The sequence below is a fragment of the Platalea leucorodia genome (genome assembly GCF_965183815.1).
Source record: "Platalea leucorodia genome assembly, chromosome: 13".
NCBI lineage: Eukaryota > Metazoa > Chordata > Aves > Pelecaniformes > Threskiornithidae > Platalea > Platalea leucorodia.
The window spans coordinates 16,607,188-16,743,767 of record NC_138835.1 but is presented as its reverse complement, the minus strand read 5'-3'; the positions used below and the strand labels follow the sequence as shown (position 1 = coordinate 16,743,767).

General features: G+C 57.9%; 5 protein-coding genes across 20 annotated transcripts; 2 read left to right on the top strand and 3 right to left on the bottom strand.

Annotated features, from left to right (window-relative positions):
• Positions 1-20,544: 20,544 nt before the first annotated feature.
• NOL4L (nucleolar protein 4 like) lies at positions 20,545-81,376 on the top strand (the record flags this gene model as incomplete). The annotated part of the gene is made up of 11 exons (XM_082326326.1): positions 20,545-20,853; positions 38,025-38,180; positions 41,895-42,006; positions 46,349-46,458; positions 63,928-64,069; positions 75,969-76,240; positions 76,973-77,158; positions 77,238-77,429; positions 77,517-77,639; positions 77,913-78,114; positions 81,177-81,376. 11 exons carry the CDS (start codon positions 20,545-20,547, stop codon positions 81,374-81,376), a joined length of 2,004 nt encoding a protein of 667 aa, XP_082182452.1.
• A 7,669-nt stretch (positions 81,377-89,045) lies between these two features.
• ASXL1 (ASXL transcriptional regulator 1) lies at positions 89,046-110,773 on the bottom strand. Of its 9 annotated transcripts, none has more exons than XM_082326174.1 (12): positions 110,701-110,773; positions 101,725-101,807; positions 98,743-98,851; positions 97,496-97,616; positions 97,324-97,421; positions 96,890-96,983; positions 96,463-96,615; positions 95,880-96,043; positions 95,679-95,775; positions 95,079-95,184; positions 93,997-94,612; positions 89,046-93,269 (listed from the first exon to the last, which is right to left on the bottom strand). In XM_082326174.1, the coding sequence occupies exons 1-12, from the start codon at positions 110,770-110,772 to the stop codon at positions 90,339-90,341; spliced, it is 4,644 nt and encodes a 1,547-aa protein (XP_082182300.1). In that variant the 5' UTR covers position 110,773; the 3' UTR covers positions 89,046-90,338. The 9 variants fall into 9 exon arrangements, with proteins under 9 accessions (XP_082182300.1, XP_082182307.1, XP_082182301.1 ...); XM_082326181.1 differs by lacking the exon at positions 110,701-110,773 and adding an exon at positions 109,993-110,066; XM_082326175.1 differs by lacking the exon at positions 110,701-110,773 and adding an exon at positions 106,514-106,625.
• Positions 110,774-110,909: 136 nt separating this feature from the next.
• Positions 110,910-120,961, bottom strand: KIF3B (kinesin family member 3B). Of its 5 annotated transcripts, none has more exons than XM_082326183.1 (9): positions 120,898-120,961; positions 114,529-115,967; positions 113,843-113,944; positions 113,041-113,163; positions 112,811-112,929; positions 112,466-112,579; positions 111,685-111,790; positions 111,305-111,483; positions 110,910-111,036 (listed from the first exon to the last, which is right to left on the bottom strand). In XM_082326183.1, exons 2-9 carry the CDS (start codon positions 115,909-115,911, stop codon positions 110,943-110,945), a joined length of 2,220 nt encoding a protein of 739 aa, XP_082182309.1. In that variant the 5' UTR covers positions 115,912-115,967; positions 120,898-120,961; the 3' UTR covers positions 110,910-110,942. The 5 variants fall into 5 exon arrangements, 4 of the variants coding, with proteins under 4 accessions (XP_082182309.1, XP_082182312.1, XP_082182310.1 ...); XM_082326186.1 differs by lacking the exon at positions 120,898-120,961 and adding an exon at positions 119,547-120,596; XM_082326184.1 differs by lacking the exon at positions 120,898-120,961 and adding an exon at positions 117,050-119,533.
• Positions 120,962-121,325: 364 nt separating this feature from the next.
• Positions 121,326-126,294, bottom strand: POFUT1 (protein O-fucosyltransferase 1). 2 transcript variants are annotated; one of them, XR_014229696.1, is made up of 8 exons: positions 126,111-126,294; positions 125,909-126,030; positions 125,582-125,764; positions 124,879-124,991; positions 123,988-124,180; positions 123,486-123,728; positions 122,716-123,064; positions 121,327-122,461 (listed from the first exon to the last, which is right to left on the bottom strand). XR_014229696.1 is itself a non-coding variant. In XM_082326344.1 (7 exons), the coding sequence occupies exons 1-7, from the start codon at positions 126,211-126,213 to the stop codon at positions 122,876-122,878; spliced, it is 1,146 nt and encodes a 381-aa protein (XP_082182470.1). In that variant the 5' UTR covers positions 126,214-126,294; the 3' UTR covers positions 121,326-122,875. The 2 variants fall into 2 exon arrangements, 1 of the variants encoding a protein (XP_082182470.1); XM_082326344.1 differs by having other exon boundaries at positions 121,326-123,064.
• A 20-nt stretch (positions 126,295-126,314) lies between these two features.
• On the top strand, positions 126,315-133,801 carry PLAGL2 (PLAG1 like zinc finger 2). 3 transcript variants are annotated; one of them, XM_082326341.1, is made up of 4 exons: positions 126,315-126,398; positions 129,349-129,458; positions 130,964-131,359; positions 132,301-133,801. In XM_082326341.1, the coding sequence occupies exons 3-4, from the start codon at positions 131,097-131,099 to the stop codon at positions 133,520-133,522; spliced, it is 1,485 nt and encodes a 494-aa protein (XP_082182467.1). In that variant the 5' UTR covers positions 126,315-126,398; positions 129,349-129,458; positions 130,964-131,096; the 3' UTR covers positions 133,523-133,801. The 3 variants fall into 3 exon arrangements, with proteins under 3 accessions (XP_082182467.1, XP_082182468.1, XP_082182469.1); XM_082326342.1 differs by lacking the exon at positions 126,315-126,398 and adding an exon at positions 128,542-128,857; XM_082326343.1 differs by lacking the exons at positions 126,315-126,398; positions 129,349-129,458 and adding an exon at positions 129,470-129,785.
• The last annotated feature ends 2,779 nt before the right edge of the window (positions 133,802-136,580 follow it).

The following is a 136,580-nucleotide window of genomic DNA, read 5'->3' as shown; positions in this document are numbered from 1 at the left end:
GCACGGGGAGGTGGCCACCAGAAACAGGGCCTGTGGCACAACAGCACAGGCAGCAAACAATTCCCGGGCGCCAGCGCCGAGGAGGACGGCGGGAGCTGGCCCTGAGACGCAGCAGATGGGGAGGGGATCGCCGGGCTTCCCCAGACCCCACCGCGGGGCTCGGGGCTGCGCGGTTGGCACAACGTGGATGCCCTGAGGGCCGGTGCCGAGGCCCCTGCGTGCACCCACGTTGCCAGCCCCGACCCCAGCCCCGAGCACCCGCTCTGCAGGCGGCCGAGGGGGAGCAGGGTCCCCGGGGCCGTTTCGGAGCCCAGCCCAGAGAGGAGCCCCCCCAGCTGCGGGGTCAGGGCTGGGCTGGCCCCTCACAGCACCCAGCACCCTCGGGGCAGCCCTAGCCGGGACCGATTGCCACGGCTTCCCTTGTGGGCACAGCTTCGTTACCAGCACCCGGACCCGCCGTGACAAACCAGCCCTGTTCCCAAGAGCCGGGTCCAGCAGCTCCCGTCCGTGGCTTCGGGCTGGCGCACGGCGGGGGGAGCTCCCTGCCCGCCGAGGCGGCTCAGCTACCATTTCCCAGCGGTGCCCCGCAGCGCACAGCTCCATTTTATAGGGCTGCTCTGTCCCAGGGGCATCGCTGCCGCAGCGCAGCCGCTAAGGAGGTTATCCCCAACCACGCCACCGAGTTCACCATGGAAAGAGAGGGAAAGCAGGGTTAACCCTTGTGCTGCTGACACATCTCACAGCACTGGGGAATATCTTTGTTTGAAAGCACGCTCTTAACAAGTCCCAGTGGTGATCGGCTGCCGCAAAACAGCAGGCGAGGAGCCCCCGTGCCATCCCCATGCCGGCCTCTGCACCAGAGCATCCCCACATCCGCAAGAGCAGCGCTGAGCCCCGAGGCAGCCGCAGCCCCTGCGCACGGTGCCCTCGGGCCGGGTGTCGGGGCAGCAGCCCGAGGAGGGACTGCGTGCGTCCCCAGCCGCAGCCGAGCCCGAATCCTTCCCCAAGCTTTGTCTCACGCCAGCGGGTGGGATCGAGGGGGATGCTGCCTGCCTGCGGACAGGCGTTGCTTGGCCGAGGCCGCTGGGAGCACGGCTACCCACAGCCACCGCGGCACTGCTCGCGCTTCCGCGGGAAAATTTGGGGGCTGCAAGCAAGGTCAAAGGCCCTTCCCTTGCTGGGACCCTGCTGCACACCAGAGCCAAGCTGGCCGGACCCGCCGTCCCCCGGGGCTGGGGCTGTCCCCGCACGTTCCCCCACGGCTCCCGGCAGGGCCGGCTGCGGGGCCGCAGCGGGACGAGGGGCGGGTGGAGGCAGCGCTCCCCGGGGAGACCCAGCGGGGCGCCTCCATTTTCCCGGCTCAGCAGCCCCGCGGGGCAGGGTTTGGGGTGGGGGGCCCCGGGCAGAGCCCCCCACGCGTCCCAGCGCGGCTGAGCCCGGGCAAACTCACGGCACCGCACCGCGCCCCGCCCCCCCCCGCTGCGGTGCGCGGCGCGGGGCAGCAGGGGGCGCCAGAGCACCGCGCAGCGCCGCGCGCCCCCGGGCATCCCGCGCCCCCCCGCACCGCAACCGCATCCCGGCCTCCATCCCGCCCTGCATCCCCCGCATCCCGGTCTCCATCCCCCGGAGCTCTCCCTGCATCCCGCCCTGCCTCCCCCGGAGCTCTCCCTGCATCCCGCCCTGCCTCCCCCGGAGCTCTCCCTGCATCCCGCCCTGCCTCCCCCGGAGCTCTCCCCGCATCCTGGCCTCCATCCCACCCTGCATCCCTCGGAGCTCTCCCCGCATCCCGCCCTGCATCCCCTGGCACCGCTCCCCGCATCCCACCCTGCATCCCCTGCATCTCGGCCTCCATCCCGCCCTGCATCCCCTGCACCACTCCCCGCGTCCCAGCCTGCATCCCCCACACCGCTCCCCGCATCCCAGCCTGCATCCCACAGAGCTCTCCCTGCATCCCGGCCTCCATCCCCCTGCACCGCTTCCCCCCCCCCGCCATTGGCCGCCCCTCTCCCTCCGAGGGATCCCTCCCCTGTGGCCAGCGGCACCACCGCCCCCGCAGCCCCGCCAGCACTTTCCCAGCCGGGAGCCCCAGAGCCACCCCAGGGACCCCCCAGAGCCGGGCGTCACCCCCAGGCCCCTGCAGCAGCGACAGCCGTGAGCAGTGGCACCCACTGCCCCGAGCAGGGTCCCCCGCGCCGCCTCAGCCTGCGGGCCGGGGGCAGGAGCCGCATCACGGCCGCGCACCCCCTCCTCGCTTCCCAGATTCACTCAAAATGCAATAACACTGAGAAACGACTGTCCCCGTTCCTCGCCGTCACCTGGGGAGGGTGCCCGAGCAGCCCGTCCCACCCAGCACCCCGCGACGTGCCGGGTCGGGGCAGCACATCAGTCGGGTTGGCTTTGCTAGGGGCAGATTAATAAAATAAAAATAATAGGGAGAAATAATAGGGGCCACCTCATGGCAGCTGGGTACCCAGCCAGGTGGGTATTTTTAGCTTCCACTGCTGAGGGGCCGGCTGTATGTGTGCGTACAGACGCACAGACGTTACCAACCCGCCGCCCACGCGGGGCGTGCGGGACGCTGGCGGGCGCCCGGGACCCCGCTGCGGGCGGCCGCTGCGGGGCCAGGCCCGAGGAAGGCAGCGGGAGCGCGGGGCCGGCCGGGTGCCGGCCCTGGTGCGGAGCGGGGGACCCCGGGGTCAGGCAGAGCCCCGCCGGCTGGCCCGGCCGAGGGAGGGACGCAAGGCCCACGGGGCCGGAGCGCCCGGAGCACGGCCGGAGCGGCTTTGGCAGAGCACTGCGGAGCAGGCTGGGGAGAGGGGGAGCACGCGCCTTTTCACCAGCTTTTCTGCTTGATCCATCCACGTATAAGTGAATTCTGAGCACACAATGCAGTTATTGAATAAAATTATGCTTTTTTTAGTACTTATATGCATGGCTTTTTTCTAAGGCTCTGCCTAGAAACCAACCTTACAGCCAGGAGCAGAGAGATCGGAGGGAAAAGCCAGGCCAACCTGGGGCCCCGCACCGCACTCGGAGGGTTGCGGGACGCACGGATGCAAGCCCAGCACCGCCGACGAGCGGCTCGCAGGCGGCACAGCCATCCCTCGCAGGCGACAAGCCCAGCGCTCCTTCCACCCCGGGGAAGGAGGAAAAAGCGCTCCTGGCTGGGGCAGGGACGCGGCAGGGAGGGCAGGGGCTGCCTCTCCTCTCCCCGTCACCAGCTCCATCCCCCATGGCGTCAGCTCTGTCCCCGCTCCCGCAGAGCTCTGCCCGCAAGGACGAGTCCTGCCTCCCCTCCGCCATCTCGCTCGCCCTCCAGGCAGCGAAGCCAAGGCACCGGCAGCTCCATCTGCACAACGCGGCGAGCACGGGGCCAAGGGGCAGGACCCGGCAATCACGCTTTCTTGGAGCACATCGTGCTCCCGCCTTGCCAAGGGTGTTAGAAATGGGTGGCTGTAGTAACAGCGCTGTGAATAACCGCAGCTCACTCACCATGGCCTCACCAGCCCGCTGCGTGCTCCTGCTCTGCCTCCAGCTCCAGCCTCACCCCCTCCCAAGGCCGTTCGCTGCCGTACCATGCTCTGCTTTCCAACCTGCCTTATAGCCTCCCGCCCCAGCCCAGGTGCCCGCAGTCCCCAATCCCTCCCGCCCAAGGCCTCACCCATCAACGCTTCTCCCTCTTGCAGCTGGTTTGGCTTTTATCTCTCACTCTCCTCCCAGCAGGACTCCCATCAGCTGGGGGCACAAAACCCCCCAAACGGGGGATCTGCTGCCCCGTGACAGACAGCATCGCCTAAACACGGCGCAACACAAAGGGCTTGCAGAGCTGTTATTGTTGCTGATCCCTGCGCCGCTACCCCGGAGCCGCCTGGAGCAGAGCCTGCCCTTGTCGCTGGCGTTCTGCAAACAACCCTCCTGAGGGCCCCTCGGAAGGGCCGGGGCGCAGCTCCCCGCTCCCGGCCGCGGCGGGCCGGCCGGGGGGCAGCAGGTCCCCCTCTGTCACAACACCGGCTGCGGCAGCGCTGCCTGCGCTGGGGCCATCTGTTCGGCAGGCACAGCCCCGCGTCACGCTGTGCTGCAGGAGCAATGCCAAAGTGCCCGGACCCCGCTGGGGCGCCCGCACGGGAACTGGGGTTGGAGCATGGCGACCGATGCGATTTTCAGCCCTGGTGAAAAGACGAGGGTGCGGATGCCAGGCGCCCTCCCCGGCTCCGTAGCTGAGCCCTGCGGGGTGGGGCTGTGGGGTGGCCTGGGGGGGCCAGGGCTCTGCTGGGGGCAGCTCAGCAGCCCACCCACGGCGCGGGGAGGTGGGCGACATGTGGGGTCCCAGCAGCAACCGAAACACTGGGGCATCCCAGCGAGGACACAGCCGTCGCGGGGCTGGAGCGGCGCTGGGAAGCCTCGCGCCAGGCTCCGTCCTGCTCCGCTTGCCCGCGAGTGAAAGGATTTGTCAACAGGGAGCTGATGAGTCCCACAGGCCGCCAGCTCGCCCACCTCCCAGCACCTCCGGCCTGGCGGGCAGCCTCCCGACGGCGCGCGGCCGGCGCAGGCACCGGAGAGCAGGCTGGTCCTGAGCAGCCGCCTGCGCCGGAGGGTCTGCACCCGCTGTCCCACCACACACCCCGCTGTGGGGTCCCCGACCCCGCTGCCTGGGCAGCACAGCGGCTCCGGAGGTGCTGACCCCATAAGGTGTTTCTGAAAGATGCTCGGTGTAACCCGGGCAGCGCTTGGCACACAGCAGCCGCACGCTGCGGAGAGAGGAATATGCTTTCACTGGGAGAACAAGAAGAGCCCTCTGATGGCTGCCTTGTCCCTTGTAAACACCAACTTTGAGAGCATCAAATTACAGTTGCTGCAGCAGCTCCAAACAAGATGGTAATCGGGAGCGCGGGGGCACCCTGCCTGCACAGTGGGTGCTGCGGGGAGCACCGGGGGCCCGGCCCGGTGGCACCGCCAAGGCCACGACACTCGCTCCTGCGCCGCAGCACTGCCAGGGCCCGGTGCGGGCGATGGGCCCGCTGCCACCCCGACCCCACGCAGCGGCTCAGGCGAGCCCTGGGGCGTGCGGGAGCTCCCTGCCCCCGGCCCTGGCAGGACCGTCGCCTGCAGATCCCCGGGTGCAGATGAAGAGGAGGGACCCGCTGGGCACAGGGCCCCTGTGGCAGGGGGGGCACCGCAGCTGGGCTGCAGCCCGGTGAAGGCACGCCGCGGCCCGGGCCGCTGCAGCCCTCGGCAGCCGTGGGCGTGCGGCGTGGATGGCTCCCACGGCGAGGATGGCTCCCACGGCGAGGGCCGGGGCGGACCAAGCCCCCGCGGGACGGGGCTTGGCGTGCTGCTGCCGCCCCCCCGGCTCCGCGGCCGGGAGATGCCCCGTCCCTGCAGCCCGGGGCCGCTCCCCGAAGCCCCGCAGCCGGGCGGCTGCCCCGGGTGCGGCCCTTGCGCGGCGGAGCGCTTGCAGCCCAGCAGCCCCTCTGCAGGCGGGCGCAGCCCGGCGGAGCGGAGGCCCGGGACCAGGCAGCTGGCAGGGCTGAAGGCAGCTGCCTGCAGCGCAGGGCCCCCCCCCCCGCCGGGCAGGAGCCGGCCCCCGCCTCGGCCCCCCCCGCCGCTCCCCGCCCCCGGCTGCGGGGCGGCACCGAGCGCTCCCCGCCGGCCCGGGGCACCGGACACCCCCGCCGCGCCGCGGCCGCTTCTCCCCTCCTCTCCCTTCCCCTCCCTCCCCGCGGCGGGGACCGGCCGGGCCGGGCCGGGCCGCGCGGGGCCGGCGGGGACACGCGGGACCGCGGCTGCGCCTCCACGCCGGCCCCAGCTGCCCGCGCTGCGGCGGCTGCGGGGGGGCGGCCGGGCACCGGCTGGGGGGGGGGCGGCCGAGCACCGGCTGCGGGGGGGCGGCCCGGCACCGGCTGGGGGGGGGGCGGCCCGGCACCGGCTGCGGGGGGGGGCGGCCGGGCACCGGCTGCGGGGGGGGCGGCCGAGCACCGGCTGGGGGGGGGGCGGCCCGGCACCGGCTGCGGGGGGGCGGCCGGGCACCGGCTGGGGGGGGGGGCGGCCCGGCACCGGCTGCGGGGGGGGCGGCCGGGCACCGGCTGGGGGGGGGGGCGGCCGGGCACCGGCTGGGGGGGGGCGGCCCGGCACCGGCTGCGGGGGGGGGGCGGCCGGGCACCAGCTGCGCCCCGCTCCGCGCCGCTCCGGCCGGGCCCCCGCTCCCCGGGGAGGGGCGGCGGCCCCGGCCACCTCCCGCCCGCCGCTCCCGGGCCGCGGCGCTGCCCGCCCTACCTGCCCGCCGCCCCTCCCGGCCCCCCCGGGCCGCTGGCTGCCGCCCAGCCCGGAGCTGCCCCGCTCTCCTCCTCCTCCTCCTCCTCCTCCCGCCGGCGCTGGCAGCGGCGGGCGCAGCCCCGCCCGATCTCACGGGTGCAAAATCCCCTCCGCGGCTTTGCGCGGGCGCGGCCGGAGCGGGGCCGGAGCGGAGCGGGGCCGGAGCGGAGCGGGGCCGGAGCGGGGCCGAGCGGGGCCGGGGCCGAGCGGGGCCGGGGCCGGGCGCTGCTCCCCCGCCGCCCGCCCGGCGCAGCCATAGCAACGGCGAGCGGCTGCCCCAGCCCGGCGCTGCCGCAGCGCGGGAGGGAGAGGGGCGCGGGGAAGAAAGAGCCCTGCCTTGCGCTGGGCGATCTCCTGAGGGGCTGGCACAAACAAACAGCGACTGGGAGCAACTGGAGCCAATCCCCCGGCTCCCTTTGTAATGCTTTCTGACACAGATTCCCTCTCCATGGCTGACTTTGCAAGTTTCCCCATCCTCTCCCCTCCTCGCACGGCGTCTTTTCATGCGACTAAATTATACACGAGAGGAGGGACATGCTGGAAATTCTAGTGAAAAAATAAAAATGTGCAGGTTTGTGCAGGCGGCTGCAGCCTGGCCGCCTCCGGGGCTCCTGCGAGCGAGGAGGGACAGAGCCCGGTCCCGGGTCAGCAGCACTGAAGCCCTGAATTTTGAAACCGCCAAGAAAAAAGCTTTTCCTGGGGAGAGCAGCGGCGTGCGGGCCGGGGCCGTGCCTGCGGCGAGCCCGCGGTGGGTGCCGGGACCGCGGCCCCTCCGTGAGCGGCAGCTGCTGTCCCAGCACGCAGCACCCTTGGGGACGGAAGGCGACGCATTCACTTCCCCCGAGAAATGGCTTGTTTAGGGGCCAGTAAAAAATATGCAAATCTGGCAGGGCTGGGCCTCTGCGCCTCTAAGGCAGCCTTCCTCCCCCAGCTCTGCGGAGCGATGGGCGCCAGCCCAGCCGGAGCAGCAGAGGGAAGGGAAAGGCAGAGGGAAGGGAAAGGCAGGGCCGGCGGGAGCGCGGGGGCGGCTGTCGGCTGAGATTTGGGATGCCGCGGAGCAGGACGGGGAGATGTGCGCGGGATAGCGGCTCCTCCAGACAGCGGGCATGCGGAGAAGGCTCCCGCTCCCCGCAAGCCCGGGTGGGTGGAGCGTGCTGTCACTTTTTGGTGCTGGGCAAGCCCGGCATCGCTGTCGCAGAATTGCTGCCTGTGCTCTGATGAGTCAGTAAGAGCGCTGCCACGTTTTCCTCCTACCAGGCAGCGTCCCGTCGCGGGTCGGTCATGCTCCGCACCGGGACGCTCCCGCACACGCGGTGCTGGTTCGGCTCCGGAGCCCTGTGGGTGGGTGAATCTCCGGCAGCCGCTCTCCGGGGAAGCCCCTCGGGAGCAGAGGGCTGCGCGGGGATGAGGACGCCGACCTGCAACTCGGGCGAGACGCAGAGCGCCTGGCTCAGGCGGCGATCCCACGGGACACGGGCATGTTCCTGTGCCTGCGTCCCACCTCCTCTGCCAGACAATGAAACACTGCCCTCCTTCCCAAGTCGCAGCAGAACAAATAAAGCAAGCGCCATATGGTGCCAAGACACGTTGGAAATGGGGCCAAGCCCAGGAGGTAGGGGAGGTGGCAAGCCTCCCTCCCCACGCCAGTCCCCATCCCGAGCTCCAGACCTTGGGGGAGCGCGGCACCCGCTCCTCCTCCCCCCGCAGCCGCTGCCCCGCTCCCCAGGCCGCCGGGCACGGCTCCGCTCCTCAGCCGCGGCTTTGCAGTGGCTCACTTGCCCTCCTCCCTGCCTGCAGGCTTGGGGAGCACCGAAACCAAAGCTGTCCCCAAGAGCCCTTCTTCCCGTGAGGGCCGGGCCCGGGACAGGGGAGTCACCGCTGGACCGGCTCTGGGGCACGGTCAGGAGATAACGCCCTGCCACGGGGCAGCGCACCTCCTCCTACCCTTCCCCCCGAATTACAAATAGGCGCGGAAGCCGCAGACAGCGGGTCCCCTAGAGCCCCTGCAGCCCCGGGGCCGCCGGAGCAGCTTCCCCACAGCGCCAGGACGCCACGGCCACGGGACCCTCCTGTGAGCAGAAAGCGGCGGCGATCCTCCCGCCGGGACGCGCTCCCGAAGACCTGCAGCTCACGGATGCCCCGCGTGTTCTCAGGCAAGTCACCTCCAAGCACAGGCACCCACAAGTGAGATACCTCCGAGCAGCACTGGGCATCCCAAGGATGGCTGGGCTTTCAGGGGTGCTGAGCACCCGCGGCTCCCTGCAGCAGACGCGCGTCCCCCGAGCACCCAGCCCGCCCTGGCCGCCTGAGGCTAGGGCCCGACCCGGGACAGAGCTTCCTCGGGAGCTGGATGTGATGAGCTCCTGGGGGAAGAGGGGCTCCAGGAGCTCCCCAAACTCTACCACGCTCCTGCAGGTTTAGCAGACGCCAGCCTCGGCCGTGCCTGGGGCCCCCTTCGCACGGCCAGCATGGCACGCACCCGCCCCGCCACCCTCATCTGCCCCATTCCCCCTGCAAGGCCCTCAAAGAGGCAGCGCTGGGCTCAGCCCCCGGGACTGAATCAAAATTAGGATCTCCTGAAGGTTTTGTAGCCACGGGGCTCAACTCTATCACTTGCTAATGCGAGCGGATCATTTGCACCTGAGTCATGCCGATGAGAATCAAGTAAGTTGTGCAAGCAAAGGAGTTTATTGAATCATACACAAAAATGTAGGGATGATAAGGATCAGACAGGACCCGGAGCAGGCCACAGTTCTCTCCCCGCATCCTCCTGCCTCACTTAAGGAGGCAGCTCTGCCTGAGGGAGAGTCCTGCCGCCCTGGCCCCCGTCCCTACCTGCCACCGGCCGGCAGCGAGGCGCTCGTCCTCTGGAGATGCTCCGCACCCACGAGCGCTTGCGGGGTGCTCTGAGATGCGAAGCGCTGTATGAAATTGTTCTGCGTTATTATTTATGGCCAGCGTTACAGATAACGGGAAAAGCAAGGGGCAGCCTTGTCCTGCACAGCCTACCTGGCCTCCTGCGGAGGGAACGCGGCCCCGGCGGAGGGTCCCGGCTGCGGTGCTGCTTGGTGGCCGGTGGCTGCGGAGGTCTGTGCTCATCGTGGTCCCGGCTCCGCTCGGACTTCCTACCCCACCACGTGTTGATAAACAGAAAAAAATGTACAATGGATGCATTGAAGTTCATAGTTAAGCAGCGTACAGCAGTGTCTGGTCAGAAGGGGAACTTCTGCGTTATTTTTTGCTCTGTAAATTCAGAGGTGGGAATTGGCTGAAACAAGGACAATCCACAGGACGCAGGGCCGGGTCTGGATTTTTGAACACCCCCAGGGCAGGGTTAAACGCCAGTAGGCAAGAGAACAGCAGCAACAACCAGGAACAAAGGGGCCGTGGGTGTTGGGGCAGGCGTGGGTCGCCCAGGCTGACTCCAGGAGCAGAGGAAGGAGCTGCCGGGAGGTGCGGGGTTAGGGCATGCCCGGCCCCCGGCGACGGGCACCGCTGGGGAAGCACGTGCAGCTGGACGGCGAGGCCGGGGATCCCGCGTGGATCACCAGCCGGCGGCTGGCAGCGGGCTCCGCCGGCGCTGCTCGTGCGCCGGGGGCCATCGAGGAGGATCCCCCTGCAGAGCAACCGCCCACCTTTCCCCAGCGGTGCCTGTCCCCGCGGGACGTACCGGCCGGTCACGGCGCTGGCACCGCGGCTGCACGCACAGGATGGTGCCCGGCTGCTGCAGGGGCGGGCAGCGTGCACAGCTTGATCCAGCAAGGCAGCGAGCTGCAGGCGTTGGCAGCGCAGGCAGGGAGTCCGGGCAGCGTTGCCGGCAGCAGCCTGCCCGGGGCGGGGGAGAAGCCAGGGAAGCCCTGGGTCCATGCCACGACCCAGGGACCTCGCAGCTTCCAAGGCACCCGACCGGTGCAGGTGGCCCCGAAGGCAGTGAGGTTTGCACCAAGGGATGCGTGTGCCCCAGCGCCGCGCCGGCCGCATCCTGCTCATCAGCAGACAGGCCCGGGGCCTGCGCCTGGCAGGAGGTATCGCAGGATCGGGCCCAGAGCAATCTGTTCAGATAGAAGTGGGTGGTAAATTAATGGAAATGGGAGAACAACTCCCCTGTAGCTCCAAAGCGGGGCGTTATCAGCGAGCAGAGCTCTAACGAGCCACGGAGAAGGCTGGAGCCCTCTGTGCCATTTCATCGCTGCTGCTCTGTGTCGGATTTCCCAGGAGCCCTGCCGCCTCGGCCTCATTAATTATGCAAATGAAAAGGTGTTGCCAGCGGCCATCCCTAGGTAGGATCCCTGAAGTTGGCCGGCCGCGGCCGCTCCCCCTGCGTTTGGGCAGGGAGGGTCCGGGAGCACATCAGGCAGGATGGATGTTTGCAATAATTATCCAGTCATCCCCTTCAAGTGTACTGCAGCCATAGCAACAGACAGATGTTCTGTCCCAGCCAGAGTCCGCAGCGAGCTGGGGAGAGAAGCACAAAAATTAACCCGTTCAGCCCCAGAATCCGCTTTATTCCGGGACCAGACCAGACTTCAACATCCCGGTGACAATTCTAGGAAATCAGGTAAAAAAACAGCCACGTGCCCCCCAAATAAAATCAACAGCAATTGCCCGGAGCTCGCTCAGCCACCGTCTCACACACGACGTTGAGTGAAGGGAGCAGCATCCCGCGGGCCGGTGGCCTGGCCCTGCCGGGTGCCCCGGTGCCTCCCGGCCCAGGCCGGGTAACGAGCCCTGCTCCTGCTCAGCGTCTCCCAGGGGCGATGCCGCAGGCGAGGCTCTCCGGGGCGGGTGGTGACGAGCCTTTGGGGACACACGGCACCGGGGAGCCTGTTCAGGGACGGCCACGAGCAGCACCCACGCCGCGGCCGCAGCGCAGACCACGCTGGGCACCCAGCCGGGCAGGGGAGGGGGCGGATGAGCCACACGGACGAGCGTCCGCTGCTCAGTTAACAGCTCTGTCAAAGCATTTACAGTATTCGGAGGTGGGATGAAGCCAGACCAAAGAATAGCCGGCATTTCATTATCCCGCTGCCACACAGGTTTCCAGGATTCAGCCCGAGTCCATTAAATGCCACCCAGAAATATCATCGCAAGGGCCCTCGTGCCCACCAGCACACCGAAAATTTAAACCCAGCTTCTGCTGGGGGCCCTGATGGGCAGGCAGCCCTCCCCAGGCACAAGGTCCCCAGCCATTCCTTTAACGCTAGCCCTGAAATGTTTTAAGCTACAGGCCAGCCCCCGCCTCCCAGTTCCCTTCGGAAAGGATGGGAGCTGCCCAGCCCGGCCGGGACTCGCCTCTCCGCTCCGGTGCCAGCCGTGCCCAGAGGTCCCGCAGAGGCAGCGGGGATTCCTCAGAGCCCAGAGCAATCCCCTGACCTCAGAGCCGCGTAAACGGGCTCACGGGAAAGCCCCTGGCCAGATGTTTGCAGCTGCAGATGCTGCTGGAGTGCACCCATGGTGAGGGTTTCAAAGGCGGAGGATGGGACTGGGGAGGACAACCCAAGCAGCCGTGCCTGGGGGAACGGCTTACACGGAGAGGAGAGGAGAGGAGAGGAGAGGAGAGGAGAGGAGAGGAGAGGAGAGGAGAGGAGAGGAGAGGAGAGGAGAGGAGAGGAGAGGAGAGGAGAGGAGAGGAGAGGAGCCTCCTCTCGGCTGGCGGAGCAAGGCAACCCACTGCCCTGCACACAAGCGCAAGTGCGAGAGGTCACAGGAACACAGTTTCACTTCCCAAACTGTAAGACTATTTTTGGTTCAGATGACTTCCCTTCTTGTCCTCTGCCACACAGACAATGAGAACTCCAGCTTGCAGAGGGCATCCCGGCTCCTCCAGGCTTGCCTGGCGACAGCTTGTACCGCGGTAGCACAGCCTATGCTGGAAATCTGTGGTCTCCCGGGTGGGTTTTTTCTTCTTTCTCCTGAAGGAAAAGAAGCAGAGAAGGGTAAATCTGCTGATCTTGAAACGGAGGGAGACGTGGCATCATGTGCAGTCGCAGAGGATGTGGGCAGGTGCCATCAGACTTCCCCACGCAGCGCTGGAAATGTGGCTCAGCCCTGATCTGCAGCTCCTGCTGTTCCTGTCCCGGGCTCCCACACAGCCCTGGCAGCTGGGCGGTATTTCGGTCCTCACCGCAGCGCTCGGGCCACCGCGCTCCCTCCGTGCTTCTTCCCCCAAGCTCATCAACTGAGCGTCCGCGTGGTTTGATTCCCAGCCCTCTGAAGCCACGCTGGAGACAGAATAAGAAGGTGGGAAAAATTATTTCCATAAATCCCCATTCAATTTGTAACTCCAGCTCCTCCACTTGTGTCAGTCCCAGGCCTCTCCCGAGCGAAAGCCACACCAAAGAATGTTTTGGTGCTGTGACATGGACAGAAACCCAATGGGCTCCAGAAGGAATTCACGCTCTTTGCTGACCGCCCTTAGCTGCTTTGACTTATTATCTGACCTGGATCTAAATTAGGTTTTGATTAAAGTCAAGAATAATTCTACTTGGAAAAATCTCGTTGTTTAGGTTCAGAGTTAGCAAAAACTACAAGAGAATTAAAACTGCTTTCTCACTTTGGGGACAGAGACCCCGAAGGGACCTTAGACGGCGCCCGGGCCCCCGCTGCGAGCGGCAGCCACGCCGTGCCATGTCATTCATAGCCTGACCAAGCTCCGTCTGCGCAGCGGCCAGGCTCCCTCCCCAGTTGTCCTCCAACGTTGCTCCTGGAGAGACTGATGGCTCCGGTGCTTGGTCAGCATCTCCTCGTTTCACGGGGGGGTTTATACACGGTCCGTTTGTTCCTACTCGCTCTTGTGCCGAGGTGGTGCCGTGGCTTAGTCCGTGTCCCTCCCTGGGGTCTCTCTCTTGGTTGTCCACAAACGCGCCTTCTCTCAGCAGTCGTTTTGCTGAGATCGGTGAGCCGAGTCACCTCTGTAAGGCGCTCTCCTTTCTCCTGAACAGTCCGGCAAACCCTCTCTGCACTACTTTCAGGCTAAATTCTCTCAATACGGCTAACCAGCACCGGCCGGCGGTCCGGAGCTCCGCCAGAGCCTTTATCTTCTCTGTACCTCTCTCGAAATGACTCTCCCAAGACAACCTGGGATCATTGCCCTTTTTCTTGACTGCATCCCGTTGGCGGATCAGAGCTCTCCCCTTGGTGGATCACAGGTATCTCCTTGGTGGATCACAGCTGTCCCCTTGGCGGATCACAGCTCTCCCCTTGGTGGATCACAGCTCTCCCCTTGGTGGATCACAGCTCTCCCCTTGGTGAACCACAGCTGTCCCGTTGGTGGAGCACAGCTCTCCCCTTGGTGGATCACAGCTCTCCCCTTGGTGGATCACAGCTCTCCCATTGGTGGATCACAGCTCTCCCCTTGGTGGATCACAGGTATCTCCTTGGTGGATCACAGCTGTCCCGTTGGCGGATCACAGCTCTCCCGTTGGTGGATCACAGCTCTCCCCTTGGTGGATCACAGCTGTCCCGTTGGCGGATCACAGCTCTCCCGTTGGTGGATCACAGCTCTCCCCTTGGTGGATCACAGCTGTCCCGTTGGTGGATCACAGCTCTCCCCTTGGTGGATCACAGCTGTCCCGTTGGTGGAGCACAGCTCTCCCATCCAGCCTCGGGTAGGTGAGCGTCTCAGATGCAGGCTGGGTGACACACGCAGGCTGTGTTTGGTAGGAAGAATCAGGCAGCTCCCGCGAGCGATTCATCTCGCTCCATGACAAGCGTTTAAAGCACCGGATGAATGGGTTCTGAGGATTCTCCTCGCTGCGCGTTGACTGTAGAGGCAGTTGAGACGCCCAGGTATCGCTGCCTGTCCAGCTTTGAACGCCTGAAGTTACGAGAGCCGAACACTCCTCCGCAGCGACCCCACAAGTACCTCAACATTTCTCTGTCGTTCCCCAACGCGGCGCTGCCAGCTGCCAGCAGAAGTGGTGGTTATTAACTCCTGAGCTCACTTTGCGCTGCTCGGTACAAGGCTACGTCCACCCATGGGCTCGGATCCCCCCGCGCCCACCCCTCTGCCCGCCTCTCTTATCCCACCCAGCAGCACTCAGGGGCATTTGATAAATGGTTCCAGTTTCGGTCCTATTTGAGTGTGAATCCAGATGCTGATCAACAAAACCAGCGTAGCTGGGGACGCTGCAGGGCGCCCGCTGGCACGGCGCCTTCTCCGGCTGGGATCTGCGGGGCGCTTGCTGCCGGCCTGCCCTACATGGCTTTTTACACCGTATTTGGCCGCCCTCGTTTCCAGCTGATAAACTGCACTGGAAACGGCTTCGAGGAGAAGGGTACTTTCCAGTTATCACTTTCCCATGTAAGCTGTAAACACAGCTGGGGGGTGCCCCGGGTGACGGCTGGGAAGCGTCCACCACTGCCACCCCCATCAGCGGGCAGCCGCCGCCGGGCTGGATGGGAGAGTCCCTGGCACGGTCCCGCCGGGCTGGCGGGGGTCACCGCTCCGCTCGGCCCAGCGCCAGCGCTCCCCCCGCCCTGCCCCGGCGGGGCACCAGCCAGGCTCCCGCCGACGGAGCGGGAGCCCGCCGACGAGGCTCGGAGCAGAGGCCGCGGGCTCGCTGTGCCGGGGGTGCTGGGCACGCGGCGGGGACTGACCGCTGCCGCTGCTGAACGGGACGGCTGTGGGGAACACAGGGAACGCGGGAATATGGCCGAGCTGATTCAGGCCCTCCAGACTGCGGTGCTGCCCCTGCCCTGATAAGCATCGGACACTTCAAAGGAAGGCCCGGGTGCTACGGCGAAAAACTGGGAAGAAAATATCCTCAAAGGAAGCCTCTTTCTCGCTCCTGACCATCAGTTTTAGGCTTATCCTCTAAAGCATGAGCACTTATCTCTCCCTTCTTTCTTAAATCTGTACCTTCCCAGGTGTTTCTCCTCCAAAGAGACACCAGGTCCTTTTGCATACACAAACACTCTCTGTGGCGATAAATTCCACTGGTTAGCTGTAAGACGGGTAAAGCTGTCTGGTTTTATCAGTCTGGAGGACTCATACCTCTGTTGATCAGCCCTTTCTCTTGTACCTTGAGAAGGGACCCGTAAGCACGCGCCACGCACCTCCGCCGGACACTCACCGCGCTACGGAGGCACCGCAGCCTCCCCTCCTCAGCTCCCCTCTCAGCCCGGCTGCCCTGCTATTTCCCATTGAGCGTTTTCTAGGTATTACAATCGCTAATTCCCGATTTCCTTGGGTTTATGTATGTGAAAGAATAATCACAAGCCAATACAACAGTCCAGGGTCTGGGGTATCCCTACCTGAAAAAATGTTACAAAGAGAACTAATGTCTAGTTTATATTTGTTGGAAGTTACTAAGAACAACTTTTATTTATATAACATAAACAGCAATGGACCTGGAGTTACCACGTGTTGGTGTATAGCAAAGCCTGCAGCAGACACCCTGTGCTGTACGCCACCCGGTACCTGTCATCCAGAACCAACAGTTTCAGGTCCAGTGCCACCGAACACGGCCACTTTTTTTTTTTCCTATCTTTAAGGCCGAAATGCATTATAATCTGGCATATCACGAGGTTGCTCATGCAGTGCAAGTTAAACCCTTGTTGAATCCGTGCTGGATTGGGACCCAAAATATTGGCCTGACCACTCAGCCCCTGTGTGAGCGGTCTCCCCGAAATCCTCATTGGGAGCGTAACAGCTCCTGCGCTGCCTGGCCAAGCTGGGAACCTCCTGCCCACGCTCTCCAGAGAGTGACCCCCTGGATCGCCCCCGTCCTTCTTACCAGAGACACTGGGCAGATCCAGCTGCTCACACCAGAGAGCAGACGAGCCATTTAACGCAACGATTACCAAACCAAAGCGGGTGGAAGACGGGAGAGACCCCGTCAAAGGAAGGGCTAGCAGGACATAGCTCGCCCGGTCTCGAGGACCGGGAAGCAAAGACATCACCGGTGAGCGCTGCGCACCAGGCTGAGGTCGTTCACTGGAAATACTGCAGCTGCCAGCAATTTTCTGCAGAGGACAGCCACTGCCGGCGAGGAGACCGCTGAAGTCCTTCCCTGCCATCAGCCATGCCTTCGGTGTGGCTGGAGCACCGGCCTCACCCCACGCCAAGCACGTGTCCCCCGGAGCAAACTGCTGCCTGCGGCAGGCTCAGGGAGTCCGTGACCGACCGACTGCCACGCGCGGCCCCTCGCTCCTCCCCGAGCCCCCCTCCGCCAGTTCCTTCCCCTTTTCTGGGACAGACTCAGGCTCTTCAGCTGGTGTCTTACTCTGCAAAGCGTCGTTCACGCCAAGGAGGGGCGTCTATTAACCACTAAGGGGAATATAACGCGTATCACTCTGCCCTGCGCTGATGGAGCTAACGTGTGATGGTCATCACGATTTGGCAGCGATAAAACCCAAATTGGTGCTGTTCATGTGAACGTATCCAGGTTCAATGGACACGCAGTCTCCTGCCTCAGCTTCAAACGGGTGGGCTGAGGTGGGAGAAGACTCTGTCCACGCCTGCGGTGGTGCGAGGCCGTTCCCTTTTCCCTTGGCTCCTGAGCGGTTGAACTGCAAGGCGGGGAATTCAGCGATAAGCTCAGCCGGGAGGACTGATCACGGCGAAGGAGGCAGCACCACCCCTGGCTGGAGCAACTCCTCAGCACAAGCACAGCGTCCTTTCCCTCTCTTCCTCGCTCAACGTCTCCTGCGACGCCGCTGGACTCCAGCGCCGAGTGCTTCCCTGGCCGCCCTGGGCAGCCAGCTGCCGCACGCCGCCTCCAAAGCCCGCTAGAGAGCTCTCCAGAAGTCCCAGCCAGCCCCACGGCCGCCCCAGGGCCAGCCGGTTCTGGACACCGAGTTCAGCGGGTCACCGCTCCGCGCCGTGCCGGCGGGACGCCCGCGTCCTGCAGCAGGCTAAGAGCTGAGCCTGACTTCATCCGCAAAGTCTTTGCGAGAAAGTTGCCCGCCAAGCCCCAACTGCGCAGAATATCCTTCTCTTTTCCGCCATTTCCACCCCTCAACTGCTCCTCGCAGCAGTCCCCCGAGAAAGCCGCGCTTCCATGGCTGACTGAGGCTTGAAAGGATGTCCATCTTATTTTTAGTGGTCAGCAAAAATACTGCAGTGCATTAGCAAGTTCCTGTAGGCATCCTATATTATGTGGTGGAAAACCCAAACTGGGAAGACCTCGTGCGCTCCACAAGTCCCTCTCCAACAGCATCATGTTGGGCCCAGTGCAAACCGGACGGTGGCACTGGGAATGTTTTGAGATGTGTCCAGAGCTCCCGTGGGGCAGAAAGGGTCAACACGATTTACAATGGCGTATTTCAAGAATTAATTTCAGTGCTCCAGTGTCACAGGCATGCCCTGTTTTCACCGTACCCCCTCTGGCATGGCGAACCCATGGCTCAGCCCCTGCAGCATTCCATTCCCCCCTCGGGGATCTGTCGGACGGGCACAGCGCGGCTGGCACGGAGCGAGGGGCGGTGAAGAAAACAGCCCTTCAGCCAGTGAGGTGCCCTCACCTTCCCCCCTGCCACCAGCCCCGGGCGTGCGGCACCGCGGCCGCCTCTGCGCTGGCTGCTCTGCCACCACCGCGCCCTGCACCTCCAGCACCGGCCTCAGCCAGCTCCCTGACACATCAAATTCCTTCTCCGGGTTCCCACAGGCTCCCAGCTCCTGCATCTACGTCCTCCCGCCGGCCCTACCGCTGCTGACGACGCAGGCAGCCCTCGGTACGCACCACGGCCGTGCCCCCAGCCGGCACGGAGCAGGCGCGTGGCACTGCCAGGTGAGCATGGAGCACAGGCGTGGCGCTGCCGGGCAGGCACGGAGCACACGTGTGGCACCGCTGGGTGGGCACGGAGAACACGCATGGCACTGATGGACAGACCCAGAGCACACGCGTGGCACCAACAGACAGACCAGGAGCACACGTGTGGCACTGATGGAGAGACTGGGAGCACATGTGTGGCACTGCTGGGTGGGCACGGAGCACGTACATGGCACTGGTGGCCAGGGAGCACATGCGGAGCACCCATGGACAGACTGGGAACACACATGTGGCACTGCCAGGTGGGCACAGAGCACACGCGTGGTACCCATGGACAGACCGGGAGCACACGCGTGGTACCCATGGACAGACCGGGAGCACACACGTGGCGCTGCCGGGTGGGCATGGAGCACATACATGGCATCGATGGACAAGGAGCACATGCGTGGCACCAATGGCCAGACCAGGAGCACATGTGTGGCACTGGTGGGTGGGCATGGAGCACACATTTGGCACCGATGGCCAGGGAGCACACGCATGGCACCCATGGACAGACAGGGAGCACACACTGGGCACTGATGGCCAGACCGGGAGCACACGTGTGGCACTGCTGGGTGGGCATGGAGCACGTCCGTGGCACTGATGGCCAGGGAGCACACGTGTGGCAGCCACGGACAGACAAGGACCACATGTATGGCACCGATGGCCAGGGAGCACACATTTGGCACTGATGGCCAGACCAGGAGCACATTTGGCACCGATGGACAGACTGGGGGCACACGCGTGGCAGCCATGGACAGACCGGGAGCCCACGCGTGGCACTGCCGGCTGGGCACGGCGCACGCCCACGGCACCGGTGGCCAGGGAGCACACGCGTGGCAGCCATGGACAGACAGGGACCACACGTATGGCACTGATGGCCAGACCAGGAGCACATCTGGCACCGATGGACAGACTGGGAGCACACGCGTGGCAGCCACGGACAGACCGGGAGCACACGTATGGCACCGGTGGCCAGGGAGCACGCATTTGGCACTGATGGCCAGACCGGGAGCACATTTGGCACTGATGGCCAGACCGGGAGCCCACGCGTGGCACTGCCGGCTGGGCACGGCGCACGCCCACGGCACCGGTGGCCAGGGAGCACACGCGTGGCACCGCCAGGAACACGGCACATGCGTGTGGCTGCCGGCGAGAGGCAGAGCCGCAGCTGCCGGCTGGGACGGGCGGCCCCATCGCCCCCCCGGGCCGGCTGTGACCGCCCACCGCCGCAGACCCCTCGCAGCCGGAGCAGCGGGACCGGGGCCCGAGCCCCCCCCGCCGGTCCCCCGCGGCGGCGGGGCCGCTCGGGCCGCGGGACGGCTGCCCCCCGCCGCAGGGAGGATGCTCTGCCGGTCCCTGCCCAGGGAACGGGCGCGGAGGGCGGGGGCGGCGGCGGGGGGAGCGGAGCGAGGCACCGGAGCCGGGGTCCGGCCTTTGTCTCCCGCTCCGGGGCTGCCAAGATCGCGGCTGCCCCGGGGCCGACCCCGGGGCGGGGTCCGGTTCTCCCGGTTCCTTCGGGACAAACCCCCAACCTCACCGGATAACCCCGATTAAAAAAAAAAAAAAAAAACAAAAAAAACCCGCTCCGGGTCTATCCCGACCCTTTTATCCGTTTTCTTCCAGGCCGTTTCCATCGCTGTTCCCTTCGGCGGCTCCTCCCCGGTTCTGCGGCGGCTCGGCAGGTGCCCGCCTCCGGCCCCGCCGGCCCGTCCCGCCGCACACGTGCGTCCGCGCCCCGCCGGTCCTTTGTCTGGGACCGGTACCTGGACCCGCGCCCCACCGACACCCCCTCCCCGGTTTTCCCGGCCCCCCACCCCCCCCCATCCCCGCTCCCCGGCCCGTTCGGGCCGGGGAGCGGGGATGGGGGGGGGTGGGGGGCCGGGAAAACCGGGTGAGCGCATCCCACCGGCGCAGCGGCCAGCGCGGAACACGAGGGCCGGGGCGGCGGGGGGGGGGGTGGGGGGGGGGTAACGGCGGCCCCGGGGCGGTCCGACCGGGGGAGGGGGACCCGACGGCGGCGCGGCCGCTCTAACAGGTGGGATCCCGCTGAGAGGAGGAGGCGGCCGGAGGGGGGCGGAGGAGGCAGGGACGGGCGGGCGGGCGGGCGGAGGGAGGGAGGGGGGACGAGCCGGAGCCGCCTGTGATCCTGTGACAGGAGCGGCTGCTGCTGCTGCTGGCGCCGCCGGTGCCTCCCTCCGCCCGGCTCGCCGGGTCGCTGTCCGAGCCCCGGCGCCCACCCGCCGCGGCCATCCCGCCCCCTCCCCTCCTCCCCGCTCCATCCCGGCCGGCTCGGCCCCGCCGCCGCCCCCGCCCCGCCGCCCCGCAGCCCGTCCCGGGCCCGCACCGCGCCAGCGCCGGCCGGGCTCGCCGCGCCGCCCCGGCTGCCCCTCCGCCCGCTCCGGGACAGGGCGCGGGGCCGGGCGCCGCCGCCGCCGCCACCGCCGCCGCCGCTGCCTCCGCCGCCGCCGGCCGGGCGATGCCGAAGCCGCCGCTGCTGCTGCGGGGGAGCCGCCCCGGGGACAGCGAGCTGGGGCGGCAGTTCCGGGACTGGTGCCTGCGCACCTACGGGGACTCGGCCAAAACCAAGACGGTGACCCGGAGCAAGTACCAGCGCATCGCCGAGGTGCTGCAGGGGGGATCCGGCTCCGGCGGCGGCTCCGGCGGGGGGGAGAAAGGCAAGTTCCAGTTCTGGGTCCGGTCCAAGGGCTTCCGCCTGGGAAACGGCACCAGGGAGGCGACGAAGATGGGTCAAGTGGTGGTATATGTGCCGGTGAAAACGGGAACGGTTAGTGCGCTCCGTGCCCCGGGGGCTCTGTGTCTGTCTGTCTGCCTGCCTGTCCGTGTCTGTCTGTCCTCCCCGGGGGTGCGGGCGGGCGGGGGGGGGGTTGCCCGGGGCGGGGGCGGGCACCCCCGGGGCCCCTGTCCGCGCCACCGCCGCGCCGGCCCTGTCCCGTCAGCACCGGGCGGCCCAGCCCCGCCGCGCCGCCGGCCGCCGGGAGCGCGCATGCCCCATGCGGGGCGCGACGCGGGGCCCGGCCGCTCCCGCAGCCCCCGCCGCTCCCGGGGCACCCGCCGCGCCCCCGCCGCCCCGACCCGCCCGGGCTGCGGATGGGGAGAGGCGCCCGCCCGGAGCCTCGCACCTTCCGCCGCCCCCCCCCCGCCCCCCGTCCCCGCGCCCCCGTCCCATCCGGTGCGGCCGCCGTCCCCGGGCGCTGCCGGCGGGGGGGCGGGGGGGGGCGGCGGTGCCCCGGGCCCGCCGCCGTGCACCTGCCCCCGCGGGGGGGCCGCGCCGCCGCCCGGTGCGGGCCCCGCCGCCCCCCCCGCCCCGTCCGATCACGTTCGCCCGGCATTTCCCATCCGCCCCACGGCCGGGGCCGGGGCCGCAGTCAAGGGCAGAGGGCGGCGGGGAGGGGGCGCCGGCCCCCCCGCTCCCCCCCGCCGCCGCCGCGCCCTGCCCGCCCGGCCGCCGCGCCGAGCGGAGCGGAGCGGAGCGGGGAGCCCGGCCCGCTGCGGCTCGCCCGGCCCCGGCGTCCCGCGGCGCTGCCCGCCCCGGCGCGGCCGCTGCAGCCGGTGCCCCGGGGGGGTGCGGGCAGCGGCAGAGCCCGGATCAGGGCAGCCCCCCCCGCGCTGCCCGCGGGCCGCCGTCCCGGGAAACTCCCCCGCCGGAGCCTCATTGTTCGGCGCCCCGCCGGGCCGGCGGCGCGGGGCGCACCGGCCGCCTCCCTGCCCGCCCGCCCGCTGCCCGCCGCCCGCCCCCGCCCCGCCGCCGCCCGGGGCTGCCCCGCCGCCCCATTGTTCCCGTCCCGAGCGCTCCGCGGCGCGGAGGGAAACGCGCAACTTTGGCGGCCCCCGGCCCTGCGCGCAGGGGTGCGCCCGGCGCTGCCCCGGCCCCGCCGCCCCCGCCGCCGGGGGGGCCGCCCGCCGCCCGCCGGGGCCGGCTCCGGGCCAGCGGGCACAGAAGGGCTCCGGGAGGGATTTTTTTTTTTTTTTTTTCCCTCCCCTCCCCGTCCCTCCCCTCCTCTCCCCGCTGCTGCTGCTGCTGCTGCCGCTGCTCTAAAGGGTGCAGTGTTTTCTGTGCACACACAGACTCCAGCATTGATGTGGCTGGAGGATGCTTCCATTGAGGGCAGCCCATCTGTGGCAAATGCTTCTAAACGCACTATTTACCTCCCATCTGGTCTGCCTTATTATTGGGGGGAGGGGGAAGGGTCATTATTTCTCCCTTTCCCTTCGTGGTGCTCAGAGGCGCCTTTCTTTCTCCCCTTGCCGCCCCCCTCCCCCATGCCATGCCCCAAAAAAATTCTTTGCAATTTTTTTTGAGACCTCCTTGCAGCCCTCCTCTCCCGCTCCCCCCCGGAGAGCCCCCGCCGGGGGCGGATTAGGAGCGGTACCCCCTTCCGCAGACCCAGTGCTTCCCCCGGGTCCTCTCCATCCAGCCGGCGACTCTATCCCAGATCTTCCAAATGCTGCAGAGTCATGGTACCCCAGAGAGGCCGAGCCAGACTCCCTCGACCCCGCTGCTAGCTAGACGCCCCCTCCCCTTTGTCCGGGAGGGAGTCCCTGGGGTCAGCAGCTCAACGAGGCCGGCGCAAGCCCGCGTATTCCCCAAGGGCTTCTGCACAGATGAAGTTTCAGCAAGGAGCGTGTCTAGGCCCCCGCGTCTTCCCTGGCAGAGTCCCTGCAGGCTACAGATAGGAGATACACCCAGGCTCCCGTAAGCCATCCAACAAAAAGCAGGCATGCCCTCGGGGGACAGCTGCGCTTTCCGAGGGGCAACACCGCTCGTTTCCCAGGGCCCGCCGGGCGTTAGGGCTGGGAGCGGGCGTTAGGGCTGGGAGCGGGCGTTAGGGCTGGGAGCGCTTTCCAGAGCCGCTGGCTGGAGGGAAGAGCGGTCCTTGCGCTCCCCAAAGTCCCCCGGCGCCGAGCCTGTAGAAGTTGTTGCCTCCTGGCCCCCCTGTCCCGGCCCTCCCCGCCCCAGCCTGCCCCGCTCTGCCGGGAATCCCGTGGACCATTTCAGACGGATGCGGTTGCCGCGTTTTGGTTTCGCCTGAAGTGGCTCTCAAATTCAGAGATAACTTGACAGGGATTTTCTTCAGCTCCTGATAATTCAGTGCTCTCCTCGCCCTCGGTGGTTTGGGCTGGGTTTGTGGGTGTATTTCATTTCTCTCATGCACGCAGTCAAATAATTCACGAGGCTGATACCAGCCTCTTGCTCGACAGTAAAGCACGTATTCTGGTTTAATGCCTGTTCAGCTGCTTTGCCCAAACACTTCTGGAGCGGCGTTTCGGCCGCTTTCTCCCGGCTGTGCTCCTCAGCAACCTGATACGGCGGGTCCTGGCCGCTCGTCCTTCTCCGAGCACATCTGCCGCAGGAGCCCCGTGCTCGGGACTGTCCCACGGCTGAGGAGAGGCAAACGCGCAGAGGCCGGGGGCGGCGGAGGGGAGGCGGGGGCGCGCGCCCTGCGCTGGGTCCGCGGGTCGCTGCGGGAGAGCCGGGTACCGGGGGGGAAAGCTGGAAGAGAGGTGGTAAAGAGTGCGTAGAGGGCAGCAGCGGGGATGAGATCTTCCCTTCCCCTGACGGGGCCGGGGCCGCTCCTCCTCTGGGAAAAAAAAAAACAATAATCCCAAACCCCCAAAATAACAACCCCCGGCAGCAAGCCGGTGGGGCCGTTCCTTTTGGCTTACGCATCCTGAGCTGGTTTGTGTATTTTCTGCACATCTGTAGCGAAAACGTAATTAACGTGTGGTTATTATTTTCTCTCCTGAGTAACTTTCCCTTGCCCTCCTCCAGGCCTCTCATCAGAACAGGCCTAATCAGATTTGGGTGGCTTGAGAGCTGGGACTGTGCACTGAGAAGGGGGCATCTGCCTTAGGTGGTGGTCAGAGCAGATGGTGGTCTTCTCAAAGAATGCACTGGGAATAGGAACAGCAGTGCGGACGGATGTCTGGCACAGAGACTGTTCGGATTGCTTTTTCCCAGATGAACGTCCCAAAGATGCCGGACATTTAACACATACAATTAAAAAAACCCTACGCAGATAAACACACGAGGTTTAGCGGCGTAGGACGTTGTTGTCTGACAGCCCCTATTCACGTGCGGGCTGGATGCCGCATCCTTTAGGTCAGGGAGTTGGAATAGAACGCGTTTAGGCTGTACCGGGGAGGAGGAGGAGGGTATCTTTGTGTGCTACTGCAGCACAGACAATGGCTACAGCCCAAAGTGCCCAGATCTGCCCTTCTTTCACGTGGCTGACGCGCGCTATGGTGCAAACCGCCTCGTTATCTGTGGACTGGACCGAACCCCGGTCCTGGATGTGCCGCGCTCTCCCTTCTCCCCAGACCTGCTAAGAACTGTGGGAGAATTTGGTCGTGACAAGGTGCGAAGATGCAGTTCATTATAATCTCGTGTCCCTCTTGTCCTAAGCATTTAGCATCATTTAGACAGTCTTTCTCATACAAATGTAGAGTGAGATGGAGACACAGGGAAACGGACAGCGCTCGGTGACGACCGGCGATGCAGATGGGTTTGGCTGTAGCAGCAGGGTGTGCAGGGGAGGGTTAGCCTCGGACTTCGGTTCGGGCATTAGCCGCAGGAGCGGTTACGCAGGCTCTCTAAATCAATGCCGTCCTCCACCGCGCGCGGTGGGAGCTCGTCGCAGCTCCGGAGCGGCGGCCAGCCTCGCAGGACAGATCCGTCCTGGCAGCCCGCGGCGCAGGCTGGAGCGCTGCGGGCCGGGGCGGGGGAAGCCTGGCGTCAGACCGGCCCTTCGGGGGCTCGCAGGGGCGCGGGCGCTGGGTGGGCTCTGCAGCGCTGCCCACGTTTGGTTTTGCTTTCCGGCTCTCTCCCTGTCCCCTGCAGAGCCGACACGAGGCGCTGGGGCTCTTGGAGGCGTTACGAAGGGGCTGAGGACGTTCGTGCGGGTGGGTGGCTGTCGTTGCACAAGTGCGGTTCACCTGTGCTGGCTCCCGTGCAGCCAGGTGTTCGAAATGATTGCACAATCGTGCCTGGTGAAACTGCCCCCGGGAAAGGTGCTATCGTGGGGGGAGCGCTGTGAAGAGAGTTGGTGGGACCAAAAAGCAAAACGGACGGAGGCCTTTCACCGACAGCAGGGAAAACATCGCACGGGACGCCGGATAAATCTCCCAATACAGCCTATCCCTACATGCGTTTTAGCTCCAGAGACAGGGAGCGTTGTGATGCGAAAGCCGCGGCGCCAGGCCTTGGGACAGCACGGCACAGCGGCAGAACGCTCGAGCTGAGACGCCGGGCATGTCGGAAAGATGCTGCTCCAGCAGCTAATAGAGGCTACATTTTTCCTGGTACAAGTACCCTTCAATGCCCATATTCAGTGCCCCAAAAAGCTGCGCATCTACAACCTCTAAGAACATTAGTCAACAGAAGGTTTTCACTATGTGAATAACCACTTAGACTTTCTGTGGGCTTCAAGTGATAAAAAAAAATAAATCAAGACCATTCAGAAGAGCCTTAGACAAGGCAAATGGGCCTGAGGGTATTATCTGAGAAATTGTCCATTACTTCGACAGCACAAGCCTTGCTTAGAGCGTGCGGAGCCTCCACCTGCCGTGAAGCAGCCTACCCCTGAGCACGCGGGGCGGCGCCGGCTTTGCCAGGGAGCTGAGCCCGTGGCCCGTTTTCATTTCGATGTGCGCTTTGGAGGCTGGCACGATGCTGGGCTGGGTGCGTGGTCCCATCCAACCCGGCCTAGAGAAGATCTCCCACGTCAGCATCCCTTCCAGATTCAGCTCCAAGTTTGCACAACATCAGCTGCAGTTTTTACTTCTGAAGCTGCTCGTGGTAGGAGTCGCGGCAGTGATGCCCAGTCCTCTGGGCCTGAGAGCTGGCTTAAGCTCACCAGGCAGCAGCAAGAGCCTCCAGCACCTTTGCAAGGTGAATTTAAAGAGCTCTGACGATCTGCAGTTACGCAGACTGGCAGAATGAAGTTCCTCACCGAGCTGGGAGCAAGCGATCTGGCAGCAGAGCCCGTTTCCAGCTCCTGCCCACTCCCACCCCTCCGGGACAGCCTGCTGGAGCCGCTTCTGGGGATAAGGGGGGGGAAACCAGCATCTCATTCAGTCCTTGCTTCTTTTCTGCCAAGACTACAAGCCTGATTATAAGGCAGCCCCGCCATGGTCGTTAGCACTGCGGTACGGCACACGTGGCGCAGCTCCAGCGGGAGATGCCACCGTCCCCAGACAGCCTCAGCCTCGGGGACTGGCTTTGGTCCCCGGCGCTCGTGAGACCTGGAGTCGCATCAGCAGAGGTCCCGCATCCCAGCGCTCCTCCCGATCCCAGTCCCGATACACCGAACAGTTTCTGAAAGAATAATCTCTCTACCATCTACGCTCTACGTCCTACGTGATTCCAGAAACATCGACGGCGTTGCTGATTCGAGAGGAACAGCATTTTTTGGATAACTTTCACCTGAAAGTTACCTCCCTCACCCCACAATTGCCTTCAGATTTGTGGTTCTTGGTGGGTATTGCTCTGAAGAAGGTGGAAAAGCAAACAAACAAAGCACCGCGCTGCAAGGCCTTGTTAAATGAAGCTAAAATGGAAGGGAAGGAGAGCCGGGTCTGACGAGGAGCCGTTGTTCCGACTCTTCGGGTGACGTCCCACCGTTGCGAAGGAAGAGGGGCCCGAGCGCTCGGGGCAGCGCTGCAGGAGCGGCGCGTAGGCTGCGCTCTCGCCTCCCCCGCGGGCCGTGACTCAGAGGGGCTCGCTCTGACCGCGCGCGGGCAGGGGAATTCGGTCGCTGAGGTCGGCAGCAGAGCCCCAGAGAGGTGGCTGCGCTCCTTTCAGTGAGAACTCGCTCAAGAATCTCTTTGTCCAAACCGTTCTCAGCAATAATCTCCGCCCAATATCATTCTACAGTTTTGTTTTTGCTGTTACGTTAGGCCTGATATGAGCAGTCTATGAACTTAGGCTGTGGACAAACAAATGGCAGGGGAACCACGGAGTGGTGGAGGAGCATCGACGGGGTGTCCATTCACCCGGCCCACGCGGATGCTCTGGGTGCACAAAACCTCGGCTGCATTGCCGTGAGAGAGGAATGCACATTGACATCCCTTTCTTGAGTGCAAATTAGCAGTTACCTTCCCCGATCTCATGTTAGCTGTGCCCACCTCTGAAGAATTGCATCAAGATGGGCCAAAGCCGCCGCTGAGTTTCGGCGTCTGCTTTAATTAGCTGATTGTAGCGAGGGTAGGTACCTGTCGGCCAAAATCGTCGTCTTTGTTGGAAGGCTGCTGCCTTCCACTTCTACGGCTGGTGCCAAAGGGTAGCAATTTATTTGAGGAGAAAGAGCTGCAGACTGTATGTGCGTGTATACGGGAGCAGACAGGGAGAGCAGAGGTTTGGCGTAACGGTTTCTTTCCTGCCTGTCTAAGATTAAGGCAGCGGCCGCTGAAAGTTAAGCGGCGGCTGGTTGTGTCTTAGCGGCGCGGTGCAGGGCCCTTCGCGGGCTGACAGCCGGGAAACCGGGACGCCGTGCGAAGGGTTCCTCTCTGTCCTTGCTCTGCTGCGGCTCGGCAGCCCAGAGGACGGGTTTCCCTTCCGACAGACCGGCGGAGGCAACGCTCGCGGCTCGGAGGGACCCCTTCCTCACCCGGAGGGAGGGGGGTTGTTCTGGGGAGGAGGGGGTAACTCGGTCTCTGTGGCTCAGAGTTTGGGCTTTGCCGGATCTGGTGATGGGTCTCTGTTATGGGAGTCTCTGGGCTAAAAATGAATTCAGACTCATCAGGCACCCCCCGGAAAAAAGGAGAATAACGTTTGGGACTCCTCTTGGCTTGTATTTGAAGGAGGGTTCTCAAAGCAAACCCTGAGTCATCCGCTCACCCACGCTGTCGAGACATCCAAAACCTTCCGGGTTTCGGTGCTGCGAGTACCATCCGCGCTGGTGCCCAGTTACCGACAGGGCGTTCCAGTCTGCAGTCCCACGGCACTGGGACAAGCCGCCAGCCCAGGGCAGCCGGTCCCCTGGGGACGCTTTCGGGCTCGCCGTTCCCATCGTCGGTTCGGATGCCGGTCGTGCGGCGCCCCGAGCCGGGCCCAGGCGTCTCTGCCGGGCTGGGAGGAGACCCGCCTGCTCCCGCTCACCTGCGTCGGGCGTTTTCACCCAGCAGAAAGCCCTTGAGCTGGTGACAAAGGTCTGGATGTGGGCTGGAAAGTACAGTCCTGTCTCTTAGCAACTGGTTCCTACCTCTGAGCTCTCGGAGCCGTGTGTGGGACAGAGAGCATCAGTCACGCTCCTGCTGCAGCAGCAACGTGCCGAGGAGGGGATGGGGGATCAGGCCGGCTCCAGCCGCCGCCGAGACGCTTAAAGAAGCTCGGGCATTTCTAACACAAGCAGTCATCTGTGAGTCCTAATCAAAGCTTCGGTTTAATTGCTTTCCTCGTGCCCTTCGCACGGGGAACGGAGCGGCGATCGGCTGGCCGCGGCGGCTGCCCGCCAGCCACCTCGAGGGGCTGCTCCACGCTGCCCCGGCTTCGTTGGTCACAGGGGTGGGGACCAGGGAGGGAGGAGGAAGAGGGAGGACACGGCCCATGTATTTCTAGAAAAATGAGATGTCATAGGGTCCTTCCCTGAACTCCTCTGCACGGCGCTTGGGAATCCCCCGTCCCTCTTACAGACATTTGCATTGCTATTTTCTCTCTCGGTGCTCGGTTCTGCCGTTTCACCCTCGTGTTTCCTCCTCCTAACCAAAAGCAGCTCCTCTCTGGTGAGCGTTTCTCAGAGGCCCCCTTGCCAAGCACTGCTTCATAAACATTTTCACGAATCCTCCGCTTTGTCCTCCTAATTAACCATCCAATTGGCCCCCAATGGAGCCTTCACCTCTCCTGTGAAGATCCTGCTTGCACAGATTATAACCTGTCAGCTGCCAATTTATTCCTCACGCAGAGGGCAGGTTATGTTAATGGTCTGCCTTCCCTGCCCCGTTTGGTTTGCCCTCCCTTTCTTCGGCTCCTAGCAGCAGCCCTGTTTGGGGACACAGACTCACGGAAAACCGAGGGGACGCCGATGTGGGGCTGCCCGGCGTGTCCAGCCTGCGGCGGCGTGGCGGTTAGAGCAGACGCGATGGGATGCTGCTGGTCTGTGTCGGACCTGGCAGAGGGGTCTCTGTGGATGGATTACCATGGCGGAGTGTTAGAGAACACGCTTGACTTCTGCTCCCCCCCCATGTAGTCTCAGTCAAGAGCTCGGAAAAATCCACTTGGCTGTCCCAGGTTAACGGGGAATCCCTTCTGGGCGTTATTTCCAAGTCAGAGCTCGGATTTTGGAAGAGTTGGGGTCCACCTTGTGTGGTTACGGTGGAAACATCCAGAATGCAGAAGGGGTTTACCTGAGTGCCGGGAGGGACGTAGCAGATTTCCATCAGCGTCTCTCCCCGGTGCCCCCCCGACTCCCGTGTAGGACCCCCCACCCTTGCAGAGCCACGCGTGCAGCCCAGAAGAAATGCGTGCGGGGACAACGGTAGGCGCCTGCTCTCACCAGGGCAGCTGCCGCGTGTTGCGCTGGGTTCATGTCTTGGGAAAGGGGGCGATGGCGTCCAACGTGGCCGTCATGGTTCGGCACCGTCCACGTTTAAGGCGCGGTGTTCTTGAGCTCAGCGTGCGCTCACGGGGAGCAGCCGCAAGCGATGCGGTGGTGCTCGGGTGTAAAGCGGGGGATCGGCGTTTCCAGGCTCTGGCACCAGGGACGGGCTGTTACGAAGCCACCGTGGCACGGCATGGCATGGCACGGCATGGCACGGCACGGCATGGCATGGCACGGCACGGCTCGAGTGCTGCAGTGCCCTTACCTGGCCAGGAGGCTGGGGTTTGGGAGGGGAGGGCGTGCAGGGGTTTCACCCCCTCGAACGGCTGCTGAGCTGTCAGCATTTTCCTAGAGGCACATCTTGCTGTTCCTGTGGGAGTCTCCGGCTGTGGCCCACATACTCGGAATTGCCAGGGAACAGGGAGCTGACACCAGGACGCCATGCATCCAGGGCTCAGACTCAGCCCGGCCTGACCTTGATTCGCTGTAGCATCATTTGTAACTTATTTTACATAATTTTGCTTGCCACTGATGAGCTGAACTGCCGCTGCCGCTCTGTGCCTCCTCCTCCTTAGTTTCGTTTTGACATCACCGTGTCCTCGCTGTGGGTACGATGATGTCGCACGGCTGCCCTGACACTGCTGGGTCTGTTCCCGGGAAGAGAGGGGTCACCTTGCTGTGACAGGTAACCTCCTCCCTTGTTACAGCGCCCTGGCCCCCTCCGACTTGAAAGATTTTGCTTTGGTGGTGATCTTTATTAGATTAGTGCCTTGGCGTGTGGAGATTGCTCACGGTGATAAGTTACTTCAAGAAGGAGCCAGCTCTAAACATGTTCTGAGTTTGTGGTACAGCGATATATTTTCAATATTTTTTAGATTTCTTTCAGGATGCTGTGGAATACAAACGGGCTTCTAATTCTAAATGCAGCCTACCGTTCTTCCCCCCTTTTCCCACCCCTGCAGCGTGCCCCCCCAAATCACCTAAACCAAGATCCAAATGACATTAAGCAATTGCTAGCCATCTTTGCAGATTTATTAAGAAAACCCAGCACTCACATTTTAACGCTACCTATTTCAAAACGGTAAAAAATACCGCAACATTATAACAATCCCCAAATCATAATGTCCGTGATACCTTCCTCGCGAGCAAGCCGCGGCGCGACACTTCTCCGGCACGGGTCACGGCGCGCCGCAGAGCCGAGCCGGGCAGCGCTCCCCGGTTGGCGGGCGGGAAGACGGCGGCCGCGGGCAGCTCAGTCGGTGCTCTGCTCCCGAGGCCGCGGCAGCCTTTCTCACCAAACCCGAGAGAAACGGCGCTCCGATGGCAGCTTGGGCTGCTCCGCGGCACCCAGTATTCTGTTACCCTTGGAAGAGCCTGCGCGCCTGCCCTGTAACCCTGCCCGCAGGCAGGGCAGCGCAGGCAGGGCAGCGCAGGCAGGGCAGCGCCGGCTGCCCGCTCGTTCCTGGCAGGCGGGCGCGGGGCCACGTTTATTGGGGAGCGCTGCGCTTCCCTCTGCGTGCTGGATCCGGCTGCTCCTCCGGCTTCCCCTGCCGGCACGCAGCCCGGTGCTCGCAGGGAGGCAGCTCTGCTCTCCTGCGCAGTGCAAAATGTCCTCTGCCTCCCGGGCAGCGCAGGCAGCCGAGCAAGGCTCTGAGCAGGCAGCCGAGCAAGCCTCTCTGCTTGCCGGGCTTCTCCTCCCTCCTCCGGGCAGGCGCGGGGTGGAGGGCAGCCCCGGTCCCCATCCACCGGACCCCGCGCCACCCACCTCCCCTCGGCGAGGCGCCCCGCAGCCCACCTGGGCCCTCTCCGCAGCTGGAGGCAGGGCTGCCATTTCCAGGCTCACCCCCCCCAGGCCGCCGTGGTTTCATTCCCAGGCCTGGGAGCCGGGAGAGGAATAAGCCGAGTTCAGAGCAAAGGCCTGGACCTATCTCGATGGCTCAGCTGCGGCTGCTGAAAGAGCAGCTCGCTCGGAAGAGGTGCCTGTCCCCCGCCGAAAGGCATACACCTCAGCTCTGTTTGCCGTCTAAAAATAATGCGCCCGGCTCCCCCTCACCAGGAAGTATTTACCTTGCAAAAAGAAAAAAGTATTGTGTACAGTTCTGGGTAAAGAAACAACGCGAAGGCACCCAGCGCAGGCTGGCGGCCGGGGCCTCGGGCATGCCGGTCCGCCGGCTCCTGGCCTGAGTCAACAGGGAGCTTTGGGAAAATGCCTTATTCTTCGTGCTTTGGTTTCCCCTGGAGAAATCAGCTCTCCTGGGCTGGAGCGAAGCTCAGCTGATCGGCGGAGCCGGGGCCGTTTTTGCTGCAGTAAGTAGGACTGTAGCTGTAAGCGCAGGATGGGGCTTCGTGTTCGCTTGGTGGTTCGTGCAAAAGGCCATAAATGCCCAGCACAGAGAAACGCCATCAACATTTCAGCAACCTCTTTTCCCCCATTTTTCAAGCAGAAACGATCAGAAAAATTTCCCAGCAAAATATTTCCAGGAGAAAAAGGAGCAAAATCTGTGAGCGAGAGCATTTCCCATATTCTTCTGATGGGTTCTTTTTATTATGAGCAATACAGCTGATATTGTTCTCAGCCGAGCATTTCCCCAGTGCCTATTTCTAAGGCACGCACTGTGCCCGTGGCATGAGGGACAGGAGGAAGAGGGAAGTTCGAGGAATCTAGCTCTTCTTTCTCCTCGCAGCATTAGCAGAGGCAGCCTGCTGTGGTTTAACATATCCCCCGCAAAAGCTGCTTTCATCCTACACCTAAATACCATGAGGAGTGAACTTCCTAAAGCCCTGGAGAAGTCTAAATATAGAAGCCAATCAAGGGCTGACTTCCCAGAGATGAGAAGTACCGAGAACAGTTTCTTGATCAAAAGTTGTAAGAGTCCATATTGAAATAAAACGTCTGTTTCGGTACTGAAGCCTGTGCAGAAGGAGTAATTGCAGAGGTGGGCTGCGCTCCGCGCGCTCGCCGCTCCGTCTGCCGGCGGTACGCGCGGCGGCGGGCGCGGGAGGCGGTGGGCCGCCGGGGCGATGGACCTGCGCTATCGTCTCCGGAGCACCTGACGGGGATGTCCCTGACGGCATGGCAGGATTTCATCCCTTGCTGCATGCCGCGGTTTCTGTCCTCTGTAGGTGCCAACTGCTTTTTCCTGTGCACGTCCGCGCCCCGTTACAGCTGATAATTTTTTTCTGAGGAATAGAAATTTCCTTAGAATGAAACACAACTTGTAGGAAATTAGAAAGGCATCTTAAAGAGAAAAGAGCAGCAGAGTGCTCAGACAAAACACAAACCCAAGTTTGCTAATCTCAAAATAGGCGTGTGACGGCACCTTTGCGCACGCAGCGGAGGGAACCACCGAGGGCTTACCGTAAGGGCGAGGGCCGGCTGATTGCCGCAGAGATAGCGCTGCCGGGCGTGGGCTGGGGAACCCGCGGTCGCGCCGTGGGGCGGCTCGCACCAGCGCGGGACCGGGGAACCCTGATCCTGACCCAGCTGGGGGACGGCGGCCGTGCCCCGCTGCCGGCGGGCAGCAGGAACGCAGGCAGAGCGACCGACGCTGCCTCTCTCCTGCCCGCAAGGGAGGTGACCTTGAGGGGGCAGCTCGGTACCGCTGGCCCCAAACCTCCCTTTTGGGCGTCCCAGGGATGAGGGTGACAGCGGCCCTTCCAGACAGCAGTGGGCAATTGGAGTTTAACGTGCTGGGAGGCTCTGTACTGGGGGGGAGATGCTGCGGCTGGGAGATACGGAGACGAGCGCTTTCACGTGGGAAGTGCGAGAAGAGGCGAGGGCAGAGGGTCTGCTCCCCGGCCAGAGAACAGAGCGCAGCCATTATCAGGCAGGGCTCTGCCGGCAGGAAGCGGCTTTTGACTCACAGGAAGCCGAATTCGGCTGGTATCGGCCCCTCGCGCGAAGGCCAGGGCGGCATTTTATCCGCCGTTGAACACGGCAGATGGGGAAGCCGTCGGCAGTGCCTCCCATCCCGCTCCTGCTCCCGCACCCCCTGCCCGACGGCCCTCCCGCGTACCCCGCTCTGAAAAGGGACGCTCCCCTGTGGGCGGCGAGGCGGGGGCAGCTGCCCGGGCCCCAGGAGGCAGGGATCGCCCCCGGGGCAGAGCCAGGACCCTCCAGGCTGCTGAGCCCAGCCCGGGCAGGTAGCGGGTCCTCCAGCAGCATCCCCGCCAGTCGGTCTGAAGAGGAGCTGGGAGCACTCAGAGAGCTGGCTCCGGGGCTTGCAGCTCGGACTAAATCCTCCCAGCTTCTCCCAAATCAGAGAGTCCGAGGTGGGGAAGGGCTCGCGGGGACGGGGAGCTCTTTGCACGGCGCCCGCCGCTCGCCCCCCGGCCTCCCTGCGGGGCTGGGCCCCGCGGCGCGGCGAAGGGGGTCTGGTTTCGCAGGGGGGCCGCGGCAGCGGGGCGCGGGGTGGGGGGCGGAGGTCGCCGCGGAGGCGAGCGGGTGGCAGCTGCCGGCCCGGGACCCGCTGCCCCGCGGAAAACCCGGTTCGCCCGTCAGCGCTGCAGTTGGGCTGCGAATCCCCCCGATGATGGCAGTTTTCCCCCAGGCGCCGGGCAGCTGAGGAATGGCCGCAGGGGCCTGCGGAGACCCAGCGGGTCGCTGGGAGCAGGAGCCGGCCGGGCGGAGCAGGCCGGCCGGGGGTCCCTGCGGATGCCGCGGCCGGGCTCCGAGGCAGGGCCGGTCCGTGCGGGAGGCAGGGCAGGGCTGCCGCGGGGAGCAGCGGGCAGCGCGGCTGGGGCCCGCGGGGCCCGCCCGCACCCGGGGCCTGGGAGGTGCGGGACCCCGGCTGCCCGCGGCCCGGGAGGGGCCGGCCGTGTCGGGGCGCTGCCCGCAGCCTGAGGCCCCGCCGTGGCGGGGGGGGGGGGGGGGGCCTGCCCGTGGCCGGTCGGTGCCGGGCGGGGCCCCGCGGCCGCGGCCGGGCGTGAGGAGGAGCCGGCGGCGGGCCCGGCCCGGCCCGGCCCGGCGGAGCGGATTACCGCCGGCAGCGCGCGGCCCCGCCGGTTGCCATGGTTACCCCGCTACCTGCCGGCGGGCCCCAGCCCGGGCCGGGCGGGGGGGCCCGGCCTCCCCCGCGCCCTCCCCGCCGCCGCTGTCCCGGCCGCGCCCGGCTCCGGGCGATCGCGCCCCGTCCCCTCGGGCCGAGCCCGGGCAGCGGCGGAGGACGGAGGGGAGCGGGCGGGAAGGGGGGAGGCCCGCGGCGGGCCGGGCGCTGCGGGCAGGCCGCGGGGGCCGCGGGCCCAGCTGCCCGGGGCGGCGGGCGGCGGGCAGGAGGCGCTGCCGAGAACAAAGATGCCGGGGCAGGGGCTCGGCGTGTGCGGGCGGCCCCCGCGCCGGGGGTGGCGCTGCCCGTCCTCCTGCCTCGCCCCAGGACATCTTCCCCGCCTGAAATGGCTGTCGCCTCCCGGCCTCGGGGGTGACGGCCGCCGCGCCGCCCCGGCCCGAAGCGGCCCCCTCCCGGCACCGCCCTCGGCTGCGAACGGAGCCCGGGAGGCGGGGGAGCCCGGGGAGGCCGAGCGCAGGGGGGGCGCGGCGGGGACCGTGCGCTGCCGCGGAGGCTGGAGGGGGCTGGTGCGGGGGGACGGGGGTGCAGGGGGTCGTGAGGTGTGCGGAGGAGGCAAGGAGAAAACGGGAGGAGACGGGGAAAACAACGGGCGCTGGGGAGGCAGGAGACCTGGCGGGGAGCCCGGGGGAGAGGGCAGCGGGCGTTAAGGGCGCTGGGGAGGAGGCCGGAGCTGCGGGACGGGGGGCGCGGGGCTGGAGGGGGGGAGAGGGGAGAGAGACCGGTGCCGGGCAGGGAATGGCGGGGTGCCCGTAAGGTGGCAAAGGGGCTTCTCCTCCTCGGCACCCAGATGCCGCCTGCTGCCAAGTGCTTATCGCAAGGCCGAGCTTTGCTCCTGAGATCTTTTATGCATTTGGGGGCAGGTGACTTCCAATAAAGCCCCAACACCAGGAGGGGGTAAAAGCATCCCTTATTCCCAACTGCATTTTTATTGCTTTTTAAACCTAAGGGTTTTTAAGCCGTTCTGAGATATTATGGGCTCTGACTCATGCCTTGAATACTGGTGAGCAATGCTGGGTGTGGAAGGAGGCACCAGAGCGGCGCGGGCCCTCTGAGAGGTGGTCTGTAGCCCCTGTGTCCGCTTATATCCCCGGGCAACATTTGGTTGTGTTGCCAGATAGAAACCTCTGTCATCTTAGAAGCGCTGATTTGATACAGCTGCTTGCATCTAGGCTTTGATACCTCATGCATCTCACCTGCTTCCCGGAGCTAAATAACCATCACGGGGAGAGGAGTCACAGGGCTGAGGAGGGGATGGAGAGCTGCGCGGAGTTGGGGAGGGTCGCTGCAGGGAACGGGATGTGGAGGAGGCAGCCCCGGCACGCGGCGGCCAGCCGGGGCGGAGAGGAAGGCAGCGCTGGATGAGCAGAGCGGCCGTAGCGATGCCCACGCCCTGAGGGCATTTGTTCTGAAACCGAGGAGGAACCAGGGAACCGCTGGCCGTGCAGGGAGGAGAGTATTGGTCGGGATGGCTCTGGAAATAGTGATTTGCGTAGGGGGTTGGTTGCAGCCTTAATTTTGAGGGCTCTGCTTCTTTCATCTGACTGCGCTTTTCTCCTGATGCCTTTTCCTTTGTCCTGTTTCTGTAATTATCCTCATTTCAACCCTGCTCTGAGGATTATTGGTCAGTAGGAAGCCTCCTAATGCCCGCTCCTCCTTGGCAGGGGAATACCCATGCCCTCGATTAAAGTGAAACTCCCCGAACGGTGACAGAAGACATTAGATCTATATTCCTCAAAGACGCTCCCTCGGGCAAAGTTTCCCGACCCCCACCACGGCGGCGCTGCCACCCTGCCCCTTGCGTTCGTTCTCAATATTCTCTTTGTTGCAGCCACCTTTACGTACAGCTCGGGGCTCCCCGGGGAAGGCGGGGTGGTTGGTGTTGGGAAGTCCTCGTGCCCGTGTCCCGGGTGAGCGCGGCGACCCGTCCCGCTGCAGTCCGTGCCCCGTACAGGCGGTCTCCGTTCCGAAATCGGGGTGAGGAGCCAACTTCAATAGGCAGCACTTTACATTAAAAGGCTGCTTCCCCAGGATGTCGGGTAGTCGTTAGCAGAAGGCGATCCCTCTGAATGATTGATTTTTGAGAGTCCCTTGACTGGTAGCTTAAGAAAAGCATTTATTCGATTTATAGACCGTATAAGATACACAGACCCCAACCGCTAATAACAGCAAAAAATAAAGGTTAGGAGATGGGGTGTTCCCTTTGCACGCAGACCTCTGCCAGCCCCTGCCTGCGTTCACAGATGCGTGAGTGCACGTGAAAAAGATAGTTTGCGGGTCATTCAGATGCGCAGGCTGCTGTTCACCAGCCTGGTGTGTACCAGCTGGACGGCATCCACGCATACCTTTTCGGAAAGCAGGCCTCAAAGGGATGTAGCGTGTATATATATATGTATGCATATGTGTATCTAATATATATATTTTTATATATATACAGCTGTCTGTGCAACAATGGCATTTTTTTCAAGGAAAAAGCTAAGCGAGCGCCCGAAGCCTGGCCCCTTCTCGGTACCCCAGCCGTTAGAGCAGCCCCCGCTCGGGTGCTTTGTGCCGGAGCGCCGTTCGCAGCTGCCGGGTACCAAAGGCTGCCTCCCCTTCCCGCGGCACACCCTGCCAGCGTGAGCTGACACCGTCGGTGCCAGTCGGCTCGGAGGAGCACTGCTCCCCACACTTCCCACTCCCACCAGTCTGTCACCACTGCCGTGTGGCAGAATTACTGCCTCCTGCTCTCCAGCACATCCTAACACACAAAGAGCTGTGCTGCTGCTGCCAGCGCTCAGCTGCTCTGCGTATGCGAGAAAGGGAGGGTGCCTTGGAAAGGTCAGTGCAGGGAAGGAGGGCGATTCTGTCTCCTTCCTTTAGGGGCTGTATCCTGGCATCGCAGCGCAGCCTTGTCCTGCGGGCTGATCCGTGTCCGCAGGGACTGCGGCCAGCCGGCGTGCCCCACATTGTGGGGCTTCCCAGGACGGTTTGGTACCATGTGCAGGTCCAAAGAGCTTCCTCTGCCTGTTCCCCGCCTAGCAAAATCACCCCAAATTATGAAAACTGAATTTCTCAATTGGTTGTGACTCCACTCTGGACTCTTCCCTTGTTTTTGTTCCTGGCCCAATTTCACTGGCAGCTTTAGCAGCACAACAGCAGCAGCCGCCACTGCCCTGGCTACAGCAGGATCCTCCCCGGAGCGCTGTTTAATTTATCCCCCACATCCCCCGTGCCCAAGGCAGCCCGGGGCTGGAGCACCGCCGCTCTGCCCCCTCCAACCGCATTAGCCCCGGGCCGATCTTGTCACCCCTGTCACCCATCGCTGACACTAACTCAACTTGCCTGCACTGTTGTAGGGGGCAGATGGACTGTCGGAGCCCGAGGGCATCTCTCTGAAACGCGTGGCTGTGGTGGAAGATTTCTTTGACATCATATACTCGATGCATGTGGAGAGCTCATCGGAGCCGGGCAAAGCACCCAAACATGCCGGGCAGAAGAAAACCTACCGAGCGGTGAGACTCCCCCTTCGCGTGCCCCGGGCAGCGAGGGGCCGGGAGCGAAGGGGCAGAGGGGCCGTGGGAGCGGGCGTCCCGCAGGGATGGGGATGGGAGGGCAGGTAGAAGCGGAGCCGCTGGCGGGAGGCAGAGGCGAAGGAGAGTCCTGTTTGCCTGTGCGGGGAGGCGTGAGAAAGGAGTCGTTTAAAGGCAGAGCAGCTGTGCTCGGGAGACGGGAAACCGGGCTGCAGGGGCAGCACAACGGTACGGCTGCTTGGAGAGGAGAGACCAAGTGAATCGTACAAAGACAACTGTACGTGCCGGGGAGGGGGAGAAAAAGAGAAATGCTCAGTGTTACTGATGGGTGAGGGGATGTCTGCCCAGTCCCCTGCGCACTCTGCTCCGTGCCATCTGCCTCCCCGTCTCCCTTGGCCGGAGGGAGATGTCTCGCCTGGGCCTTGAAGGGCAGGAGCAGGCAGAAAGGGGACTGGAGCACAGCCGGAGCCCGCCCCTCTTCCCTGGCCGAGCGGATGCTCTCGCCAGCCCATCCTGGGTTTCCTCCGTTACAAAATGGAGGCAGGCACGGAGCTGAGCCTCGTCAGGTGCTCCATGGATGCTGAGAACCAGCCCTATCCATCCTGAAACCACTCTAGTTAGGTCAGGAATAATTTAGCTGGAAGTGTGCTTCTCCAGGGAGCTGGCTGTTTCTCCTGACTCTGCACAGCCCTTCAGTGCAAACGTTTGGGCTCTCCTTTCACAAGAAGAGCTGAATTTACTGTCCAAACCCGAGCTACTCCCTTGAATCCCACAGCCCTAAGGACCAGGTCGCTTAGAGATAGAAGTGGCTGGCTGGCAGCTCGTGTCTCTGGTGTATACATCATCTTGGAGAGGGCTGTGCAGGCTGCCCTGCTCCCTGCGATGATGCCTGAGATTATGCAGGGCTCGGTGCGCAGCCGGAGCCGGCTCAGGGGTGGAGTCTGTCCTGCCTGCCCTGCCTGTCCTGCCTGCCTGTGTCGCCAGCCCATCAGCAGCTCTGGGCGTGCGGTGCCGGAGGGGCAGCCAGTGCCCGGCAGCCCCCCGCGCGCGGCGGCAGCCCCCGGGGAGCAGGGCTCTGCGCTCACCGCTCGCGGCATCGCTCCGTGCCCTGCCTGCTCGACGCCAGCCCCTGCGGCAGAGCGCGGGGCCGGGGGCCAGGGCACATGCTGACCTTCCCCGGCCGGGGGCAGGCGACCTCTTTATAGCCAGGGGGATGCAGCCCCACCAGCACGACCACAATTCAAAAACTTTCCGCTCATTTCCCCAGCAGACCGCTCCGACCCTCCCCTAATTCCTTCAATTCAGCTCTCTGGAGGACTAATCTGTGCCCTGCACAGCCTCAGGGGAGCAGGCTGGATCCGTCTGTTTTCCCAGGCCTGCTTGCAGCAGTCAGAGAGCTTCACGCTCCACCCCTCCGTCTCCCTCTTGAGCTGAGATCATCACATTAGCAGCCTGTATCCCCTCCTGACCTGGCAGGAGCGGCGGGCTGGGCTGGCTGGCCTCGCTCATGCCCTGTCTCCCTGGAGCGCCTTTGCGGCCGGGTCTGGAAGGTGAAATGCTGCATAGCGCGCCCCGCGCCGCGGCTCGGCGCACAAAGGGACGCTGCTGGGCGGTCAGCTCGGGAGGCTTCGGTGTCCCCTGCCGTTTCTCTCCCTCTCCCTTTCCCCACCGTTTCTGATTAGAGGCACTGGAGAGTTTGCCCTTGTCCGTGACCTCCGGAGGGAGGCAATCAGAAAGGGAGTTTGGATGGGAGATAACTCATCAAGGAAGCTGTCTGCTCTGCAGAGCATCAAATCAGCTGAGAAATAACAACTGTATCACTAAAATTAGCTGAACATTTGCAGCAGAGACTGTGGGCTTGCTGGAGCACAAGAGGCAGGGAAGCTGGGCTGAGCGCCGCGGGCAGCGCGAGGGGACGGTTCCCTGCCTGCACCACGATGCCACGTTTGCCACCAGCAATTTTCAGGCCCCCGGTTTCAGTGTTTCTGTGGGAGACCCTCGTGCTTGTGCATTGATAAATGTCGCAGCGAGGCAACGGCTGAGCTGAGCAGCCGCTCAGGCGCAACAGAGCTCGGTGGGGCTGTAGGAAATAGGAGGAAATCCCCCGAGGACCAGGGACCGCATCCTCCATTTGAACGGCTGGGACGAGGTCCCTGCCTGAACTTTCCACCCATCTGGCATTAGCGTGCATGTAAAACCTCGGGCTCTGCTGCCGCTCAGTGGAGATGAATGTCTCTCCCTCCCACCGCAACGTCGGGTCACGGGGATGCCTTAGCCATGATCTAGCAAACCCTCTGCCCCGTTGCGCTTCTTCTGTATCATTATTCTATTCCAAGCTTAAGAATCGCCCTTTCCTGTAGGATAGAAAAATGCTTGGAATTCAGGTATTTTTAATTTCGTTACCAAAATAAGGTGGGCGGGTGGTGCTCGCTGGCCGGAGGAGGGGGCTCAGGGCATCCTGGGCTGCCCGCCCGGCTCGGCCCCGTCACCAGCCGTCGCTCGCGAGGTGTCTGGTTGCAGCCCTGCTTCCCGTTATGAGCCCCACTTCTGCCGGGCTCGCGGCCCTGAGGACTGGCCTGAACAATTGAATTTCTGTCTGCTTTATGACCCCACTTGTAAGTGCTGTGACCCCTGCTGGGGTCACGGCCCCTGGTTTGGGAACCACCGTGCTAGGACGAGTCGCTTAGACCAAACAGGATGGGTGATTAACCGTAGGAACCAGCCCCAAAGTAAGAGGTGGGCTCTCCACCTCTTAATGCCTTCCAATTAAGACCAGATGTCTTCCTGGAAGATGTTTTAGGCAAACCACAGGCTACCGGGCTGCAGGAGAGCCTGGGTGAAGTTCCCTGACTTGTGCTGCGCAGAAGGTCAGGCTCCATGATTTGATGGTCTCTTATGGCCTTAAAGAAATCTACGTTAAAGTTGCCTCATTCCTTCTCCAAATAACCTCATCTTGATCTTTAGAAATACCATAAAATCGCTGCTGGCAGGGATTAATTGGAATAATAGGGCTGAGTGATAGCCAGGCACCTTCTGTGGGTGCTTAGATCTGGATGCAGTGTTTAACTTCAGGCATCCAAGTTTAAAATATTTATCCTTAGCTTTTCCTCATCTGTAAAATACAAATATCCCACAAAGGTTCAGGAGACTTAATTCGTTACTGTTTGTAAAAATGTTTCATTCCCTAGATAAAATATGTCACAGAAGTGCAAAGTATTATTAACAGTAATTGATTGTCATTGTGGGAAAAAGTGACCTGCCCTTACCAAAGATTAATGGATTCTTCAGGTTACTGGTGTGATGGTAATTAACAATGCAAACAGAGCTGACGAGACCTTCCTTTCTCATTTGAGTCTTACACGTTCGTAGCTTCGCTCTTCCCAGACTCCAAGGGGGAGCGGAAAGGAGTTTCTGGGAAGGAGTGGCTACGCAGGGAGTCCAAAGGTCTGTCCGTTTGTCCCGGGGCCTCTCTGACACACCAGTTACCCTCCCAAAATGTTCCTCCGTCAAGAGCTGCTCCGGAGGGAGGGATTCGGGGATCCCAGGACCGGTGCGTTGCTGTGAGCGGTTGATGTTCTTGGCTAGGCTGGGCAGGCGAGGCGGGAGGGTGCCCGTGGCCTCCCGCGCCCTCCGCCCGGCTCTCCGTTAGGCGTTCTCCCTCGCCCAGGACATACAGCCGTCTCGTTGTTTTCCCAGATTGCAGAGACCTATGCTTTTCTCCCGAGAGAAGCTGTGACCAGGTTCCTGATGAGTTGCACCGAGTGCCAGAAGAGGATGCATTTCAACTCCAACGGACTGGAGCCCAAAGGTAAACGCGAATGAATCCTGCCAGCAGAGCTGACACAGCGTTTCGTACCGGCGTGGTATCACTGATGCCGTCAGGATACCGCCCCATCGATGAGATACTTCTTTACCAAATGGTTTTCCTAACCTGTGTTATTTTTCATGCACTTTTATAGCCAAGCTGAAAGAATTGCTTAAATCTGGTTCGTCCATCGCTGTTTTCAGCTTAGAGAGCAGAAGCAGTCCAGCTTTCTTTCGAGCGGGCAGGCAGTTTCCCTTCTGAGTCCACCTTCCCCAGTGCAACCGTGCAAAGCGTGGGTCAAAAATACTTCAGCTACGTCCGCAATCAACCCATAATTGTGTGGGGGTGGAAACTCAGATTTCTGAAAAAACGTGACCTAAAGTTTTTCCTTTAAACTATTAAATTTGTAAGGAAAGACACTGAATAGGTCTGAATAACTGAAGTTTCTGATAAAGAAGGAATTTGCAGTAATTAATAGATATGCACGTCATGATCCTATTTTTGATAACAGAAAGTGTTTTGGTAATCAAAGTTACATTATGCCTATGTATACAACCAATTAGCGTGGCCATTGTGGCGGCTGGCTCATTATGGTTCTTTTGTAAACGGAACCAATCTGCAGCTCCTAGGCCTAGAAGATAGAAGCAGTGCGTAAGAGGGGACCCGGTTTTCTTCCAGAGTAAATGGTTAAAGTTGATGTTTGTGTGCTTTTTTTCTGAATTACAAACTTGTTTTCATGATCAAGTGCAAAGCATCAAACTGACTCCGAGAGGTTTCGCCCAACGAAAATTGCTTCTTTAAAAAAACATAAGCAAACTGCAGCGAGTTAGACTATTTCAGAACCGTTAAGGTAACCAGGCCCATTTGGCAGCTCTTATCAAGCGGAGAAGCAGAATTAAATGTACGAAGGACCCAACAATAGAAAATTTCTAGCATTAAATACCGATTTCTGACTGTTTACTGCTAGGAGCAGAGCTACGGACAGCCCAGAGGTTCCATTCAAGTGGACTATGTGTGCCAGCTATCCAAAGCTAGTGACTGAAATGCTTTGTACTTGTTATATTTTTAGAAACTCTCCCAAATAATCCTATGTGACATTTATTAGCCTAAGCTCCATTACCGTGGCACTTCCCACCCTGCCAGCTAAGGGCCCGATCCCTCTTTCCAGTTAGGTCAAGAGCAGTTTTGGCCTTTGGCCTCACCGGGAGCAAACCTGACCTTTACACTGGTTGTGCCGCATCCATCACCGGTGACATTCCAAGTGCTGCGGCTGCAGCAGTCGGCTCCGTGGACGGGCAGGGCGATGGGATGAGAGTCAGGCCAACAAGGACGTCGCCCGTTGGCTTGACCCAAGACGGGACACTGCCAAACGCCTGGCCCTAGCCGAGCCGTCCGCCCCGGAGCTCGGGATCCCTCTTCGGGAGGCAGCTGCTGAGAAGGGTCGCTGTTCCTTCAGGGCTCCCTCCTGCCCACCCGCCGTCCCCCGTGCCTCCCCCAGGGACACGGCACCCGTCCCGCCTCGGGGCAGCTCAGAGGTGCCGAGTGTCCTCCCCAGGGCAGCCCTAGCTGTGGAACCACGATCGGGGCTGAGGTCTGGCTGTCCTGAGCAAATGTACACATTAATATAAATTATATATTATTGTCATAAAGCTTTCTCCCTTACCAGTTCCCCTAAAAATTAATCAAACAGGCAAACAAAGGATCCCGTACATACGAAGTCCTGCTTGGTACCCACCGGGAATGGAAGGAGAGAAGTGCCCTTCTGCTCTGAATAGTACCTAAACAGTGACTAAGTAGCCGTGAAAATGCATGAGGTAGATTAGATAAGGTAACTTTTGCAGGGGGAAGAGTCTCTGATTTCACTAATACCTATTCAGGAATTTATCGGGAGCAAATCACCTGAAAAAACATTGGGGTCATAGAAGAATTACCTAGGTGTACGCACATGCGTACGCACATACGAGCATATATAGGTAAAGTTCAACTCAGTAAGATGAAAAAATTTGAGTCGTTCCTGTCTCTTCCTGCTTCTCTCGTCTATTAAACAAATCTCAACACATTTCATTTGTGATCACAAAAATCCCTAATTAAACGTATCTGACATCCAACCCTGCAGGGCACCCACCTAATTCATAAAAGCAAATTGTCTTGCTCATGGGAAACTTTGAACGTCGCTGGACTTCACTGTGATCGCTTTACGCTCTTATTAAATTAGGACTAATTCCAGTGGAGTTATACAAGTGTGGAATTAGGATCGAAACCGTTTTACTTTAGACCATTCTGCCTGTTCCATCTGTATGTCCGGCACATGGGGCATGTGATAGAGAGAGCTTTTTGAAAAATGAGCTGAAGGATTCCAGCAACCCCCTTGTGACGTAGGATATGAGGATTATTCCCGTGGCGGTGGCGTCCCCCAGGCCTTTTAAAACAAAGGTTTTCTTTCTTTCCCAGTTAGCTTAAAAAAAAAAGGGTTTGGTTTCTTAGACCAAGCTCTTATCTGTTGCAGTGGCACAAATTCACAGTAAATTTGTGGCTGCTAATGGGATTATTCCAGGTTTACATCGGGATGGTTTCAGGCAGAATCTCAGCACCGGAGGTCATCTGCCTCCGCGTCCTCCCCGTGTGAGGGTGCCGAGCGGAGCCTCCTCCGTTTCTGCAGCGCTGAGCTGCGAGGCGGGGGATGGCGGGAGAGCGCAGAGCATCCTCGGAGGCCTCGCCTCGTCCGCGCCCTGCTTCAGGGACAGAGCGGCTCTACCTTTGTTACTCCTAGCAAACGCCTTCCGAAACTCCTTAAAGCCCCAAATACCGATGGCCCCAGCCCGGCTGGGGGGGGGGCAGGTTTTGTTCCTGGGAGCTGTTTCCCCTTTCGCCACAGGACCAGGCTGGGAGAAGCGCCCCTTGCGCTGGGATTTTACCATCTTTTCATCGCAAGATAACAACCTGGCACAGTAGAATAACGGGTTATTTTGGGTGCTTAATATATAAAGGCATAGAAGTGCTCTTAATCAATCTATAGGTCGAAGCGTGACGGAGACCAGCGACACACAGCCATGGGGGAAGAAGGGAGGAATTGGTCTGTGAGGCTGCTAAAAGCTTTGCACCTTCAGATTTGAGGGAGCTGATGGCCTGAGCAGCTCGGGCCACCCTTTCCCGCGCCCACGGGCAGGAATGCTTCGGCTGCCCGGGGGAGAACTGGAGGGACCGGGAAAAAAACCAGTGTATTTCCCTGGGCCCTAAGTAGGCTCTTGGTACAGAAGATTTGCAAAACCTATGCGATGTTTAAGTCGGTTACAGACAGTTTTGGGGTCAGGTCATTTCTTAATGAGACACGATCGATCTGGTATTTCCAGAGGGGTGAAGCATCTTCAGGTCTGCTGAGTTTCGCTGGGATTTTTTGATATTCAGCATTTCTGGAAAGCAGGCCCATTATATTTGGGTTGATGGGTTTTCTAAGGTGCTGTAAAACATTTTGGGAAGGCTCTTTTTTCACGGGGCTGTGTCAGAGGTGCCTGTGAAACCAGTGACCCCAGAAAATGCAAGCCAGCCAGGGAGATTCCCGGACAGGAATGGAAACCTCCCACCATCGGTTCACCTTCAGCTCCTGGAAATCCTTCTTCCCTGTCCGTTGTTGCTTAAGCTCGCTTTCCAGATGATGGCAGAGCTGACAAATCTTTGAGAATTCAGCAAAATCACTGAGAATTTGCTTTATGGGGACTTTTCTGGTCTGGCTAGACAAAACGATCTGCAGGAGCGGTCTGAATCTAGAGTGGTCTCTAGAGCTCAATATGATGCAGCCAGAGGAATCAACAGGAACAATTTAAATTAAAGATTTTTAAAATTAAGTTTGTGTTTTAATGAGGGTGTTAAAAATAATCTTCATCATAAGATAGAGATACTTAATAAGTTGCCTTAATGTTAACTCCTACCTGAGGGAATCCCAGCAAAATTGGCAAGACTTTGCAATGCTAAAGCAAGCTGCAAATATATTCGTGTTCATCAACCTCTGCATAAATCCCATTTGCATGGAAGTGCTTCTGAGGCATCGGCAAGACTCGCTTTCTTCCTCTGCTACATTCTAGTTCGGTAGACTGAAAAATTGTATATTATGTGTAGTCTTTTCCGCAGGTGACAGCAATGCTTTTTTTTTTTGCACAACAACATCTGTTCTGTAATTATGTTCTTGGTGGGGTCATGTTCTTATAGGAACCTCAGCTCAGCGGGCACCAGCTCTCGCTAGGGATTCAAAGTGCTTCTAAATACGTCCGCTTAACGAGTATGAGAACACATCGCAGGCTTGGGCTTCCACATCCCTGTCTCTAAATAAAGTTTTTCCTCTGTTCTTCAGAGAGCGAGCCACCTTCCTCTTTGGTTTCTGGGATCATTGACTACAACATGCCCCTCACCTCTACCTACCTGAAGCAAATGAAGCTGCGGGTGATGAATTCGCAGGAACAGGTGAGTCGCGCCCGGGCGCGGGGCGGCGCGAGGCGCAGAGCGGGTTTCTGCCCGTGCTGACGGGGTGAAGGCAGCGGCTGGTGCTTGGCACATCGATTCTTGGAGGACGCTTTTGGAAACGGCTGGTTTGTCCAGGCGGGTCAGGCTCTGGCCCAGTACAGCGAGTGCTGGTGCGTGGAAGCTGGGAGGGCAGCGCGCCTCTGATCTTCTGGCTTGGAGAAAGCAAACGGGGCTGCTTCAGCGTCGTGTCAGCGGAGAGGAGCAGAGGTGGAGTTGGTGCAGTTATTGCTTGTAACAGTCTGCTCGTTCTTTAGCCGTACAGTTCTTCTAAGAAATCGTCTTAAAAATAAATATGGCACATAGGAATTTGTTTCTTTACCTCCTCCCGATTGCCTGGGAGCTTTAGCGGACGGGATCTGAGACCCAGACCCTGCTTCGGTTGCTCCGGTGCGCTCTCAAACTGATGGGCAATTGAGGAAGTTCAGCCACAGCCACTCCGCTCCCGTGTCAAAGTGGGAGAAGGCTCAGGTGTTTGATGAGGGTGTGAGCCACTGGATTTTGGTCTGGGAATGGATGGGGCAGGCTGCCACAGGATTATACCCAGGCTGTGCAATTTTCTGAAGTTCTGCAGCTGCAGAATTAGCAATGGGAACCTCTGTGCACCATGGAAACAGTCTATAAAAAGAAAAGTGTGTTTTACTTGCTCCCCACAATCTGCACTGGAAGCCAGTGCTGGGTTTTCTTTCCAGCACACTGAAACCTGAATCTGATCTCCTGCGTTACTGCCAGTTGCAAGAAGTGAGAGACTTTGCATCGTGCAGTGGTGGAAAACATTGCTGATAGCTTGAACTGTGAAGCTGCGCTCAGTGGGTACTTTTATCTCGTGGCACCCTGAAGGGACGTTGGTTAGAGCATCCATTGCCAGGGTGTAAAATGCCAGATGTGGGTTTGCTGTCAGGAGCCGGAGAGATACCGAGCTCCTCCGTCGCTTCAGCAGCGAAACCTTCTTGCTGGAGGACAAAATGGCACCTGACAGGAAGCACTTCGGTGTTCTGGAGCTCTTGGCCTTTGCACGTGTTGGGCGCTTGGGTGGGTTTAAAGTTTTGTTTGCAGTAGGTTATGTTACAGCTTTTGAAACGTGAAAGGCTGCAGTGTGCCAGGTTTTGTGCTCGGGCGGTAGAACTATGGACAGCTCCGGGGGGCGGCTGGGCTGGGCTGGGCTGGGCTGGGCTGGGCTGAAATAGGTTGGGCTGAGATAGGCTGGGCTGGGCTGAAATAGGCTGGGCTGAGATAGGCTGGGCTGGGCTGGGCTGAAATAGGCTGGGCTGGGCTGAGATGAGATGGGCTGGGCTGAGCTGGGCTGGGCTGAAATAGGTTGGGCTGAGCTGGGCTGGGCTGGGCTGAGCTGGGCTAGGCTAGGCTGGGCTGAGATGGGCTGGGCTGAGATGGGCTGGGCTGGGCTGAGCTGGGCTGGGCTGGGCTGAAATAGGCTGGGCTGGGCTGGGCTGGGCTGAAATAGGCTGGGCTGGGCTGAAATAGGTTGGGCTGGGCTGAGCTGAGCTGAGCTGAAATAGCCTGGGCTGGGCTGGGCTGAGCTGGGCTGGGCTGGGCTGAAATAGGTTGGGCTGGGCTGGGCTGAAATAGGTTGGGCTGGGCTGGGCTGGGCTGAGCTGAGCTGAAATAGGCTGGGCTGGGCTGGGCTGAGCTGAGCTGAGCTGAGCTGAGCTGAGCTGAAATGGGCTGGGCTGGGCTGGGCTGGGCTGGGCTGGGCTGAAATGGGCTAGGCTAGGCTAGGGGCATGGAGTGGGTGGATGTGCCACTTTGTGGCATCTGATGGCTGTTTCTGGACCGCTTTTGGGTCCATAGGATGGAGAGCTGACATATTCCAACCGCCTTTGGCTTGTGCAAAGTGTTTGCTGGGTCTCGGTGCAGCTCCTAGCAGGGAGGCGTTGAGACTGCAGGCCCTGCCGTGGCCCGTGCCGTTGGCTACCGACCTGTTCTTCACCGAGGCTGAGGGCCCAGCGGGCCGTGAAGGCTAACCGTGCTCTCAGGGTTTGAGGCGGTTCTTTTGGGTTGAGTTTGATGTATACAAAAGGACGGTCTGAGAGGTTTGTCTAGTTACCATTTATGTGTTTTCTACCAACTCCTCTTGGCTCCAAAGCTCTGTTCAAGTGTGTTATGAAGCTTCATTAAACTCCTGTACCCAGTTTCTACAGGTAGAAAACTGGACTTGCAGTTTGATCTTATTTCCGTAATAAAAAACACCCCAGAAGCTGGCAGGCTTTAGTACTGAATCTTGAGTTTTGAAGCTGCACGCTTAGGGATGCTTGTTTTGAGAACTTTGGTTGGTAATTTAGAGATTTGAGAAGTTGATACCCTGAATTTTGGTTTAGCAGTTTGCACTGGAGCTGTCGCTAGATAGGTGGGTATAACGTGCTGCTAACACGAATACTCCTGAAGCTCGCTAAGATCGGAATAGAAGCATATGTCATACGAGAACAAAAAAAGGGACCAGCTGAGGCAACCAGCAGTTGTTGGTTTAGATCATAAATCAAACGGCTCGATGTTATTCCCTGCCCCTAAAGTTTTTCTTTTCCCGAGCTCTCATCGGTGTGTTGCAGCGCAGCTTTCTAAGCTTTTCAAGCGGTAGCAGCCAAGGGAAAAACCTATTTGGAAGAAGTAAAATCTGCCGTTCGGTGTGTTACTGAAAGTGATTCCTGAGAGCAACATAACAAAAGATCAGTCTTATTGCTCAGGCTTCTGAAGCATTAAAGCTTTCCATCACACCTGGAGGTAACGGCAGTCTGGAGAGGATATCGGTGGTTGGACCCGGTGGAGAAAATCCAGCGGGACTCGGGTGCCGTGGGTGCCGAGACACGGGACAGTCCCCGGCTTCCCCTGGGGAAGCAAGCGCCACGCTCCTCACGCAGCTGTGGCTGTACCCGAGCTGCTAACGCTGAAGTCTACGGGAAGAAATTGTGTGTAATAATATCAATACCGGGCTTCAGGTCCCTCCACCAAGCGTTCCCCTGCTGTTTTTTCCCTTCTTCATACTTTGCGAGGGAAACGCGCCAGCGCTGTCCTTTTTCCTGGAGGATCCTGGCAGGCTTTGCGGAGCATGGGCCGTGAAAGAGGGGCTGCTGCTCTCCCCCTCCCCAGGGAGGGAGCCTTGGGGCCGGGGAGTTGGAGCTGTTGGGGTTCCAGGTGTTTACAAACTGCAAAAGTCCTCCAAAGATGACAGAAATAATTCTGACTTTGCTACAAATGCAAAAAGGAAGAAAATACAACCGGCTTTTAAAGTTTGTTTGCACTACGCAAATACACACTGCACAGTTTTTATATATCAGCATTTACAAAACGATATCGGTTCCTCTCTGGCTCGGCTTTGCTGCCACGCCACCTCACTGCCTTGCGCTCGCGAGCAGTTGGTGGTGATAATAGAAATAAATTAATCAACGGACTTGTGTTCGGCTTGGCTTTTGCCAAAAGCAATTATTTGTCTGCAGCAGCACCAGGAGGAACTTGCTTCACTTGGGGTAACAACAACTGAATTTATGCCAAAGCGGCCTTTTAACGTCATTATTCAGGAAAAAAAAGTGTGCAGGTAGCTGTAATGTCTTCGTGCTGTTAAGCACGTCGGTATTAGGGCAGCAGCGTCCCCGCGAGGAAGCACAGCCAGAAGAGCCTCAGAGAACGCGTTTTATCTCTGCTTAGGGCCAAACAGGAGAGGAGCTCTTGACTCGGGTGCTCACAAAAGGAAGAGATCCTGCAGAATGTATTGCAATGGCTTTCTTGGAGTCGGTGCATTTATTCTGGCATGACGGAAAACAGCCGTGACCCATGTTGCTTAAACTGGGTTCGCTAGAACGCGCAGGAGCTCTGGGGTGTGAGTCTTCCTTCGTTCCCGTTTTATACCAGTTCTCGGATGTGTGAGGCGAATCGGGCCCCGTACCCTTTCCCCAGGGGGCCGAGTTGGCCACGTTTCAGGGTATCCACGGAGGCATTAAAGCGTCTCTGAACTTCTGACCTTCCCAATCTAGCAGCGAAAAGGAATGAAAAGAAGATATTTGATATTTATCTATAATGATCCTTCCACCTCATTTTCAAAAGATGAATATTAGCGTTTTTAAATGATCGGTTATTCGAGTTTATTGCAGTCATTTTCCAGACACTCTTTTCCATCTTACTCAGACCCAGCCTTGGATTTATTTTCATGCCACGCTGTTGGGGGTATGATTTCCACTGGCGGCTGGTGGAATATGGAGGTTTTGAAAGGAGAAATCCATGCAATGCCAGACTCGCTCTCTGCGCTGGAGATGTTGCTGCTACCTTGGCAGACCCGGTCCAGGGCCGCGTAACCAGGTTCAAATGGCACAGGACCATTTTCAAAGGTCGCTGCAATGCGTGCTGACAGAGGTCATGCAATCAGTGAGTGGCAGGAGCTGCTCCTGGGCGGGAAACAGCACGAGCGCTTTTCTTGCTGCTATGGCTTTGCTACGCTGACTTGTAAGCGCTTGAGCGGGACAGGGCCTTGTCCTGCACCGCCACACGCTCCACCCCTCCAGTAATTTCCCTGCAGACCTGGGGCGCGTGACGGTGCGTGGAAGTGAAGTGGTTTTCAAAACACGATTTCAAGCAATAACGCAAACAGCGGGTGATCCTGGAAGGGGGACGCGGGGGTTCGGATCCCGCGGATGTACAGGGAGTTGGCTTCCGCGGATGCTGGTGAGGCTCGAGCCTCCTCTGCGGGATCTGGGAGCTCACGGAGCCTCGTGAGCAGAGCCTGGTCTGCAACGTTAAGTCCTTCTCCTCCCACTCTGCCGTCTCCCCCGTCCGCACGTTATTGCGTTTGCTCGCTTCAGTGTCTCAGAAGGCTCCGATGTCACCAGAAGAGCTAAAATGCATCTTCCCCTGGCAGCTCGCTTGCTTCTTCTGCTTCGGCTCCATCTCCGCGCTAATCCTGGGGGTGCCGAACTGGGCCGGGGGAGGCAGCAGAGGATGGAGCGAGCGGCGGCAGGAGAGGGCACGCTAGCTTTTCATTTTCAGTCTTTAAGTTCACTAGTGAGAATTGCAGGCATCTCGTTTCACACAGTCCAGAGACCAGAACCAAATCTGGCAGAGCTGGCGGCTGCTGTGCGAGATCCGGGACCTGGATTTATCTGTTCGAGTGCTTAGGGAAGGGATCCCAAAGAAAGGCTGTATGTGTTCCTGGATGGGCAGAGAAGGCAGAAGCATGCAGTCAGGATTTGGAAGGAAGTGGGATGATGCGCCTGCATCACATGAGGATGATAAGGTACTTCCCAGTCCATTAAAGAGGGTGTTAAACATCTTCAGGAATAAATACCTCTGAATCAACTTGATGAGATAACTCATTCAAGAGGCCTTTCTTAGGCTTGGGAAGATCTTGGTTCTCTGATGTTAATTTTTAAGACATTTTTGAGCACTAGAGAAGTTCCCTGAATGCACCCTTACACGCAGAAGAAAAGGGAACATTGGCCGTACGCACAGAGGCACCGTGACCGTAGCTGTTGGAAATACAGATTTAATCTGTGCGGTAACGGCTCGCTCCGAGGCCGGCATCAGCAAAGCCCTCTAGTGGAGATGCCGCTTCTGCTGGCGCAAGCGGGCTTTGCCGGACACATTTAAATTCAGCCCTAAATGACAGACTTCGTCCAGGCAAAAGCGGGGAGGCAGGTCCGGCCGTCATAACAGCGCTCTTCACTAGCAAAGATAGTTCAGCAAGCTTCCAGCCTTGGCCTTGATGGCTCATGAGATGCAGGAGGTCAGATGATCAAACCATTTAGCCTGGTTCCAGACTCGTGTGAATGCCTTGCTTTCAGTGAAGGTCAACTCATTTCTGTTATTGGAATTAACTCTGACGTTCCCAGCTAGTAAAAACTTCAGAGCTTTTCTTTCCCGTTGTGTAGATATTACAGCATTTTCCCCAGCGTAGCTGCGTCAGGTGAGCTTTGTGTTTGTTCAATGCAACGCTCAATGCAAGCAAACAATTTGAGACCCGGACTTGGGCCGGCTGGGATAAATCCTGCCACTGCAGCTTTCATCTTCAGATGAGATGTGATGCCAGGGCCCTGACTCTTTGGAGTTTTGGGGAAAATTGCGTTATTTTCTGTAGGAAAGGAGGTGTTAAATAAAGCGGCGTTGCCCGATTCCAGTGATGCTAGGCACAATTCATCCTCCTGAACTGCTCGGGTGCGTTTGTTGCTGTGTGCGGCTGGTCTGGTCCGTGTTCCTCACTGGTAGCTGTGCACCAGTGGAGAGAAGCTGGTCCCTTTCCCACGCTCGGTTCGCTTCGCCGTGGTGTTGTACAGCTCAACTAAGGCCCCGGAGAAGCGGCTGGGGGATGTTCAGGTTGTCTCACTCTCGGCGGAGCCGTGGGTGTCATGCTGGCGAGGGCCGGGTCGGATCAAGCAGGAGCAGGGCACGGCAGACCAGCCGCGACCCGGCGGCAGGAGCCTGCGGTGGGGGTGCCCGGGAGGAAGGACGGGCCGGTGGCACTTGGCTGGGGAGCGTGGAGTCCCCGGGGCTGGTGACGGTGACTCCACGGAGCTCAGCACTGCACCGACGTGGCCATCGGGTCCCGGACCGGCTGGCCCACGCAAAGGCCGCGTGGGTTCCCTGCGCTCTCCGCGGCAAGGCCGCTCCGCGCTGGGGCTGCTCCACCCGCGCGGGACTGGAACGGGTCGCCCTGCTCCGCGCACGCCCGCCCCCGCTGCGCGGTACCCAGCCGAGCACCCCGCTGAAGCCGAGCGGCTTGAGCCTGTTTCTGGGCACACGGAACGAGTAGGGCCAGAAACCACATTGTCTTTCTTTAATTCATCATTTCTTCCAAGTGCCTCCCGTGTTTGGTGAGGAGAGATGCTGCCCGCTCCCCGTGTGGTAACCAGCATCAAAGGCAGATGTTCCCAGTAGAACTGGAAACAAAGTTTTGGTTCGGGTCCTGTAAAGTGGGGCTAGGAAACATTCCCAGGGGAAAAAGTAGAGTCCTGTACCGCACGGTGATGGAAGCATTTAACATCCGTGGCATAGTCTCATGGAGCCAGTTAAATTTATCCCGTACTGTGGAAAGCTTCGCAGGGCGAGGTTTTCTGCATCGTCTCACAAGCCCAGGTGCTGACGTGCTGCGTGTTGACTTTGATCAAGTCACACAAATGGCTGCTTCTTAATTGCCTTCTCCCTTTAAAAAGGGGATAATACCTTGGAGAGACTTCTGAGGTCTCGCTCACTAATAAAGCTCTTCAAGAGCTTGGATGGCAACTACTTTGAGAGCGCGAACTATTATTAATGATTTCCGTTATCATAGAAGATGAAGCTGTGTGGTTCAGCTTTTTAACCTTGAATCGTGTACTTGCTTTTGTTTCCGCTGCTGTTAAACCTGCGCGGGCAGGCCTGCACCTTGCCTGGTTGCGCGGACTCCCAAGACCCGCGTCACGAGCCCTGTGCGCGCAGAAGGAGCCTGCGCGTCTCCGAGGAGTCGGTTTTACTCACAAAGATGGATTCTGAAAAACGCGGTACGGTCTGGGAACGGCTAAAATGGGTCTAGCGGTGGCTCTGTTTGTGTTGGCTCGATTCTGATCTGGGTGGCCAAGAGAGAAGCTGCGAGGGTCATCCTCGGTGTGTAGCGCAATGCAGACCTTCCTGCCGGTGCTGTGCGTTCAGGCTTTGGCAAGAAGCGTTAGGGGATGCTTGGCCACGATCGACCTGTCCCCTCAAACACCCGTTCCCTGTGCTCAGGGGAAGGCAAAGGCCGCCCACAGAAACAGCTCCTTCCCTGCCCCTTTCCCTGGCAGCGGCTGGTGTACCCCGTGAAGCACGGCGCCGCATTTCCTTCCCATCTCTGGGGCTCGGCTCCTGGGAAAAAACCCCTTTTATTCATGCATATGCCAGATGCTAACAACTGCTGCTTTTACAGAAGGAGCGACCAAGATGAAGTGGGAATACAGCCCTCAGCCCACAACAAATCTGGTCTGTAATAAACTTTCCCAAATCTGTACTCTCCTTTTTTTCCTGGCTCTGCTCTGGCTGCCAGATAAGTTAAAATGCGCTGTCGATAAAAGCTGCGTATCCCCCTCGTGCCACGCGACCGGGGCCCTCCTTCGGCAGCTCTTCCGCAGCGCCGTCCCTCTTGCCCCCCTTTCCTTACTGGCCTCGCCCCTGAGAGAGTCGCATTTTAATGCTTGTTGCCCGGTGGGGTTCGATGGTGACGGAGGACCCAATGCAGGAGGTCCCATTTGTTATTTAACCTACTTTTCAGAGGCACAAGAACGTCAAGTGACTCGCACAAGGTCGCGCATGAGTCAGTGACTCCTCTGGCGTGATGGCCAGATCCGGCCGTCCTGCAGTCCCCTGCTCTCGCCACTAGATCGCTGTGCCCCACTCAGCAACGACACAACTATGCAATTAAGCTCCTACGAAGCGCCTTAAATGTAGTTTATTCCTGGGTTTGACAGCAGCCCTGGTATTCTTGCAGAGCCTTGCCTTAGGAAATTACGACAGATGAGGTCAGGGCATCGTTAGCGCTTCCCTCGGCAGCGTCGCTGCCTGGTACGCAGGGGCGTCCCAGCCAGCCCCCGGCTCTCCTCCGGACCCGCGGCTCAGGCTCCGGTGGCACCCGAGGGGACCCTGCCCGGGCAAGCACAGCCCGGCAGGGAGCCCCCGGTTTTCTGCATGGGCAGGTCTGTGTCCGTGTGAAGGGGTTTGCAGGGACCAGAAGTAACGAACGCGTTGCGAGGAGAGAGGGGAGGAAGCGTCTTATAAATAATATATTTGATGTATATTATATATATAATACAATAACAGTAGTACTGGTTTATTATGGTGGCTTTTTCTTAACATGTAATCCCGTAAGGCACTTACCCCTGTTCCTGACAACTTGATAGATTATTATGACCGATTCTATAGCTAATTGCCAGTTATTCCCCCCTAGATAATTTGAATCCGAAAAATACCCACTAGAAAGGAGCTTGGCGTGCCGTTTCCCAAAGCTTCCCTGGCTGTTTCTGGAGTCGGCCCCTCTTCCGCCGGTGAGCCCCGCTTCTGCCAGCCTCCTGACCCCGAGCGCTGGCACAAACAATTGCGTTTCTGTCGGGCTCGTGACCCCACTTGTAACGGCGGTGACCCCCTGGGGGTCAGGACCCCTCCCCGGCCCGGGGAGAAGCTCCTGCCCATGGCTGAACTGCTGTTCCCCCCTCGCTCCCTGCGTGGACGCGGCCGCTCGGCACTAAGTTTGCCGATGTGAAATTTAGGTTAATCCATTTCCAAAGTGGATTAACCTAACCCACACAAAGGCACTTAGTATAAAATAAGCGTCCACATGGTGAGGCAGCGCAGAATAGTGACTGTGCTCCCAGCTCGCACCCTGGCTGGTTTGTGTCCCCTGCCAGCTCTCCAAGGAGAGGGGCCGGCGCCTCGCTCCCACGGGGACCCGCTCTCCCAAAGGGCTTTAAGCGGGTCTAGCTCGAAGCCGGAGGGAGCGCAAGGAGTAAACAAAGCCCAGCATTGGGAAGGGGTTAAAAGCCCGCTCCGCCGAGGTCCACGGCAAGTCTCCTGTTCACCTTAAATGGTCAGGATTTTATTTTAGCTTCAGGGAGGAGCAGCAGCCATTGAGCTGGAAGCGAGCGCGGAGCAGGCCCCTGCGGCTGGGGGCTCGCAGCCCGCTGCCCTCCCGGCCGGCCGCTTCCTGCGGGAGCGCGGGAGGCCCCCAGGGCTCCGCTCTCGCCCTTCAGCCTCTGGCTCCATAGATCAACCTGGAGGAGGTGGAGATGCAATACCCAGCGATACCCATTTTCACCCCAGCCTCGGATCTTCCCGAGCCGCCCCTCCTCCCTTGCACGCTTTCTCTGGCAGTGAAGTGGTTAACGCTGGAGTAGAAAACATCATAATTGGACATCCGCACTAACAAGCCATAAACATGAATGTGGCAGTTCCCATCCTCGGCTCTGGCACTGGCCTACCGCAGGCTCCGCCGCTGAATCCGTTACACTTGGGTTATTTCGTAAAAATTTCCTTCATAACCATTAAACAGCAAGAGACACGAAATGGGCTGGGGAGAGGGATGCTGGCGCCCATCGCGGCGATCCCCAGCCAGGCGGGGGGTCACCGACCTGCTGCCCTCGGGAGCAGGCACCGTCCCGGGGGATGCCAGGACACCACGTGCTGCCCGCCTGGAGCCAGGTCGCAGCATCCCCAGCCCGGAGCCAGGCCTCAGCATCCCCAGCCTGGAGCTGGGCCCCAGCATCCCCAGCCCAGAGCAGGGTCGCAGCATCCCCAGCCCAGAGCTGGGCCCCAGCATCCCCAGCCCGGAGCCAGGCCTCAGCATCCCCAGCCTGGAGCTGGGCCCCAGCATCCCCAGCCTGGAGCTGGGCCCCAGCATCCCTAGCCCGGAGCCGGGTCGCAGCGTCCCCAGCCCGGAGCCGGGCCCCAGCGTCCCCAGCCCTCCCAGGGAGCTGGTGGCATGGTGCCCTGCGCCGGGCTGTGCCGGGGGCATGGCCCAGCTCGGGGGGCAGCCTTGCTGTCAAGGAGCTGCCCCGAAGCGCCGCTGATTTAACGACAGCCGAGATCCAACGTTCAGACAGAGGCTGCAGCGCTGAGCGATGCTGCTGCTGGCAGAGTCGGGTCCCTCCTGCTCCCACCGTGCGACAGGGAGAATCGTCTGAAACAAAAGGCTTCAGCAGAGGAGGCAGCGCGGGGCCTGGGCACCGCTGCGCCCACCGGGCGCGGGAAGGGGGCCGCGGGGTGCCCCGCTCCGGGACTCCCGCGACCTGCGCCCCGCGGCCCGGCCGGACCCCGGCGCTGCCCGGCCCCGAGCTCCCGGGGCTGAGCCGGGCGTCCCCGGGCGGGCTGCGGCTCCCCGGGCCGCGCCGAGCCGAGCCGGGCGGGCTGCAGCCCCCCGTGCTGTGCCCAGCCCTGCCGCGCTGCGGGTCCCCGGGCGGGCTGCAGCCCCCGGGCCGCGCCGAGCGGAGGATGCCCGGGCGGGCTGCAGCCCCCGGGCCGCGCCGCGCCGCGCCGCGCCGTGCATTCCCGCGGCTCTCCAGCAGGCGCCCGGCCCTGGACATTGTCTCTTCCCCCGGAGGAAGGGCCCTCCCCGGCCCTCCACAATGTGCTCTTCCAGGCGCGGCTCCCCGCGCCCCCCGCCGCGCCCGGCCCCGTGCGCCCGCCCCCCGCGGCCCCGCTCCCCCGCCCCCGCCCCCGCCGCCCGCGGCCGGGCCCCGCTCGCCCCCCTCCGCCTCCCCGGTGCCCCCCCCCGGGAGCCGGGAGTGACGCGCTCCGCAGCGCCGGCCCCTCTCCCCGGGCAGCAGCTGGTTGTCAGCCTCTCCGGAGCGCCGCCAGCCCGGGCCCCCTCCCTCCTCCGTCCCTCCGTCCCTCCGCCCCGCTCTCCCAGCCGCGCCGCCGGGCTGGCGCAGGCCGCCAGGCCCCAGGCCCCGCTCCAGGTAGGCGCCCGCCCGCGGGGCTCCGGTACCGGCAGCCCCGGCCCCGGGGCGGGGGGCGGCGGGGGGGGCGATGTGCGGGGGCTCCACGCGGCCGCGGCGTTGCGGGGCGGGGGGCGGGGGGGGGAGGCGGGGCGGGGCGGGGGGGGGGGCGGCGGCGGGGTCCTGCCCCAACTCCGGGGGGAGCGGCCCCGCGGCCCCGGGAAGTTGCGGGTCGCCCGGCCGGCGGCGGCGGCGGCGGGGGGAGGCCGGGGCGCCCTTCCCGGCGCCCGGCGCGGCTCCCCCTTCCCCGGAAGAGCACAAAAGCGGGGAAGAAAGTGGGAGGAGGCGGCGGCGGGAGCGCTCCGGCCCCATCCATTCCCGGGCACCGGCCCCGCGCCGCCGCCGCCATCGCCGCCCCGGCCCCGGCTCCGGGCGGGGATTGTGCTGGAAATAGCCGCCTCCCTGGAGGTAAAGCCCTACTTACGTGTCAGTCCCCGCCGCACACGCCGGGAGCGGGTCTCCATCGCGGCTCTGTCTATTTACCTGCGGGCGGGGGGCGGGACGGGGCCGGGATGCGCGCCCGGCTCCTCGCCGCCGCGGGGGGACACGCGTGGGAACCGCGTCCCGGCGCGGGCAGGCGTCGGGTCCCGCGGGCCCCGCCGTGCGGCTCCGCTCGGGGCCCCCCGCCGGAGCCGGGCCCCCCCCGGCGCCCGGGGAAGCGCAGGGTGCCCCTCACACCGGGCGGCCAGGCACCGGCCCCGCCTCGCCGCGGGGAGCAGAGCCCTGCCCGGCTGGGAGCGAGTTCAGGTGCGGGGGAGGCGGGTGCGGGGCCCGGGGGGGCCGCGCTGCCCGGGACCCCCCGCCCCCGCCTTCAGCACCTCCCCGCTGAACAGCAGGAGCGGCCGCCGGACCTTCCCCCGCGGCGCGGCCGGGGCTGGGGGCGCCGGGGGTCCCCGGAGAGGGGCTCCGGGGGAGGGGGAGGAGGTGGTGACCCTCCCTTCCTCTGCCGTTCGCCTTTTAAATTAACTCTTGTGCCCGTTTTTGGGAACTAACGCATGCTGGGGTTTGCCGCGTCCCGTAGAAACCAGCAGAAATTGCAGAAAACGAGGCCGTAAGTGACCTGACAAAGAGCGCTGGGGATGTTCTGTTTGGTGTGCGAATTGCACACGCGAGTAGGCAGCGCAGTCACAGCTCGCTGCCACCGCAGCCAGCGTACACCCTTGTGCTTTAAGGCTTCTCGGGCTCTTTGAAGCAATGACCACCACCGTATGTGCGGCTGCAGTATCAATCTTTGACCCGGGGTGTTTTATCTTCCATTAGCAAGCCTTTCTCTGCGCCGAACTGGTTAAGTTAGGGTCAAATCTGGTTCAATACCTTCTTGGCATGCTCAGAGGGCCGGGTTTAAACAGTTGCTGAGACGGAGATGAGGCTGCCTTCCTGAGAGCGCGTCCCCGCGCAGCGTGCCGCTGCCGCGGCCGGCGGGGTTTGCCCCGGCCCGGGGCTGGCGGGGCTGGGGGCTGCCTGTGCCGGGCAGGTCGCGCTGGCACGGCGGTGCAGCGGCTCCGGGGGCTGGCGGTCACGCGTTGCCTTTTGTTGACTCTAAAAACACGACTGCTTCTGGTGGGAAGCTGAGCGTGGCTGCGTGCTGGGGAGGTTGCGTGGCGCACAGCCTCGGCTCCTGCTCCACGGAAGGAAATCCCATCGGGATAGTAGGCTGTGGCGTGAAAGGACGCGTTTTGAAATAAAAGGACTCTAAGAGAGAAAATAAACCATCCTGCGACTCAGAGCCTGGAATATTAAGCGTGAGGCACAGCGTGTCGATGACCGGAGAGAGACTTGCGAGGCACTCCCCAAGAAACTGAGCCTGGCTGTAAAACAAGCAGGTTACCGATAGCCTTGCATATATTTACGAGATACGGTTATAAGAGTAGCTTCCCCCCTGCCCTGCTCCAGCCCGCGCGATGGGAGGTGGTTCTCCAGGAAGGAGAGCCGCCGGTGAAGAAACACTGCCTGGCAGTTAAAGCCTCGCGGTCCGGAGCTCTCGATTGTGTTCCTGGATCTGCCAGCGACTCGCTGTGTCCTTGGGCCAGCCGGGGCGGCTGTCGGTACCCGGGGTTTCCAGCTCTAGAATAGGAAGAATACTTTTCTAACTCGGAGGGAAGTTGAGAGGCTCAGCAGACGCGTGCACGCGCGGTGCTCGAAGATTGGTGAATGGAAAGTGGGACAGAAATGCAGAGTGTGAGCCCTGCACATGTGAGCGTCTGCCTTTGCCGCTTAGAAAATATTGGCTGCAAGTGTCTGCAGAGCAGCTGTGAATGTTGGACTGTAGATAAGGAGAGGAGCAAGGATGTTGTTTTCCAAACCCTGCGCGGTGCTGGGAGCCCTGCTCCGATGTTTGGGTGTGGCCTGTGAATGCACCGGCAGGATCCGACTTCCCCTTGCAGAAGAGGAGCTGCACGCACGTTGCCTGACCCTTGATCGCTCAATCCCTTGAACGTTGGAAACAAAGCGATGGGACTTTACTGCGGGGTGAGGAGATCTCTCTGGAGAGCTGGGAAAGGCAGGAAGGAGGAGAGCGGCAGCGGCGGTGCCGGGGTTCGGGGTTCAGCTCTGGGCTGGCTGGTTGGGGCGGCCACCGTCGCTTCCATCTGTGCCACGAGTGGCGTGGAACTGGGCAAAAGGCGGCTGGTCCTGAGACAGGCACTGGTAATGGATTGTGTTCTGTTTTCTAATGAAAGTTTCATTTGAAGTTTGTTTACAGGAAAGAAGAAATTAGCAGAGAGAATTCTCCTGAGAACCCAGAGAGGAAAAAGAATGAGCTGCCTGACTTGCAAGCCAAAAGAGGGTGGAAGGGTAGATTAGATTTACCGTATTGCTCCGAGTCGTAGCTGTTGCTGCTGTTCAGAAACGCTTCCTTGTTTGGCTGGACGGCGCAGCCCGCTTCGCGGCTCAGCCTTCAGCCAGGTTCTTGGCATCCAGCGGAAATTCAGAGCTGCCTGCCCAGTCAGAAAGTTTGATCCCGCTCTGGTGTCCCGTGTTTTGGTGCCGGGACGTGTGCTGCGCTGCCATCCCACCGCTCCAGCAGACCGAAATGGTGCCGGTCCTGGGCCGGGGCTGGGCAGCCGGTGCTCTGGGCATTGCTGCCGGGGCCTCCCGTCCCTGGGATTGTCCCTGGCGCGAGCGGGGCAGTGCCGGCAGTTGCCGCTGGCACTGACGGGCAGCACGAGGAGGTCGCAACGCTCAGCTTTGGTCTCCGAGGGGTGTCCTGAGGAGGGAGCTTGCTGGTGGCCTCTGGTGTCCCAGCGAGCAGCGAGGGATGCAGCCGAGGGGCAGCGGAGGCTGCCAGAGCCGCGGTGACGGGGATGGCCAGAGCCGCGCTCGAGCTCGGGACCTTTCTCTTGCTTTAGGGAGGAGGCGCAAAGGTGTGAGGAGCTCCCGGGGCACCACGGCGTGGGCAGAGCTGCGGGAGCTGCCCCAAGCCTGCGGGCAGCGGAGATGCTCTCTCGGCGGTTCCCACCGCCGGCTTTGGCTGCTCCCCGCTGCCGTGGAGGGCTCACCCCGCCGCCGCCTGCACGGTCGGCTTTGCATTCCCTTGGGGTGGGCTGTGCTGCGGGAGCTGTGCGCTGCCGGGACGTTTGTCCCGTTGGCGTTTTGGCCAGGGAGTTAGTGCTGGAAAGCAGCAGGCCCTGGCTGGAAAGCGGGGGGTGACGCTGGGGACACGGTGCCGGGGCCGCCGGGCAGGGTCCCGCAGCAGCAGCCTGCGCTTTCTGCTGGTGGCCGGATCCTGGACTCGTGAACGCGCGACGGCCTTGTTTGACTGGAGTCATTTATAGCTTACCAGTTTCTGGTTTGATACGCAGAGCATTTCTAATAATAGGCGAACGTTACTGCACCTTGAGAGAATTGTACACATTTATAAAGCACTTCACATAGCATGTGCATGCGAGGCATCCTTCATGTCGCCGCTTTTCCACCGCGCGGGAGTGCGCGGAGAGCGTGATGCCTCCCAGGTTGCGGTCTGGGCGCCGAGGCTGGGCGTCCTCCCCAGCGGAGCCCCGCAGGCGCTGCGCCTGAGCCGGACGCCTGCCGAAAACATCGCGGGTCGCTCCCGGGGCTCCTCCTCCTCACCGGCCAGGTGAGAGACTGTGGGCAGCAAGGACCTTGGCATTTGCGTTCGTCTCTTAAGCTCTGACAGTAATCTTGAGTAAGCCTTGTGAAGAAGGCCAGATATTAGGGTGGCTGCCTCCCTGCAAATGCTTACAATAAAGAGACTATTTATAGTTTGCAACAGGGAGACCTTTGCAGTTCTGTTCCCGTACGTACAAGATGGAGTTTCTGGAGAGGCAGGAGTGCTCCGTGGCTGGCGTGGCAGCGGTGCGGTGCTGAGCCGGGGGACGCCGCGCCTCCCCGCTGCCTCCCGCCTCTCCTGCTCTGCCTGGCCTGGGCGCGGGGGGCTGGCAGCGCCGGTGGGTCCGGGGGTCGGGGTGTTCCTGTCCCGGTGGTGGGCGGGCGTGGGGCTGCTGAGCCCCGTCCGTCCGTCCGTCCATCGGTGCGTGCAGGGTTCCACAAGCCGTAAATTCCAGGAAACTCCCCGGGAGGCACATGGAGGGAGCGGGCTGGGGGCGGGCGCGAGCCCTGAGCCAGCAGATGTGTCTGCAGGGACGAGGAGCGGGGAGGAAAAGCACAAACCTGTCTTTAAAGACATTTGTTTGTTCACAATAAAAACTGTCAGCCAGCGGCAGCCAGACAGGGCAGTTTTTATGAGGCGCAGGCGTAGGTTGGAGGGGTGCTTGCCAGTTGCTTCTTACAAGGAAAGGGAGCGGGGATTGTATTTTATCTGAGGACCAGGGGGAGAAAAAAAAATAAGAGCAGAGAGTTTACAAGGCTTTGAAATGTTTCAATCAAAGGAAAGGGCAGTTGAAAGCGGTTCTGGAAACATTTTTGGTGTTCCCCTGCACCCCAGGGCTCTGGATGCAGTCTCTGCCCATTGCTTTGGGAGGGGAGCGGGGAGAGGAAGGCAGATAAAGGGATCACCAGCGGGACCGTGTTCATACGGGGACACGTATCTGCTTCCTCCCGCGCCGCGTGTTGGGAGAGTTCAGCCCGGGGAGGTCCCGCAGCCCCTCCTCTCATTCAGGATCTCAGTGCTGCCTTTATGATGATGGTTTTGAAATCCTGTGGCTGACCTTTCCGGCGCTGGAAGCGATCCAAGGGCTGTGTCTCGAAGTGCTGTAAAGGTTAGCGAGAAGGGAGAGAGAGGGAGAGAGAAAATGTCCTTTCAGCTGCAGGAGTGGGAGAGAGGAATGTCATCTATGCCGTCGGGGAGCGGGTGGCTGGCCGGGCTCCCTGGCCCGAGCCGGGGCGTCCCTGCCTCGCTGGGGACCTCGCTCCCCAGCCCCTTCCCAAGGTGCACATCGTCATTTTTGGTCAGGGTACAGAGGCCATGTCCCTTCGGAGAGGGCTGGAGGAGCGGCCCTGCGGGGCTGCGCTCCAGGAGCCCGATCTGCAGCGTCAGGCAGTGCAGGTCTGTGGGGATCGGCGCCGCTATCCGGATCTGCCCCACCGGCCATTCCCTGCCCGTCCCGGTCCTCTGGTGATTCCCGGGGCAGCGGATGATTTGATTTCAAAAACGTCCGAGGTGTTTTATGGAGCCATTTCACTGGAGTTGCACCCTGTCCTCAGCTCCCGCATGCCGCTGCCTCGCCAGAAACACGCTGGGGTGGATGGAGATTAAAGGGTAAACTGCAGGGCTCAGCCATCCGCTCCTACAGGATGCGAGCTCTTTCTAATTGTCCTCAATTAGAGACAGTGCCATTGCTCAGGCACGTCTTCAGGCAGGAAGCAGAGCCCGGGTCCCCCTCCAGCCCGGCCGGAGGGAAGGGCTGCTCGCCGCGGCCTTGGGGAGCACGAGCAAGCGCTCTTGGGGGGCAGGAGCTGCCCCACCGAATGGTTTTTAGGAAGGAGTGCGTGGGGAGATGTTAAAGCCAGAGACAGGAGGAAAGAAAATAGCACGGCGAGTTAACCCTTTCCTGCTTGCCTCCAGGATGAGACATCGGTGAGCAGCGAGGACTTTGATATGAACGACTCCACATGGATCTCAGCTGACCAGCACCTGAACTCCAGCCTGAGCCCCAGCCAGGACGAGAGCATGCGCAGCCCGCAGAACCTGCACGGCCAGGAGGACGGTGAGTGCCCCAGCGGGAGGGAAGCGCTCTGCGCCTCTGCCGCGGGATGTTTTTGTGACTTATTAAACATTAACCAGTCCTTTCTGATCAGGTGTCCCACCTGTAGGATAGATTTCATATCAGGACAGGCTTCGAAGCAGTGCCGACTCCCAGTCCTTCCCATTTAGCCTCTAGGTTCCTGCTCAGCCAGGGCCCTCTCCAGCTCGGAGCTGATGGTCCTTGTGCGGGGACCCGGCTCCCAGCTCCTCCAGAAAGAGGACACCAAATTCTCTCCTAAGGCGCCAGGTTGTAGTTCCCCGGGTGTGACGAGGAGAGCCCCGTTACTGCTGAACCGCGGGCTGCGTGCTGCCCCGCCGCAGGGAGGATGCCAAGGCTTCGCAATACAGGTTGCAGCTTTCCGTGCTTGGAAAGCTGCACCTTAGCAGCGTCCTGGATCCCCCAGGCAAGAAATGCGTAATCTGCGATAGCCGGCAGCGATGAGAGCGCGGGGTGGACGTGGGTGTCTCCTCACTCGAGGCAGGCGGTGGGAAGGGGCTGAAGGTGGCACACATGGGATGGGTGGGAGGAAGCGTTCGGTGAAGAGAGGTGCTGTGTTGCTTCTGTGAAACGTGCTAGTTTAAAATGAAAGAGCAAGTAAATAAATGGTAGAAGTACGAGTTCAGGTCAGAGTTCATCTCTGTGATGCTTGGAAGGATTCGGTGGCTGGACTGTTGCTCAAGAGGTTGAATCCCTCATTGTCCCCAGCCTGGCCGCTGCTGGGAGAGCGGGAACGGAGCAAGAGTCGAGGGACAACCTGGGCTGGGCTGGTGCTGCTGTAAGGAAGGGGACGGGAAACCCACCCCGGAGGAAAGAAAGGGCTTTTGTGCTGGCAGATCTCCCTGGGGTGGCTTTTAGTTGCTTGTGTGGCCAGCGGCAGGGACAGCAGGGATAGCAAGGACGCTGCTGTCTTCAGTCCAGCGTGTTGTGGCACTTCAGTTTCTGTTGCAAATCCGCAGTTTTGAGAAACTGCTGTTTTTAACGAATGTGCACTGGCCCGGGAGTCAGGCGGCCTCGGCGAGGATGTGAAACCTGCCTGCGCGGCACCATCTCCCCGTGCGGCGGGACGCCAGCGGCACTTCTGCTCGCCCAGGGCCCGGCAGCGCGGCTGTGCCTGTGGCAGGAGGAAGGGTGCTTCGACGGTAACACAGCTGCTCACATCAGACGCGTTCGGCTCTTCGGGACCAGGCTGCAACCTCCGCCCCGAGCGAGCGCTGCCTCTCGTACCTGTGGCCTGGCCGGGTCTCTCCGTGCCCCCTGAACTTTGCCATTCTCCCGTCAGGACATTTTGGGCTTGTGGCTTATCCCTCACCACTGAATTCCCAAGTCTCATTTACAATCTAGAATGACACAGTTTTGATCCCTTTGCTGAACACTATCATTCAACAGGACAGCAATTTAATAAGGGACTCAGGTATTTAGGCAAATCAAGATGTTCTCACTAAAGCTAAATCCGCTCTCTCCCTCTCTGCCCTCTTAGGAAATGCTTCCGATTTTTCACGCCCTCTGGTTTTTCTCCAGAAGCAGGTGTCCTCTTTGGGGCCCTTCTTGGCTCCTTCAGTTTCTGCTGTAAGGTTCGGTGGTGAGCAATAAGGCACAAATAGTCCCTTCCTTTTTGTGAGGAAGGCAAGGGTCCCGGGCTGTGCCCAGGGTCGGTAGGAGGCTAAACGAGGCAGACTTTGGCAGATGAGAAGTGATGGAGTCGAAGAGGAAGCAAGCCAAGCCCAGGGCTACTAACGAGACCCATCAAGAAGAAGCCAGGGACTGGGATTTCCATCAGGTCGTCATACTTCAGGCGGCATTTTATGGGACTGAAAAGAGGTTTTGTCACTGTGGTGAATGTCCGTGTCCTGTATTGGAGCTCTAAAATACAGGCTATTGCCGCTGGGGTGAAAGGCCTCGCGCCAGTCCCTCTGCCAAACCACGGCTCCCACCCAGGACTGAAGCACGCGCGAGGCTGAGAAGGGAAGAAGGACGATGGAGCAGCCCAGGAGGGCAGCGGGCGGTTAGAGGAGAGGAGCACGGCGTGGAGAAGGAGCACGGCGTGAGAGCAAAGGCAAATTACTGGCGCAGGGAAGGGAATGTGCATGAATCAAAGTGTCGAGCACTCTTCAGTTTCCTCTTCTCTTGACCCATGAAAGATCTTTTTTTTTGGAAGGAAATGTGTTTTACCGGGTTCACGCTGGCTTGCTAAGGCTGAGCACATGCAACGCTTTCCCAAGGAAATCAACTCAATGGGAGTAACCAGCCCGTGTGAACTGCGCGCTCCTTGGAGCCCAGCTGGCCAGGGCGCCCAGGGCAGCCCAAGGGCGCTGGTCAGAGTACTCCAGGCCAAAACTGGCTGTTTATCCACGTCTCCTGCGCTCAGCTGTCCACCGTGCCCCGCAGCAGCCCCGCAGAGCCCCAGCCTTCTGCCGCCAGTTGTAGGAGAGGCGGCCAGTGCCGCAGCGAGCCCCGCGCCTCCCCTGCAGCCGGGCTGGGCTCGGCTCCGAGCATCCCGGCGCCGCAGCGGGGCCTGGTCGCACGCCGCCTCCTTTGGTCGGGAGCAGGCTCAGGACTCGATGCTCTCCTCCCTCTGGAAATCCCTTTGCGTTACTAAATTGCTCCCGCCTGCTGCTGTCCGACGGGCAGGACGCTTGGAGTGTGTCTTCTGTGAAAGGGTTCCCAAAGTATAAAGTTTTAATGAAGAGTTGCCTAGTAGGAGAGCAGTATCATCTGACACACTTGTTAAAAAAGTCTCGGTTGAAGTACCGAAGCACCAACTCCAGGTCTTTCAGGGGCTTGGGAGGAGCAAGTGCTCTCCTATGGCATACGAGCCGAGCGGTATGAAATCCAGAGAGGCGGGAGAGCAGGGAGCTGTCGTCCCGTGCTGTGATATGCAGGTATCTGCTAAATCTTCAGAGAGCTAAAAAGCAGCTAGGACGAAAGCCAACACCTTCTTTTGTCTCTGTGCCCAGAAACCTTGGCCCAGTATAGCCATGCTGCAACCAGCGTCAGCCCTTGGAACAGCAGGGAGAACAAATTAGACCTAATGACTTGGGTGGGCAAGGGACAGAGAAGGCACCGTTGGGAGAGCGTCGCCCGCAGAGCCGGGGTTCCCGCTGGGTTGGCGGGCGCGCGGCGGGATGCAGGACACGCCGGCCGGCTCTGAGCAGCGACGCCGACACACACACACTCGCTCCTTCCATTTTCCTTTGTTACTCATCCTGCGGGCCCCAGCACGGAAAACGTGAAGCTCCCTGCAACGTCCCTTCCCCATCGGATGTTGCTCACAGCGTACATGCCCGCAGGAAGCCGGCGGCTACCCAAAGCGACAGCAAGATCAACACGGGCTCTTTGCTGCTGAAGCGGAGCTATTGTGCAGGACATCCTGGAGGGACGCGTCTGCGGGAGCCAGCACACGTTCGGAGCAAAGTGACCCTGAATGCCGCGCCGTCTCGCTGTCCCCTGTGCCTGTCACCGTCCCTGAAGGCATCCCGTGCCCGCTCCCGGCTGAGCGCAGGTCCCGGTGCCTGGCCCTGCCGTGCCACAGCAGTTTCAGCTGGAGTCTGTCCATCCTCAGAGCCTGTCTGCATCCACACGCGAGCGCAGCATTAGGAAACGGCCCGGTTTGGTCTGGTGCGTGGGGCTGTGCAGGGTGCCCCACCACGGGGGTGCTGTGGCCTGCTGGTGAGTGCAGTGCCCTTGGAAAGAAAGCAGGAGGCAGAGCCCCGAAACCCCGGTGTGTGTGACATGGCAAAGCGCTTGAACTAATGTAGAAGATGCCTCCGTCTTGCCCGCTAATGGGATACATCTTGCCTCGTCCCTGGCCGTACATCGCGCTCCATCGCGCAGGAGCAGCACTCAGCCCACGGGCAGGGGTTGCTGCTCCTCAGCCCATCCTGCCCGAGCCTTCTGAAGAGCAGGGGAAGCTCCTGGGTGTAAGATCTGCTTTCCCTGCACAGGGGGCATGGGGTGGCTTCATGGCACCATGCTGGGACAGATGCCCTTCCAGCTGAGGTCCCGGCGTGCCATCCTCGCTTGGCTGGCAGCGTCGCCCCTGAGCCTGTTCTGCCTGGAGCAGCGGTGGCTAATCCAGACCTTGGAGAAAGGACTTTCTTAACCTACTTAACTGCGAAGGCACGCGCTCCCTGGGGGCATCCCTCGAGGCGGCCAGCCGGGAAGGCTCCGGGTGTTGGGAACATCCCTCAGGAGTGCTCCAAGGAGGGACCTCAAGGACATGCAGGTGGGCTTTATTTCAGGATGCCGTCCCGGGAGCAGGTAGGGCACGTCGCTCCTCTGGACACCCTGCCCTGGGACGGCAGGGACAGCACCGAGCCGTCCCCAGCACAGCAGTCTCTCTTCTGGTATGGCACGCGTCCCGCAGCTCCGGGTCACGCTGCCGTTATTTGGCGAGATGCCCACGATGTGCTGCACGTCAGGTTCCCTGAACCGCCGACCTGGCAGAGCGCTTTCTGGGGAGGAGAGCAGCCCTCTTGCCCAGTGCCGACCAGAAGCCAGGCCCGTGCCTGCAGAGCGAGCTCAGGACCCCACGCACCAGCCTCACGACAAGCTCCATCCCAGGGCAGCTACGATGCCCCGCTCCACACCTGCACCTCCCCGGCAGCTGGTACCCGGCCGCGGGGCGATGGCACCCTCCTCACTTCGCCATAGCAGGGTCACTTACCGCGGGCGGCGGCGGGTGTCGCGTGGTTCCCGGTTTCCCTCCGCTGCCGGGGCTTTCCTCGGCCAGCCCCGTCGCTGCGCCAGGTGAACACAAACGCACCTTTGCCAGCCGCAGGGAAGCCACAGCCGTTGCTGGCCATTGCACGGGGTGGTCTGCGAGCCCCGAGACCTTTTCTTTTCCCAGGCTGCAAAATCCTCAGTGTTTTCTGGGCTTCTTGCACCAGTGTTGGATTTCACCCTCCCAGAAGCCCCAGCTCAGAGCCTAAGCAAGACTAAGACCAGCATCCAAGCCTCACAACACCTAGACGTGACCTTATCTTACTTTTCTTAGGCATATATTTCCTCTCTCCCGCGGCTGTCCCCACGCTGTGCTGTCCCTGCGCAGAAAGCGCGTTCCTGCCCTGCCTGAGCAGTCTGGGCTGGTGGCTCTGTCCCCTGTCACCTCTTCCAGGGGCACGTCTGTTCCTCCTGAGCAAAGGCCCTTGCCAGCCATAAACACCCTCCTTTCGGTTCTTTTGAAGAGCTGTCCTTTCCTGCTGCAAGGCTGAGAAGCGCAGCACCGACGCTGCGGGGCCGTGGTGGCTTCACCAGCCTGTCGCACTGCACTCGGCTCGGGGCGCCCTCCCGGCCGGTGCGGGCTCTGCCGAGTCGGTCGGTTTGTCCTGCTGGTGTGCAGAGCTGAGTTTTGGGGGGCTCAGAGCAGAGAGGATCACCAGGCTACTGGGCAGCCAGCGCCGCCTGTGCCCCCACCTTCCTCCCCAAATGGAGCTTCCCCAGCCGAAGGGGTGAGCGGGGACAGCAGGGCGAGCCCCGCAGTGTGTCCCTTGCCTGGGAGGGGTGCAAAGTCCAGTGGCTTGGGGACGGTCCTCGCTCTGTCCGGCCCGAAGGACTGGGGGTGAGCAGCAGGGTCTCTCTGGTGGCAGGTCTGTGCTGGAGGCACCAGCTCGGTGTCAACCCTGCCCAAAGCCACCAAACCCGTTTGGCGCCGGGAGAGGCAGTGCCCAGGCAGCGCGGGGCCGCGGTGTGTCCCCTCCCTGCGGCGGGATCCGGGTGGCTGCCAGCGGTGGTGGCACGAGGAGAGGCTTGGTCCGTGCCACCTCCTTCCCCGCCGTGGGCGAGAGCCGGCTCCTGGCTCAGGCACCCCTTGAGCAGCGACATGGCCGGAGGAGCAGCAGTGGAGGGATGGGGATCGGGAAGAGAAGGGAAAACCGAGTGACAGAGCGTGTTTGTGGCAAGGCTGCTTTCTGCAGCGGGAGCTGCTGAGCTTTGGTGCATGGGAAAATGTCCGTCGCGGTGAGGTCCCGGTGCCGGAGGGAGCTGCTCCCTCGGGCTGGGCAGTGGAGCTGGGGGGAGACGGCACCGGGGGGCACCTTTCATGCCGAGGGAGGGGGAGCCGGCCGCACAGCGCTGCCTTGTCCGGCCGAGCTTGCCTGCAGACGCGCATTGTGTCCAGCCGTGCCAGATGTCTGACTCGTCGAGGGCTCTGGTCGAAGGCAGGGACCTGGGGAGGGAGGGCAGAGGGTGGGCACTTTGTCTGGGACCTAACGAGGTTTGCATTAACGAAGGAAGACAGGAAATAGAGTGCCTTAACTGGACGCTGGCCAGCCCCACCGCTCCGCGGCCCCCCAGCGACATTTCTTTTTTCTTTCTTATGCATCTTGGAGGCAATCAGGCGGGCAGGACCTGGAGAAAACGGGCTTCGTGCTCCGGCCACGCGAGCGGTGTGCGGCCGGGGCCTCTCCTGCTGCTCACCGCCCGGCTGTGGGCGCGGGAGCCCCGGGGCGCTGCTCGCTTGCGCCTAATGAATGCGGTGCTGCCGCCCAGCCATGGCCCCCCATGGGGCCCCCGTTCCCACTCGGTCTCTCTAATTTGTATTAAGTATCCCTTCCTCGAAGGCTTTCCTCCTCCCCTTCTTCCCCCTTCTCGTCTCTTTTGTGAGTGAATAATTTATGGCACTTTTCATCTTCCTGGCTGTTGTTCCAGGCAGGCGGCGGTGGGATGCTCTGCGCCCTCCTGGCAGCCGCTCTCGGGCGGGGTGTACAGCTCCAGCCCGTGCTGGTGCCGCGGCGGGGTGGAAACCGGGCAGTCCCCTCCCGGGAGCGATGGGGAGCCTCGGGCGGGAGCAGCGACCTCTGCCACCGCCCCGCTGGCCACGGGCAGGCAGCAGGCAGGGCCACGGCTGGCGGCTCCGTGGCGGTCCACGGGGGACCGAGAGTCACCGGTGGGACCCGGCGGTGGCTGCAGCGCCCGAGGCCGCGCAGGCAGGTGGGCAGCGGCCGAGGGAGTGCCGCCCCGGTGCCGGCCGGGGCTCCAGCTGCGGCGGGGCGCGGGCAGGGCCGGGCAGCCCCTGGCCCGCCGCGCAGTGCGGGGCTGCGGCGAGGTTTCCGTGGGCCGCTGGCTCTTACATAAGCTCATTGTTTCCTGAGTCAAAAGAGGTTTTGTCTCCGCTCTGGAGATGTGACAGGAGAAGGAACAATTTGCCCCATTCATCTTTAACTCTGCCTTTGGAGAGCGGTGCGGTGGCCTTCGCCGACAGAGACGTTAAACCCAACCGCTTCCCCGCCATAAAATCTCCTGGGGAGCAGGTGTTGGAAATCGCCCCTTCCCTTCCTGATCTCCGCAAATCCAGCGCCACAGAAATCAAGGATAATCCAGCAGCCTCTTCAAAATGAAAACGCTGAGCCCTGATTAATTCATTTAATAAGTGACTGATCCCCTCCTCCCCCAGCACTGCGGCCCAAGAAGCCATTTTGCTTCTCGCTCTCCCGGGCTGGGCGCTGCCGGGGAGAGGCCGAGGCTGCAGAAGAGGCACGAGGCGGCTTCTCCCTGGCCTCCTCGCCGGCCTCGCCACTCGCCTGGCCGCGGCCTGGCCTCCGCGATGGGGCGAGGAGGGCAGTGCGCCGGGCGGGTGGCCTCCGTCGGGCTCTCCAGCTTTGCCGGCATCCCCTGCGCGGGGCTGGGGTCTCCGCCACCTCCAGCCCGTGGAGCCCCAGCTCAAGGGGATTAAAAAGGAGAACGAAATATTCCATTCTCCGACCAAAAGATCAAACCAGTTAGAAGTGACATTGTTTTTACAGTTCCACCTGCTTCAATTAGGGCGCGGGGGTGGAGCAGGGGGGCTCCCAATTATCCTCATTAGAGGGGCTCCTCATGCAGCCAAGCTCCAGCCGCGAGCAGGGAGCTCACCAGGCTCGTGCTGGTTGATAATGAATATATTCATGGCTGCGCAGCCCGGCCTTGCTCGCCTGCTGCTGCCGGAGCCCTGCTCGTTACGTGTGTTTTGGGCGCTTGCTGGGAGTCCGCAGAAAGCCTCTCCAAGCTCAGAAGTTTGGTAGGTTTTACCAAAACAGTGATTCTCTGCGAGTGCAGCCAACACAGCCCCGCCGCTCCTCGGCGTCCGGCCACAGCTGCCGTCGGCAGAGCAGGAGCCCAAACCTGGTCCTGGCACCCGGGGCAGGAGGGCTTCTGCCCCCTCTCCCCCCGGTCCCGCTTTGCTGCAGGGTGCCCCAGCCGCCGCTCGGGGCTGGCCGTGGGCTGGAGATGCCCCAGCGAAGCTGCCTGGGGAGCGGCCCCGGCCCCGGCACTGGCACCATCCCGTCCCATCCGTGCCAGCCAGGAGAGCGCGGTGCTCCCTCCCGAGCCCGTCAGCGTTTTTAAGTGGGCTGAAGCCATCCCGTTCGGACCCAAGGATATCAGCAATCTGAATTTGTGGCCGTTTCTCTGCCCACAAGACCAAGATTAATCCACCACTTTATATGCAGAGCTTATGGGAGAGCATAACCTGTAAAAATGTAGAAATAAGAAAATCATCTGTAGCTAGCGGGTTTACAGACCTCATTATTTGCTTACGTTCATCCTTGGTTTAAACTAAATTGTTCTTGCAGTAGGTGCTGGTGCCTTACGTTAGATTCCCATTTCATTTTCTTATTCCACCTGGACGGGTTCCTAGACACGTTTTCCTCTTTGTTTTCAATAGGTTTTGGCTGTAGCAAACCCAAGGTTCGTAAATGCAGCAGTCAGGTAGAAACCTGATTTGCAGCTGCTCCGTGTGCTTCGTGCAGCACAAAAGAAAACCCGAGACGTTGAGGAGTCGGGGGGTCCAGACCTCGCCCCCAGGGTCCTGCCCGGTGCGAGCAGCCGGTGCGGGCCTGGCACTGCCGACGGGGACGGGAGCTGCAGGGCTGGGGGCCACGGGGAGGCTGGGGGTGGATGGGCAAGGGCAGAGCGGGGTGCCTGGGGAGGAGCGGGGGTGCTTAAGGCAGGTTGGGGATGCTCAGAGCAGGCTGAGGACGCTCGGCGCAATGCAGGGAGGCCCAGGGCAGGCTGGGGATGTCCGGGGCAGACTGGGGATGCGCAGGGCACCTGCGCAGCCTTCTCCCCGTGATGCCTCTCTTGGTGCCCCTTGCCTGGCGGGGGTTTCGTGGCATGGAGGGCCCCCGGCCCCCGCTCTGTGCAGGCAGCCGTGCCGGGGGCTGCCTGCCGCCCCAGGAGCCGGCAGGAGGTCCCTGCCATTGGCCTGCCGGACGGGCGCTGATTGGCCTTGCGGCGCAGCGCTGTTGCTGTGGCTGTGCCCGGGCTGATGGCGGGGCCTGGCGTGCGGCTCGTGCCTCCGCGCACGGGAATAATTCTCCTTAATCCTTCCAAGAGGCATCGCTGGGTGAGGCTGGAGCCTCCCTCTGGGAGCCCCGTCTCGCCTGGTGCGGCGAGCGCAGCAGGGGGAGGGACGGCTGCCATCCCACAGGCAGGGAGGCCTCCGTGCCCCCAGCCACCTGCCCACCGTTGCATGGGGCCACGGCCGAGCCAGCGCCGCTCCTGCACCCGCGCCGAGGGCACAGAGTGCCGGTGGTGGGTCTGGCCGCGCGCCCCGGCAAGGCGTGCGTGAGGCAGTGGTGCAGCAGCCCGGCCGGGGCAGGGACCCCAGGAGCAGGCGCTGGTGCGGGAGCTGGGCCGGGCAAGCCGGCTGCCTCTCCCGCAAGGCTGGAGAGCAAAACCCGCGGGGGCCTGAGCCCCCCAGCGCCGGTGCCCCGGGACAGGAGGGGTGTGGGAGCAGGAGGCGGCAGTGCCCCCAGCATCCTGCCCTCCGGGCTGGGCTGAGCCTGCAGCAAGTGCCCTGCTGCCGTGGTCCGGGCTGCAGCCGCCCGCCGGAGCCCCACCGCTGCAGCACGGGGGCAGGAGACCAGAGCTGGTCCCGGGGGCAGCTCGAAGGTGCCCCAGGGTCGTGCTGGCTGCTGAGCTCCCCCGGAGCGCCGCGCTCCCCGGCACGCAGAGCCAGCGCTCGGCCCCGGCCGGGAGGGTGACGCCTGCCGCCGGCCCGGAGCACCCGGCACATAAACACCACCCCGGGGATTAGGTCAGCTCTGGTCATTGCTCAGAGGAATAAGTGGATCAGTGCAAGGGAAAGGAGGGGGAGGGAGCTCTGCTGAGCAGGGAGCTCGAGGGGGACCTTTTAATTTGGGGGCTCGCGGGGCCAGCAGCAGCCTTGGCACAGGCGCGAGGCTGGGCAGCGAGCGCTGGCGCCCGTGACGGGGCGGCTGGGGACACGCGGCGGCAGCCCCGGCCGGCCCCCACGGTCAGCTTGGATGCCCGAGTGTCCTCAAGTCTGTTTATTTTAAGGGATACAAAGTCCTGGGCTGCTGCAGGGTCACAGGAGCGCTCGCCGAGCCTCTCATTAAAGTTTCCCGCGGGTGCCGGAGGGGGGAGGAGGAGGAGGGTGGGTGGCAGCTGCTGGGCACCGTCCCGCCACCCTGCGCCCGCACACCTTTGGACCTGGCACCCATGCGCCAGGAGCCGTGGGTGTGGGCCAGAGCCGCCCCGCAGCCCGACCCCATTGTCCTGCGGTGGCGCGGGCCAGGCGCGGGGACCGCCATCTGCTTGTCGCTGCCGGCAGCTTCTTTGTTCGCCGCCCGGCGCACGCTCGCGCAGGAAGCGGCTCCCCACGTGCTTCGCCCTTTCCCTCTCGCGGAGGCACCTAATGAAATAAAGGATTTACTGCAGCGAGGGGGAGGGAAGGGGAAATAGGCTGAGCAGTTTGAAAATGTCGTGCCTGGCCCCGGGGCTGGGCTCTTTGGCTGGGTGCAGGCAGGACCGGGTGCAGGCAGGGCTGGGCACAGGCAGGGCCGGGCTCTCTGCCGCAGCCGGGCTGTTCTTCGGAGCAGCACAAGGTGGGAGGCCGGCGTGGTGGGAGCCGTGCACGGGCAGGGGGACGGTGCCAAGACCTGGGGGTGTGAATGCAACCGAGGCCGAGCAGGAGGCGGGCTGTGCGCCGGGTGTGCGTGGCACCGCCGTGGCCGGGACCCTGGGCCATGGGCTCTGCCTGTTTGGGCAGTGGGGAGCTGCCGTGGGGATGGCTCCGGGGCATGTGGGAACAGGGAAGCAGGAGTGTCCACGTAGGGTGTAGGAGGTCACTTGGGCTTTGAGTGGGACAGGAGGGACGTCCGTGCAGCCCCTGCCCCCTCCCCACCGCAGCGTGCCGAGGAGCCTTGCCGGGCAGCACGCCTGCTGTGAGCAGAGCTCCTAACGCCGCTTCCAGGGTTTTCCCGCCCAAGCGAGCCTGTCCTCGTGTGCCGTCCCCGTGCCCCAGCACTCTGCAGAGCAGCACGTCCCCGAGCCGCCGGCGCTGGAGCTCGTCGCCTTGCACCGCACCCAGCCCCAAACGGGGTCGGGAGGACCGTGCCGGGAGGCGAGGGACCCGGTGGGGAGAGGCAATGCCCCTTTCTCCTCCCTGCAATGCAAACAGAAACTGAAAAGGACCAAATTCCAAAGTTCTTATTCAAGCCCAGGTGCTGCGGCCCCAGGCAGAGGCGTGGGGACTGTCACCTGCTGGAGGGATGGGTGACCCAGGCGCAGGGTACAACAGCGTCGGGTGTCCTTTGAGGGCCGAGGGAGCAGAGCTGTGCGATGGCCCTGCAGCCGCAGGCACCGGTATCTGTCCCTTCAGCTGCTGCGTCCCAAGGCCCGAAGCGTGGCTGTGCCGGCCCAGCTCCCGGCGGTGCCCACGGCAACTCACCCACCAGGTGAGCCCAGAGCGGCCCCGGCCGCGCAGGGGCTTTCAGAGCAGCGGCACATCCGCGCTGCGCGTGCTGGTGGTCCCGCAGGCGGGCTCGGGGGAGGCTGGCACCGCGGGGGGCAGAGCTGCTCGCCCACCTCATGGACGTGGTCCCAGGGCACCACGGGGGTGACCACACGTCCTTCCTTGCAGATGACTCCTCGTCAGAGAGCTGCAGCGGGAATGGCTCCTCCACCCTGAACCCCTCCACCTCCAGCAGCACGCAGGGCGACAGCGCCTTCCCCGAAATGAACGGGAATGGCACCGCGGCCCCCATGGACTTCACCGCCTCCGCCGACGACCAGCCCATCAACCTCTGCGACAAGCTCGCGCCTGCCCATGTCACCCCTTCCTACCAGTCGGACAGCTGCAGCGCCGACGGGCTGCGCAGCAGGGTCAAGTACGCGGTGAAGACCACGGCAGAGGTATGGCCCAGGCTGCAGGCAGCCGCCGCCGGGGCTGGGCGAGACGGGGCGGCCGTGCGTCCCCGGCCGGGGCTGGTGCGGGGCATGGCACGCTGGGAGCAACCGCACGTGAGGCGCCCGAGGCCAGGCAGGGATGCAGCTCCTGCTCCCGCGCCAGGAAAGCACAGGGCGGGTGACGGGGCTGGGAGCCTTTCCCTTGGAGGGAGGGAAGGACGGAGGAGCGCCACGCTCGCCCGCTGCTGCTGCGGCAGAGCGGCTGTGCCTGGCCTCGCTCCAGCCTCGGGGCTGCTGCTCCTCAGCAGAAATCGGCCCAGGTGCCGAGCGAGCAGTTGGCAGAGGGAGGGAGAGAGGAGGGATGGTTTGGGAGAGCCGGGGAGCATCCCCCGTGCCCTGCCTGCCCTCCCCTCCGACCAGCTGTGCCACTGCCGCCGTGCAAGGGGAGCCCATTCCCGCAGGGTCAGGCAGAGCCGTGGCCCCCACCGGCCAGAGCCGCGCTGCCTGCACTTTGGGCCATCGCACGGTCCCGGAGGCCGCCGTGTCCCTCCCCTGCCCTGAGCAGGCAGGAGCTGGCACTCGGAGGAGCCCATCCGCGGGTTCGTCTCCCCGGGTTGCAGGGGGACGTCAGGAGATGGGCCAGAAGCAGTGAGCCAAGGAGAAGGGGTTTTTTCCTGGTGCCCGTGGGCAGGGGCGGGCAGGCGAGGGCTGCCCATGGTAACCCCCGTCTCCTCTCAGTCCCCTCCATACAGCTCCGGCAGCTACGACTCCATCAAGACAGAGGTCAGCGGCTGCCCTGAGGACCTGACCGTCGGCAGGGCCCCCACGGCCGATGAAGATGATGATGACCACGATGACCACGAAGACAACGATAAGATAAATGACTCGGAGGGGATGGACCCGGAGAGGCTAAAGGCCTTCAACGTAAGGAGGGCTCTGCGGGGAGGACGAGCCCGCCCGCCTCCAGTCTCGGTGTTCCCACTGTCTGTCTTCTCCTTTGCAGATGTTTGTGCGCCTTTTCGTGGACGAGAACCTGGACCGGATGGTTCCCATCTCCAAGCAGCCCAAGGAGAAGATCCAGGCCATCATCGAGTCCTGCAGCCGGCAGTTCCCTGAGTTCCAGGAGCGGGCACGCAAGCGCATCCGCACCTACCTCAAGTCCTGCCGCCGCATGAAAAAGAATGGGATGGAGATGGTGAGCGGCCGCCCCGCTGCCCTGCCGCTTGCCACCGCGCCCGGGGCAGCAGGTCCCTGAGCGCCTTCTCTGCTTGTGTCTCCGCAGACGAGGCCCACGCCGCCACACCTGACCTCGGCCATGGCGGAGAACATCCTGGCTGCTGCCTGCGAGAGCGAAACGCGGAAAGCAGCCAAGAGGATGCGGCTGGAGATCTACCAGACCTCCCAGGTACACTGCTCGCGGCCGGAGGTGGGCGTGGGGAAAATAAGAGAAGTTTCTGAGCCATCTGGCAAAGCATTTTTAAAAGCCTTTCTAAGAGTCTAAGAGGCGGCAGGGCCCCATGGTGCATCCTGAGACCCAGGCCGGCGGGGCCAGAGACGCTGGTTTGGGCTGGCCATGCTGCAGCCGCGGGAGAGCAGGCGTCCCCACGCCATCCCTCCCACCGGCCGCAGAGGACGGCCAGGCTCCTCCCTGGAGTAAGTCCGTGTTTCCCCCGTGCAGGACGAACCGATCGCTCTAGACAAGCAGCACTCCAGAGACTCCACAGCCATCACCCACTCCTCCTATTCACTGCCAGCTTCATCTTACTCCCAAGACCCGGTCTACATCAATGGAAGCCTGAACTACAGCTACCGTGGCTACGGGTCCCTGGGGGGCAGCCTGCAGCCACCCGCCTCCCTCCAGACGGGCAACCACAGTAACGGTAAGTGGCCGCACGCTGCACTGGGGCCCGCGGCGGCACGGGGAGCCCAGCCGGCCATCGCCTCCGCCCCATGCCCAGGCAGCGCGCTGCGGGCTCCCCGGCGTCCTGCGCCGCGCAGAGCTGCTCCCAAAGCCCCTCTTCTCCTGCAGCCGACCGAGGCCTCTTCCCGGCTGCTCAGCTCGCCTCATCAGCGGGCGGTTAATTGTTGAACTGAACTTGGAAGGACGATCTAGGTGGCAGGTGGAGGGAAGGAGTGTCACTTAAAAAAAAAGAGAATCTGTACCAGCTATTAATGATTAACAGGAGCGGGTGCCTATCGCTGCCCCGATCTCGTTGCTGGTATGAGCTGTTCCTTTCCCAGCCTGCGTCAGCTGCGCTCAGAGACAGGAGCGGGGATGGGGACCGGGCTGGTGAAGTCGGGGGCTCCACAGCCGCACCCAGGGCAGAGCCAGCTCCTGCCGCAGGTCGGGAGGGTGGCGAGGGGCTGGGGGCCGCGTGGGAAAAGCGGCTGGGGGAGCAGGACTGAGGCTGCAGGGCGGGAAGGCGAAGGAGAGCGCAGGCAAGGCTTGAGGGATCCGCTGAGTTAGGAGCAAGCAAACAGAGCGGAGTAGCCCGGGGCTGAGAAGGGCACCTGGGGAGGTGCCGTGGTACCTGGTGACTCCCTGGCAGCCAGGCGAAAGAGCTGTGGGATGGGGCAAAGGCTCTCCCCCTGGGCAGCAGCCCTCTGGCTTTGCCCTCCCGGCAGTGGTGGCAGGAGGGCTGGAGCCCATGCTGGTCCTCAGCCGGTCCTTCGGCAATCTCCGGGCTGCCTTCGCTTGCCCCAGTGCGCTCTGGGCTCCTGCCCTGCCCCTGCCGGCCCTGATGGAGGGAGGATTTGGAAGGATGTGATTTCCGGAGCCCTGAGAGATGCCTGTCTGGGATTAACTCTTATCATCCCTTCCTAATGCTTCTTAACCCTGAATAAAGATCCCACCCCGGCCTCCAGCTGCTGAGACCTAATCCTTGCAGCCACAGCGGAGGCAGCTATGGTTCCTCCCCAGGGCAGCACAGGCACCCCGGCCCCCCGCGCTGCCCGGCACCCTGCTCTCGCCCGGCCCCGCCGCGAGCGCCGGCTCCTTGACAGGAGGCAGCGACCCCGCAGAACCGCCTCAGCAGCCCCAGGGAGCACAGGAGGAGCAGAGGGGCCCTGGGTGTAGCACGCAGCGGCAGCAACTTTCTTCTTTCTAATGGGTTTTAAACCTCTGCTTCGCAATTATTTTCTTCCCCTTTGCCCAAGCTCTTTGCCAGTCCTTTAGAGGTAGGAGCGCCCTGCCGTAGCGCCGGCAGGGAGCACTGCAAGGAGCTGCGCCTTCTCCCTCCCTGAGCAGAAAGTCTGCAGGGCTTTGCTGCCCAGAAGTGTCTTCTCCCTCCATCCCCCACCTAAGGCGATTCTTGCTCAAACCCACATCCCCACTCCCAGCTCCTTCTCCCTTGGTGAGCCGGGAAATGGGCTCCGTTTACTGCTGCCTCTTCTGTCTAGTGAAATTGCTTTCACATGAGAGCCTCCTCCTCCCCTTCCCAGTGCTGATTAGCCTGGTGTGGAAGCCCTCCGCTGGTGCCACTCCTCCCGCAGCATTTGCTGCTTCAGCATTGCTTTCCTCGGAAGCTTTCCTTCCCACGCCAGGGCGACGCGCTCCCCTCCCTCGCCGGTCGCCAGCAGCACCCACCTGCTCTCGGGGGCTGCTGAGCTCTCCCGTCCTGGCTTGGCAGCCGCTGCAACACCCGGTCCCTGCTCCATCTTCCTGCGTGCCCCACCGCTGCGTCAGGCCACCCAGCAGGAGCTCAGCCCTCCTGAAGCCTTTCTCCAGCATCACCAACTGCTCCATCAGCCTGCAATGCTCCAGCCCACAGCCAGGGGATTAGTGAGTTCAGTGGCTTCTCTTCCTCCTTACCGGCAGTGTGCGGCCTCGCCTGCCTCCTCCTCCTCCTCCTGACTGGTGTCACATCCCTAGTACACATCTTTCCTCTTCTCTCCATTCCTAGTTGGTTGGCTGGTTCTTGCACCTTGTTTGGCTTCTCTTACTTAGTCCAAGGCGAAGCTAAATCCAGTTTTTCCCCTGGCTGTGTCACTCCTCGAGCTGGGTATCAGCTTTCCTGCCAAAGCCTTCCACGCGCGGGCACCCACGCTGGCTGCACACGCGTGTGCGCGGTTGTGCACACATCCGCAGACAGCCAGAGCGGCGGCTGACCGTGTTCCCTGGGTCTTGGAGAACTTGACGATTTTGTGGCTTTTTGCAGGTTTAAGATCTGTAGCGACACGGGGGTGTCGGTGAGCTGGGGCAGCCATGTGTCCTGTTCAGAGGACAGACACACATACGTGGCCAGAAGCCCATCGCAGGCAATAGAGGTGGAGCAGAGACCAACTTAGGAGAAAAAACTATCTCTGCCCATCAGGCAGATCATAAATTTTGCAGGACATCATTTCATTTACAGACAAAGCCGCAGAAAGGCGCAGCCTAGTAAGACCGTTTATCCCCCCAAACGTTCTGCCGAAGGCTGAGCACGTCGCGGCGTCGCTGGCCGGGGCGGCGTGCGAGCGGTCGGGCCAGGCAGGCCTCCTCCTCGCCGCGCAGCACAGCCCGGCCCCGCAGCGCCGGGCCGGGCGCAGGCACCACGTAGTTACCGGCACTAAACCGGGGAAATGCCCCGCGCAGGGCGTTACTCGCCGCACGCAGAGGGAAAGCCGGAGGATGATTCCCGTGGGCAGGTACCCTCGCGCGCAGGTTTAGCTCCCGGCAGAGCGCGGCCGCAGACCCTCCCTTCGCAGGGCGGATGGGACAGGCTGCAGGACGGGCTTTTTGTCACGTTGACGCTGAAGTCTCCTTCCTCGTTGTGGCTGTTGTAGAGGCAGCGACTTGCCTGCGCTGGCTGCTGCGGGAGCTGGGGCCGTTGGGGTTGTGCAGGGACCTTCCTGCCGGCGCCGAGGTCCCGGAGCAGCAGCTCCCGCTGGGGATCTCGTGGCGGCAGGACGGACACGGGCAAGGCCGCTCTGCCTGAGCTTCCCTCTCGCTTTCCCTTGGCAGGTCCGACCGATCTCAGCATGAAAGGTGGGGCCTCCAGCACGGCCCCCTCCAACAGCACCAGCAGGGGAATGCAGGCTGCCCAGCTCAGCCCCACGGAGATCAGCGCAGTGCGGCAGCTGATCGCCGGCTACCGAGAGTCGGCGGCGTTTCTGCTTCGATCTGCAGACGAACTGGAAAACCTCATTTTACAGCAGAACTGACTCCCTGCGTCTGCACCGCTCCTCTGTCGAGAAGACAATTTATACCTGCTAGAAAGAGGCTCCCAGCAGTGTCCTGCTCAGGACCACCATCGTCCTCCCGTGAAGCGGCGGGTACATGTAGTTTTAGAAGGTGGAATCCAAAAGACCTGTTTTCTTTTACACTCCAAGCACCTGGGACTTCAGGCACAAGGACACGTTTTTGAACCGTACCGACACCCGTGCGTCCAGCCGACCAGAAGCCAAACCTGCGGCTTGGAAGGATGTGGGACTTTCAAGGGCAGAAGGGAGCCTGGGGAGGTTTGGGGCTGCAGATGTATTTAGAATAACCTTTGTGGACCCAAATGTTAGATTCCCGTCCCCAGATAATTTCCAAGTCTTAGGTGAGCTGAATCACATATTTATTGAGAAATGGACCCTCCTCTCCCCTTAGTAATTTATTTTTCTGAAAATGGATTCTTTTGAGTTTGTACAGATTGCCAGTTTTTTGTCTGTCTGATCAGAAGGAATTTATTCCTGTGAAATAACACATTCCATATCACTACACTACTAATTTCCAGGCAGCTCTGCCTGTTTCTCTGGGGAGCCCTTGTCCCACCGGGAGCAAGTTTGCCATCCAGCCCTGGCCGCCGAGGCTGCTGGGCCTCCCCGAGCGTAGGTGGCAGCTGACCAACGGAGCGAGCGGGCCTCCTGCTTCGCCCTTCGTTCTGAGCGGTCCCGTAGCAGCAGTGGAGCCTGAACCTCCCGAGAGACTGGGCAAGCTCAGCAGACCTCCGGCCAGAAGGACATCATCTCGCACGCATTTCAGTCATTGCAGATGAGAGAAGGAAGGAAGGAAATACCTGAGAAACACTGTCTTGCGGTCACCATCCGTACTCTACCTCACACTCCATTGTGGGCTTCTTCCAGCACTGGCCGAGCTGGTCCTGGGGGACAGCGAGCGTCGCAGACGCGTGGATTGCGCCGAGGAGGCTGGAACCGAGCCGGCAGATCCAGCGGATCCGCCGGGGTCCTGCTGCTGGGCGGCAGCTCGCCCCCGCCCGCTGCGCCCGGCCGTTTGCTCCGGTCCCTGTGAAACCAGCCCTGGGGCGGCACCGGGAGAATGAGCCCAGGACCCGCGTGGGCGGCAGGAGGGCCCACGCCGGGTCTCTGCCTGGAAAGCGAGGTCAGCGCGGCGAGCCGCTCGCTCCTCTGCAGAGACGGGCACCATTCAGCAGCAGAACCGACAAAGTCCTCTCTGGGGCCCAGGGTCCTCCCCCCTCCCCGCTCACAGTCCTGGAACAAGCCCACAATTCCCAAAGTGTGGAAAAACCATAGTTTGACGACCGTTCTGCCCTGTTACCGCCCCCCACCCCCAATAATGCACTTCGTTTTGCTCAGTGCAATACCTACTACCAGTGCTGCTAAACCCAGGGACTGCGCTCAGGCACGGCGGTGCTGAGCCGAGCCAAGCAATGCAACGGGCTCCGGAGCCCCGCAGAGCCGCAGCGCCCGGCTGCCGGGGATCCCAGCTCCTCCTCGCGCCCCCGTGCCGGCGCAGCCCCCCGCCCAGGCAGGAGTCCTCACCGCGAGACGATAGGAAGTCGCTAAAAGTGTAAACCCGTATATGCTTGTTTTAAAGGTAGATGCTTTCTCTGGCGCCAGCTGCTTCTTGTTCGGCCGCTCTGAGCCCGCGGATGGGGGCTGCTGCTCCCTGGGGGCTGACGCCGCTGGCGCGGGCTCGATGGCGGCGGCGGCGGCTGGGCCCAGCCGGGAGCAGAGCCGGGCAGTTTGCGCAGTAGCCTTCATACCCAGGGATACTCCCCACACACTGGAAGAGACGCAAAGCCTCCGCCCTGCTCGTAGTCTCGGTGCAGAAAAAGCCGCTGGCTCCTGGGGCCGGGCTTGCCTGGCCCAGCAGCAGAAGGGATTAACCGTTGCATTGACTGTTTTCCCCGAACCGTAAACTTTCTGTAGCATCTGGAGAAAAGGGAGCTAACCCCTGGCCGTCGGGCGTAGTCAGGGGGTCCGTGCGGAGATGAGGTGGTGGCTTGTTAGACCCGAGCCGATGCTGGACCCGGCAGCGCCGCGGCAGTCCCGAGGCGCCCGGGCTCAGCGCCCCGTCCCGCCCTGCCCGCAGCAGGTGGGGGAGCGGGGCTCCGGCCCCCCGAGCCAGGGCTCAGCCCCACGCTTTCCCCAGCACTTCACAAGCCTGCTTGGTTTGCCCACTGCATCCTCCCATACTTGGAATTTATGTAAATATTTATTTTTGTGTGAATACCATGAAGTAACAAACCTTTGACAAAATATGTAACCGCAGCCATTTGTGAAAGTCTTAACGTTAAGGAAGGCGAGGCAGAGACAATCGCTGTCCCGGAGTTCTCGCTGCGCCATCCCACCCGCGTCGGTGCCCCCTCCCCGCCGGAGGCCGGCGGGACCGCGTAGCCATACGTTTGCCATCCAGGTTACTGAGAAAGGGGTTACCCAGGGGCTTACGGACGGGTCACCATCAGCTGCAGTTTGTTTAAAGTCTTATTGATCCCAGTTTTCGCTGTCGTTACCAGATCACCTTTGAACGCCTCTTAGCACGCCTCGAAGTCTCGCAGCTCTCGCGCTTTGTTCAACCGCTGCAGGAGGCGGCTGCGGCGCGCGGTTGCGTAGGGAGGTACCGCTCTGCCCCGTCCGACCGACCGATGGCCGCAGCCTGCAGCCGAATGGTACGGACGCAGATTTCCAAAGCCCCGGTGACAGCCACATCTGTGAGAAGTTGTGAAACAAATGGGATTGACTACAAATTTCTGTCAGGGATCTTTTTCTTTTCTTTTTTTTCCTCTTCTTTTTTTTTTTCGGTGAGCCGCAGCTTTATAGTTTCTTGGGAGCGAGCTCCGCAGCCATCTCAGTGCTCGTCAGCCGATCCGCGCTCGGTCGCGGCTCTTCCGTGCTCCAGGACTGTTACTCAGCCGCGCTCTCGCGGGCAGGCCGGGGCCAGGCATCGCTCGGCCGAGTCCTCACCGGGAAGGAATGAGCAGGAGCAGAATACACCGGCTCTCCAGATATCTGAGAGGTGGAAGGAGAATGCTGGGTTAGCAAATGGTCTGGATGTTCTTGGTTTTGTTTAAGAAAAGCTAATCACTGGTCGAGAAAATAGATTTATTTTATTTTATTTTATTATTTTATTTTATTTTATTTTATTTTGAACACAACCATCCTGCCCTGGATGTGCGGTTCCCATGGCGGTGTCTCTGCATGGGAGAGCGGTCCCGGGCTCGCGAGCAGACGTAACCTGTACCTCCCCGATCCAAAGGGCCGCCTCCCTCCCGCGAGCGGCCGTCGGATTTCGTACCAGTTCATGAAAAAAAATGCTGCTTTGAACTCAGAGGGTTAATATACTTTTGATTTGTAATTTTTTGTAAAACTTTTTACAAGGTAGCATAGTATTTCACCAGAATACCAACTACAATCCGTCCATGGTCTGATTTTTATATAATTTAGTGGTGCTTTAGAAACTTTCGTTTGGTTGTTTCGGAGCTGTACAGCTCAGTTCTTCGCCTGTATCTACCTAAGACCAATGTGAACCTTTGTATTTTTGCTCCTAATTTTGGACTCAGTGAAAGTGTACTGTTTACATGTACAGAACTCCCGGCCCCCGTGTGTCCTGCAAGACCTGCTGTTGAAGAGGAAGATGCACCTCCCCAGTTCGTCTGCTTACCAAGCCACAGCCTCACTCACCACTGACGCACGCCCCTACCCTAAGGAAGACCCCCCGAGACTGAACCGCCCCGTAAGCGATTTTGGGTTTTGCACAAGCTGTTGTATTTTTTTTTCCAGTAGCCGCCGGCCGCGGTTCGACTCGAGCGCTGGTCCGGAGCTCGGTTAAGCGGAGCACCCGGACGCGGGCAGGCAGAGTCGCCCCGCGCCGCGGTTTCACCGTCCTCCCCCGACGTCCGAGGCGGGAGGGCGAAAGCTGCCGGGCTCAGGGTAGGGTTCAGACGACGCGGACGAGCGCTCGAGCCACGGGGGCTTGCGAGGACGCAGGGAGGAACCGCTCAGCAGCAGAATTGGAACCCGGCGAAATCGCCCGAGCCGGCCGCTGGTGGCAGATGGGAAGGGTGGGAGCGCGTTCCCTCGGAGGCGGGGGCTCCGAAGCGAAGCAGAAGATCGCTCTTCGGAAAGGCAGTGCTTTCCTGAGGGCTCGGATAGAAAGCGTATGGCACTTAATCCAGCGTTTAAGGTGACACTTTATTGCTTAATCAATTGATTCATTTTGAAATGATATTTTTGCAGATAGGCACCTATGCAACTTAATGTGGCTCTTAAGCAGATGAGCACTTCCTCCTCAACGAGCTTGATAAGAGTTATTTGTGTTATATACTGTGGATTTTTCCAGTAAATGTGGCTTAATATTTTAATTCTTAGAATGTGTGTCTATTATATATGTGATGCAACTTAATTCTGTTCTGTTTGTGGAATGATTAGCACAGGCCAACTCCCTCTTCCCCTCACTTAACAAAGACCAATGAGCTGTTAATCAAGCTGTTATCTCCATGGTATTACTTGCTAAATGCACTGATTTCATACGTATGTGGAATCCTTTTTTTTTTTTCTTTTGAATCTGTATATCATATATAAGACTGAATCTACTTAATAAACACTGTATAACAAAAAGGGCTTTCTCCTCCGCTGTCGAGCGCCGCTGGCACCGGCGCCCTCCCGCCGCCGCCCCTCGCCCCGTCGCCAGCCCGCTTTGCTCCAGCCCCAGCCCGCGCTGCGCGAGGCCGGGGCGACCGGGATCGAAATTGAGGTGTCAAAAAAAAAAAAAAAAAAGAAAAAGAAAAAATAGATCTTTCAATAATTTTGACATAAGCTGTGCTTTCCATTCCTTAACAGACAGCCGCGGGTACCGTAGAGAGCAGCGTTAGCACTCGCGAGTGGGGCTAGTCACGGATTTTATGCTTAACTTATATTTTGACAAAATTAATTTTGTGAAGTGTCTGTTTTTTGTGGAAAAAAAAAAATGGAGTTTTCATTGAAGTTTGTGGAAAGTTCTCCCTCTCCTCATGGAAAATACTGATTTTTCGTTACCAGCTTTATTCACTAAGTATAATAAATCTTTGCATCCATAAAACGTTTATCTCAAAGCAGTGTGTAGATAAAGATCTCCTGATTTGCCTCGGCGGCTGGCTGGCAGCAGGAGGGCGCAGGAAAGCAGGCGCAGCCGTTCCCGGCTTTGGTGCAACCACCGCGTTCCGCCTCGCCTCGGGGTGCCCGCGGCGTGGCCAGGCTCTGCCCCGCGGCTGCTGCGGCGGCGGCCGCCGGCGCCCACCGAGCGCTTTGGGCCGCCGCACCCCAAAGGGGCCCTCCCCAGCCATCGGCTGCCGCGCACGCAGCGCTCACGGGGGCTCTGCGCCGCGCACCGGGAAGGCGTCTCCCCTGCGGCCGTCGCGCAGTCGGGCTCCCTAACGTTAAGCCTCCGGATAATCTTTGCTCCCAAATTTCAAACGGAGCAAGGGAGACGGCTGCACGCCGCGGGGATCAGCGGCGCTCGGTCACACCGGCGTGCGAACCGGCTTCCAGTCCCTTCGGAAATACCCGCGCTGCTTCCGCGGCCGCGGAGCCGGGACGCTCCAGAGCACCGCAGGGCCGGGTCCGAGCGGCAGACCGTCTGGGAGAGAGAAGATCTATTATTTGTCAGAGAAATATCACGGAGGGAAAAACCGTAATTTATATTTGCTGTGTGTGAAATCCTGACATCAACAGGGTTTTACTCTCGAAACCTCCAAGCGCCCCTGTTCTAGAGGTAAGTAATCCTGACCTCACCACCCACCGTGCCAACAGAAGAGAAAACGATGTCACTTAGTGGTTTTAAAGCTCACCTAAGCAACAACTCTACTTACTTTCTGCATTACTTATTTTTAGCTTGCTTAGATTATCTGGATATCTTTAACCACACCCGTGTTTGCAGGCAAAGCCTGCCAGCATCAGGAGAACATCAATGAACTACCAAAAACCACGAAAGCCTTTTTTCTCCCCAAAAAGCCAGTGCCGGAGCAGCCGCGGCTGCCCTGGCCAGGGCCGCCGTGCTGGCGCGGACGCGCGGCTCGTGCCGCACGCTGCCGGCGCGCGGGAGGCCGCCGAGGTCGGCGGGCTTCTGGTGGGACGGTGCCGACCGCGGCAAGGCTGCAGCCGGGACCGGAGTTGGCCTACAGGTAAATCTTGGCTCCCGACGGGAGCGGCGGGGAGCTCGAAACCATAAACCTTCCCCCACGCTCGGGACCGAGCTTCCCTTTGCACCCCAACACGGCAACGCTCAGCTCTGCCCCCTTTCCCTTCTCACCCAGATTTTTAAAGCAAGCGGACCCCAGCAGCTCGGCTCCGCCGACCCCCAGCCCCCCGGCATTAGCGGCGTGGAGGAACCGGGAGACCGGGGCACCACCGCCGCCGTTCCCACCGCAGCGCGACAGAACGTCAGGGCGCGCGATGTCGGTGCCCCGCGGGGATGCGATCGCTCCCGCGGCCCCGCTGCCCCGTTTACGAGAGCACCGTCTGCCTCGCGGAGATCCGCGCAATGAGACGCTTACCAGCTCACCTTCCTTTCTTACTACCTGGAAACGAGAGAGAAAGGACGCGTCAGTAAACTCGGTTTACAGGCAGTTTCAATAATCAGTACAATTGGCATCACGTTGTTACGCTCTCTAGAAAACGTTTCCAGATCCGGTTATCCAACGGTTGGGCAGGACGGTAGAACCGCGCGGGCCGGTCCCGGCGCGGCTGCCCGCAGGCATGGCCCCAGCGGGGCCGGGATCCGCAGCCGCAGGCCGCTGCTTTCGGCGCCCTCGGTAGCCACCTCCCCAGAGCCAGGCAGAGCGGCCGCAGCGCCCGCGCGCCTTCGGTTATCCGCAAGCGCCTGAAGCCCCATGTAACGAAGCCGAGGCAGCAGCACAGCCCCCTTTTAATCATCCGAGCTCTGCAACGCTCCCGGTTAAAAAAACAGAGGAAAGGAAAAGCGATATTGCCTTAGAGAGCACAGAGGAGGATTTCAGAAAAAGAGGATTGCAACCACAAGCGCAGGTTTTACAGAGCGTTTATTTTTCCAGTACCGCAGGGGACGAACGCGGGCAGGCCCCAGGGCTCCGCAAGCCGGGGCGGCGCGAGCTGGACGCTCCAGCGGCCCCGAGGGAGGCAGAGCCGGACCCCCGCTCCGCTCCCCGGCTTTGGTAGCAGGTTTGGCACCGCCGCAGCCCCGGCCGTCCCGGGGCACGGTCGCGCTCGTTCCCACGACACGAGGCTGGCGGGCGCGTTCAGGATAAACCGTTTCGCGACTGAACTCGGTGCCTCCCCCGGGCTCGCATCTCAAACAGGGACTTGCACGGTTAAAGAAAGAAACAAAGTGCATGGCCAAGGGAGGTAGGATAGAGCCAGAAAAGGGACAAGAAGAAAAAATGAAAATAAACCCCCTACAATTCTTGCTACTGCCTGCCTAAATAGAACAGCCAGCTTCTCCCCCCGCCGCAGCGATTCCCTCCTGACTGGTCATTGCTCCAAAGCGGAAGAGTCGCGGCTTTGCTCTCCACCTACGGCGGCACGGGGACGCTCACCTTCTTGCACCGCAGCTACAGCCCCGCTCTCCGCGATCAGTTACAGCAAGCGGCAGCGGCTTCGCGGAGGGACCAGGGAAACGGGCTGGGCTCGGCGAACGCCATGGGGTCGGGCTCCAGCCGGCACCTCACCGCCTGCCTGCGCCGGGCAGAGCGCGAGGCTGCCGCAACCGAGGCGCCCTGAGCCTCACGGTAGGCGAGAGGGAATACAGCGGCTCTGACTACGGATGCAGATTAATAACTAACACCACTTTAATGCAATACTGCTGGAGAGCCTGAAAATCCAAGGAAAAAAAAAAAAAAGAACCCTTTATGTTCTATGTACATTACATCCATTTACAGAGTTGGCCAGTACTGTGTACAACATATAAATACATGATCAAACAGATGCATAGAGGATACTTACAGGAGCCAAATAATTCACTTTATACATCCAAGAATGAAAATATAAAAAAAAGGAAAAAACACTGCTTTAAATGTTAGATGACCATCACACAGACGCACAGCTAGACGCTTGCAAGTGGTCAGATGCTGTCGCGTTAAGGTCCCCGCGGCAGGGCTGCAGCGCAGAGATCGCTGGCCGCGCAGACGAGCTGCTGGGAACCTCCGACGTTCCACACCAGTTTGTGGCAAGCCAGCCCAAAGCGGCAGTCACATCAGCCGGTCCGAGAGTTCGGCCAGGCACTCAGGCCCCGGGCCACACACCTTCCTGCAGACCAGCCGACGGCGTTCGGTTGGCACCGGCCGCTTTTTTTTTTTTTTTTCCTCTTCTTCTTGCCTCCTCCGAGCTGGCTCCATCGGCGCGCGGTGCCGGCGCGCGGTTAGCCGCGCTACGGCCGCCTGCAGCGCGCGCTACTGGGCACCGCGTTCTGCTGCAGCGTCCGGAGGCCGTACAGAACCGTCCCCTGCAGAGCAGCTCGGTGCCTGCACTCGCTGTCCGGCGGTCCTGCCCACGCAAACCAGGAATGGAGATGGCAGAGGGGAGAGTGGAAGACTGTAGGGCCTCACCTAGCGCAGCCCTGAAATAGAAAACACCCTGTTCCAGTTCCTTTGGATGTAAAGATTTCCTCGCCGGAGGGTCCACAGCAAACTGCCTGTCGCTCAGGTGTCGGCCTCGGCCCGCGCAGCAGAGCACAACCGGCGTTCCCACGACAGCACGAAGCGGAGGATCGCTCCAGTGGGGCGCAGCCCAGCAGCCGAGTGTAACCGTGAGCAAGAAAGGGGTTTGCGCCGTAGATTTTAGTGGGAAGGCAAGTCAACTTTCCTCACCAAAACGAAGTGTAATAGCATTTCTACTATAAACAGAATAGTATTTTGTGTACAGGTTTTAGGATCAGTCGTTATCAAAATACACACACTGAATATACAACTTGTCCCATGGCCATAATTTATTATCTCACCACAAGGCACAATACACAAAGCTTAGAGGGTCCTATACAGTCATCGTGACAGAACGCCCCGCAGCCTTTACACATGATCATGGCTTTGAGGCTGCACGAGCACTTGAACGATATCTCGTCAACGCTGCCGCTCTCGGCAAACATCTGCACAGAAAGGGACGCGTTATGGTTGGCAGCAAAGTTCGCTTTGTGGGTTAGCTGCATCATGCTTCCAGCAAGGCTTCTGGGAAAGGCTGGAGTGTTGGATGAATAATTAAAGCTGGTGGAATTAAGCTGCAGCTTAGAAAGCTTCCCATAAAACGCTTGCTTGATATTGAGCTGAGAGGGTATGGAAGAAGGCTCCAAAGGGTGACTGTGTCCTTTTCCTGGTTCCCTCGCAAACTTAAAAAACGGCAAGTCCATGACCAGGGGAGCACTTTGCGAACGCTCAGCCAGCTCCGCGGGGTTTTGTGCTGCATCCTCCCGGTTCTCCGTGTTACCCTTGGCTGGGCTGCCGCAGGCCAGCACCTTCTCATTTTTCACTCCTCCCAGGGCGCTGGCGTGCTGCTTTGAAGTCCACTCTTCCCTTGCCGCTGGCATTCCCTCTCCCGATGCACAGCTCTTGTTCGGAGGGATCTGTTTGCTGGGGGACAAGGTTCCCATGGCTGAAACTTGATCCAAAGCCCTGGAGTGATGCAGTCTAACGCTGGGGTTGCAAGGAAAACCAGAACCAAAGAGTTTTTTGCCTTGAACTCCAACATAACTTTTATTGACCGAGGTACCCCCTGTCTGATTTGGACCAAGAGCAGTTACAGCTGGAGATAAAAACCGAGGCTCTGCAGAGGCGTTCAGCTTCTCCGGATTTTTATTTGTGATGACGCTTGTCAATGGGCTGTGCTGCGGCACCCGCTGGGCCTTGGGCAACTCCTTTGGCTCCTCAAAGCTACAGGAAGAAAATGTTCTTTCCCGAGGACCCCTGTCTTCAGGCTTCTGAGAGGCACTTGCCACATTTGCCAGTTGGTCTTGGCAGCTTAAAGTCGAGCCAACTTTGGAATGTTTTTCTGGAATAGACTGATCCTCCGCATCCTCTGCTGCGGGCAACGCTGCCCCTGATCCGCACTTCTTCTCCTGGGGACCTATGGAAGAGCTCACCGAGTGGAAGTCATCACTCCCGCTTAGGGCACTCGTCTTTATTCCTACCTCTGGAGAAGATTCTGTGCCAAAATAGCAACTGCTACCTCCCTCCATTCGCAGGGAGAGGCTTTCTGACTGCTTGTCCAGCAGTGGCTGTGCGATTTCCAGCTTGATATTGGCGTGAGATACTGGGAGAACGTCCTCCAGCGGAAGGTTCCCCTTCAGCAGCTGCATCACCAAAGGGTTGTTGGTTTCAACGGAGGATAGGGGCCGCGCAGAAGCTGCCAGCCGCCCGGGTTTCTGGGGCAGCGGTGCACGTGGTCCCCGTCTCTGAGATGGAGGCGCAGGGCTCATCGCTGCGACTGCAGGGAAGTCCACGACACAGGCCAGACGATCTGTTTCCACAGATGATTTTGATCTAATCCTACCACATCTCTCAGCGCTGCCGTGACAGGACGGGTCTTTCCCAGCCACCTCCCTACAGCTGACGCTTCTGAAACATATATCCATCTCTATATTCTCATCAGCTACGTCGCCGTCAAAATCTGAGGCAGTATCTGTTGTTTCACTGTGCGTGCTCTGTATTTCATCATCTCCATTTGTCTTGAACTCTTGAGTCTCTCTCAGTGGCTGACGTGCACTTTCTGGTTCTGTTCTGGGGCACTTCTCCCTCAGCTGCACAAGTTTTTCAGAGGTATCTATCCTATTCCGAGAAATAAAGTCATCGTGTAAAGAGGGTTTCACCGGAGGCTCTGTATTCTGTTCTTCATGACTTAGTTTGCCATCACTCTCCTTCCCTGCCTGCAGGTGTGAAAAGTTATACAGTGCAGGGACCGCTTTCTCCGCTCCAGGAGTCACTGTTTTCGAGTTACCGCTATCAGCGACACGTTTTTCCACAACTGTTTCAGAGCCATTAAATCTAAATCTAGATACCATTCCTGGCTCGTGGCATTCTTTACCTCCTGACGACGATTCTGGCAGAAGCGCAGGACAACTGGAGGAATTTTCCTTTACGTCAGAACGATAATCCAGCTGCACGGCCGGAGCGCTAACACCTTTCAGTTCTGACACGACCCTGTCTCCCGTCGGACCGATCGCAGCTCCCTGCACCTGAGAACAAGACAGACCGTTTACTGGAGGAACCACGCATTTCAGCTTTACGCTTTGCCTCTCCTGTGATGCAACACAAGACGGGGTTTCGGTCCTTGGGTCACAGAGGAGCTGCTCGGGGCTTTCCTCCTGCCGCTCAGGAGCTGCGTTGTCTAAGGACGACCCCGCCAAAGCATCACAGAGCGGCCCTCCAGGTGAGCCATCACCAGGCTGAGCTGCGCCTGAGCTAGCGCCTGGAGAGCGTTCCAGAACGCCGCTTCCCTCACTCTTTGAAGAAAAGGGGTCTTGTCTGGAAGAGAGGAAGGAATCCGTGCTGGCTTCCCGAGCAGCCACCTCGGAGTTAGCCTGTCCTCCGTTCAGATGGAGAGACGACAGTAATTGTGTTCGTTGTAGATCTGACGAACGCTTTCCATGAGTTCTCTTTGATCTCCTGTGCTCTGTATGGCTGCTGGGTTCTCCTCCACCACCTCCTTCATCAGTGCTTCTCCCTCCGCCTGGGCCACCCCCGCCTCCGATGGCAGCTGTGGCAGCTTCTCGCTGGGCTCGGGCTTGCAAAGCACGGGCTTTAATGTCTGCGAGTGTTCTGGCCCCGGTCCTGCCCCGGCTGGAGGGCTCCGTGTTGGGGATGATCCTGGGGCATATCTGGTAAGCGGGCTGACCTTTAACCACCCAGGGTGGTTTAATACGTGAAAGTTGAATCTGAAAGAAAGGGAAAAGCCGTTAGTTCTAACACTTGACCATTTTCAGACAGTGAAATGCATTTTATTAGCAGCTGCTCATCACAAGAACTCAACAAAAATTTAAAATTCCAACTTAAAAACTATTTTTGGCAGAGAAGCAGCACGGTCCCCGTAACCTCTGCTCATGCGCTCTCTCATGCCCTATGTAAAGCTCACTTCTTGTTAACATTGTTTTACCAGAGCCAGCAGACAAATACAAAATAACTGATTTACATTCAGGTCTTCAGAAATCAAAATGGTCTCCTTTACATCAGGATGACTACCCTGAGGCTAGCAAGATGGATACCTCTGGTCAAAATGGGAAAAGCCAGAAGGAATACTAAGATTCTGCCCAAAAGGAAAGGAACCGAGAAACTACACAGGATAAAGGGTATGATCTGAAGGTCTCTTTTGCAACAAGTCAGCTCGTTTCAGGAAAAGGGATTTCTGTATCCACAGAAATGCAAACCAAGAGTAAGTCAAGGTCACTCTGTGCTCTTCTGCAAAGACCTTGGAATGATTTCCCATTCTTTGCCTGTCTAAATAAGATAGTAAACCGTGGTAATCAGAGGTACTTAGCCAGCTCTACCAATTAAACCCTTCCACTTCTTCTCTTAAGATGACAACACTTGACATTTTAATAATGTTTTGCTGCTACTGAGCATGACAGCCCTGAGACACCAAGCAGCTATAACTCTCTTTCCTACCCGGATGGGTGGGACTTTTGGCTCCTCTTTAGTAGGCTGTGGCTTTTCTGGGTGAACACTTTCAATTGTGTTACGAAAGGACTGACGATCTTCAAGCCGGGGCTTCTTTTCGGGGAAGGACGCAGAGGCAGCCTCCTCAAAGCATTTCCTCTTCTGGTCCTTTGGCTCCCGAGCAGAGTTCTCCTGGGGCAAACTGGGAATTCTGTTTGCAGCTGCCAATGACAGATCTTCCGATTTACTCTGAAATTTGGAGGTCTCTGGAGAGAGGGGCAATTCTGAACTCTCTGGCTTCGGTACTGCCGCCGAGGGGCTCGTCAGGTCGTCTTTCTTCAGGTCTACCTCAGGCTTTGTCTCTTTATGGAGAGAGGAATCCGGTCCCGCAGAAGGAGTCTCTTTGGCAGCCTCTGTTTGCTCAGGTTCACGCAATTTGTACAGGCTCCGCCTGGCTCTGCATCGCAGGTCGGCCCGGGAGCGCTTCTTGAAGTGCCCGTCTCTCTGCCGCGTAGAAGGACTGCGCGGCAGTCTTGCTTCTCCTTTCACAGACAGTCCTGTCCTGTTCTCGGCATCTTCTTGCACCAAATTCTGCTCCTGGGATTCTTCTTGGGTCAAGCCCAACCTACGAGGCAAACATAAAAACTAGCTAAAAGCTAAAGCCCATCCTAACTTAAGCATTTCACCTTTTACTTATAGCTGTGCTGTCACCACTATACATAGGAACGTGCAGATTGCAAAGCAGAGACTCATGAAAACCTCATCAGGTCAGTCTGCAACGAGGTAACCTATACGTTTGCTATCCCACATTACTATCACAGGGGATGAGAAAAATAAGGAAATGTAAAGATTTGTGATGGAAAACGAGTAATATTAACTTGTCTTGGAAACAAAATAGGCTACAAAACCCTGCTGTGACCCAGCCAAATCCACTACGGATTTTCCTGGAGCAACAGCCTGAAAGATTCACCCCACAACCTGTATTTTTTCAAGGAGTTTATGCTGCATCTTCGCAGGCATCCACAAGCAGAAACGCTCTGCCACCTGCACAAACACAGACAGAACAGGAGAGATGAGGTAAAAATTCTCACTTTTGTCCATAGTAGTCCTCAAAGAACTTCTCTTTCCATTGCTCCACTCTCTTTTCCTTTTCCATCTCCTGCCGAATTCGAACTTGCATCTCATGGGTGAATTCACCTACACGGAAGCAAGAAAGTGAAATTCAGTTCCAAACAAAACGGATTCTGCACATGCAATCTTTTGTGTTTTAACAGTACAGTAGCTATATATGCGAAGGACAGATTTTCTGTTATGGCCCTGCTCTCCACCCTGCCATGGGTCCCCGTGCTGCCTGCAACTCCTTCAGGGCAACGGTCACACAGCCTCAAGTCTGGAAAAAAATAAATCATGTTTTACCAGACACAGGCCACCATTTAGGGAAAGATAAGTCTGGCACTACTTTACACCTCCAGCGCTTCGTTCAGAAGGTCCCATGGCACCAAAAGAAAACACATCTTGGATTTTAAAGAAAAAAAAAAAAAAGACAAAAGAAAGAAAAGTTGGGGGCAACATAGCCAGGTACACTGCAAAGCTGGACTAAATTCCCATTCATTAACTGTAAAAGAAAAACCAAAAAATCCCATAAAATGAGTGCCTATTCTCCAGCCACCTGGGAAAGCAAACCCACTCACCATCAGCTAGGCGTTCCCTCCAGCTCTGCGCAGCGTGAGTGAAGAATTCGTTATTCAGAGCACTGCCACTGAGACGCATCAGCCCATCGGCCCCAACCTAACGGGACAAACCCAGGACAAACAAAGCATTTGCTCCAGCCGTTCCGCGAGCAAGAGGCAATGCAGTGAATGGAAACCCACCCAAGTGCTGCACCCTCGTACCTGTCTATCAACCTCTGGAAGGAGGTAAAGAAGCTGCTGCTGAAAGTGCGATGGGAGCGCATTAAAGGTTCTGGAGTTTATCAGAGCCCGCAGGTTTGTATTGACGAGAATGGAACCGGGTGTTTCAAAGTCTATATCCTCACCCCTGTTTCGTTTCATTTGCCCTGTAGTTTAAGGACAGGCAAATAAAATAAACATTGTTGTATAATAGTATTTCAGCAAGAAATTCATGTCAAACTACTACAGCAAAAGGAGCAAGATACATGAGAAAAGACTGCAGCATTCAAGTGTGAAGACAGACTCTCAAACACACTAATTAATAGACGCGCATCTGGGATTTTGAGATGAGGTCGCGTTTCTGTCACATTCGGGCACAATTCTCGATGCTGCTCTTCCGAGTCGGCAAACTTTTAAACAACTGTCTCCCTAATGTTCGGGGAGGAAGGTCCGGCTCGCGAGCCTTAAGATCGTCATATGCCTTCTGAAGGAAGAGAACCCTGCTGTTTCCTCAGATATACACGGACTTCAACACTGCCCGCTTTTATGGCCAGTTATTCTTCTGCCTGTAGTCAGAAGCACCTACCAGCTGTGGGCTTTCGGATACCTCTCAGAAGCTGCGGAGGGTCCCTGTTTATTTCTGTTCTACTACGCAAGGTGGCTTTGCACAGGGCCAAAGAGCTGCTGCTGCTGCTGGATGTGCTACTGCTCTCCCCATCAGCGTGCCTTCCCGTGAAGCCTAAAAGCAAAACAATTTCATAAAAACACAGGAAGAACAGCAGAAGCCCAACTTGGAGAGTGGTTTAACATACAAGAATTATCTGCTAATAACCGATCCGCTATTACAGGGTATTGCCCAGTTACTTAAACATGTACGCAGCTCTCTACAGTCACATGCATTCTCACCAAGTGTGAAAGAAATCCTCGGGCAAACTTAGAGATAACTAGGGACAACTGATTAAAAGCTATCCACGCAGTCATTAGCAAACCGCCACAAGAAAAGCAATGCTCACCGGAGGCAGACTCCATGTGCGCCCCGTTTACTTTCAGTGGTGTTAAGACAACACGTGGCAGCATTACACCAGTCTTTTTCTTTTGTTTGGTTGTCTGAGGTCCAGAAAGAAACCAAGAACAAAACAAAGGAACAAAGACATTATGGAGGGGTAAAATAAGCTCCTAAGCAGCACATCTCCCAGTTAAAGAACTACCTAGCTCCTAGGTAAACCTTCAGGTGCCATTACGTTTATGAATAGCACGGAATTCAGAATTACCTCCCTGTACATGATCCCTCCCCACTCTGCAAACTCCCCACCTAAGGAGGCAGCCCCAGAGCTCTCTGAGGCACCTGCGCACACCTAGTCCCCGTCGTGCTCACCCAACTATCAGGCAGGAACGAAAGCCCCCCTCGAGAGGCCTCGTGCTTCCCAGGAGTCCCACATTTTCCTACCTGGGAGGCGGTTCTGTAGCTCTCCCTGGTAGGAGCGGGTCCCTTGCTCTGGGATTCAGTGGAACACGAGGCATTAGAGGAGGTTTCATCAAGAGACACTGAAAGAGACGGGCACTCAGTCAGACCCAGAAGTAGATCCTAGAGTTCAAGATTAACGTCCTTAGACACTTACCATCGTTATCACCACTCACAGTGCTTGCTTCATTGGACTCACAACTTTCTGCATCTGCTGTATCCTCCAGCTCCTCCCCTTCTGGCACTGACAGGTTCCGAGACCACTGCAAGGCATCCTTCTAAACGGGCAAACAGAACCGGGGTGGCTACAGTCCTCCCTCCCAACCACTACGACTTCAACCACCGGGAACAGACGGTTTAGTGGATATAGTTTTTAAGCTTAATTTTTTTCCATCTTCTCTATTTTAATCCTTGATGCAGAAAGATATTTTTAAGTATATTTGGGCTCGTAGTGGAACAGAAGTCACCTAAACCTCTAGCACGCTTCATAGACACCTCCTAGACGAGTAACTCAAACATATCCAAAATACACAAGGTTAATAATTCATTGCACTTTTCTGCAAGCAAGCAGTTTCGATTAAGGAGAAGTATCTCATTCTTGCTACGAAAGAACAGGTAGCATCAGAGCAGCCAATTACCAAGATAGTAAGCTTAAGAAATGTATTTACTACTTGTATAATCAAAGCTATTTCAATGCCATCTATTTTCAGCAAAATATGGCAATTCAACAAAATTTTCCGAGAGCAGGGAAAAAAGATGCAAACGAAATAGCTGAGATACCTGCTGTCTATCACGCTGATATTTATCAGGGAATCCAACAGCACAAAACAATGCAAAAGAAAAGCCTAAGACCAGAAACATTTTCAACATTTAAGATTACAGGGACAATAAACTAAAAATAAAAAACGTTCTGGAGACACTTCAAGATCTGAGGAAAATGGTGGCGCTAAACATACACAGAACGCAGTGGAACACAAAACAACCAACCAGAAGAATGAATATACATTTTCCTATCAAGATTTTACTTGTAGCTACAAGCTCTCGGACCAATTTAATTTATTGGTTGGCCGTGTTCCCTTGTGGCTGGCAGAAAAGGAGTGAATGGGGCCGTTTTGATAAGCAGCCACCCGAGTTGGACACCGAGTACTGGAATAAGAGGATTTATCTTGCTTGTGCAATTCAATAAATAATAGGGGTTTTTAGAAGGAATTTATCATATATGACTGAATATAGCTGAAAGGTACAAGCGCTAATGAAATAATGAATTCCGGACACTCTTTCACATGACGATCTCACACGCAGCACATTCGGCTCACGTGACGCTCGGTGTTTAGCACTCAGCTACGCCTAACGAGCAGAACTCGCACCTCGGCCCTCGGCTGGGAGCAGGAGCTCAGCATTTACCTTGAGCGTGAAAAGGCTGATGCGTCCGGGCAGTTTGTAAAAGAGTCCGTCACCTCCCCTTGAATTGGAATGGAGCATGGCGTTGAGGCAGGCTAGGGGAGACGTGCCGCTGAAAGAGAAAAAGAAAGAAACCAGTACGTTGTAAGAAATGGCCTTATCAAGAAAACAGCCTGAAAGATCTGTTTAGATGAGCACCGTTTCGCGGACTGAGGGGAACAGAGATGATGCTCATTAACTTCACGGGATGGGCACTTCAGTCAGAACAGTATTACTGTTCTCCTTTCTGACCTGTACATCAGCCTCAACACACCACAGCGAAGCAATCGGTGGAAAACAGGAAATGTTATGCCAATTTTCAAGTTGCACTCAGCCATTTTTAGACGTTTCTGATTTTTATTACCTGTTTCCTCCCTTTCTCTTCTTGAAGCTTCCAGAGTCGGATTGATTTTACAAAAAACCCCCAGATTTATTCAGCAGTAGAAAGATGTAAACAAAACCAGCATAAACACATACGTGTTTCTGGAATGTCTCCCCTGACATCTCGCAGGCAAAACTGCACTAGCAGAGTTAGAGAGAAAAGGTCTGATGCACTAATTTGTCAAGTCCTACATAACTCCTTGGTTAAAGCAACCATCCTACGCTCACACTGGTGGAACTTCTGTGCCACGTAATCTCATGTTTTCCAATAAGTCACACATGTGCAGGCAGAAAGTTACCTGGAAGAGACATTAAAGCAGCATTGATGTCATTGTTATTAAAAGTGAAACTGAAAACCGGATTGAGACAGAGTACTTCAAAGCAAATCATTCTCAAATCGAAAACTTAGAACAATTTCTGTTTCCACCCTGAATGCGTTTGTTTTTCGGACATTTCTTCACAAGCCTTGGCAACAGACAGAATTACCCTGTATCACTTTTAGATACCACGAAAAAAATTTCTAGCCTTCTGTCCTGTTAGACGGTGTTTTCCTGTCTGCGCTTAACAGACACTCCAAGCATGCTAACCAGCCGCAGAGCACACGTTCTTAGAACGGCAAAATAAAAGAGTTTTCCCCGAATTGAGAAAAAAAGCAAACAATTAACACTCTCCTAGGAGCTAGAATTCAGCAACGGTGCTGGGCCCACGCATCCTGGCTCGAGCATCAGCCACGCAGGACCGTTAACGCCGCCGGTAAGGAACGTGGCGCTCCCAACAGACCAGCGCGAGCCCCAGACCAGGGAACGCCGGCTCGGTATTGATTGGAAGGGAAAAACCTCTCGAGCCACCAAGCCGTTTCCTTCAGGACATGGAGTTTCAGGAAGGGCTTCTATACAAGTACCGGCAAAGCCCACTGCGTATTTAGCTAGGCGGGATCACTGCCTTTATCCTGTGAACAATTACGCTCGGAAGAAAACAGTCTTTTCTTAAAGCTGAGAATTAACGGCCGGGGAAGGAAAAGCAGATATCCCAAGGGAAAAACACTGACCTTTAAAGGAACGATTTAGCTCTGTGGGATTTAACTTGACACATGCTCCAAAGTCTGGTCTTTAGTTATGTACTGTGACAGGTCACTTGTCAAAACTGGGAGAGCACCGAGATAATTTATGGGCGCGAAGAGAGACCTGCCATTACCTTTAGCAGAGGACAGCCTACGCACGTAGATCTTCAACTAGCTGCTTAAGTAAAAGGTCTGATGTAAGAAAGGTGCAGAGTTTTGATTAAAACAAAGCTATACGAAGGTCCTCATTAAAAGCCTGTCTGAACTCCACTCAGAGCTGTGAAACCACCACCCATCCCCAAACCAGGGGAGATCTCCTCGGCAAGGGCCGCCGGTGGCAGGGGGGCGTTCCAGCAGCTCCGACATCGACGCAGCGACACACGCTGGCATCGTCCCTCTCCAAACAATGGCAACTCCTACACACGGCACCCCGTACGCATCATCACTTTTCACTATTCAAACCATACCAGCTGTTTCCTGATTTCAGACACAAATAAGGAGCAGAAACAAGCTAACATTTTGAGTTGTTAGGTCCCAGAAGAAATGAGGTTACCTTCAGCGGCTGGGTGAAGTACAGGTTGAGGAAACGCAACCACCACGGTGGAAAACAGTCCACAGAATCATGGTGAGGGGGAAGCAGGACTAGAAACAGTCCACGCATCTGGATTCCCCAGAAGTCAATCAATGGGCAGCAGCCAAAAGAGACCGCTTTTTCTGTCCCTCGTAGGCAAACTTTCTTTTTTTTGCCACGCAGCACTAACTGAGGCATTTGGACTATCACGGTTACCTACTTTCTTTGATCTGCAAGACACTCTGTATTTCTCTTCTACTACTGTCACAGAAACAGATGGAAGTTCACAGGAACTTAACCAAGGAAAACAGTCTCCCACTCCCGTCGCTTCCGAGGCTCCGTATCAGGTTCTTTTCCATACAAAACCCACGTTGAGATGGGCATCTCCTCCGTACAATGTCAAGAGCCACAACAGTGTGAGCTGCGCTATCACAGTGCTCGAAAATCTGAGCAGAAGCCAGTATAGTCATATAAAATAAAGACGACTTTTTTTGAGTCTCCTAAAACATAATGTCTGCTCTAGAAATGAAGCATCAGAGGACACGAAACTTAAACTGTTCTCAAACTAGAATCACAATAGCAGAAACTACTGGGAGCTACTTACGAGAGAATCGTACAAGAAAGTGGTAAGCGAAACACAATGCAGGAGTCTGGTCTGCAATCGGCATTTATTTTACAACGGATGGATTAAGGGGACTCTGTATGTTATCAAAAAATCCAAGAACGGCTTCCAGTTATTGTCAAAGAAAAAAAACCCACAACCTGTACATAAATGTCTATGCTGTCATCTGAAATAACCATGCTGGAAAGAAAAAAAAAGGAAGAAGAAAAGTGGGCTGGAGATGAGGTAGAATTGCACGAAGCAACACAAGCCTTCATGTGTAGCCTCCACCATGCTCCACGCTATGTTTTAGACAAGATCATCAATACTAACCTCATTTCTTTCAGTCCTTCAGCCTCTATGACCTGCAGAATCTGTTTTGGGGTCATAGGAGCATCGGAGTAATTTTCCAGCACCTGAAAAGACAGAAAGACCATATGTCATTACAGAATTTGCTTCTGCATTCACAGAACTACTCCATAAGCTGCGGCTCAGACCCAATAATATGCCTCTTAAAACTTTATTTGTCTGCAAAAGACACATGCTAAAAATTTCAGACTACCTCAAGATTAGATCACGGTAAGCATCACAAAAGGCTCACCTTAATCTGGTCCCTAATTAGCTGAAATACAAACATGAAGGAGAGCAAGAGCAGCAGAATTTGGCCTTGACCCCGTAGCATGAAACCAGTGGACGCTTTACCACGGACTCCAATATACGTTAGACCGAGCTGCTGCCACGTACAACCTTCAAAACTGTACAGTGGTTAACGACCTCTAATGATGTAAAATGTTCTCCCTGCCGTGTACCTTCCTACCTCTCAATAAAGCATCCAGTATTTTCCTGCCAATGAAGTACTACTGTACAACTGTATAATTCAATAGCGTACCTTCCTTGGATTACTGCACTCATCTTCGCTCCATCTCAAGAAGGGTACCACGGGTAAGAGTCAGAATTCTTGCCAGCGAAGGACAGAATTCAGAAAAGGACCACAGTAACAGTAAAGGACGGGGAAAAAAATTATGGCTAGAGACACTAAAAAGATTTGGACTGCTGGCCTTTGAAAGAAAATGAGTAAAATCAGATATTAAAAAGGCAATGCAATAAATAACAACTCGTCCTTTCATCTAATAGTTGAAGAACAGAATTGCCACTTATGTGCGAAGAACTAAAGAGGCTATTACATTTTTCTTTTTTAAAGCCTGTGGAACTCACTGTTCCAAAATGTCTAGAAGCAAGAACTCAAGGATTCAAAAGGAGGACCGGACATTTCTGTGGATAAGAAGATACCCACATAAACAGGAAACAAGGAACAAAAATAAGCTGCAGTAGATGTAAACCACGACGTTTCTTTGGGAGCAGATTACCCTACAGCTGCCTAACACGCGCCGTCTCCTGCGCCTTCCATTGAAGCAGACAGCGCTGCTCGCTGAATGCAAACGACACCGAACTCAACAGGCTCTGGGTCTGATCGAGCAAAAAGGCTGCGATGCAGGCACAGGACGTGGCCTGAAACGTCCAAGAAAAGCAGCAACGGGTATTCACTCGGGAACTTTTTGATCGTAACTGTGGTCTAAATTCCCCCAACGTAATGGCCACAACGGTGCGCAATCCTGATTTCATCTGTCACCATGCCTCAGAGGAGTCAGCGACGCGATGATGCTGTCTTTCAGTTTGACTTGTGCGAGAAGCCAGCGGAGGAACCCAAATGCCCCATTTATACCAGCGACATCTAGAACTGAGTCACTGCAGCACCGCGGCGAGGCACGGAGCCTGCGGTCTGCCTTCTGGAGTCGCCCGAACAGGATTTTGGAAAAAAAGATGTTGTGCAGGGCACCGTTTGCATCTCCATACCATCTCCAACCTCTGCAAGTAAAGAAAAACCCAACCCGTGTCACTGTAGTTCTGCACTTCAACACTATTTTGTGATAAAAGGAATTTCTTAAATCACATCCGCCCAACGTGTATTTTTCAGCTGCTTGAAGACCATGAGCACCGGTGGTGCTAACCTGGTAGGGGATGGACATTTGGGACCTACGTAACCTGAGATAAACCACCATGAAAACACAAGGAGTTTAAAGAACAGATCAAAGAAAGCGATAAACCATATTCAGAGAGAGTAAACAATTTTAATTCCCGTCAGCACACTGCCATCACACTTCTTCCTTCGCTAATCAAAAAACCTCCACAGGTGACGACGTTTCCATGCCTTCCCCATGAACTGTCGCCCCCCGTCACTCAAAGGGAAACACATCGCTCCTGCGCCGAGCGGGAGGTTCGCAACATGGAACACGCCTGTTCCGAAAAATAAGGAAATTCTTCACCGCTCATAAAGCCTCTCTCAAGCGGCAGACACAGCAAGCAAAACACACAGCCTAAAACTGAGCGCGAATGAGCATTTGCATGAAGATAAAAGAATCTGTGCTCAGGGGAACAATTTCCAATCAACAGCGATATTAAGTGTACAGACTGCTTAATGGAAGAACTGGGGGAGAGAAGATCCTGCAGCTTCAGCCGCCACAGCCCAGGCCCTCCACCCCTCTCCAACCCGACACCGCCGTGCCACCTCAACCCGCCATCAGGACCCGCAACGTAAACGACGGTAGCTATTCCTTACCCCCAAGAAGATCCCCCCCTCCACCATTTATCATACTGGTGGTCAAGGGTTCCTATGTCCCTAATTATGGAAGTTTACATCCCTCCCCCAATTCATTTACTAGGCATCGAGCTCTGACGGCACTTGTTGAACAGTCCTGTGGTGCTGGGCGTTGCAACGAATCTTTAAAGGCTTATTTTATGGAAGGCGCATAGTATTAGCTCCGTAGGAGCAGCAACACCGAAAAGCGCTTTTGCCTATGATTCTCAGAAACGTCGAGAGGAATACAAAATACAATAGTGCACATCAGAAAGGAAAATTAAAAGCATTTTGACAGGGAGCATGTGTAAGACTAGTGTTAAATAAAGATCTATTTTTAGTGGATTTACAATCAGTCCTGCAAGCTGGAAGCGCAGCTACGCAACTCTAGGTCTCTCTAAGTGGATAATCTAGTATGAGATCATTCTATTTCTGGTTCATCAATGGCTCTAAGATGCTGTTGAGGCTTAGACATCTCATGCACCCACCGTGTCTGAGGTTCTGGCCAAAAGACAGGCAAGGGGAACCGTGTTTGCCACGAGATCCTTCCCCCATCGCACAGCGAGGCTGAGGAGGTGCATTAGGAGACAGCTTTAGAGCCACAGCCTCCTGTGCTGCTTTGGGCAGCCTATAAATCCGGATTTTTTTTCACCTGTTAGAGCTCAGGACACTTGAATGAGGTGACTTTGCACAAGGTCACCTAGCGCTGCCCCTGTCCCCGAGGGCACCGACCAGGAAAGCGTCCCTGCCACCTGCGGCGACGCGCGGGGCTCGCAGAACCAGGATCTCAAAGAGAAATGCACGATGAAGTACCAGACCACCAGATTCCCGCAGGGACGTTCTACAGCGGGCAGCTTATGTCCTTTTCCAGTTTTTCAAGCAAAGTCACATAAGATATTATAATTTACACACAAAAGATTATGCAAGTTACTGGACGACAGATGCTTGTCTGGTTAGGTTTCCTCTTGGCAAGCAGTAAGAAAACAGTCCGATAGCCAAACAAATCCTACTCAGAAGGAGCACCAAGACCCATCCCGAACATCCTCAGTACCAGACACGAGTCTCAGCTGGACTCACCCACACTGTTCCTTCTGCACGTTTATGTGCTCCAGTGCGTAACCTGGCCAGGCAAAGACAAAACAAACACACACACGAACGAACGAAAGAAAGAAAGAAAAAGCAAGGAAACAAAACGCCCTCGAGCCCTATAAATCCGTTTCTACAGACGTCCGTACACGGCACAGCGAGCACACCCGTGTCCTCGCAGCCGTACCGCTGGCAGGGCTACGGCGGGGGGAACCGCAGAGATGCGCTCACGCCGGCCGCAGGCTCGGATCACCCCTTTCTCCACGCGCTGGCACCCCGGTACCCGCACAGATCCGCGTCACCGAGAGCGAGCAGCTCCGAGGCAGAGGCCGAAGGGAGCAAGCTCCTTCCAGCCAGCGCAGAAGCGGACGGCAGCGACCACCGGCGCCCGGGGGCACGCGCCGCGCCTCAACGCCTCCAGACGCGCCCTTAAACAAAACTTCTGACTAGTTCACACTCGCTACCTGAAAGATGCTGAAGCTCTTTTTATTTTCTTTTAGTTTATAGGTGGGGTTCAAGACAGATACGGCTTAAACGCTTCATGGAGGGAAACCACGCTTCTCCCCTCGCGACGGTCGAACGACAGCAGCGTTCCGACAGACCTACGCAAACGCCATCAACGCAGACCTGGGTTTGGAAGCTTAAGCCTTCAACGAGCAGATCCGCAAAGACAAAAAGGCTAAGACACCCGCGGCTACACCTCCTAAAACCAAAAGCGACAAAAGAAGGCCCGAGCGGAGCGACGCTCGGTGCCGTCGCCGGGACAGGCGGCCGAACGCGCGCCGGCGGTGCGCGGGAGGAGCCCGCGGCCTCGGGAATTAAACCAGAAACTTTTGACAGCAGCGCTGCCCGGGCCTGGGGCCAGGCCTCTCGCTCCGGAGGCTCCGGTTCCTCCCGCTCAGCCTGAAGTCATCTGCAAGGAAGAAAACGAACCGTGCTCACACCGAGAGCGGCCCCGGCCCGGGCCGCGGGGGCGGCAACCCAGCAGCGACCACCGAGCCGCTCCCCCGAGGGCCCGGCCCGGGGACCCGCCGCAGCCCGGCGGGCGGGGGGCCCCCTCGGCGGGCCGGGGGCCGCGCTCGCCGCGCCCCGGGGCTCGTCCCCTTCCCGCCCGGCTCGGGAAGGAAAACAACCGGGGGGGGAGAGACCCCGGCCGCGGGAGCCGGGGGGCACCGGCGGCACCGCCCCCGCCCCCGCCAAGACCCGGCCCCCGGCTTCGCGCCGCCGGGGCGCAGCGCCCCCGCCCCCCCCCCCCCGCGCCGCGGGCGGCCCCGTTAACGCGAGGAGCGGGGCCCCCGGGCGGGGGAGGCCCCCGGGGCCCGGCGGAGCCCCCGCGCCCCCCCCCGGGGCCCCCCGCGGCGCCCCCCCCCCCCCCGCGGCGCCCCCCCCCCCCCGCCTCACCAGGCGGGCGGCCTCGGCCCACGTGCGCTCCTTCTTCCTCCGCTGCTTCATCTCCTTCATCCTCCTCCCGCGCGGGGCGGCGGCGCGGCGGGCGCGGACCGTTAGTCGCGCGGGCGGGCGGGCGGCGGGCGCGGGGCGGGCGGCGGCGGGGCGGGGGCGGGGGCGCGCGGGCGGCGGGCGCGCGGGGGCGGGGCGGGCGGGGCGCGAGGCGGGGGGCGGCTCCGGGCGCTACGGGAGGCGGCGGCGGCGGCTCGGGCCCGACATAACAACGGGGTCAAAGGGCCGGGAGCGGGGGGGAAGGGGCGGGGCTCGGCGACGGTGGCCGCGGCGGGACACGGCGGGACCCGCGAGCGCCGCCACCGAAGGGGCGGGGCCGGGCGCGCGGCGGGCCTGGGCCCCGTTTGAAGGAAAACAAAACCGCGAGGGCTGCCGGGAGCTGCGGGCCCCGCCCCGCCGCGCGCCGCGCCGCCTGCCGGGAGCGGCCGCCGCCGCGCCCCCGCCTTCCCCCGGGCACCGCCCGCGCCCTGGGCCGGGGGCTGCGGCCGTTGGCGCTGCGGGCGCCGGGCTCTGCCCGCAGGGCGCTTCCCCCCTCGGCCCCCCGGAGCTGGGCCGCCGCGGGCGCGGGGTGCCGCCGCCGCCGCCCTCGCCGCTCCCCCGCGGCCCCCGGCAGCTCTGCCGGCTGGCGCTGTGCCGCTAAATAATCGCGTCGTTTGCCCAGAGCCTTTGTTTTTCCTGAAGAAAAATACCACAAGGCTTCGTAAAACATGAACTCAACGCCCCCCCCCCCCCCCCCCCCCTTACAATTTAAGAATGAAAACCGGGCACGTTTCGATAGATGCAATAAATCTTATTGACTTTATTACACGTTGTATCTTAGGATCACTTTACATTCCTAGACAAAAGAGATGATACAAATAAATACAAGCTGTAAAACTATGGACAGAACTATCGACAGGTTCTCTGCCTACAGCTGGCCGAGGAGCAGGTGGAGACCAGCGGCTCTGGAGGGGCTGGGAGCTCCCCCACGGCAGCCGGCCCGCGGGGAGACCCTGGGCACGTCCTTTCCAAAAGAAGGGGGGCCGACGGAGGTAAAAGCGCCCGGACCACCGAGAGCGAGACCCGCCGCCGCAGGGCGCGGCGCAGACAGGACCAGTGGTCTCCTGTCGGTGCCGTCTCCACACCTACTTATGGCTTTTGCAGGTTCTCTTTTCCAATTTGTGTTTTAACTCGGCAGAAACAGACCCACAGGAGCCGCGCTGAACCGTTTAAAGCCTGCAGCGCGTTAAGCGTCACAGAGAGGAGAGAGGACGGATCCAGGTTTGCGGGTGCCTCGCTGAAGCTCGGCGAGCACTCTGTGTTCAGTGAAGGCAGACTTACTACACCTAAAAAAACCCACTGAACAAGTCTGATCTGATCTGTATAACGCATCAGCGGAGCCCGAGATGCTGTGAGGGAGGTATGTGTTTCGGAAGATTCAAGCAGCATGCAAATATTTTAAAAAAGGCGCTAGACCTATGTTAAGGATTTTCAGAAAGTGCTTTAGTTCCTACGCTGCAGCGTCAGGCAGTGCTTGCTCCCAGAGCCAAGGGCCGACTTCTGCTGCATCTCGCTTTTTAAAAAAAGACCCCGTTATACAGATCAGAGCAAAGACGAGAAGGATGTTAAGCATTCCTATGAAGAAACTATGACGGCGCACGCTGTCCGAGGCCTCTTCCAAGAGTCGGCTGGAGTTCCTGGCTTTGGCCGTTAACCTGCAGGAAGCCCGGATGGTTCAGATAACGCCCGGAGAGGGGCAAACTCGGCAGGAATGTTTCTTAAAAACTTCAACTCAGAGCTCAGTACTTTTGTACAGCTTAAGACAAATGTATTTTATCTTAATATCAGTGCCACTGAGTATCTGGTCGAGGGTAAGTCCATCGGAACGAGAATCTAAAAGCTTCTGTAGCAATCTGAGATTGCCCCCGAGTACACTAACCGAATCTCCAACCACAGCTCCAATTTAAATACAATGACTAAATACGCAGTTTTATGCTTTTTCCACCCTACTGAATTTCTTTCACCTTGCTAATGAATTTCTACAGAATGAAAAGCAGAGCCTTTCGGACATATTAACCAGCTAGCTTATCGACACTACGACGAGAACAGTTCGGGTTTGCGCTGCCGTTTCCACTGTACCAGTCCTGCCACAAGGGGAGCGCCCAGCGTAGAGTTTCAGACAGAATTCCCTATGGAACAGCAGCGGCCGGGGAGGCGTGCGCATGTGCAGACACAGCGGCGTCTGTGTATGCGTATTCACATAAAACATACGTGTACATCGCTAGGCACATATATGCCGTTACATGTTTTGTTGCTATTTCAGGTTTTAGACCCCCCTTGTTTCATTCCAATTCTCTGAGCACTTACACCATACAATCATCTTTTAAAATGTCAAAGTACAGAAGATTATGTGCTAGAGAGAAAGAGGGAGGAGAGGGAAGAGAAGGTGACGTTATACTATGCAGCAAGAGCCAATTAAAAGGCTCTCTGCACATAAACAGTGCTTTGTCAAAAGGGAGATTATGCCAGGTTTCCATGTTCAGGTTGAAAGAAATTTGTCAGATGCCTGCTCTCTAAGCAAACTCCTCTTTCCTCCCCCAAAACTAATATATATATAGATATATATGCATATATGTGTATATATATATTAATCTTGTGGTCCAGAAAAGCACTCCATGAAGGAAAGCCGCCGAGCTCGCGTTTAGCCGGGCCCACCCGGGCAGCAGGCTCACCGAGGCACCGTGCCCGCAAGATGCAGAGGTGAGCTGTGCTGAGCGTTCGGTTCCTTCTGCTCACGGGGGTCAGCAGAACGGAGCTCTCCAGCCTGGGTGAAGTCACTCAGCGGACACCGAACGAGCACACAAGGCAGAGTCCACACAGCAGAGCGTTTCTACAAACAGGCAATTCCTCAGACACCCACACATGTCAGTCTGGAAGAAGTCATCAGTGAGGGAAACGGGTAAAACCGTTCAGAGGATGACAGCCAACAGCACCCAGAAAAAGTGACACCCCAAGGCTCAATATACAGTGAACTAAAACAGACGAATGAGCCGTGAGACACTAGACAGGGACACCTTACTCTGTCCTTAGCAGGGCAGTTCCACCTCCCTCCACCCTGCCACAGGAGCCTGCTTCAGTCATAGGGCAGCTTTGCAAGGAGACCGTCAAAAGCAGGAGTTCGTCCTCCCTTGTTTTCAAAGTAAAACCCCTGGAATTCATACCAGATTCCACTACCCGGGCTCGGTTCCATGTGCTTTCACTCCCAGCGGGCTCTGCATGGGCTGGGAGGCGCAAAGGGAAAGCTGCTAACGTGGAACAGGCGAGGCACAAAAGGTACCGAACGCTGAACCTCCTCAGACACCAAGGGAAGGGACCACACTCGCAAGAGGAGTGCCCTCAAAGGCAGCCCCGCATTACGGTGCTCTACCCTCCGCCCAGCTTACCGGGGAGAGCCTGCCGGGAAGGTGGGGCTGAGCCGATGCTACACGTCCTGTCAACGGTGGGAGATGTGAGAAAACGGCCGTACGCCACCCCACGGTTTAAAGTCTTAGTATGGACACTGGTTTGAGATGCCAGGGGTAAAGATGGAGGCAAGAGAGAGGAAGAAAGCGGTGGAGCTGGCACTGGCGTGCAGATGGACTCTTTGACAAGGTGGTTCCTGTTGGTAGGGGTGAGGTCTGAAGGAGGTCAGTTTAGAGAAGCTCTTACTTAGGCCTGTAAACAAGGAAAGGACTTCAGTTTCTATCGCTTCCTTTCTAGAGAGCGCAAAGTTCCTTTCAAGACCCCTTTTTTGCCCTACAGCTCTAAAGGGAGGCACAGCTCTCTGCTGGGGGATACCTGCTGACCGCTGCCGTCCTGCCTGCTCAGACCAGCTTCTTAACCCCACATGACGATGCCGGTCTTTCAGGCAGGAAGAGGAAAAACTATGCACCTAGTCAAGTTTGAACAGATCCTCTGCTTTTTAACCCCATTTGGTTCTCACTACGGAGCTCTGGAGCGCTGGTTCTGTTGAGATGACTTTCAACTCTGTCTTCTTATTGCCCAACAGCGAAAAAGCCCAGTGCAGCAAAAGGGCCAGTGCAGAAGGAGAGACGGTGATGCTGTGAGGCGATCCCCATGCTTCCCATTGCTTCTAACACACTTTAACGTACCTCATGCATTTCTGATTTCCTAACTAAAATCTGTTTCCCACAGAGGCCAAATGCTGAATTGCAAGCACGCATCTTCCTGTGGCTCAGTGCACCTGGACTGGCGCAAGTCAGTTAAACAGCAAAGAGGCCACCTCCAGGGGAAAGGGGCTGGAGCCTGGCCGGGAGTTCTCTCTGCAGGTTTTTACTCGTCTCTGCTCTCAGAAGGCAAAGGCTGTTCGCGCCCCGGAGAGGAACTGCTGGTTTTACTTTGGAACCAGCCCTCGGGACTGTGGGTAGAGCTGAGAACTATGGGTGCCTGCTGAAGAGGATCCCCCTGATTTCCTTCCAGTTTTAGGCCTGAAGAAGTAAAAACGAAAAAATAAACAAAAAGCCCCAACAATGTCACCTGTTACTCACCAAAATTCATCTCCCAAAAGCTGATTTTTTTTTTTACTGGATTTATTCTCTAATCAGTCTCAGCTTTCACCTCTGTCCTACGTTCCCTTCTCTCCCTCTGCGTTACAGCTAAGCTCGCCTGAACTTCACTGACAAGAAGCGCCGACAAAGAGCAACTGTACTCGTACCTCTGCTGTTGGCTAGTCTGCTAACTGAAAGTCCAACTCACCTGGGTTTTGATTTCTTATTTGAAGTGCTCTCAAAGGTTGAAGCGTCCACCTGTATCTCATCCTCATCCTGCAGAGCTGCTTCTAGAGCCGCCTGAACTTTGGGAGCAATGGCTGGACCTTCGTAGTCTCTCGTCGTTCGGCTGGGCATGTCAAGTTCCAGTAACACGATGTTCTCTGCCTGAGACAGTAAAAGCAGAATCAAAGTCTGCACTTTTTCATACAAATTGTTTCTTTTCCCTCCAGAAGTTTATTCTGAAGTACTTTATATATGTAAAACTAAAAATTTACATCCCAGAGAAGAACTAACAATCCTCTGAACTTCATGTTCCCCCAACCAGAAGGGTGAAGACAGGAAGGTTGGAACCACCTCTGGGCTTACCCTGTACCGAGCCTCTGGACGAATCATCATGGACGTCCTGGCGTGTTGGCTCAGTGGCCTTTTGTATCCTACAGCGGATACCGGTCTTTTCATCATCTGCTGGTTACTAGAGAAAAAAGGGATACTCAGTATATTAGACACCCAAAACAACGACTCCTCTCGGAGTTTATGACCTGAAACATCTGCGAATTCCACACAGAAATATGTTCCAAGAGAGCAGAAACTACCTAGGCTGCATCTGCAGGAACAGCTCTCTACAGTCAGAGACAAGAAGAGGAGAGTTACCCTGGCTCATCTGTTCCCCGCACAAAGGGGGGATTTCTACATATGTTTCCTGTGCAGACCACAGATGCACTCAGCTGCACCCAATTTTCTAAATTTGCTGTAGAGAACTTTCTGTGCAGAGAGTCAGGATCTAGCCACAGGTCTCAATAATTATGAGAGCTTTCTTGTCTAAACCAGGAAAGAAATATGACAGGCATTTACTGCTATTATAATGGCGAACGCACTATTACATATATTTTACATATAATTATTGGGCTCATGTAGAAGAAAAATCCTAATCTTCCAAGAATTTTCCTAACTGTACATCCCTGCTTTATTCAGCCTACTAAGAGGAATAACATTTTTTATTTTATTGTGCAGCAAGAAGCTACCAACTCCGGAGGGCCGGTTTAAATCCCCAATTCAATCCCTCTTTTGGGGTACCTTGTTCTTGACAACGAGAGGGTTTTCTGTGACCTACAATTCCATCCCAAGACAAGATTAGCAGTACACTCACTCCAGACGGGTTATGGGGTGCAGTTTCCACTGGTCTTCCTCTTCGTCAAAGAATGATCTGTTCATGATCTTATTCTTTTCTTCCAAGGGAATAAAATTTTCAATAATCAAGTGCCTACATGCCACCACAAAAATGGGAAACACAGAAGAAACATAATTAGCAGATGACTTTCTCCACCACTCCTCTCCCACTGACTTAATACAGCCCTGGAAAAGGAGGAAAGTTTTCGTTTTCTCGTGTTTAGATCTTGTTCCACAAGCACGTGCAGCACGGTCCCTCTGCTCCCCACCCACAGAAACCATCTCTGTTACAGTTAATAGCAGGCGATGAAGCGATGGGGCTTACTTTAGCTTTAGTTCCCTGGTAAGTTCATTCTGGGTCTGTTCCAGTTCCTGGCGCTCCTTGATGTGCTCTTCCTGGAGATCGTGGATCTCTGCCTTCACAGCCTGCAGCTTGGAGAATAACTGGAGCAGACAACAGGAGCCAAAGTCAGAACTTGCCAACGTTCCCGTCACTTTCACACACAGGTTGATTTTATTCCCAACCCACTAGACCTGGAATAATTTTCTTTTTACCTTTTTGAGTTTTTTGGTCTTTATGTCCACCTCTTGCTGGAGAGAACTATAGGTCTCCTTCAGCTCTAGTGTTTCCTCGTCCCGACTTTCCATCTGTTGCTGGATCTCCCGCTCCCGACGTTTCTGAAGAAGGTGACACGCAATATTAATTATTAATATAAATAAATATTAATAAATTACATTGCCACCTCCAGGCTGACGTACATGAAACCAACACTCAGGAAGGTTTTACTTTCTTGGGTTCCAGGGCTTTTGCTTTAGCTTCTCGTTCTTCCCACCTCTGGCCTTAAAAATACCAGGAGCATTAACTCTTCTCTGCCTTTATTTAGCTACTAAAATCAGGTAGTGTGAATAAGTGCTCAAGCTTCGCTTACAGGAATCAAATGTCACGTTTAGATTCTTTTGTTCCTTTTTATCAATTCGTACTAGCCATTGCACTTAAAGAATCACCAACAGAAAATGCATAACAGAAAATAAACTTTTAGCACATAGCAAACATCCCTCCCTTGAGCTCATGGCTGAACTGTCACTCTCTGAGGTCTTCCAATCATTTTTTCACTTACAGACAGCTCCAATCAAGATAGGACATAAATCTTTAACGTGAAAAGCTGGAAAAAAACTATTATAAACCTTCTTTACATATTTCATACAATGACAAATCTTTTGAGATTAACGATTGCCATTAAACCAATTTTAGGGTCAGCCCTCGGGAAATTTTCTTACAGTTTCTCCTGATACAATGCTTTATAAAAGTTCGGCAGCCAGGCTTTTTATACAAAATAACAAATGTTCTTCCTTGTACCTGTTCTGCAATTTCCTGTCGTTTCTGTTCCAGGATTTTCTGCTGTTCGTTTGTGTGATCCACAATGTTTTTCCCTCCCACCAGAAGCTTGCTTTCCATGGCCTGAAAGGAAAAACCAAGGTCCTAAGTTTCTCTCAGTGACCACAGAACGTAACTCTCTCTCATACGGATGCAACTCCTTCAGGGCAGCTCCCGTATTTAACGTTCTCTTTCAAGTCAGCTGCTACGAGAACGACTATTTCTTAAAATTCCTATAGAACTGTGGGATTAATGAAGCAGTGACTTGCTCAGAATTACGCATCGCTGCAATGTGTGGCAAAGCCGGAGAACCAAGACGCGTGCTCTCCTGTAAAAAACATGTTAAGGATCTGTGACAGAACGAAGCGGGGTTTGTGCTACGGCTTGTGAAAAGAGGTATCATCACATTTCATTGTGCTGATTGCTTAAGATCCTACAAGAGCAGCACGTAAGAACAATGAAACAACTCATGAATATTGAAATACGTAATTAATGGTGGAAATGTCAACTTCCGTCTAGAAACAGTTTATTTTAGAATCTTCCAATATAAACACAAATCGCTGTCCTGGAAACTTCTTGTGAAATATCTTTCCAAATTGGGAAACCCTCTATTTGCCCCACACCCTAAATAAACTGCTTTCAAAAAGTATGACAAGGAAGAACTCTACCTTGATTTTAGCACTCAACATTTCTGTTGCTTCCTTCTCTCGCCTCAGGTCCTCCATTTTCTTCTCCTTCTCTTTCAGCAGCCTCATCTTTTCTTCTGCTACCAAGCTGTGATCCTCAACTATAGCTTTCTTCTCAATCTCCAGCTTTTCTTGTTGCTCCCTCCAATAGTCATCTTTGTCATCGCCTTCATCCTCACCCTCTTCAGTGTCCTCCTCCTCTTCCCCACCATCTCTCCTCCTTTCCCTCCTCTTCCTTTTGCCAATAGACCGTTTTTCCAACTGTGCCTTGAGTCGAGCAATCTCTTCCTGGAATTCCCGCAGCAGAGCATCCTTCGGATCCTCATTCACTCGCGGCTTGTTCTTGATGTTTTTGGCACGATTGGCATATCTCAGTGTCGTCAGAGTCTCCTCTACGTTGTAAGAGGCAGGGCCTATATTGGCCACCATCACAGTTTTGGCATTGCCACCTAAGGAGTCTTGAAGCAACCTAGTCAGCTTTGAGTCCCGGTACGGAATGTGCGTGCTTTTCCCATCTACGAGGGCAGAGATAACGTTGCCTAATGCTGAAAGGGAGAGATTGATTTTGGTAGCTTCCTTTAACCTTTCCCCCTGTGCTCCAGTCTTAGCTTGCCGCTCGCTGCCTGCCAGGTCTACCAGGTTGAGTTTTCCAACGCGGATGTGATTCTCTCCATCAAGCCCTAACTCGCTGCATTCGATAGTGATCACAAAAATGGCATGAGATCGAGAGCTGTGTTCATTCATGTTGGTGGCACCCACGGAGCGATTTTGGTTTCCCACATTCATGACGTGCTCTATCTCTTTGACGCTTTTCGTAACAAAGGAGGACAAATCCTTGACATAAACGCCTGTGTCTGGTCTCTCCTTCAACTCCAGCCGCTTGGACTGATCCTTTGATAGCAAGTCTCTGATTTCTTCTTGGTATATTTCCAAGTAAGAAGCTCTAACTAGGTATTGCTGATTTTGAGATCTAGAGATGTGGGTGAAGATGTGATCGAATGAATTGGGGATGACCCCTCTTTTTTCAGGATCACCACGCACCCCTTCCATTGTATACGTTTTCCCTGTCCCAGTCTGCCCATACGCAAAGATTGTCCCATTAAACCCTTGCAGAACGGAGTCCACGAGAGGTCTGAAGGTCTCATCGTAGAGTTCAACCTGTTTCGAATTCCAGTCATACACAGCATCAAAGGTGAAAGTTTTAGGCAGTTCATGCGATGTTCCCCGCGGATTCTTCACCGAGACCTGCCCTAACTTGACATCCACGTTAACAACTTTTTCATACGACGCTGTCTTCTCTTTGCTGTTCATTGGCCGGCATCGTACCACCACCCTAACAGACTCAGAGCTCTTTAACTTCGACATGACGGCAGGTCCGTGGCTGGCGCGTTCTGGTCGATGGATGATCCCGTGCTAGAAACCTAAAACAGGAACAAAGGAGGAATATGTGACGGCAGTTTTCTGCAGGTGACAATTTTTCACAAAGCCAAAGATTCGACTCATCTATTCGAGCAGTATTTTGCATTCATTAAGTTGTGAGGGATTTTGAAGAATAAAAATAACGTTCGACATGAAAACTTTAAAAAGGCCTGAGCTGAGAGAGCGCTATCGTACCAAAGCCTGTCCGTCAAACGGTATCATTTCCACAAGCTCTGCTGCAAAAAATCTTCACCAAATCACATCTTTACAGTTGGTAGAGATCCCTTTCTTGACCCTTAAAAATAATCATAATGCTTTTTAAACTGCTTATAAAAATAACATAATACTTTGCCACTGATTCCCTTTGCAGTCAGGCTTTCAGTTTTAAATCTCATACTTTGAAAATCCAGTACAGGCTTGCTCTCTCCCTTTTGCTCAGGCTCTTGAAAGGGAATCAGCCAGGTGCTCTGATTAAGTGCTTCACCTACCTTCAAGAGAGACTGTAAACGTAAATTCAAGAGAGGCTGTAAATGATAAACGCAGTATTTTCAGAGCTGCCTTTTCTTACGCCTCCTATGTATTGACAAAACCTTCTCGTATTTTTGAGACATTTCTATGACCATCCCCTCACGTGGGATGGGTCATCAGGACCACCCTGCCACAGAAGGATTAAAACCTACGCCCGGGTTTTCTTAAACGACGGCAGTTCCCTGGAATGCCGCCCAAATGCTTTTTTCCTCTTGCGCATTACACTTTTAAAGTCACTTTCTAGAAGCCTCCTTACAGAATAATAGAACTTAAATTGGGCTGCAGCAGCTGCGAGGATTCAAGATAAAATCATTAAATAGTTTGTCCGTTTCCAGGCATCGCATCCCCTGAACATTCTGCATTTCCACCCTTGGGAAAACGGACGTTGCCTTTCCTTTCTATCAAGAATCAAGTCAAAATAATTGTTACACGCAAGTTTTCACACAGTCTTGCAATCTAGCTCGCTACAAAGGAAATCATTAAAGCAGCCAAACGTAGCACAGCCTTCCAACGCTTGCAAATACGGTGAAACAAACCCGTAAGGGGAGTGAATTACCCCAGCGAGGTGGGCTCTGAAACCAGCGGGCAGCGAAGAGGAATATTTCCACCACCCACCTGCAGCGAGGCGAGGCTGCCTGCTGCCGTGGGACGCCTGTCCGGGCTGGGCTGGGCCCCGCCGAGGGCACGGCTGCAGCCCTGCAAACCCAGGCCCTTCACACCCCAGCATCCAAAGTCACTCCTGGGCCTGCGCCCCGGGGCACCCAGGCGAAGCGTGGCCGCTCCCCACGACGCTGGGCGGCCGCTCTCAGCACGCCCGCGGCCCCAGAACTCCTCGTCTTTCTGTTCCGCTTCCAAACATCCCGGTCAATGTTGATCTTGCGGTTGTATTTTTTACGCGAGTATCGTCAGCACACTTGAACCAGAGAGCAGCGTTCCCCGCTTGCATTCAGCAGGGAGCAGAAGGGAAAGCTGTAAAGGTGGAGTAATCTGCATTACGCCTCGTCTAACGCTCAAGCAACCGGAGGACGCCAGGGTGTGAAGCGGACACCTGCCAGGGTTTGCCCTTCTCAGGCTTCTGCAGGTGAGTTTAAGCTCCTTTCACAGCACTTCTTATAAAAATTTCATAAAGCACTCAGTCCTTCGAGCTCACCCTCCTCTTTCTGTAACGCGATTGCCCTCTGTGAAAGGATCCTGCAAGCCAACGTCAGCCCCCTCCTCAGCTAGAACTCGCGCATCTGTTTTGGCGGAGAAACGGAAGACAACCGTACTCGCTTTAGATATCTCAAGCACAACTGTTCACACAGATCTGTGCTAGTATTTTTCTTTTGGCCATATACTTTTACTGGGATTTCCCATAAAAGCCAGCTCTGCCCAAGCACACCAACCCACTGAAACGCACTCCTCGCTCCTGCTCTGGTGCTCCGACTGAATCAGGTTTACAAGATTCGGCATCAATCCAAACTCGGGTCGCACAAACCCAGCTCACAGACCCGAGTCCTTCATGGCTCTGGGTGGAGAGGGAGAAACGCTGTTGCATCCCCCACTCATCAGCACAACGAGCTGCCGTTTAAAACAGAACAAAAAGACTGTGTTACTGCTAAAGCGACAGCCTTACAGGGAAGATCTAAACGGCATGGCTTGTGGAATGCTGTGTGATTCCTAATAAGCTTTTTTAAAAAAAATATCTTTCAGGAAGAGCTCCGAGACCCTTCTGCCAACTGGAACTAAATGGAAAATTAATACGCGCTGGAAAGCCCAGGTAGCGCTGGCACGCGTTCAGCCTGGCCTGCTCAGGACGATCTCGCTGTTCCACTCCCAGCTGGACCTGCAGCAACCCGTGGATTTTGTCTAATTTACTCAGTAATTGCATGTCTCGGGCGAGCCTCTCAAACAAGGTGACAGAGAACTTCAGGAGCAGAGCTAGAGGGCTGTGAAAGGAAGCAGAACATTTCTAGCCCAAAATCCAGACTGTCCATCTGCACTACAAAGAACAACACAAGGGTAACAAATGAATAAGTTTAAGAATTGTACGGAAACTTCAGTATGGCCTTCAGAATTTCCTTGCTTTGTGAGGGGAAACTCCTTGTCCTTGCTATTCCCATGCAAGCGCGTGGTAGCTACCAGGAGGAAGACGAGGAACGCGTATTGAATTGACCAAACTGGACGATCATCCAGAAGCACTTTCCAACCCGCACAGTGAATTCAAATTACTACAGGAATTTTGGATTGCCACTGAATAAAAGCATTTCCCTCCTAACTGGCAATTCCAAACAAAGACGACCTTACTGTCTGACCCCCAAGGAACGTGTATTCTAGAACACCGACAGAGAAGGAATATGTGAAATGGGGACAAGTCTTGCAGAAGCGTAAAAAGCAACTCTCCCTCTAATCAGCATGCGCAGTTGTATACACAAATGCACGCTTCTCCTTCCACACCTTCCCGAGACATTCCTGTAGTTCAAGTTCACAAGAGACAGTTTTTTCAGACAAGTTCACATAACAACCGATGCTTCGTTTATCCACGTTATTACGGTGGATGTTCACGTTGGCAAATACACAGATTAGACACGAATTCTGAAAAGCAGAGCCTTGGTTTAGTTTATGTAATTAACATCCAAACCACTGTTTTGATGAGAAGCGCCACTTTGTAAGCGATGCTGACTAACATTAAGTGATCAGAATTAAGTTAACCTTCACGTCGGCTGCTTTTTCCCAGGAGCACGCCTTGCCGTCCACACGCTCACCCGGGAGGCAGCAGGGAGATACCCAGCACGTGCCCTCTGCGACAGCCGTGGCAGAGGCACGCACTGAACAAAAATTGTGTTGCGTATTTGCAGTTCCTCCGGGTATACCTCATCAACGTGAGCTTCACAATCGTTTCACACCTTTCCCCTCTTCCCTTGCAAGTCTCTTTTTATAGCCACAGATAAATTATTTTATCCCTGATCTGGGCTATTTTCACAACAACCTATCACGAATCATCTCCAATTATTTTAGCTGCTGCGGTGAAGGTTACCAGAAGCATAACAAATGATGCTTCTTCTCACACCTACCCAAGCGCGTAACTGGAAAATAAAAGCAATTATTCGGCAGGGTTTCTGTTCCCCAGAAACTCCCCGGCAACGTTGGAGCGGCCGGACAGGGCTGGCCAGAAGAGCTGGGAAGGCCACAGCGCCACTCACTCTTCTGCTACAGGGAGGGGCCTTCGTTCGGGAAATTCGTTCAGCCTGAAGCGACCTGGGCCAGGCCCCCAAGAGTCAAGGTCAAGGTAGAGATGAAAGCACTTGAAGATGTGCTCCAGACGACCGAGAGGGGAGAGTGGGCAGAAATCAAAGCATTTTTGGGTTTTTTTTTCAGTTAACATAAGGTTGTGCCTGAAAAAATAAGCAATGCCACAAGCTGAGGGTAAGCCAAGGTAACCGCTTCTCGTCAGGAGCTTTCAGGAGCCAGGGCCCGAGAGCTCGGCCGGCCGTGCCCAAGGAACGCCGCGCTCTCGCTGGGCACGGATCGCCTATCCCGCCCGCGGGCGGGCTGAAGTCCCGAGGCCTCTCCGCTTCCTGGCTTAAGTTTAAAGATCTCAGGAAGATTTTCACGGTACGCGGCCTAAGCCCTTCCCTCGCATCACTACGCACATCCCCAGGCGCCGCTTAAAAAATCCCATCGCTTTCTTGCAGTTTAAATCTCTCAAATCTTTCTGGGTTCATAACGTCTTGGCTTAATTGCTTGTGTCTTCTCCTCCTTCACAAACCAACCGCCTCGTCCGGTGTTCTCCTCGCGCCTCCCTGCTGAATGCGCCGCGGGCCGAGGAGGGCACCGGGGCCGGAGCGCGCCGGCTGGTTCCAGGCGCCCTGATTTCGCTTAGCGCCTGTGGCCGCCCCCGCCACCTCCACCTGCTCCAGCCCGGGGCCCCACGCGTGTCCCCGTCCCCCGGGGAGGCGGCGGGTGCGGGCCCCCCGCTCCAGCTGGGAGCTCCGTTTCTGGTTACGGGTTCACCGGAACATGGCCCGCCCCCCTCGCAGCTGGGCCACCGGCTGCGGCAGGGGAGGGGTCCCGGGGGCACCCGGACGCCCCGCTCGAGGGACGGGGACAGCGGGCCGCGCCGGGGGGGGACACCCGCCCCAAGGCGGGGGGACACCCGCCCCGATGGGGGCCGCCCGCCCGCGGCCTCGCCACGGGCAGCCGGGGCCCGCCGCCTCGCTCGCTCGCTGCCCCGGCCCGCACCCCCGCAGGCGAGGCCCTGCCCACGCCCGCAAACGGGGGCGGCCGCGGGGTGCCCCGGGCTGCCACAGCCGCGCGGCGGCGGGGGAGCGGCGGGGGCGGCGGGTGCCGGCGGGCCGGCCCCGGGCTGAGCGCCCCGGCTGTCGGGCGCGGGCGGCGGCGGGGCCCGGGCCGGGCCGGACTCACCTGCGCCGTCACCATGGAGCCGCGCAGCCGCCTCCTCCCGCGGCACCGGAAGCGGTGGGATGGCCCCGCCCTCCCGCCTCGACGCACTTCCTTAGCAACGCGCGTGCCCGCCCCCACGCCGGTACTTCCGTAGCGACCGGCCCCGGCGGCGGGACCCGGATGGAGCCGGGACAAAGGGGCCGCGTCCGCCCGTCCGTCCCGTCCCCCCCCCGCACCGGGCGGCTCCCGGGGCCTGGCGGCAGCGCCCGCCCCGGCCTGGCTCCACCTCCCGCTCCCGGAGCCCCCGAAGTCCCGGTTTTCGCCCCAGGCGGGGAGGCCGCGCCGCTGCTTGGCCACAGCCGGGCGGCCCGGGAGCAGGGAAGGCGCCCGCTTCCCGGGAGCTCGGCGGCGGAGGAAGGAACGTCAGTGCAATGCGAGTGAATACAAAACCAAGTGTTTATTATTACAAAAAAATACCTTTTTTGTAAAAAAAAAACCCAACCATTCTGTTAACACACCGTCCTCCCGCCGCCCCGAGCCACCACGGCCCGCGCCTTGCTGCGGGCCAGCGCCGAGGAACCCCAAGCCGCGTCCTGGGCACCCAGGGAACCTCTCCTTCCGCTCGCTGCCTCGAGCCTCCAAGCTCCCTCAACGCTTAGGACCGGCTCCGCGGAGGAAACAGCCCACCGCCAAAACCAGCCCACCGCCAAAACCAGCCCACCGCCAAAACGCCCTGAACGCTGCGAGCCAGCGTTGGGTTTAGACCGCGGCAGCGTGCAGGAGGCAGCCAGCCCTGGTACCACCGACTCCCCTCGGCGGCTTTTGTAAAAGAGGAACAGCAAGTTCTGCACTCAGTCTTTGGACAAAAAAAAAAAAAAAAAAAAAATTGAAGTCAGAGGAGCACCAAAAGCATTGGTCAAGTTGTGCCTCACCACATCGGGATTATCGGCGTTCCCAGCGCCAAACCGCCCTGGGCCAAACGAAGGGGTTTTGTGCTGCTGCTTCCCCATCAGCGAACACTCTCCCGTTATCTCCACTGGGAGCCACCCCCAGCAAGGGTTCCGTCGTCGTCGGAGTCACTGTACAAAGCACAAAACCAAACAAGAAAACAGAAACCACCACCACAGACCCAGCTACGACATACACCAGCCCCACTACGGCTACTTCAACAGCCCGAGCTCAAGGCCGGTTCCGTTCCTACTGCAGACCTCCGCCTGGCAGCGACAGCTACAAAGCTACAAGCCCTCAATCTCCAACTCTCGCCTGGCTACGGAGGATCTCCCGCCGGCATCCCTGCAAACGCCCTCCCCCAGGCCCATACAGACCGGCTGAAGAGGCAGCCGCCGCCTTAAAACGTGCCCCCGCCGCGTTTCTCTAGCGCCGCTGAGATCCCGGTGCCCCACGGCACCGCTGCGACGCGGGAGTGGAATCTCTTTTCAGAGGGGAATGGAAACGGAGGCACTGAGGTGACGCGGGTCTAGTAAGGCAACAGCGGCACTCGATAAAACCCAGAGCCGATTCCCAGCCCTGAGCTTTGCCTTGCGCTCCCTTTCCAGGGACCGTGATCTTCCTGACAACACTCGCACTTAAAAAAAAAACAAAAAAAAAACTTACGGTCAGTTTTGGACAAGAAGCTTCACAACGTCTCCAGGTAAAAATTTAAATTTAACGGTAAAAAAAAAAGTGGAGAAGGGGAAAATCTGAGCAGCTGCTCCGTCATGATTGCTGGTGAACCCCAAAGAGCGAGAATGGAGAGCTACACAAACTACATCTCAGAAACTATATATAGTTCATAGTTTCCTATAAACTACACTACTTAAAATTTCTTTTCTGCCTGACCTCACGCTGGAAATACAGGAGAAGTCAGACAGAACGGGCTAGAAGCGACTGTGAGGGTACCACAGGGCTGAGGCAGGAGAACGCTGCTAGCACCGCGCGGTCCCCCGGCAGGATACCGAGCTCGGAGCCCTGAGAACCACGGAGCCGGTTCCTCTTCTGGTCAGAATTCATCCCGTAACCTCGGTGGGTGGTCCATGCCAAAAAACGAAGAGGGTTTTCCGTGCACGTCGCGCTCTCTTTTCACAAAGGCAGTAAATGAAGAGACACAGTTCCCGATAAAATGATCGGCCTGGCCAAGAACGTACAGATCGATCTGAGGCACTTCTGGCTGCAGGCTGACCACCTTGATCTGCAGGGAAACAAGGGAGCAAGGGAATGCAGTCATCGTTACAATCCAAGCGCCTTGGCATAATATTAGAAATGGGAACATACAACAAAAAGAGTGGATTCTGTCTTAAGGTGCCCTATAACTCATTTATGAATAGATAAATGTCAAAACATCAATGAAATAAACCTAAGTGATTTTCAAGAAAGTCTTTTTCAAGGAGAAATTTACTACTGTGCGGGATAATGCTCTTCAACCTCTAGGAAAGGCAGAGTTTTACAGTATAATTTTTATTGCTATGAGCAAAATTTACTTTGCGACGCCAATATCTGTCCGTGAATAACATATTGCACTACTGCCTGCCTGCTGGCTGTGGCAGCAGTGGGCCAGAATCCAAGGTTTTTATTAAAGCGCTCCTGCCAGACCGGGTTTCTGAACGACTTACCTTTCCTTGGAAGAACTGCTGTATTTCCGTCGTGTAGGGCTCGGAGTCAGTAGCGATATAAACAGATTTAGCTTCTGTCTTTTTCACCCAGAGCTTGAGAGCACGCTCGATCTCTCTGAGGTCCGGCAGGCACATGTCCATGGTGAGAGGGACCGCGGCGCTTCGGTCGTAGCCCACGCACTGAGGCGAAGCCATGAAGTGCGGCCCGGCTGTCCCGTCCTTTAACATATTGCAGGCATTTTTCTATGGGAAGAAGAAAAGAGAAAACATCACGTTTGAATGGCAAGTGCGAGAAAACACTGCCACGTCCCCCACCTCTGCAGACAGCGTTAGGGCCTGTTTGAAAGAGGAATCCCAGCGGCATCGCTAACACACAGCGAGTTGCTGGATGCCGGCGGGGTTCGGGCTGCCGCCCCAGACGCACAGCTCCTCTTGGGGCGGCTTCCTCTCCAGAGCGACAGCCACCCGTCTACAGCAACCGCACGGGCTACGGCGACCGTACCCAGTCTGAGCCGATCCTCAGATGAATTCCTACGTAGGGCCTGACCAGCAGAGAGTGAATGTAGGCTTCTCCTTTCTTCACCATCTCCTCAGACCACACGATGTACTTCTGGAGGGGTCGGTGCTCCTCCAAGACTGGAAACTGGGCCGGAGCTCCGGGCAAGGCGAGTACAGGGTGCTCAGATGGTGAAAACCTATGGAAAAAAACCCAGCAGACCGAAATATAACATATCCTTGCACGTATCGTGTTCCACAAAGACTACCGTGAAGGTCAGAATGGAAACTACAAACACTCTGAAATACACGGCATCTGTTGCTCCAAATTTACCCAAGATGAATTTTAACTATTTCGCCACGCAAACACAACATTGAAGCGAAACTCAGGGACCGCGTTTTACCTCAGGCCTGGTAACAAGCGAATCGGTGTTATTTGACAGGCAAAAGACAAGAATCTCATACACATAACGATGAGCTGCCAAGCAACGAGAGCTTACGTTTTCAGCCCAGACTAGAGCAATTCTGTCGCCCAAACCGATACGACTGAAGTGGCTCCGAAAACATGAGGCAACCAGCAAAACACAGCTCATGATCAGCAACTGAGAACCACATGCTTTCTGAAGAATAATTACATAGGTAATCAATAAATATTGTAACTAAATATTACTGGCTCAGAAATCAACCAGCCTAACAGAGCTCACACCTAATACTGCCCACAGGAAGATCGTGCTCAGCGAATATTTAATGGAAAAAGCATTAAGATTTTTAATTATATTGCTAACTAACCACTTCCATCTCTCCCCCAAAATGCAAAGGCTTTACATAGCGACTAGCGCAACTGTTTGCCTGAGTTATTCTATAGCGACCTGCCAGCACTTTTCCATCTTCTCTCTACCTTTGGATCCAATGGTCCTTGTACGCGGAACTGAAGGAGATTCCCTTGAAGAGCTCGGACCTATCAAAATCCACTTGGAACTGATCCCAGAAGGGACCAAAGGGATTTCCATCCTGCAAAGGAAAGACGAGCGTTCATTCAGCGCACAGAGCCTGAAAGGCAGGCCCGGCGAGACCCCGGGGCGCCAAGTTGAAGAGTTTTTCTGTGACAGGCAGAATCAGACTGAATACAACAGCCTGTCTGTCACCCATCAGCTCCGCAGGAAGGAGAGAGTGAAACGCATCGAAGAGTTGACTGAGAACTAATGCAAAGGCTGTCTAAAAAGCAGGAGAACACCACGGCTGTCAAACCTGTCTTTAAAATAGGTGGCTTTAAAACCAGCTGGACAACTGTACCGCAGAGACCAGCGGGAAGTAAGCTTTGTTGTTACAGACCTGTTCTCCCTACAGCCACGATCAGGTCTGAACCGATAAAACCTACTGACACAAACGACCTCCCTGAACCCCAAGCACTTGCTGACAAAGAAAAGCAGGAAGGCGCAGCAAGCCACAGAGGTGAGCGGTGAAATGAATGCCACACGGAGGGATTTGGGGTGGATGACTCCTAAATTTGCAAATCACCAGCGACCCGACTGAGCCAGTCGTTCCCTTTGGAACAGCAGCGGGGTTAACCTGCTGCCCACAGGGATGCGGGAAGAGCTCACCTTCATGGGACAAGTGCTCTTGTCGGCACTTCTCTGAGCCGCCGCCTCGAAGCAGTAAGCCACTCGCTTGCCAGGAGGCCAGTGAAGGGGCGCCAGCTTCTCCATGAAGTCCTCCATGCTGATAACGCGGTGGTAGCGCAGCAGCGGCTCCAGCCTGAAGTGCTCCGCGTAGGGAACGTGCAGCTGGGGACGACAGGGCTGGCCTCACTCCCGGGGCAGCGGCACACAGAGCCCCCGGGGCCCGGGGCCCTCGCCTCGCCCCCGGGGAGAGGCCGCGGCCCAGCCCGCCGCCCCCTCCCCGCTCCCCGCCCGGCCCCGCGGGCTCACGTTGGTGTAGGGCGGGCGGTGGTGGCGGTACTCGATCCACGGCGGCACGGCCAGGGTCCGGTTGAGGGCGCGGGCGAAGGCCAGGGCGCCCAGAAAGTGCTCGGCCTGGTTCCCGAACCGGCCTGCAAGAGGGGCGAGAGCGGGGCTCAGCCGGGGCCTCCACCGGGGGCGGAGGGGAAGCTCCGCGGCAGGAGGGCCTCACCCATGCAGGGGCAGTAGAGGAGGTAACCGGCCGCGTCCCAGGCCGGCGCCGCGCCGCCTGCCGCCGCCGTCACCAGGAGGAGGAGGAGCGGCGGTGCCGCCATGGCGGCTCGGCGGCGGTGAGGGAGAGGCGGCCCTATCCCGGCATGCCCCGGGGCCCCGCCGGAACGGCCTCTCTAGCACGACCGAAGCGGAAGCGGGAGAACGACGTCACTCCCATAATGCCCCGCACAATGGGGCCGCCGGGGCCTGGGCCGGAGCCGCGCTTGGCGGGGCCCGGGGGAACGGGGTGAGTGCGGGGAGGCGGGGAAGGAAGGGGGGCGAGGGGCGGCGTCACGGCGGCCCCCTCCCCTCGGCGGCGGGGTCCCCTCAGGGGAGCGGGGGGCGTGTGAGGAGGAGGAAGGCGGGGGGGGGGGGGGCGTAGGCCGGGCCCGCCTCTCCCCCTCCCTCCCCTCAGGGCTGCGCCATGGTAACGGGGGGGGGGACACACACGTGTGGTCCCGCTGGCACCGGCCCGGCCGCATCCCCGGGGGCGGGGGGCTCCCGTTTATCTCCCGGTACAAACGGCGGAGCTGCCGGGGGCCCCCCCCCCCCCCCCCCGACAGCTCCGCCTGTTGCAACTATCAGAGCCTAGGCTGGATGGGTGAAAAAAGCGGGATTTTTTGGCCCCCGGAGCCATGTTGGTGTTTGGGGCTTTCCCGGTGGTGCAGGGAAGGGATTTGGGCTTTTAAAAAATCCTGGCTTAGGTCACGTCAGGGAAGCGGAAAGTGAAAATGATGATTTTCAGATGGGGGGGGTGGGAGGAAAAAAATCGTCTGGATTCATCCTATGGGAAAGGTGTAGCAGCTTTTCCCTGGGCTTTAAGATGTAAATGCAAACTTTATGTAGAGTTTTTTTTGCAAAATCTGTGAGTGATCAAGTGGGGGAAAACTGATACTGAGGCTTGAGCAGCTCAACTAGAAAAAATGAGCCTGTTTGGATGTAAAAACCTAGGAACGGCCAAAGTCAGTCACTGCGAGGAAATAACAGTTTTCACAGGGGAAATCGGGGAATCATAATGACACGTGAGTTGGTGTGGGGGACTGTAGGAAAACTGTGAAAAAAGGGGTGAATGCAAGATGCGTAGGGAGGGAGGAGAGTGGTTTTTACATCCAGGCGTGGCATTGGCACGGCTGGTACTGAAGTACGGCATCGAGGTCTGGTATCTGCTTTTTTTCTCCCGTATAATTAAAAACCTGATATTAGAAAACAGCAGAGGATCCGAGGTCTGGAAGCAGAGCCTTGCAGTCAGGAGCTGGACTCGATTAGAACACCGTAACGAGAAGTAGGGGGTGATTTTGTTACGCTGTGTGGGGGCTTTGCCAGACCCGCGCCAGGGGACGTTGCTGCGGCGGTTTAAGGTGTTGCGGTCACTGGTCATCGTGCAGGAAAGTCAATAAATGCCTGCGTGCCAGGCCTGACGCCGCAGCTGGGATCGCTGCGGAGGCTGGGTTTGAGGCACGACACCGGGCTGAGGCTGGGTGCCCACCGCCGGTCCTGGCCTCTGCTTTCTGCCACGTAGCTGGTACCTTCCACTTGAGCAAGTTTAAGCTTTAACAACTTACAGTAGCTTAGCAAACCTGAGCGGGGGACTGATCTGGCGGGGGGAGGACAAATTTAAAAAGAAGTTGCTTTTCAGCTGGGTGAGTTCCCTCAGCCACACCAGCGTGCGGCTGTAAATCAGACGGGCGAGTGCGGCGCAGAAGCGGGTGGTGCGGACTGAGGGGACGCAGGAGTCCCTAGGCCAACTTCTCTGTCCCTGCAGAAAGAAAAGGGACGGTAGTGGAGCAGCTCCGTAGCAGAGGCGTGGCGGGACTCTGCAGGTAGAAGCCAAGGACAGACAAATACAAGTCAGACACAAAAGATGCCCGTGAGAAAAGAGAAAGGGCAGCTCCGCAGCCCCGGGGCTGCTCAGGCAGCCTGCCAGGCCCCACGTCCCTGCCTCCCACTGCTGCTGCCTACCCACTCCGGCCGGATCAGCACAGCCTTGCTGTTGGTCCGGTCAGAGAGCTCATCCAGGCTCCTTTTTATTTTTTCCTGATTATTTTTAACCTGGGCAGTTCCCCGGTCTGGTCCCCAGCCGAGGTCAGAAGGCTTTCCCGCACAGCCAAGGATCGGTGCTCCCTGTCACAGGAGTGACTTCGAGGGGCAGAAGCTGTGTGGAAATGCTGAAATCATTGAACCATGCTTTGAGAAGGATCAAACAGTGGGACAAACTGTCGAAGCAGGGGGTGGACTCTATCCCAGGGACTTTCTGTGAAGCCCGAGAGCTTTTTTGTGCTGTGTACCAGCTCAGACATACCTCATTGCTTTCCGTGCAATGACAAGTGGCTGGACTCTCATACATAGCGTATGCTCCATCAGCTTACGTGAGCTCTTCTAGCTTGAATTTGCACGGACCTGATGACTGTAGTAACGAAATCTTTCATTTAAGTTGGCAGCCAGCGGGGATCCAGCTCTCAGGTGGATCCTGTGTTTTTCCAGCTCTGTGTTCACCCTGCCAACCTCTTAACCTCTGTGGAACTGAAGCAGAGGAAGATTCCTCTGGCCATGGGGGTTTTCTCAGATAACCGAGTTATCTGAGATTTCTGGAGCTGCATAGGCTAGCCATATTTTTCCAGCACCAGTGCAAAACTTTCCAAGATACGGAGGTTTCCCTGTGCTGGTACAAAGGTGGTGATGTACAAGATGTTCTCTGAACAAGTGTAGGTGAGTGTTTCCAGGCAGCGGCAACTGTTTCCTCTCTGGTGGCTACTGAGTTATAGTGAACAGGGAGCACTTTGGAAACGTTCTTTGAGGAAATGTTACTAAGAAAACTAACTGAGTTTTTAAAAATATAAATATATAGCTCAGGCAGAGAGTTTTGTAGCCAAGCGTGAACTCTGTTGTTGACCTTCCAGTGCTACCGTGTTTCACTGATACCGTGCCAGACCCTCATCTTGTTCTTCCCCTCTTACTCCGCAGCTGTCAGTGTCCTACCACATGCATTTAGACTTAGAAATAGACCCAAATAGGTAGAGTCCTTTTTCTTGCTAGAACCTTAACATTTTAAAGGACAGTTGATGAAATTTTACAATAATCCATTACAGAAGTTATCATGTCTTAACTCATTTGTATTTGGGTTTCTGCTCTGAAGGCGATAGGTAGTTTATGCACCTTGCTATTAAAGACAGCAAAATTCAAACTCTGTCTTCTTTCAGGTAGCTTTGAAACTGGCACAGATGGCTGAGCTTGTTCAGAGGGAAAGAAGCAACTACCTGGCGAAAGTGGCAGAGGCTCCCGGAACGTGTGCACAGCTCTGAAGCAGGAGGTAGAGAACATTTATCTTTTCCGGCACACCTCTCGCACAGAGGTGAAATATCCATGGTCTTAGACACCTCCAAAGGAAGGCTGCGCTGAACCGCAGGGCTCCCGCACCCTGAGGGGTAGGAGCGGCCGTCGCGTCCCGCTGGGTTGTACCAAAGTGGCACCTCAGCAGTTCTGGTCCCTTATTGTTCTGCTCTGCCTGAGCAGATTCAGCCCGCACAGAACCGAATTCTGTTCTTACTGGACCTTTCCAGACCTCGTAGTGACACGTTTTCTTGGAGCCGTCCCGTTTCCCGGTGTTTTCCATCCTGAGGGAACCATTCACGGCGTTGTGAGTGACGGTGTAGTTACAGTTATTGTTATTTCAGCTATTCATAACGTTCAGTGGTGCACTTTCTTAATGGGGGTTGGTTAGTTCCCTCGTAGTTGCACATCCTGCCCACAACTGGCACTCGTGTTGATGTGCAGGCAGGAAGTTCCTCCCTCTGAAGCAATCATGGAGTGAGAAAGAGCTTGAGGGTTTGATGCTATTTTAAGAAGAGTTTCTCAGGCAGCTAAATTCAGTGAAAGGCATCTTTTCTGAGGTTTTTATTTCAGCTAACTGTTTGCCAGTTCAGACGTTGGTAGCACCATATAGAAATGCAGTACTTTACCAACAAGACAAACGCAACTCGAGAGCAACCTGCTAAGAGAGATTAATGTAGATTTTCATCAACATGAAAGCCAGCAGAGCATACAGGAGGTATATTTTGTTGAACAGGAAACAGTTTGAGCTTCCATTATCAATGGATGAGAGCGTAAAAGAAGAAAAAAATTAAAAATTGCTCATTACTGTAGAAAACTTGCTAATCCAGAGAGGCAGAATCTGCCACATTAGAAAAGTGAAAACACAATGACTAATCACACCCTGAAGAGAAGCAGCATCTGTTGCCTTCCTGAAAAAGGTGTGATGTTGCTGATAATAGCAAGTTTTCTTCCTCAGCCCTGTTGACCCATGTGTGGTAACTCAGACTGGTTTGCTAGTGGGTGGTCTTACTGGTGCACCAGGGTGGTAGCAGAGGGGATGAAAAAAAATACAGAGAACCTTCGTTTCTCTGAGAAGCTCTAGAAGGGAATTCCATGTAAGCAAAGATCCAGAGCAAGTGAGAACAGACTATGAAGAACATGAAAAAAGGGGATGAGAAGCGATCCACAAAACACACAGGGAAAGGTGAGGTAAGTAGAGCTACAAAGAGACACCCATCTGCAATATTTCAGGAGCAAATGCGTGTAACAGGTAACACTGGCTCCCGATAGCTGCAAAAATGGAATTCAGAAAGAGTTTAACACAATTTTATTCAGGTAACAGGGGTTAAGGGAGAAAAGAGTGAAACATTCTGGAGACGGGAGTTTCCCGTGTCTGTGGACGTGTGCGTTCACATGTTTGTCATGCTTGTTGAAGGCTGACACGGGTTTGTGTGCACAGGTGAAAGCTGGAGTGTCTTAACACCAGCCCTTCTGTGATTTCAGGTGAAGATGTTTTGCTATTAAAGAGGTTTGGTCACAGAGGGTTCCAGCTGAAAACTGCACCGGGACAAGATCACGGCAAGGCGCCCGCAGGCTCGAGTTCTGCTTGACATGGCCATGTTCCACTAGACCTGCCATGACGGCATTTTTTCCCAGTGTTCCCAACTGGATTCAAGATGCAAAGCAGGAGGAGGAAGAGACAGGCTGGAAATTAGTCCCCAGATCAAGAGGTGAAGAGACCGAAAGTCAGGGAAAATGCCAATGTGAAATATCGGAGACCTCCTTCACTAATGTGGACAAGCTGAGAACTCACACGCTTTCTCATACTGAGCAGAGACCCTACAACTGCCCTCAGCTGCACTGTGGCAAAGCCTTTGCTTCTAAGTACAAGCTGTATAGGTAGGTAACTGCTGAGTGCCTCTGCCCAACAGTGCTCCCCTGCCAGAAGAGAGGGGAAAACCCCTCCGTCATGTTTTTTTGCTTGAATTTCTGAGAAGGTGGAGGAGGGGGAATGCCCTTCTTACCTTGCAAAGCAGTTGAGTCCCAGACGTTACCATACTTGGCAGCTCTTTAAGCACCTTCCAGAGAACCTCAGATAATACCTTATCCTGAGCTCAAGCTGTTTTCTGTTTTACTAAGGAGGAAATGGAAGCAGAAAGTGAAGTTTGCAGATTAAGAAACAAATTGAAAAGCAAGAATAGCAGCATTCACCTTTCGTAAGCCCTACCTCTAACTTTAGTCACAGGAATGTTTCTATGGCAGCCATTGTTCTAGCATGAAGAAGTAGAGTTCCTATTTAGGTACGGAAATATAGCAGAGAATAATTAAATGATACGATCACTAGGAACTTGAAACTAGATGAACCACAGTGTCAGAGAGTGTAAGATATCAAGGTGAAATCAGTCCACAGTGGCGGTCAGCAGACATTGCCACAGTCTGATGCCTCCTGATGAAACGAAGCCGTCTCACCAGCAGACAAGCATTTCTTGTCACAAACTGCCAAGGTTTTCTTTGTCATTTCCCCCTCTGATTGATAGCCTCAACAGAGAGAACGGGAGCTGAGTAGACGACTGAAGTATACCCGTGCGGAGGCGATGCGCTCTAGGGCGGACGGGCACTGCTGAGACAGACTCTGTAACTGTTGCTTGAAACGTTGTGCTGCTGTGCCTGGAGAGTCCCTGCTGCCCAGGCTGCCAGGGCAGCGTCCTTTAGTGGCGGTGAAACGCCGCTGGGATTTCTGTGGCATAAAGGGTAGAACGCGAGGAAAGTTTTGAAAAAGTAGCGTGTGTTCTCTTAGAGGTTGGACGCTAGTCTAAAATGTCCTGCTTTTCTCCCAAAAGGCATATGGCCACGCACTCTGCTCAGAAGCCTCATCAGTGTATGTACTGCGAGAAGATGTTTCACCGGAAAGATCACCTCCGCAACCACCTCCAGACCCACGATCCCAACAAGGAGGCCCTCCACTGTCCCGAGTGCGGCAAGAACTACAACACGAAACTCGGCTTCAGGCGACATCTGGCCATGCACGCAGCTGCCAGCGGCGACCTCAGCTGCAAGGTATGCCTCCAGACGTTTGAAAGTACCCAGGTCCTGCTGGAGCACCTCAAAGCTCATTCCAGGCGGGCTTCTGGTGGAGCGAAGGAAAAGAAGCATCCGTGCGACCACTGTGATAGGCGCTTCTACACCCGGAAAGACGTGCGGAGACACTTGGTCGTGCACACGGGGCGGAAGGACTTCTTGTGCCAGTACTGTGCTCAGAGGTTTGGGCGGAAAGATCATCTGACCAGGCACATGAAGAAAAGCCACTCCCAGGAACTGCTGAAGATTAAGACAGAGCCAGTTGACATGCTGGGTCTCCTAAGCTGCAGCTCCTCTGTCGCAGTGAAGGAGGAGCTGAGTCCCGTCCTGTGTATGGCATCCAGAGACATGATAGGGGGTAAGAGCTTCCCTGGCATGTTGCCTGTGGGCATGTACAGCACGCATCTCCAAACCATGCCAAGCTCAGGGATGCCCCATTCTTTGGTTCCTAATTCTCTTCCAATGGGAATGAGCTATCCTCTGGAGTCGTCCTCTCCCATCTCCTCCCCACCGCAACCTCCTCCAAAGTATCAGCTTGGATCTACCTCATATTTGCCTGAGAAACTACCCAAAGTAGAGGTGGACAGCTTTTTGTCAGACTTCCCTGGCAGCCTGTCTCTCTCATCTGGTGAGCCTCAGTCCTCTTCGCCTCAGCCACCCCCCCTGGATGAGGCTTTGCTTTCCAAGAGCCCTGCTAACCTTTCAGAGGCTCTCTGTGCTGCTAACATGGACTTCTCTCATCTCCTTGGCTTTCTCCCCCTAAATCTTCCTCCTTGCAATCCACCTGTATCATCGGGGGGATTGGTCATGGGCTACTCACAGGGGGAGACACAGCCACTGCTTACCACTTTGCAACACCAACCTCAAGAATCCCCTGGAGCTGGGGCCTCGCTGAACTTTGGGCCCCTCCATTCGTTGCCCCCTGTCTTCACCTCCAGCTTGAGCACAACCACGCTGCCGCGTTTCCACCAGGCATTCCAATAAGCTGAAAATAGCACTGGAGAACAGATCTTTCAGTCACCCTTTTGCGGAGAGCCTTAAAAACGCACAACTTCCTCCCCTTTGGGGTGTGAAAGCTTTGCAAAGCTGTTTCAGGCAGGAGGTTTCTGATCTCTGGAGGGAGCACTTGTAGACTGGAACAGCAGATATCCCCGTGCAAGTCCCAGTCCTGTACAGCGAAAAGATTTCAGCTAATAGACTGGATATATTTTATCTAATTTTTAATCTGTGAATCAGGAGCCGCGCTTAGCACTGACCTTCCCCGAGATCCTGGAGCTATGTTCCTCTTTGGGAAGGGACTGTCCCTGAGAAGGAGTTGAGACTCTTTCATCTTGGGCTAAACTTTTGAAGAGTCCAGCTTCCATTTCATGTTATCACACTGCAATTCTGGCAAAACAGCCAACACCTCCACACGGAGAAGGAGAAGTCAGGATACCCGCTCTGTATGAAGCCAACGGGGAAGAGGCTGTCCTTCCCCACTACCTCTCGTCCCGTCACCTAATACAGCTTACTCCGCCGAACACAGCTTACTCCACATCAGTGTTAAGCAACAAGACCGTTTACATAGTGAATTCAGAGACATCACCTCATTCTTCTCTGGGGAGCCGTTAGGTTAAACTCGTTACAGTGAACATATTGTTTACACAACACAAATCAGTTTCCGCCATTACGATAATAGGAGGCACCAGAATACACTGGGTTTATATCTGGTGTAGCTAGAACACTGTTTACACGACGAAGTCAGGTTGCACTGATTTCTCTTCACTTACCATGTTCTTCCCCCATGGGGAAATACACTGCTTTTGGACCACTTCAGCCTCTGCCGCTGTAGGCAGCAGCTTCCCGCGTTTTCTCTCTGGCTATCCGCGTGTCAAGGGGATGGAGCAGCTCTCACAACTTAGCTCGTTTTCGTGGTGTATGGATAGAGCCCTTTGAAATATCTCCCCCAGGCAAACAGATCGTGCCTCTGTTCCGGAAACCAAAGCATGTGAAGAAGCTAGGTTAGGCGCTGGGGCCGCGGCACCGCGCGCTGTCCTCCCAGCGTGGCCGAGGTCAGGCTGCGGGGCCCCGCTCCGGGGGTTCCCGGGAGATGAGGAACAGAGTACGAGTTTCTGATTTTTTTACCCCAACAGTTCAGTGAGGTCAGTACCCTTTTGCCTCTCCGTGAAGCAGTCTCAAGAGAGAGAATTTTTTTACCTCCGTCCTAGGGTGATGGCATCCAGGATTCGGGAGGAAAAATTGGTCCCAGCTTCACCTACGCTCTATCAGCGTATTTGAAGCGTTTTCCCCAACACTAATCGTTCTCAAACGCTGAGGGTTTGGGCCCGCAGTCACCCTTTCACTTAGGATTTGGTTCCCCTGGCCTTTTTGTTCTCTCCTTCTCGAGCCTTGTCTCCTGAAGTTCAAGCCCTGCTTCCCCTGCTCCCTGCCTCGCCTCTTAAATTCTTCCGTGGACTGTCTGCCCGCTGAGGGCGGAAGGGTTACGCTGTGAAGTGGCGGCCAGCCGCCGGTGTCATTGAGCATCTGCGCCGTCTCCCGCTCTCGTTTTCCTGGGCACTCGTTCTGCAGACGGGGACGCGTGGAGGTCGATCTCGCTGTACCTTGGCGCATGTTTGTGAATATAGACACGCAGGTCCTCCTACCTCAGCCTGGAGGAACCGTTGTAGGCCAATATCAACCGGGAAATCTGTCAATGTTGTTCTCCCTCAATCTAGAAAATGCAAAATCTACCTCTGCTCTGTTATCTCAGCTCCTTCAGCGAAGCCAGATGCTGTCCCCCTCATCTCCCCGGAGCACATCCATTTCAGTCGATGCATAGTACTTTCTGCCGAGCCACCGACCCCACAGCGTGACGTTAGCCGTGCCTCGTCCGTTCATAGGCTTGTCCCCTTCCAGTTTACTCAAGAATTTTATTTTTAATTTAGTTTAGTAATTCTTCCCAGAATGACTGTTTAGTGATCCATTGACTCTCCAAAACATAGATCAGTTGTTTTAGGTTAGCCAGCAATGCTGCAAATAATACTTTTGTATCAAAATGTAATATAAGATTTATTTACCTCAGCAATCTCCTGTGGCCATGATCTCCCCGAGTTAAATGCAGTACTTCCTTCTCTCCACTGTAAAATGTTGCCTTTCGAAGTTCAGCGAGTGCCTTCTTGTTCTCGAACACAGACGAGGTAAATGGGACGTTTCAGCTGGTCTCCTCTTTACCGTCACTGAATACCTCAGGCCTGTCTTCTGTTGCTTTGCTCTTGGCAAATTCAAGTTCCACACTGTTATCGATGATATGCAAGCCTTATCCCCGTCTTCAGCTGAGAGGATTTTTTTTTTTAAAAGAAAGAAATAAATAGTGGGAACTGATTGCTTACTGCAAGTGAGGATCATCAGATTTATGCAATGCCATCGTCCACCTTCTTCTGTTTCAGAACGTTCGCCTTTCTCGCTTTTTGCCTGCATTGTACTCTGAACAGACGTCATCACTGGAATTCCTTTAGCAGTGGTAGCTAAACTTAGAGCCAGGCATCTTTTTCCTACCAGTAGTCTGTCAAAGAATAAACGGAATTCATTTTGCTATTACTTGCACGTGTGATTGCTTTCGCAGCTATTCTAACGAGCAGAATTGCAATAACATTTGTCAAGGACAGGGGAGTTCACCCCAGCAAAGGGAGCGTGTCCGCAGGCGGCGCGCTGGAGCCGATACCGGGTGTTTGCACCGGGAAATGGATTTGAAGTTCCCGTTCCACAGCGGGGCTTGCAGCCCGCCAGCGTTCCGTCAGCCCGGCTGAAGCGAGCGAGGCTGCTTCCCTGTGAGATGCCAAGTACGCAAGCCACCAACCAGGTTATTTCCTGAAGCTAGCTAGCGAACAACGTTTACCCGCTCATAAAAAAAGCTTTGAGCACCTAAGCTACGCCGTTTGGGAATCTCCGTTCATTAGGAAGCGTGTTTAGCAGAGAGGTTTAGGTTGGGCATTAGGAAAAATTCCTTGACGGAAAGGGCGGTCCGGCCCCGGCGCAGGCGGATCCAAAATGGGGTGGATGTGGT

Excerpts from the sequence above, each read along its gene's own strand:
- POFUT1 (XM_082326344.1), bottom strand. The coding sequence starts at position 126,213 with ATGGCGGCACCGCCGCTCCTCCTCCTCCTGGTGACGGCGGCGGCAGGC. Across the intron at positions 124,992-125,581 it reads AGAGCACTTGTCCCATGAAG|GATGGAAATCCCTTTGGTCC; the intron begins GTGAGCTCTTCC and ends TTTCCTTTGCAG. Across the intron at positions 123,065-123,485 it reads AGCAGTTCTTCCAAGGAAAG|ATCAAGGTGGTCAGCCTGCA; the intron begins GTAAGTCGTTCA and ends GTTTCCCTGCAG.
- PLAGL2 (XM_082326341.1), top strand. The coding sequence starts at position 131,097 with ATGACGGCATTTTTTCCCAGTGTTCCCAACTGGATTCAAGATGCAAAG. Across the intron at positions 131,360-132,300 it reads TCTAAGTACAAGCTGTATAG|GCATATGGCCACGCACTCTG; the intron begins GTAGGTAACTGC and ends TTCTCCCAAAAG.
- ASXL1 (XM_082326174.1), bottom strand. The coding sequence starts at position 110,772 with ATGCGTGCTTGCAATTCAGCATTTGGCCTCTGTGGGAAACAGATTTTA. Across the intron at positions 97,422-97,495 it reads TGTGAGTGGTGATAACGATG|TGTCTCTTGATGAAACCTCC; the intron begins GTAAGTGTCTAA and ends CGTCTCTTTCAG. Across the intron at positions 96,984-97,323 it reads GCTACAGAACCGCCTCCCAG|ACAACCAAACAAAAGAAAAA; the intron begins GTAGGAAAATGT and ends TCTGGACCTCAG.
- KIF3B (XM_082326183.1), bottom strand. The coding sequence starts at position 115,911 with ATGTCGAAGTTAAAGAGCTCTGAGTCTGTTAGGGTGGTGGTACGATGC. Across the intron at positions 113,945-114,528 it reads TGTTGAGTGCTAAAATCAAG|GCCATGGAAAGCAAGCTTCT; the intron begins GTAGAGTTCTTC and ends TTTTCCTTTCAG. Across the intron at positions 111,484-111,684 it reads GTCCAGAGGCTCGGTACAGG|GCAGAGAACATCGTGTTACT; the intron begins GTAAGCCCAGAG and ends TTACTGTCTCAG.